Source organism: Erinaceus europaeus, chromosome 3 (genome assembly GCF_950295315.1).
Source record: "Erinaceus europaeus chromosome 3, mEriEur2.1, whole genome shotgun sequence".
Classification (NCBI taxonomy): domain Eukaryota; kingdom Metazoa; phylum Chordata; class Mammalia; order Eulipotyphla; family Erinaceidae; genus Erinaceus; species Erinaceus europaeus.
The window spans coordinates 61,768,863-61,913,041 of record NC_080164.1 but is presented as its reverse complement, the minus strand read 5'-3'; the positions used below and the strand labels follow the sequence as shown (position 1 = coordinate 61,913,041).

Sequence of the window (144,179 nt, the reverse complement as noted above, 5' to 3'; positions counted from 1 at the left end):
TCCATGGAAGAATAAACACTATCTAGAGTCCATACTGCACTATTTCCAGAATCATGCAGCCACTGCATGGTCCTGGGATTACCCTTCAGTATTGTCCCTTCAGAGACCTTGGTGACCTAAGTCTATGTCTGTACAGTAACACACACTGCTAGAAAGTCACTGCCAAGAACCAGCACTTTTCAGCAACTGCTGCTGCTACTACTCATTCAGCTCTTGCTGCCAGAAACAATACCAAGAGGAAGAGATTCCACCTTCCTACCACCTGTCAATCCCATACAGGGTAGGAGGTTAAGTGCTGAGCTGAGTCAGTAGCTGGTACAGCGTGTATAGTGTTTATCACAACACCTGCCACATGGTAAGTGCTGGGAAATGTTCACTATTATAGAAGCTATATTCTGTATTCAGTAATTCCAAAAGCTAAAATCTCAAAGGGCTCCATGTTGTCTGTTCTTTCTTTCTTTTTTTTTAGTCTTATTTATTTATTATTGGATAGAAAAAGAAATAAGTTAAGAGGGGTGGGGAGATAGAGAGATAGAGACAGAAAGACACCTGCAGCCCTGCTTCACCACTAGAGAAGTTTTCCCTCTGCAGGTAGGGGCCAGGGGGTTAAGCCCTGGTCCTTTCACACTGTAATGTGTGCCCTTAACCAGAGGTGTACCTCTACCTGGCCCCTGTTGTCTGTTATTTCTGCTGACTCTCACTCATGTCACTCATACTTTGTGGTTCTGAGTGTTTGGTGACCTTTGACTATGAACTCATACACAATTGATACCTAACCTGTTAGAAATGTAATTTATCAAAAAAATTATATGATGTCTCTAAAGAAGATTTTCATTTACTTCTGCTGGAGGTCAAAAAAAATGTGTCCTCCTCCTTGCTGGAACTATTTTAGCATGTTTTTAAAGGGCCCATATTGAGATAGGCCCATTTGTTCAGGCCCCACTTTGCCACTCACCCTGAATTATAGTTCAGAAGCCCCACGAATTATAATGTTAATATAAGTATTTCTACTCTGAGAGGAAATGTGCCTCCCCTGCAAGGAAATAAGTCATTGAAGTATGTTTACCTAATTCCTACCACACTCTAACTTAAGCTTACTTTGGAGGCTAGGAAAAGAAGAGAAAAAAAAAAATACAACTGTTCCTTTCTTTACTAGGAGTCCAAAACTCTTTTTATGCATCCATTTTATCTAAGGCTTATATGTTTTGAGTCAGGAAGACCCTAAAGAGTCTACATTAAACCATATTGCCAAGAGCAGAGATTTGTAATTTGATCAATAGAAAATGAGGAATCATGCTAGAGAAGAAAAATGTAAAAGTTACTGAGAAAAGCAGCAAAAATAAACTGTTCAGGGCTGGAGCACAGAAACTAAACTGAATGGGAAAGGAAGCGAAGCAGAAGAACGATAGAGATGGAGGTTATTTGTCTATGTGCCTTGATAAGGAGGAATAATTGGTGAAACAGGAAGGCTATGGTCAGAGAGTGGCCTGTTTGTGTGCAAGATTGCAAAAATGGAAATTTTCCAAGAGACTCCAAGGCAATAACTTTGACAATGTCAAAAAGAGGGTTTCTCCACAGCACCTAATATTAGCTTCTTGTATTCAGGGTAATTTCTTTGAATGCACATGTTCAAGTCCTCTTCATTTTCTTAGCTGTATTGAAAATTCTGTAAAATGAGGGTGCTTAGCTGTATTGAAAATTTTAGTAAAATGAGGGTGCTAAAATGTAAAGGACGCTGGGAAATTCAGGGAACCTCTTTTTGGTGAGCACTCTTGACAACTCTATTTGCACAAAGTCCTCAGGAAACCAATAAAACAAAAAGAAATGTTTTAATATATACTGGGGATTAAAACTCCCTGTCTCTACTCCAACTCTAATTGAGGAAGATCTTTCTGAGTAAATGAAAACAGTTATACGGTATCCAGTATCTTGTATATAGCTGTGCTATTGGATGCTTCTAATCTACTTGGTCTAGGCTTTTGAGAGAGTCCACATATCAAATACACTGCCTATATATTTAAAAGATTCAGTTTGTGTTTTGAGAAACTTTGAGACATACAACTGATTTTCCCCCTCTCATATTAATTAACTACTGATTTGTATGTCTACATTTTGCTAGGAGTGTACATAAACACCATTCCCACCACCAAAAGACTGTGACCCATCCCTCCCACCCACTCCCACCCCACACTGGCCCAGGAAGCTGCATGTCTACCCCTCACCACAGGGTTTTCACTTTGGTGCCCTACTTACAATTTGATCAGGTCCTGCTTTTAGTTTCCCTTTCAGATCTTTGTACAGCAAACCCTAACAAAAGGACTTTTCAAAGTTAACCCAATTACCAAATAATGTGATGATAACATTAACTATCAATTGTATTTTTGAACCCTAAGACAGCAGGAACCTCACATCTCCACTGTAGAGCCCCTACTTCCCCCAGTCCTGGAACCCTTGGATAGGGCCCACTTTCCCATATGCCTCTCCCAATCCATACCAAATAATATTGCATCCGCCGATCACAACCTAACCAACGCAACAATTGCCACCTCAACATGCTTCACCTCAGACTGTGTCCAGAGACTTCACATGTGGAATGACAACCCTTCAGCTTCATTACTCGCGTGAGACCTTTCCTTACATAGTACACTCTAATTTCATCTTAGGTGGTTCACTTTCTAACAAAGTCCCATATCCTAGATATACACCAGTTTCTGTGAGAGAGAGCTTATGTTCACACGTATCCATAAACTACTGCAAAATATATACCTGAAAGCAGAAGTACACTAGAGTTTGCAGTGAGTACCTCCCTAACACTTCCTCTCCACTATTCCAAGCTTTGGATCCATGATTGCTCAACAATCTGTTTGGCTTCGTATGTTAACTCTCTTTTCAATCACCAGGTTCCAGATGCCAACAGGATGCCGGCCAGGCTTCCCTGTATTGAAGACCCCACCAATGTGTCCTGGAGCTCCGCTTCCCCAGAGACCCACCCTACTAGGGAAAGAGAGAGGCAGACTGGGAGTATGGACCAACCAGTCGACGCCCATGTTCAGCGGGGAAGCAATTACAGAAGCCAGACCTTCTACCTTCTACAACCCTCAATGACCCTGGGTCCATGCTCCCAGAGGGATAGAGAATGGGAAAGCTATCAGGGGAGGGGGTGGGTTATGGAGATTGGGTGGTGGGAATTGTGTGGAGTTGTACCCCTCCTACCTTATGGTTTTGTTCATTAATCCTTTCTTAAATAAAAAATTTAAAAAAAAACAGTTAACATGTTCTACCCTCCAACATGTTCTACCCTCCTTAATGTAGCCAGTGGGCCCATTGAACTATCAACAGTGTCAAAGATTTGAGCAACAGTATAAATCAACACAGTTTCAGTGTGAAGGGAAAAAAGAAGATGGGAAGTCAAAAAATAGTTTCTGTGTGTCCACTATGGTCCATCTGCGTCTCATATTTATATATATAGGACATGACTTAGTTTTGTAGTAACTCTGAATGATAACTTTTCCTTTCCTGATAGAGAGGCAGGCTGGGAGTATGTATCGACCTGTCAATGCCCATATTCAGTGGGGAAGCAATTACAGAAGCCAGACCTTCAACCTTTTGCACCCCATCATAACCCTGGGTCCATATTCCCAGAGGGATGAAGAATAGGAAAGCTGTCAGGGGAAGGGATGGGATACAGAGTTCTGATGGTGGGAATTGTGTGGAATTATACCCCTCTTACCTTCCTGTCTTGTCAGTGTTTCCATTTTATAAATAATTTTTTTTAATTCCTTTCTTCATTTAAAACATGTAGGCATCAACCCAGGAAGATAAAATGATTTTCAGGGAAGGAGCTAAAAAGGCAAAACTTCATCTGTTTTCGTCTTGGAGTTTCTAGCTCACTCATATAGAGAGCCTCTTAAAATTCATTCAGAGAAGAATATACCCATTTATAAGTACTACCCATAAGCAAGGTGTTGCAAAGAGATAGGTAGACAATATTGTCATGGCCCCTTGAGGAGCTTACAGACAGTCACACTCAAAGCAATTCCCAACAAATCAGCACAGAGATTCATTACCTGCAGGAGGTTTTGTTTTTTTTTTAATTTATTTTTTTAATTTATTTTTTATTTAAGAAAGGATAAATTAACAAATCCATAGGGTAGGAGGGGTACAACTCCACACAATTCCCACCACCCAATCTCCATATCCCACCCTCTCCCCTGATAGCTTTCCTACTCTCTATCCCTCTGGGAGCATGGACCCAGGGTCGTTGTGGGTTGCAGAAAGTGGAAGGTCTGGCTTCTGTAATTGCTTCCCCGCTGAACATGGGCGTTGACTAGTCAGTCCATACTCCCAGTCTGCCTCTCTCTTTCCCTAGTAGGGTGGGTCTCTGGGGAAGTGGAGCTCCAGGACACATTGGTGGGGTCTTCAGTCCAGGGAAGCCTGGCCGGCATCCTGATGACATCTGGAACCTGGTGACTGAAAAGAGAGTTAACATACAAAGCCAAACAAATTGTTGAGCAATCATGGACCCAAAGCTTGGAATAGTGGAGAGGAAGTGTTAGGGGGATACTCACTGCAAACTCTAGTGTACTTCTGCTTTCAGGTATATATTTTGCAGTAGTTTATGGATACATGTGAATATATGCTCTCTCTCACAGAAACTGGTGTATATCTAGGTTTTGGGTCTTTGTTAGAAAGTGAACCACCTGGGATGTAATTAGAGAATACTATGTAAGGAAAGGTCTCACCCGAGTAATGAAGCTGAAGAGTTGTCATTCCACAAATGAAGTCTCTGGACACAGTCTGAGCTGAAGCATGTTGAGGTGGCAATCATTGTGTTGTTTAGGTTGTGATCGGCAGATGCAATATTATTTGGTATGGATTGGGAAAGGCATATGGGAAAGTGGGCCCTATCCAAAGGTTCAAGGACTGGTGGAAGTAGAGGCTCTATAGTGGAGATGTGAGGTTCCTGCTGTCTTAGGGTTCAAAAGACAATGGAAAGTTAATGTTACCATCGCATTATTTGGTAATTGGGTTAACTTTGAAAAGTCCTTCTGTTAGGGTTTGCTGTACAGTACCCAGTATCTTGTATATAGCTGTGCTATTGGTTAATTCTGATCTACTTGGTCTAAGCTTTTAAGAGAGTCCACACATCAAATACACATCCTATATATTAAAAAGACTCAGTCTGTGTTTTAAAAACTTCGAGACATACAATTAATTTCCCCCCTCTCATATTAATTATCTAGTGATTTATATGACTACTTTACTAGGAAAGTACATAAACACCATTCCCACCACCAAAAGACTGTGACCCATTCCTCCCACCTACTCCCACCCCCCACCCCAGGAAGCTGCATGTCTACCCCTCACCACAAGGTTTTTACTTTGGTGCCCTACTTACAATTTAGTCAGGTCCTGCTTTTAGTTTCCCTTTCAGATCTTCTTACTCAACTTCTGTTGATGAGTGGGGTCATCCCATACTCATCTTTATCTTTCTGACTTAGCTCACTTAACATAATTCCTTCTAGCTCTGTCCAAGATGGGTCAGAGAAGGTGGGTTCATTGTTTTTGATAGCTGCATAGTATTCCATTGTGTATATATATCATAGCTTTCTCAGCCACTCATCTGTTGTTGGGCACCTGGGTTGCTTCCAGGTTTTAGCTATTATGAATTGTGCTGCTATGAACATAGGAGTACACACCTGTTTTTGGTTGGGTGTTATGGAGTCCTTGGGGTATAAGCCCAGGAGAGGAATTACTGGATCATATGGAAGGTCCATGTCTAGCCTTGTGAGAGTTCTCCAGACTGCTCTCCAGAGAGGCTGTACCAACTTACATTCCCACCAGAGGGTTCCTCTGTCCCCACAGCCTCTCTGGTATTTGTTGCTGCTGTCCTTTTTGATGTATGCCACTCTCACAGGAGTGAGGTGGTATCTCAATGTTGTCTTAATTTGCATTTCTCTGACAATCAGTGACCTAGAGCAGTTTTTCATATGTTTGTTAGCCTTTTGGATCTCCTCTGTAGTGAATGTTTTGTTCATATCCTCTGCCCATTTTTGGATGGGGTCATTTGCTTTTTTGGTGCTAAGTTTGCTGAGCTCTTTATATATTTTGGTGATTAGTTTTTTGTCTGATGTATGGCATGTGAAGATCTTCTCCCATTCTGTGAGGGGTCTCTTTGTTAGTTTAATAGTTTCTTTGGATGTGCAGAAGCTTTTCAATTTGATGTAGTCCCATTGGTTTGTTTCTGCTTTAGTCTTCCTTGCAATTGGGTTTGATTCATCAAAGATGTCCTTGAGGTGTATGTGGGAAAGTGTTTTACCAATGTTTTCCTCTAAGTATTTGATTGTTTCTGGTCTAACATCCAGGTCTTTGATCCATTTGGAGTTGATTTTTGCTTCTGGTGAGATAAAGTGGTTCAATTTTATTCTTCTGCATGTTACAACCCAGTTTTCCCAGCACCGTTTATTGAAGAGAGCCAAAACCATCTTGAGGAAAAGAAACAGAAATGGAGGCATCACACTCCCAGACCTTAAACTATATTATAAAGCCATCATCATCAAAACAGCATGGTACTGGAATAAAAATAGGCACACAGACCAGTGGAACAGAATTGAAAGCCCAGAAATAAATCCCCAAACTTATGGACATCTAATTTTTGATAAGGGGGTTCAAAGCATTAAAAGGAGGTATTTTTTAATCACATTAAAAATGTGATTAAAAATGAGATGGTGAGATAATTTATTTAGTCAATGAGTTACTTAGTAGGTGGTTAGATTACTGGATATTGTTTAGTAAGGTCACTGAAGTTAAAAGAAGTGGATACAAATTTTCCCAGTCCTGTAACAAAGTGAGCCTAAGCTAAGTTTCATTACCTCCTCAGTTCTTTACAACAAGTCTCCTCTGAAAGCAACCTTTGGGAGAAAAAAAGGAGTCAAGAAACATGCTGGATTTCACAAAGGTTAACTAAATTCTCCACTGAATAAAATAAAGTAGGTATTCTGATGATTGAAGTAAGCTAAACCAGCAAAGTAAATTGGGATCAGAAGCAATAGTAAGGGCATTCCCTCATGCTCAACAGCTCAATCCCTAATCTCCTCACACTGATTTAGACCCCCTGTCAATGAAACCATGTGGAAAAAACAATCAGGAAGAAGCCTGACTTTAAGTGATAGGGCAGACTGAGCAACCATCTTGTGAACAATGTGGTGCTGAACTGATGATGAGGTTTCAGAGCCTACAGGTTTCCTAAGAGCACAGTGTTAGCTCACTGCTCTCTGATATCTAAATAACCAAGTGTGGGTGGAAATAACTTGAACAGTAAATTGGGTGCTTGTATAGGAGTCCAAAACCTGTTCAATCTGCTCCCCAACTCTAGGCATATTATGCCCCTGGATTCAAACCTAATCTGGGGAAATTCAATCATCATAAGCCTCATGGAATAGGACTCTATTGGGCAAGGGCATTCTGTGATCTGAATAAGAAATTGTATGCCTGTGACCTTGGGAGAACTACTGTAGTTTCCAGTGGAGGGAAGGGAGACACAGAATTCTGATGATGGGAGAAGTGTGGAATTATACCCCTGTTACCTTGTAATTTTGTAAATCAGTATTGAACCACTAATAAAATTTTTAAAAAGAAATGGTTATGATGAATGATGTACATCAAAAAATAAAAAGATAAAAAGATATTTCAGTAGGAACTCCCATAGAGAAGTGAGAGACAACAGAAAAAAAATTTCTTAATCTGTCGGAACAGCACAATCACAGGGTATCTCCCATGAAGGGCACTGAACTGAATGACTAACTTTCCAGGGTCAGAATTCTTTGGCAAAGTGGGAGGTAGAAGCCAGCATGTATCCAGCAGAGACTGGTAAGAGACAGCTCTAATTGCCCACCCACCCTGACCTAGAAGCACAGTCATTGCACTCATAGGTTAGAAGAGATTTATTAGTAAATAGCAGGCAAGAGATTATATCAGATAGCAAAAATAAAATGGAATTGTTGTCTATTGAGTGGCTGGAGCTCTAGATATTGAGAGTTGGCAGGGGGTTGGGAGTGTCATTGGAGAGATAAATAAGTAAAAGACAAGCCAATATGGCCTCAGATGGGGGCAAGATTGAGATATTCAAAGATCAAACAGAAGGCTTAATGCTGAGGGTGGTGAACAAAGAGAGGAATACTGAGAAATGAAAGCCAGGCTCGTCTTATGCCTAACTATGAGAACAGAAATATATCTCCCTTAACGTGTCTTCAGTGCCTTCTGACAGTCCCTAGGATACTGTCTCCATACTCCCACTCTGGTCTCTATCTCTGGTAGCCAACCTATGTCTGCCTCGGGTGACCTTCATAATTCATTAATTCATTCATTCATTCAAGTCAGATGTTACTGACTGACTAGTCTAGTCTGGAGTTAATACAGTGTGCAGTAACTCCCAAGTCCCTTATCTTGGGAACTCTTCATGAGGTGATTCCTCTGATCTGTGTGATGTCCTGTACTTGCCCCTATCCTCAGATAAGGACACCTAGACAGATATGACCAAGATTATAAGATGTGACAGAAAGTCAGAGTCATAGCTCAAAATAAAGAATGGGACATGGGGACAGAGGCACAAGAGAAGGGGCCTGAAGATGTCAGAGGCCTTCATTTACTGAGATAATCAAGGAAATATCATGGTTATATCACAGTCTCCTGGTGCCCAAGTCTGCTTCAACTGATAGACTCCAGTCTGCCTTAGCTGTTCATCTGAAAGTTATTGGACCATGCAGAGAAAGACATAAGGAAAGGGCCTTGAAATCCCTGTATCAAGATATGATATGAATGGAAAGGCTTTTATGTGTACCTTAGGGAATAATATAAGTGTTCCAAGCACCAGGATGACTCAACTATGATTTATCTAGGTGGTTAATGTAATTTCCCTTCAGCTGAGTTGCTATTCATATCTGGGATCTAAAGATGTCCTCTCCTGCCTTCAGTGAGGATTTTCTGAAGGACAAAGGAATGAGAAGTAAAGTTACCACAGACAGTGTGGCTAACCTCAGGTCTGCTTCCAGGACCTCACTCTTGCCTTATTTCTGAAGTCTTTCAATGTGGCAAAATCCAACTCTTCTTGCCTCCCCCTCACACTCATCCATCTCCCAAGGCAAACCCCAGGCAAAGTCCTGGTTCAAGCTTCCATGAAACTTAACAGAGAAAGAAATTTCTCCTATATCCATCAGTGCCTTCTTCCTGCCCAGTTCACTCTCTCCCCAGGATATCTCTCCCAGGATATCTGACAGTATATATATAAATTTCAAGGACCCATGTCAGTGAACAAGTTCACTTGGGGACACCAGACTTGCCAAATTCAACCCCATTTTTTTTTTCAGCAATCCCTCCTCCAGAATAAGGTGGCATAGAAAAAAAATTAAAACAGAAGCAAGCAAACTGTAAGACTGGTAAGAACTATGATGGATATCTTTGGGAGGTGGGAGGGTGGGGGATACAGACCTTTGGTGGTGGATGTGATGTGGAGTTATACATTGTAATCTTATAATCAATCATGTAACAAACTATTAGTAACAGATAAAATATAAAATAAAAATAAAATTGAAAAAAATAATAAGGATACTTTTTTTAATACTTTTTTTGATATGCTCCAGTCCTCAGTTCTACTCCAATGAGAGTTCAAGTCCACCCCCAAAATAGTCTGCTATGTAGCCTAGAACAGCTTCAGCTCACAGAAAGCCATATCATACTTCACTCCCTCCTCTGGCCTGACTATAACCTCATGAGTGCAAATGATAGATAAATCTTCCATAGTGGTTTATACATTTAACATAGTACTTGCTATGTTCTGTCTTAAATTGTAGGCATTTAAAAAAACCTTTCTCTCTTGTTCACTTCAAGGTGGAAGGTGAGTGTATCTAAACTGGATGTATCTAAAAGCCACTTACTTTAAAATACCATCACTTTTTATTTCATAATCTGGGAGCTCCTATATTCCCTTTGGAAAACCCTCAAAGGAATAGTCTTCAAGAGAAAGACTTCAAATAGTCTTACAAAAGAAATTGGAGTGTCTCTGCAGAAATTTACCTCTCAGGTGTGTGAGATGCATGACAGAGGAAGACCCCCTTTTCCTGGTCACAGGTCTTTTTCCTGAGACAAACCATAATCTCAGTCTACAAAGTACAACATGTAGATTTGCAGATGATAATACAGGCTTAACACAGAAAGAAAGATAGTCACTACACAACTTGGGAAGTGCTTGTCATGGAAGGGGGAAGCATCCTATCACCTTCTAAGAGAACTACTTGAAGGAGCAACTGGACACCACTCTTCCTCAGGGAAAAGCAACAGTAAGTACACTTCTCATAGACAGCAACACCTCTGACAACTCCCAGGACTTTCTTTCTGGAGTAGAGAGAGAGAGTGTGTCCTTGGCACCTAGCTGATGACTCTGAGTCAACTAGGCAATTTCTGAGGAATTCATGCTGAGTTGGATGTTGTGCTCCTGGTGAGTTCCTGCTTTTACAACACACACACACACACACACACACACACACACACACACACGCATACACACACACACACACACACACACGCATACACACACACACACACACACACACGTTGGACTTTACACATATGCAGTGTCTCAGGTCACTTCTTCCTTCAGAGAGAGAGCACATCATCAGAACAACCCCTCCCCCCCAATCTATGACATGATCGTGTGATTATAGGACTCAAACCTGCGATATCTATAGACAAGATAAGACAGGAATGCTACCTGGTGTGCTTTTCCCTTATTCTTTTGGCACAAAGGAAATTATTTCCTGTTATAGGAAGCTTGCTCAAGATGGAAGCCAGGATAGTGGAAACTTGTTCATTCCTGTATTCATTAACTTGATCAGCAAACATTTTTTTCCTGCTTACTTTTTCTTTAATTGGCAGATTAATGTTTTATACTCAACAGTAAATACAATAGTTTGTACATACACAAAATTTCCAGTTTTCCACATAACAATACACCTCCACATGATGGGTCTTTTGCCATCATGTTCTAGGACCTGAACCCTCCCCCCAACCCATCCCAGAGTCTTTTACTTTGGTGTAATACACCAACTCCAGTCCAAGATCTGCTTAGTGTTTTCTCTTCTGATCTGTTTTCAACTTCTTCCTGAGATTGAGATCATCCTATATTCATCCTTCTGTTTCTGACTTATTTACTTAACATGATTTCTTCAAGCTCCATCCAAGATGGGCTGAAAATGGTGAAGTCACCGTTTTTAATAGCTGAATAGTATTCCACTGTGTATATAGACCACAACTTGCTCAGACACTTATCTGTTGTTGGGTTGCTTCCAGGTTTTGGCTATTACAAATTGTGCTGCTATGAATATAGGTACACACAAATCTTTTTGGAAGGGTGTGTTGGGTTCCTTAGGATATATCCCCAGGAGAGGAATTGCAAGGTCATAGGGTAGGTCCATTTCTAGCCCTCTGAGAGTTCTCCAGACTGCTCTCCACGGGGGTTGGACCAATTTACATTCCCACTAGCAGTGCAGGAGGGTTCTTTTGTCCCCACAACCTCTCCAGCATTTGTTGCTGCTGTCTTTTCTGATGTATGACATTCTCACAGGAGTGAAATGACTTGGAGCATTTTCTCATATGTTCCTTAGCCTTTCAAATCTCTTCTGTGGTGAATATTCTGTTCATGTCCTCTCCCCATTTTTGGATGGGGTCATTTTTTTTAATAGAAAATCTATTTTTTTAAGAAAGGATAAATTAACAAATCCATAGGGTAGGAGGGGTATAACTCCACACAATTCCCACCACCCAATCTGCATATCCCACCCTCTCCCCTGATAGCTTTCCCACTCTCTATCCCTCTGGGACCATGGACCCAGGGTCATTGAGGGTTGTAGAAGGTGGAAGGTCTGGCTTCTGTAATTGCTTCCCCGCTGAACATGGGTGTTAACTGGTCAGTCCATACTCCCAGCCTGCCTCTCTCTTTCCCTAGTAGGGTGGGTCTCTGGGGAAGTGGAGCTCCAGGACACATTGGTGGGGTCTTCAGTCCAGGGAAGCCTGGCCGGCATCCTGATGACATCTGGAACCTGGTGACTGAAAAGAGAGTTAACATACAAAGCCAAACAAATTGTTGAGCAATCATGGACCCAAAGCTTGGAATAGTGGAGAGGAAGTGTTGGGGGGTACTCACTGCAGACTCTAGTGTACTTCTGCTTTCAGGTATATATTTTGCAGTAGTTTATGGATACGTGTGAACATATGCTCTCTCTCACAGAAACTGGTGTATAACTAGGTTTTGGGACTTGCTTGTTGTTGAGTCTGGCAAGCTCTTTATATTTTGGTTATTAGCCTCTTGTCTGATGTATGGCATGTGAAGATCTTCTCTCATTCTGTGAGGGGTCTCTTGATTTGGGTAGTGGTTTCTTTTGCTGTGCAGAAGCTTTGTAATTTGATGTAACCCCACTGGTTTATTCTTGCCTTAGTCTTCTTTGTAATCAGATTCGTTTCATTGAAGATGTCTTTAAAATTTAGATGGAAAACAGTTCTACTAATATTTTCCTCTAAGTATCTGGTAGTTTCTGGTCTAACATCCAAGTCCTTGATCCACTTGGAATTTACTTTTGTGTTTGGTGAAATATAGTGGTTCAGTTTCATACTTCTGCATGTTTCAACCCATTTTTTTCCAACACCATTTCTTGAAGAGATTCTCCTTCCCCCATTTAACAGTCTGAGCACTTTTGTCAAAGATTAGATGTCCATAGGTATGGGGGCTTACCTCTGGGCTGTTAATTCTATTCCACTGGTCAGTGTGTCTATTCATGTTCCAGTACCAAACAGTTTTGATTACAATAGCCTTATAATAGAATTTGAGATGTGAGAGTATGATGCCTCCCGTTCTGTTCTTTCTTCTCAAGATTGTTCTGGCAATTCTAGGTTTTTTTTTCTGGTTCCAGATAAACATTTGTAGCATTTGTTCTATTCTCCTAAAAATGTGGTTGGGATCTTGATGGGGATTGCATTAAATTGGTACATGGCTCTAGGTAGTATATTCATTTTAATTATGTTGATTCTTCCAACATATTAACAGGGAATATCTTTCCACTTCTTTGTGTCTTTTTCTATTTCCTTGAATAGAAAAATAGACTCATAATTTTCCATATACAAGTCTTTCACTTCTTTGGTTAGGTTTATTCCTAGATATTTTACTGTTTTTGTTGCTATAGTAAAAGGAATTAATTTCTGGATTTCTTCTGCTGCTACCTTAGTATTTGCATAGAGGAATGCCACTGACTTTTGAATGTTAATTTTGTAACCTGACACCTTACTATATTGCCTGATAATTTCCAAAAGCTTCCTGCTGGATTCTTTAGGTTTTTCTACATATACTATCATATCATCTGCAAACAGGAAAAGTTTGACTTCTTCTCTTCCAATCTGTATACCTTTAATTCTTTGCTCCCTCCTGATTGCTATGGCAAGAATTTTCAACACTATGTTGAATAGTAATGGTGATAGTGGACAGCCCTGTCTAGTACCTGATCTGAGGGAAAATACTTCCAGTTTTTCACCATTGAATATGATGTTGGCTATAGGTTTGCTGTATATGGATTCCACTATCTTCAGGAATTTTCCATCTATTCCCATTTTTTGTAGTGTTTTTGATCATAAAGGAATGTTGTATTTTGTCAAAGGCTTTCTCTGCATCTATTGATATAACCACCTGGTGTTTGGTCTTGCTTTTGTTGATGTGGTGGATCATGTTGATTGATTTACAAATATTAAACCAACCTGATTAGCAAACATTCTGTCATGCAACAGTCATGGAGATAAAGCATAATCTCACTCTACAAAGTACAACATGGTAGATTTGCAGAGGACGGTGCAGGCTCAACACAGAGAGAAAGATAGTCACCACACAACTTGGGAAGTACTTGTCATGAAGGGGCGAAAGCATGAATTGAGTCTTGAAGGATGAGAAAATAACATTAGGCAGAAAGAACAGGCTATGAAAAAGCACAGAGGCTAGAAATATCACACTGAAGGAATGACAAATTGTCCAGAAGCACTAAAAGGAGGGGAGAGCAGAGGGTTCCATGGCGGGCCTTGCTTTCCATGCACTGGAGCTTGGACTGATCCCCAGAGGGGTATGGGTAGCTAGTGATAGATTCAGAGCAAGTGCTTAATTTAACAGATTTGCTTTGTCCTGGTATTTCTTTGGCTAATGCATGGGGTGTTTCAATGGTAGCAAATGAGCCAATTAGGAGATAATTTAAATAATTTAGGTAAGAAGGAAGAAGGGCTTGAACTAAAAAGTAGTTTAGAGATGGAAAGAAATCTGCAGGTGCCAGGTATTCAGAAAGTGTTCAGAAAAGACCTATTCAGAGAGCCAAGTTGGGTGATAAATGCATGGTAGGGTGAGTCCTTGCATGACAGTGACTCTTAAATTTCTGGTTTAATGGTTTATCCTGTGAGAGGGACAATGGAGCAGAAGGTATGGAAAGTTTCCTCTTTTGACCTTACTAAATCACACTTTTTTATTCCGCAATTCTCAGTAATTAAGAGAGATAAAGCACCTAGACTCTGGGGTCATAGACTTAACCAACACACAGGACAAATACTGAGTAGTCTTGCTGAGAACTTCCTCTCCCGGAAGGTAAAAAATACTTCTCAAACTGTTTATTGGTCTATTTTGCTGGTTATTACATAAGCAGAGGGAATTTGGTCATTTCCGTACAAGACTTAGTTAATTTCACTTCTTCAGTTACTTCCTCTTTGTTGGTTGGAACTGAGTTTTCTTCCTAACAAAGCTACAGAACCTAGATATAGACCAGGGCCCATGAGACAGAACACATGTGCACATGTATCCATAAGTTAAGGGAAAGTGAGAGTCGGGCAGTAGCACAGCGTCTTAAGCACATGTGTTGCAAATAATAAGGACCAGTTTAAGGATCCTGGTTAGAGTCACCATCTCCCCTCCTGCAGAGGAGTTGCTTCACAGGCGGTGAAGCAGGTCTACAGGTGTCTATCTTTCTCTCTGATTCTCTGTCTTCCCCTCCTCTCTCCATTTCTCTCTGTCCTATCTAACAATGATGACATCAATAACAACAATAATAACTACAACAACAATAAAAATCAACAAGGGCATTGGTGTTTATGTACATTCCTATTAAAGTGTAGTCATATAAACCACTATTCAGTTAATATGAGAGGGGAAAAATTGATCATATGTCTAGAACTTTTTAAAACACAGACTGAGTCTTTTTAATACATAGGCTGAGTCTTTGATATGTTGACTCTCTCAAAAGCCTAGACCAGGTAGAACAGAAGCAACTGGTGGCACTGCTATATACAAAATGCTGGGTATTATACAGCAAACCCTAACAAAGGGACTTTTCGAAGTTAACCCAATTACCAAATAATGTGATAACAATAACTATCCATTGTCTTCTTGAACCCTAAACAGCAGGAACCTCACATTTCCACTATAGAGCCTATATTTCCCCCAGCCCTGGAACCTTGGGGTACAGGCCCACTTCCCGCATGTTTCTCCCAATTCATATCAAATAATATTGTATATGCCGATCGCAACCTAATCAACACAGCAAGTGCCACCTCAGCATGCTTCACTTCAGACTGTGTCCAGAGACTTCAGGTTGGAATGACAACCCTTCAGCTTCATCACTCAGGTGAGACCTTTCCTTTCATAGTATTCTCTAATTCCATTCCAGGTGGTCCACTCCCCAATAAAGTCCCCAAACCTAAATATAGACCAGGTCCCCTAAGATAGAGCATATGTTCACATGTGTCCATAAACCAGGGAAAAATATATACCTGAAAGCAGAAGTACACAAGAGTCTGCAGAGAGTACCCCCCTCAACACTCCATCTGCACTATCACAGCCTTTAGGTCCATGATTATTCAACAATTTGTTTGGCTTTGTATGTTAACTCTCTTTTCATACACCAGGTCCCAGATGCCAGCATGATGCTGACCAGACTTCCCTGGACTAACGACCACACCAATGTGTCCTGGAGCTCTGCTTCCCCAGAGACCCACCCTACTAGGGAAAGAGAGAGGCAGGCTGGGAGTATGGATCACCCAGTCAACACCCATGTTTAGTGGGGAAGCAATTACAGAAGCCAGACCTTCCACCTTCTGAAACCCACAACGACCCTGGGTCCATACTCCCAGAGGGATAGAGAATGGGAAAGCTATCAGGGGAGGGGATAGGATATGGAGACTGGGTGGTGGGAATTGTGTGGAGTTGTACCCCTCTTATCCTATGGTTTTGTCAATGTCTCCTTTCTTAAATATAAAAAAAAAAAATCAACAAGGGCAACAAAAGGGAAAATAAATAAATAAATATTAATTTTTTTAAATAAATTCTAAAAAAAAGTTAAAGGAAAATACATACTTTAATGTAAACATGCACAATAGTTTTCAATGACTCAATAAGTACAGCAAGCAAGTACAAAGACCTAAAAAAGACACTTTTTTAATTAGGTACCATACAGTACATTATCAAATAGTTTCTACTTAGACCTAGACATCCTTATCACCTACTTCCTATTTCACTTCCCTCAATCATTCCAAGGCTAACCTTGTCAGACAAGAGAAGAACTACAAAAGCTGGATAGGGGCAAGAGACTGGCATACTTTAATGATGGCTCGTTTGGCCACTACCAGGCCACCCTGTCATACAGGGCCCTAGTCAGGAAATACTGGGATTCCCACATAGACATGATAGGCCTAGACTTCTAGCATATCCCTCTCTGCACTGTCACTGGTCATCTCCATGAGGAGCAGCATAGTGGACCCTCCTCTGGGCCTCTATTTGACCTTGCCCTCAATGTGGGTCAAAATTAGCAAGGATTGCCCGTTTTAAGAATGGAGGTAGGATCAGCATACCCTGCCACTTGAGAAGACAGGTCCTACAGTGAATGCAGCCTACAGTGTTCCTAGCTATGACCACAGAATGCGAGCTCAGACCTGCATAAATGTGGAGGTTACATGGGCTCCTGTGCTGAATATGAGCCCCAGATCAAATCAATGGGGTTTACAGTTAACAATATTTTTATACTTTTCCCATAATTTGGATCTACTCTCTTTTCGGATACAGCTTCCTAGTCCTGTTTTCAATTCTGACACCATCTCCCCAGACAGCACCTTTGGCCCACATGCATATTAGCTGTCAGGCCCAGGCCAAAATTAGTAAACTCATGGGCTACTTGGAATATACCTAAAATAGACCTGCTAGCTTTTTTCAAAATGGAAACCCCAAATCTCATCTGCTATATTCTTATTTTTAGGTCCCTGATTATTAAATTATTTGTTCTGCTTTATATCTTAATGCTTATTCAGCCACCAAGTTGCAGGTGGACAGATGACCTTACCGATGTGCCCTGGAACCCTACTTCCCCAGAACTCTGCCCGACTAGAGAAAGATAGAAACAGGCTGGTTATATATTGACCTGGCAATGCCCATGTCCAGCAAAGAAGCAATTACAGAAGCCAAGCCTTCCACATTCTGCACCCCATTGTGATCTTGGGTCCATCCTCCCAGAAAGAAAAGAACGGGAAAGTTTTCAATGGAGGAGATGGGATACAGAACTCTGGTGGTAGGAATTGTGTGGAATTCAGTTATGCCCCTCTTATCCTGTGGTCTTGTTAATCATTATTAACTCAATCATTTAAAAAAAAACAGGAATAGCTTATTTAAAACCACACAAGTAGCTTTTATCACTTCTGATTACTGCCCCCACCTTGTACTGTTTACACAGTATTTATAGATGGACTCCTTTTTCAAGGATACATGGATATTGTGTATAACATTAGATGTGTAAATCTGCCAAGAAGCAACTCTGCCCCTAAGTGCACTGTACCATTCTTTTAGGATTAGGATAAACTCTGTTCCTCTGACTTCCCTCCTTCTGCCATCTGGCTGTGACATGCTGTGTGAATTTGCTCCTTTTTCCTTTTTTTTTATTTTTAAAAATTTTTTATATTTATTTATTTATTTAGTTTCCTTTTTGTTGCCCTTGTTGTTTAATATTGATGTGGTTATTGATGTCCTTATTGTTGGATAGGACAGAGAGAGATGGAGAGAGGAGGGGCAGACAGAGAGGGGTAGAGAAAGACAAACACCTGCAGACCTGCTTCACCGCTTGTGAAGTGACTCCCCTGCAGGTGGGGAGCCAGGGGCTCTAGCCAGGATCCTTACTCAGGTCCTTGCGCTTTGCACCACGTGCTCTTAACCCACTGTGACACCAACTGACTCCCCTTTTTTCCTTTTTTTTTAAATTTATTTCTTAATTGGGGAATTAATGTTTTACATTCAACAGTAAATACAATAGTTTGTACATGTATAATATTCCCCAGTTTCCCATTTAACAATACAACCCCCACTATGTCATTTATCATCCTTCATGCACCTGTATTCTCCCCACCCACCCACCCCAGAGTCTTTTACTTTGGTGCAACACACCAATTCCATTCCAGGTTCTACTTGTGTTTTCTTTTCTGATTTTGTTTTTCAACTTCTGCCTGAGAGTGATATCATCTCATATTCATCCTTCTGTTTCTGACTTATTTCACTCAACATGATTTTTTCAAGGTCCATCCAAGATCGGCTGAAAACAGTCAAGTCACCATTTTTTACAGCTGAGTAGTATTCCATTGTGTATATATACCACAACTTGCTCAGCCACTCATCTGTTGTTGGACACCTGGGTTGCTTCCAGGTTTTGGCTATTACAAATTGTGCTGCCAAGAACATATGTGCACACAGATCTTTTTGGATGGCTGTGTTGGGTTCCTTAGGATATATCCCCAGGAGAGGAATTACAGGGTCATAGGGTAGGTCCATTTCTAGCCTTCTGAGAGTTCTCCAGACTGTTCTCCACAGAGGTTGGACCAATTTACGTTCCCACCAGCAGTGCAGGAGGGTTCCTTTGATCCCACACCCTCTCCAGCATTTGCTGCTGTTACCTTTTCTGATGTATGACATTCTCACAGGAGTGAAGTGATATCTCATTGTTGTCTTGATTTGCATTTCTCTGACAATCAGAGACTTGGAGCATTTTTTCATGTGTTTCTCAGCCTTTTGGATCTCTTCTGTGGTGAATATTCTGTCCAAGTCCTCCCCCCATTTTTGGAATGGGTTATTTGTTGTCTTGTTGTTGAGTCTGGCAAGCTCTTTATATATGTTGGTTATTAAACTCTTATCTGATGTATGGCATGTAAAGATCTTCTCCCATTCTGTGAGGGGTCTCTTGGTTTGGGTAGTGGTTTCTTTTGCTGTGAAGAAGCTTTTTAATTTGATGTAGTCCCATAGGTTTATACTTGCCTTCGTCTTCTTTGTAACTGGATTCATTTCATTGAAAATGTCTTTAAAATTTATGCGGGGGAGTCAGGCTATAGCGCAACGGGTTAAGCGCAGGTGGCGCAAAGCACAAGGACCGGCAGAAGGATCCCGGTTTGAACCCCACTCCCCACCTGCAGGGGAGTCGCTTCACAGGCGGTGAAGCAGGTCTGCAGGTGTCTATCTTTCTCTCCTCCTCTCTGTCTTCCCCTCCTCTCTCCATTTCTCTCTGTCCTATCCAACAACAACGACAACAACAATAATAACTACAACAATAAAACAACAAGGGCAACAAAAGGGAATAAATAAATAAAATAAAATAAAATAATTTATGCGGAAAAGAGTTCTGCCAATATTTTCCTCTAAGTATTTGATAGTTTGTGGTCTAACATCCAAGTCCTTGATCTACTTGGAATTTACTTTTGTATTTGGTGAAATACAGTGATTCAGTTTCATTCTTCTGCATGTTTCGACCCATTGTTTCCAACACCATTTGTTGAAGAGCCTCTGCTATCCCCATGTAATAGTCTGGGCCCTTTTGTCAAAGATTAGATGTCCATAGGTGTGGGGCCTCATTTCTGGGCTCTCAATTCTATTCCACTGGTCAATGTGTCTATTCATGTTCCAGTACCAAGAAGTTTTGATGACAATGGCCCTATAATACAGTTTGAGATCTGGGAGTGTGATGCCTCCAGTTCTGTTCTTTTTTTCTCAAGATTGTTTTGGCAATTCTAGGTCTTTTCTGGTTCCAGATAAACATTTGTAGCATTTGTTCTATTCTCCTAAAAAATGTGCTTGGGATCTTGATGGGGATAGCATTAAATTTGTAGATGGCTCCGGGTAATATATTCGTTTTGATTATGTTAATTCTTCCAAACCATGAACATGGAATATCTTTCCACTTCTTTGTGTCTTTTTCAATTTCTTTGAGTAGTGACACATAATTTTCAGTATACAAGTCTTTCACTTCTTTGGTTAGGTTTACTCCTAGATATTTTATTGTTTTTGTTGCTATAGTAAAAGGAATTGATTTCTGGATTTCAATTTCTTCTAACTTAGTGTTTGCATAGAGGAATGCCACTGACTTTTGAATGTTAATTTTATAGCCTGATACCTTACTGTATTGTCTGATGATTTCCAAAAGCTTCTTGCTGGATTCCTTGGGTTTTTCCATGTATACTATCATGTCATCTGCAAATAAGGAGAGTTTGACTTCTTCTCTTCCAATCTGTATGCTTTTAATTCCTTGCTCCTGCCTGATTGCTATGACAAGAACTTCCAACACTATGTTGAATAGCAATGGTGATAGTGGGCAGCCCTGTCTAGTACCTGATCTGAGGGGAAATGCTTCCAGTTTCTAACCATTGAGTATGATGTTGGCTATAGGTTTGCTATATATAGACTCCACTATCTTCAGGAATTTTCCATCTATTCCCATTTTTTGTAGTGTTTTGATCATAAAGGGATGTTGTATTTTGTCAAAGGCTTTTTCTGCATCTATTGATATGACCATGTGGTTTTTGGTCTTGCTTTTGTTGATGTGGTGGATCACATTGATTGATTTACATATATTAAACCAACCTTGCATGCCTGGGATAAACCCCACTTGGTCATGATGAACAATCTTTTTGATATACTGCTGTATCCGGTTGGCTAGAATTTTGTTCAATATTTTCGCATCTATGTTCATCAGAGATATTGGTCTGTAGTTTTCTTTTTTGGTTATGTCCCTGTCTGCTTTTGGTATCAGGGTGATGTTGGCTTCATAGAAGCTGGCAGGGAGTATTCCAGTGTCTTCAATCTTCTGGAAGACTTTTAAAAGTAGAGGGATAAGTTCTTCTTTGAACGTTTTGTAGAATTCATTTGTAAAACCATCTGGTCCAGGACTTTTATTTTGGGGGAGATTTTTGATAACTGTTTCAATTTCATTGGTTGTGATGGGCCTGTTCATGTTATCCACTTCCTCTTTACTTAGTTTTGGAAGTTGGTAGGTATCTAGAAAATCATCCATTTCTTCCAGGTTCTCTAGCTTGGTGGCATATAGTTGTTCACAGAAGCCTCACAGGATATGTTGAGTTCCTGCGGTGTCTGTTGTGATATCCCCTCTTTCATTTACTATCCGATTTATTGGGTCTTCTCCCTTTTTTGTTTTGTGAGTCTGGCTAAAGGTTTGTTGATTTTGTTCACTCTTTCGAAGAATCAACATTTACTTTCTTTGATCTTTTGTATGGTTTTCCTATTCTCAATGTTATTTATTTTTGCCCTGACTTTAGTGATTTCTGTCCTTCTGGTTGCTTTAGGGTTCCTTTTTTGTTCTTCTTCTAGGTCTTTAAGATGTGCAATCAGGCTGTTTATTTGTGCTTTTTCTTGTTTCCTAATGTGTGCTTTTATAGCTATGAACTTCCCTCTTAGGACTGCTTTAGCTGTGTCCCAAATATTTTGATAGCTTGTGTCTTCATTTTCATTGAACTCTCGAAACATTTTGATTTCTTCCTTGATTTCCTCTTTGACCCAGAAGTTGTTAAGAAGTGTACTGTTGAGCTTCCACATTTTGGGACTGTTACTAATCTTTTGTTGATTGTTAAGTGTTAGTTTAATGCCACTGTGGTCCGAGAAGATGCTTGGGATGATTTCAATGCTCTTGAATTGGTTGATGCTGTCTTTGTGGCCTAACATATGGTCTATCCTTGAGAATGACCCATGTGGATTTGAGTAAAATGTGTATTCCAGTTTCTTGGGATGAATGACTCTGAAAATGTTCAATAGTTCTAGTTTATCTATCTCTTCATTTAGCTCCCTTATGTCTTTATTGATTTTCTGCCTGGATGATCTGTTATGTTGAGAGAGTGGGGTGTTGAAGTCCCCTACTATGATTGTGTTACGGTTAATATATTGCTGTAGCTCTTTCAGTAGAAGTTTGATGTATTTAGATGGCTTCTCATTGGGTGCATAGATGTTAATAATTGTTAAGTCCTCTTGATTGAATGATCCTCTGAGCATTAAGTAGTGTCCATTCCTATCTTTTTTAATCCTATCTATTTTAAAGTCTATCATGTCAGATATGAGAATAGCTGTTCCTGCCCCTTTTTGTGGGCCATTGGCTTGTATTATAGTTTTCCATCCTTTCACTTTAAGTCTGTGTTTGTCTTGTTGAGTTAGGTGGGTTTCCTGTAGACAGCATATTGTTGGGTTGTGTTTTCTGATCCATCTTCCTACTCTGTGTCTTTTAATAGGTGAATTCAGGCCATTGACATTTATTGATATCAAAGATTGAATATACTTTAACGCCATTCTTGTAGAGTTTTAGAGTGTTTTGATATATGTCCTATTTGTGGTGGTCTGATTGTTTATAGGAGACCTTTCAGAACTTCTTTCAGGGAAGGCTAGGTGATGGTTGATTCCTTCAACTGTTGCTTGTCTGAGAAGGTTTTGATGCCTCCATCTAGTCTAAATGACAATCTAGCAGGATATAGTATTCTTGGCTGAAAGCCTTTCTCATTGAGCACTTGATAGATATCTTGCCACTATCTGGCCTGTAGTGTCCGTATGGAGAAGTCTGCTGCTAATCTTATGGGTTTTCCTTTGTAGGTGACTCTTTGTTTTTCTTTTGCAGCCGTGAGGATCCTTTCTTTATCCTTATTCCTTTCCATTCTAAGTATGACATGTCTTGGTGTCTTTAGGTCTGGGTTAATTCTGTTTGGGACCCTCTGGGCTTCTTGAATCTTTATGTCTTTGATGTTGTTTAGACTAGAGAAGTTTTCATCTATTATGGCCTGGAAAATGCTTTCTTCCTCTTCTTCTCTTTCTTCCTCTGGTATGCCAATAATGTGTATATTGTTTCTTTTGAAGTCATCCCATAGGACTCTGTTGTTGTTTTCAGCATCTCTTAATCTCTTTTTGAGATCTCTTACTTCTTTTTTAGTTGTCTCTAATTCATCCTCAATCTTGCTAATTCTGTCTTCAGCCTCATAGATTCTATTCTCTCTGCCCTCTACTGTTCTCTGGAGTTCATCTATTTTGTTGCCCTGCTCTGATACTGTTTTAGCTTGTTCAGCTAGTTGCCTTCTTAGCTCAGCGATTTCAGCTTTCAGCTCTCTAATAACCATGAGATAATTAGTATTTTCTTCCATATTCTCATTTGTTGTTCCTGCATTTCTGATTACAATTTTTTCAAATTCTTTACTCACTCCTGTTATTATTTCCTTAGCTAATGTTTGGATGTTGAACTCGTTGTTTTGTGCTTCACCCTCTGGAGGACTTTTAGCTGGATTCGATTCTCCAATATTTTTTCTTGTTGTTTTAACCATTTTATATATTATGTTATGTGTTTACTTTATAAATACTTTTCAAATTATTGATCACTATTGCCTGGATTGACTTGTGTCTACGTAAGTTAATTAAAAGGTTCACAGTGGTGGAAGCTAACAGTTGTTTCAATCCCTGAGTTGGAGCTCAGTGGTTTAAAAATCTCTTTTTTTCTCTCTCTTCCCTGTAGGTGATGGGAGTCTGAGGGCTTTTAAACTATCAATAGGCTTCTTAGCTTAATCACTGACTCCTGACCAAGAGATAAAGCAGGGTGTGGGAGAGATAATCCAGTGGTTATGCAAAGAGACTTTCACAGCCCCTCAGCTATGCCACCGAGGTATAGGTCTTCTGAGTTTCCTGGTTAGATCTCTGTCCCCTGGTGTGCCTCCCTGTCGCTGCTCCAGATTCTGAGGGTAGTAGCAATGGAGACTCAGAGTTGCACTTGGTGAGTCTCTGGGGAGTCCTCTCCTCCCTTAAGCTGTCCCCTTGTTGGTGGAGCAGACTGGAGGTGGTGTCTCAACTGATAAACTGCTGAACTGTTAGCAGTCATTTAGTCTCTCCTTAGGCTCCTCTCTCCTCTCTGTCACCAGCCACACGTGTTTGTACTCACCGGTGATTTACTGGGTTCCTGTGGTCATTCTAGTCCTATCTTGTTTCGGTCCCGGGTGGTCTCCTTTGGTATTCCTAGTTGATCCGGGAGAGGAGAGGAGAGGAGAGGAGAGGAGAGGAGAGGAGAGGAGAGGAGAGGAGAGGAGAGGAGAGGAGAGGAGAGGAGAGGAGAGGAGAGAAAGCGATCTCATAAAGTGCATTTTAGAGTCGAGTTAGGTTCACAGCACCATTGAGAAACAGTTCTTTTCAACTGTCATTCCAGTTAATAAATGTAGAATGAAAGATGGAAGTAAAAATCATTTTTAGTGAAATATTCTTCCAATTCTTGCTGTAGGCAAGAACCAATCCCCTTTTTTCCTTTTTTAAGGGTAACACTAGGACTTTCCAAATCTTGTTTTTCAGTTATCTTATTTCTCTTTTCTGAGTTTCTTCCTTATTTCTCTTTACTTCCCTACCTGCTATTGGAAGCTCTGTTTCTTGATTTCCTTTGTTCTTTCCCTTCCCAAACCCTTAACTTTGCCTTACTACTGTAAAAAAAAAAAAAAAGGCTGGAGGTATAGATTGACCTGTCAATGCCCATGTCCAGTGGAAATGCAATTACAGAAGCCATACCTTCCACCTTCTGCACCCCATAAAGAATTTTGGTCCAAAACCCAGAATAATAAATAATAGGGAAGCTTCCAATGGAAGGGGTGGATACAGAACTCTGGTGGTAGGAATTGTGTGGAATTGTACCCCTGTTATCCTACAATCTTATTAATCATTATTAAATCATTAATACAATTTTAAATAATAATAATAAAATTAATGAAAATAGGTATGATTCAATGATATGAGACAGAGGCCTACACCCTGCACCCTACAACCTACAGGACAATTCAGTCAAAATCATCCAATTGCAGGTTGTCTATGACTGTTCCTCACAACAACAGCCAAGTTGAGTAGTTTCAACAGAGACTATATGACCCACAAAGCCTAAACCATTTTTTGACCTTTTATAAATGATGTTTCCAGTCCCCTAGTACCAGATGCCTGTTTATTTGTGGCTCACTCTCTTATCCTTATTACGCATGAGGAAAAATACAGAGCAGGAAGGCATTAACATTCACTTTACCCACAAAGGGGCTTTCAGTGCTAAGTCCAAAAAAAAGATAAAGTCTTATTAGCCTCTCAGGACTGGAAAAACTTTATCAATCAGGGAGACTTCACTGAAAAGCATATACCTCACCAGACCCAGATACCTGTTCGTGTAGCTAAGCTAAGCCTTCTTGTTATAGTCCAAGGTAGAGGATGGAGAATAGAATATTCCTGCAGTCTTCCACACCCCTCTCTCAGCAGCTGTGGCCAAGAGGAGAAGGAGCTCCTATGCAGATAATGCTGTACAAAGAAGATCGCAGCTCCTAAAACTAAAAATCAACTGTCCATTCCCAATCAATTCCAGAAAGAGAGGGAAACTAAAAATTGATTGTCCATTTCCAAATAATTTCAGAAGGAAAAGGAAAGAGATCTGGATAAATACAAAATTGTTTACATTTTAAGATACCAGGAAAAGCTATGGAAATGAAAGGAAATTACAGATCTTAGAAACAATTTATGATATCTGAAATCACTGTCAAGAATGAGAGGGCTTGAGGAAAATGGTATGGTGATAACTTAACTCTGATTTGTATTAGGGGGTGAACAAAAAAGGAGTGGCTCACAGCAGAGAGCACTGACTTACACATGACAGTGCAAGAGTCAATTTGTGATTGTTTTGTTTGCCTTCCTGTTCTAAATGACTGAAGAACATTTGAGTAAAGCCAACTTTGGTAAAAGAGGTTAGTGGCTTAAAAGCAGACAAAAGATGGTACCAAAGCACTTGCTACTCTAAATAAATGTCTTCTCATGTCTTAAAAGAATGAACTGTCAGGATGGGAAGCAATGTGTAGCTGAAAAGGGTTTGAATGACTCAAGAGATGAAAATTTTTCCCAAAGTTGGAGCTCCCCACAACATCCTGGTCAACTCCCCACTTCCGCTTGTACACTTCCTTGGGCCTGCATCTCCATCTATAACATCATCACTGGTCCCTCCCCCAGTGCAACTATAGTGAGGTGTATTCTGCTCATTGAATACCGGAAGGAAGTACTGTGGCCTAAGTAGTTCCTTGGAGAGTTGGAGTTTGATGCATACATTTTGCAACTTTTCTGTTTGACACAGAGATTTCACTTCCTGAGATGGGCAAGATGATGCCAAAATTTGTCCAAGCTACAAGACCAGGATGACACATGGGTGAACTATAAAGACTTTTATGCCAAAAATTTCCCTTGTGCTGAAAAAGTAAGGACTCATGCAAGTGTATACTAGAACAACTTCAACCACATTGTGTCATCAGTCCAGTCATCTCTGACCTTCTTTCCTCATCTGATACTCAAATTCAACTAGCAATATGTGTTATCATCTACATAGCCCACTTAAATCCCACCAACAAGTCATTAGAGCTACCTTCAACATGGATCAACAATGGTAGAGAATGTTCCATCCTCCAAAGGAGGAGTTGGATAACATACTCTATCTACCATCTGAAGAAGATGGGTCCTAAAATTGGTGCAACTCGGAATGTTCTTACTGATTACCATAGAATGCAGATTCGGACCTATAGGGATGTAGAGGTTACATAGGCTCCTATGCTGACTGTGGGCCCCAGATCAAATCAATGGGGTTTACAGTCAACAATATTTATATACCTTTCCCATATTTGGCAGCCACTCTCTTCCCTAATCCAGCTTTCTAGCCCTTTTTCCAGCCATAACATCATCTCCCCAGACAATAACTTGGATCCATCTGCATATCAAATGTCAGGCTCAGACAAAAATTAATAAAGTCATGGGACCTTTGGAATATAGCTAAAATAGACCTAGTAGCTATTTCCAAAACGGAAACCTTAAATCTTCATCTGCAGTATTCCAGCCTTTAGGTTCATGATTAATCAACAATTTGTTTGGCTTTATATGTTAACTCTTTCAGCCACCAGGTTCCAGATGCTACCATGATGTGGTTCAACTGGATGGGAAGACAACAATGTGTCCTGGAGCCCTGCCCCACTATGGAAAGAGAGACAGGCTGGGAATATGGATCGACCTGTCAATGCCCATGTTCAGCAGGGAAACAATTACAGAAGCCAGACCTTCCATCTTCTGTAACCCATGACGACCCTTGCTCCCAGAGGGATAAAGAATAGGAAAGCTATCAGGGGAGGGGATGAGATATGGAGCTCTGATGGTGGGAATTGTACTCTCTTATCCTACGATCTTGTCAGTGTTTCCATTTTATAATAATAAAAAAGCTATCAGGAAAGGAAATGGGATATGAAGTTCTGGTGGCGGGAATTATATAGAGTTGTACCCCTCTTATCCTATGGTCTTGTCAGTGTTTCCATTTTATAAATAAAAACATAAATAAATAAATAAATAAATAAATAAATAAATAAATGTAACTCCCTACCCTCCAAAAAAAATTCAATTTTCAGAAGCCTAGGTATGGCATAAACACCTCTCCCACTCTGGGTGCCAGAAGGGGGACAGTCTATTGGCTGTAATCTTATTGTTTCTACAAGCCTGTGCTCATATCTGATCCTTAGCACCCAGCCTCTTGGGTAGAAATAAAACTGGTTTGCTGGATATATATTGGAAGTGTGCCAAGATTGGTGAATAGCAGAGTATTTGTGTAGCAGTATACTGCTATATACCAATAGCAGTAGCCTTCAGCATCCTTTTATGCAGTAGTTTGGCAAAATGCCAGAATTTAGCTGCCATCAGATCCAACACAAAAAAATACTTATTACAGAAAATAGTAGTAAAAATGGTTTACTCTTTAATCTTCAAATATTGATTGAGGTATGTTTCCAATTCTGTTACCTGTTGCTTGCTATTGAACCAATATTCTCTATAAATAATTAAGATGTAACCACTAAATGTTCAAGAGTTTAATATGTCTGTAGCAAGAAACTTCAGAATAGTTGCCATGTTATTACATTTTGCAAATGTCTTTCTGTTGGGTCAGATACCAGTTTTCAGTAAGACATCTTTAAGGAACATAAGTGAATACAAAATTGGAAAGTTATTCAAGTCCCTTTCACTGAAGTTTGAAAATGATAAATTTTCACAGAATGAGACCTTTTTTGGATTAGATTTTTACTGGGGTAAAAAAAAAATTTCAGTTTGTATTGGTAACAATTGCATTCACATTTCATGACATACTTTATTTCCCTCTGATCACATCATTTTGAGCACTAGCCAGAGCACTTCTACTCTTAGCTAATTCTGTAGTTCATTACAAGTGTTTCAACTGTTTAAAACAAATTCTTTTTTTTTCTTTTTTTAAATTTTATTGGTGATTTAATATTGATTTAAAAAATTACATGCTAACAGAGGTATAATTCCCATTCCCACCACCAAGGTTCTGAATCTTCAGTTGCCCCGCTGCAAGCCACCACAGTTGCCCTAAGGTTATAGACATGGACCAGCCATCAACTCTATAACTATCTGTCTACATTTACACATAAGTGCCCCCTTTTCTTTCTCAGTCAAGCCACTCTTTTCCCCTCAAAGCCACTCATGATGCCATTACTAACTCCATATATCTCTTTTTTTGTCCTCCTCTCTCTCTGGGTGCTAATGGAGCTAGAGTTCAGAGCACACTTACCTTCTTCCTCCTATCACTTCTCCCTTACTGGGAGTATGGATCAAGGTTGTTTTGGGGATGCAGAAGGTAGGAGTTCTGGTTTTTGTAATTACTTCTCTGCTGGATGTGGGCATTGGTAGGTTGATACATACCCCCAGCCTGCTGAAACAAATTCCTTTTTTTTTAGTTTATTTTCTATTTAAGAAAGGATAAATTAACAACTCCATAGGGTAGGAGGGGTAAAACTCCACATAATTCCCACCACCTAATCTCCATATCCTATCCCCTCCCCTGATAGCTTTCCCATTCTCTATCCCACTGGGAGCATGGACCCAGGGTCCTTGTGGGTTGCAGAAGGTGGAAGGTCTGGCTTCTGTAATTGCTTCCACACTGAACATGGGCATTGAATGGTTGGTCCATACTTGCAGTCTGCCTCTCTCTTTCCCTAGTAGGGTGGGTCTCTAGGGAAGCTGAGCTCCAGGACACATTGGTGGGGTCTTCAGTCCAGGGAAGCCTGACCGGCATCCTGATGGCATCTGGAACCTGGTGGCTGAAAAGAGAGTTAACATACAAAGCCAAACAAATTGTTGAGCAATCATGGACCCAAAGGTTGGAATAGTGGAGAGGAAGTGTTGGGGGGGGTACTCACTGCAAACTCTAGTGTACTTCTGCTTTCAGGTATATATTTTGCAGTAGTTTATGGATACGTGTGAACATATGCTCTCTCTCACAGAACCTGGTCTATATCTAGGTTTTGGGACTTTGTTAGAAAGTGATCCACCTGGGATGGAATTAGAGAATACTATGAAAGGAAAGGTCTCACCCAAGTAATGAAGCTGAAGGGTTGTCATTCCACACGTGAAGTCTCTGGACACAGTCTGAGCTGAAGCATGTTGAGGTGGCAATCATTGCGTTGATTAGGTTGCAATCGGCTGATGCAATATTATTTAATATGGATTGGGAGAGGCATGCAGGAAAGTGGGCCCTGTTCTAAGGTTCCAGGACTGGGGGAAATATAGGCTCTATAGTGGAGATGTGAGGACAATCGATAGTTAATGTTATCATCACCTTATTTGGTAATTGGGTTAACTTTGAAAAGTCCTTTTGTTAGGGTTTGCTGTATAGTACCCAGTATCTTGTATATAGCTGTGCCACCTCAGTACAATTCTATAGGTCTTTATTGCATACTATTTTTATTACTATAGCTTTATAGTTTAGTTTGAACTCAGGGGGTGTGATGCCTCCAGCTTTGTTCTTCTTTCTTAAGAATGCTTTGGCTCTTTTGGGACAGAGTCTTTTGTTACTTTATATGAATTTTGAAATTCTATTTTAATTTATGGGTATATGCCATTGGGGTTTGGGTATAAACATTAATAGTAAGTTGTGGTATTTATACACAATGGGCTGCTATTCAGCTGTTAAACATGATGATGTCACCTTCTTAACCTTATCTTGGATGGAACTTGAAGGAATTATATTAAGATAAACCAGAAAGAGAACGATGAATATAGGATGATCTCACTCATGAGCAGAACTTAAGAAAAAGAACAGAAATGGAAAACACAGAGTAAAACTTTGACTGGTTTCATGTATTGAATCAAAGCAAAAAAAACTCAGGGGAAGGAGGACAGAGATACAGGAGTGAGGAAGAGGAGGTGAGGGTCTGAGTTCCTGGTATATGATGATGGAAAATGATCTATGTTGGGTGTTTTATAGACATCTATCACAGTGAGATGAGAAATTATACCCACATGCAAATAGCTATTGTAAACCATTAACCTCCCAATAAAAAAGTAATATTTTTATTCTGATCTGGAATATTTCATTTTCTTGTGTCTTATTCAATTTCAGTGTTTTGCAGTTTTTAGTGTACAAATCTTTTACTTTCTAGATTAAAATTTATGCCTGATTATTTTGTTTTGGTGTGATTGTAAACTGATTTTTTAAAAAATTTAAAATATTATATTTAAAAAACTCTAAAGGCAGGGTTAGCTAGCATAATGGTTATGCAAAAATATTCTTATGCCTGCCTGAGGCTCTAAAGTACCAGGTTCTATCACCTCTAGTACTATGCTCTGGTACTTAACTCTTTTTCAGCCTCCAGGTTCCAGATGCTAACATGATGCCAACCAGACTTCCTTGGGTAGACAACCTCACCGATGTGTCTGGGAAAACCCAGCTTTCCCAGAGCTATCCTCACTAGGAAAAGAGAGAGACAGGCTGGGAGTATGGATCGACCTGTCAATGCCCATACTCAGTAGGGAAGCAATTACAGAAGCCAGACCTTCCACCTTATGCATCCCATAATGATCCTGGGTCCATATTCCCACAGGGTTAAAGAATAGGAAACTATCAGGGGAGGGGATGGGATACGGAGTTCTGTTGGTGGGAATTATGTAGAATTATACCTCTCTTATTCTATGATCTTGTTGGTATTTCCTTTTTATAGATAAAAATTAAGAAAATAAAAAATAAAACTACTGAGGGGCCCAGTGGTGGTGTATCTGGTTGAGCATACATGTTACAGTGAGCAAGGAACCAGATTTGAGCCCTCAGCGGGATAGCTTTGTGGGTGGTGAGGCAATGCTGCAGGTCCCTCCCTTCCTCCCTCTCTCTCTCTCCCTCTCAGTCACTCTTCCTCTCTCAATGTCTCTCTGTCTCTATCCAATAAATAAATATAAAGATAATAAAAAATATAAACTACTGAGCAGAACTTGGTGGTGGGAGTGGTGTGGAATGATATCCCTATTACCTTACAGTCTTATAAATCATTATGAAAAAAACTTTAAAGGAGTCACTAAAAATTGAAATGAAATAAACTACTGTATCAGGGAGGTGAGCTCTGCTTGAATGCCTGAGGGCCCTGTGGTTCAGTCCCTGGTACCATCTATACTGGAACTGAGTGATGCTCTGATCTTCTCTTCTCTCCCAGTGATTTTGCTGCTGAGCCTAGAGTTTCCATTTAGATAAACAAAGACAGAGAAGGAGAGCTATGATAACATCAGAAATTCCAATGGCACCAATAGGGAGAATAACTTCTTTATGTGATTTCTTCTAAGATCTTTATATGTAAATATTATTATAAAGACAAACAATTCTCTAACCAATCATACATATAAGTGTACAGCCTCAGAGCTCTGCTTGTAGGTTAGATATTAATGTTACTACAATGCCCACATTTGGTGACTATATACATATTTTTAAGCTAGAACTCTAAATAGTCTACATTCATTTACTGTTTTGTTTATTGGATAGAGACAAAAATTCAAAGGGAAGGAAGAGCTACAGAGGTAGAGATATCTGTAGTGCTGCTTCACCATTCATGAATCCTCCCCCCCATAGGTGGGTGCTAGAGGCTTGAACTCAGGTCCTTGCACATGGTAGTATGAGCACTAAACCTGAGATATCACCACCTGACTCTGTAGACTCATTTTCCACAACAACAACAAAAGACAAACAAACAAATAAAAACCCTCAAATAAATGCAGTTTAAATTTTTAGGACAATCAAAATAACTTTAATTTTTGAAGACATGACATAAGAAGAATGAAACATGTATAGTATTGTCATACTATATTCTTTCTCTCTCTCTTTATTATAAAAATATGGCCTTTTTTTAGAGAAGAAAAGTTAACTGACTAAATTTATGCTTACTACTAGAGAGGTTTCATAGACTGTGGCATTAGTCAACTGAAGAAACTCTTTCTTGTTAAATATGAACATTTTCCCAATCCTACTCTTAAATTACACTGACTTCACTATCTTTAAGAATTTGTTTCGGGAAACTAAAAGCAGGATCTGACTTAATTGAAAGTAGGGCACCAAAGTAAAAACCCTGTGGTGAGGGGTAGACATGCGGCCTCTTGAGCTGGTGGAGGGTGGGGGTGGATGGGTGGGATGGGACACAGTCTTTTGGTGGTGGGAATGGTTTTATGTACACTCCTAGTAAAGTGTAGTCATATAAATCACTAGTTAATTAATATGAGAGGGGGAAAATTAATTGTATATCTCTAAGTTTTTAAAACAGACTGAGTCTTTTTAATATATAGGCTGTGTATTTAATATGCGGACTCTCTCAAAAGCCTAGACCAAGTAGATCAGAAGCAACCAGTGGCACAGCTATATACAAGATACTGGGTACTATACAGCAAACTCTAACAAAAGGACTTTTCAAAGTTAACCCAATTACCAAATAATGTGATGATAACATTAACTATCGATTGTCTTTTGGAACCCTAAGACAGCAGGAACCTCACATCTCCACTATAGAGCCTATATTTCCCCCAGTCCTGGAACCTTAGGATAGGACCCACTTTCCTGCATGCCTCTCCCAATCCATATTAAATAATATTGTATCAGCCGATCGCAACCTAATCAACACAATGATTGCCACCTCAACATGCTTCAGCTCAGACTGTGTCCAGAGACTTCACGTGTGGAATGACAACCCTTCAGCTTCATTACTTGGGTGAGACCTTTCCTTTCATAGTATTCCATCCCAGGTGGATCACTTTCTAACAAAGTCCCAAAACCTAGATATAGACCAGGTTCTGTGAGAGAGAGCATATGTTCACACGTATCCATAAACTACTGCAAAATATATACCTGAAAGCAGAAGTACACTAGAGTTTGCAGTGAGTACCCCCCCCCAACACTTCCTCTCCACTATTCCAACCTTTGGGTCCATGATTGCTCAACAATTTGTTTGGCTTTGTATGTTAACTCTCTTTTCAGCCACCAGGTTCCAGATGCCATCAGGATGCCGGCCAGGCTTCCCTGGACTGAAGACCCCACCAATGTGTCCTGGAGCTCAGCTTCCCTAGAGACCCACCCTACTAGGGAAAGAGAGAGGCAGACTGCAAGTATGGACCAACCATTCAATGCCCATGTTCAGTGTGGAAGCAATTACAGAAGCCAGACCTTCCACCTTCTGCAACCCACGAGGACCCTGGGTCCATGCTCCCAGTGGGATAGAGAATGGGAAAGCTATCAGGGGAGGGGATAGGATATGGAGATTAGGTGGTGGGAATTGTGTGGAGTTTTACCCCTCCTACCCTATGGAGTTGTTAATTTATCCTTTCTTAAATAAAAAAAAAATTTTTTTTAATTGTACTGAGAACCCAGAAAAGAACTTATGCATACATGGTCAACTAGTATTTGACAAGCTGTCAAGGGATATTTGAAGAAAAGGTAGTCTTCAATAAATGGCATTGAGGAAACAGTATTCATACACAAAAGAAATAAATTTTATTCATCTGATATAGAACTCTGGTGGTGGGAATTCTGTGGAATTGCATCCCTCTTATCCTATGCTCTTGATGGTCATTATTAAATCAATAAACATGTTTTTTTAAAAAAAAGAAATTGTTTGCTCAACAAATTGTTTGGCTTTGTATGTTAACTCTCTTTTCAATCACCAGGTTCCAGATGCCACCAGGATGCTGGCTAGGCTTCCCTGGATTGAAGACCCCACCAATGTGTCCTGGAGCTCAGCTTCCCCAGAGACACACCTTACTAGGGAAAGAGAGAGGCAGACTGGGAGTATGGACCGACCAGTCAACGCCCATGTTCAGCGGGGAAGCAATTACAGAAGCCAGACCCTCTACCTTCTGCAACCCTCAATGACCCTGGGTCCATGCTCCCAGAGGGCTAGAGAATGGGAAGGCTATCATGGGAGAGGGTGGGTTATGGGGATTGGGTGGTGGGAATTGTGTGGAGTTGTACCCCTCCTACCTTATGCTTTTGTTCACTAATCCTTTCTTAAATTAAAAATTTAAATTAAAAAAAAAAAAAAAAAAAAAAAGAAATTGTATCCATCTTATACCACTCACAAAAATTTATTTTAAATGAATTAAAGACTCTAGCATAAGACTGGAAACTGGAAAATAAATAAATAAATAAACCAGAGAAAAAGCTCCTTGACATTCATCTTGGCAAAAAAAAATGGATATGACAGAAAAGCAAAGGCAACAAAACAAAAAATAAATTAGTGGGACCACATTGAGCCAAAAAGCTTCTGTACAGTCAAAGAAATAATCAACAATATGAAAAATCAGCCTATAAAATCAGATACCAAATTTACAAACCTTATTTCAGATAAAGGATTAACATTCAAATTATAAAAGAAAGTCATACAAGTCAACTAAAAATAACAAAGAGGGTCACTTGAGAACACAACAAGCCAAGACTTGGAATACTTTGGGAACCCATCAAGTCATGAATGAATGCAAACACATGTGGCTCATGGACAGAGAGGAGCCTAAGTAGAGATTACTGGGGCTAAAAGCCTTTATCTACTCAGGACCTACTAGTTACAGTCTGGCAGTTTTCCAGTTGAGGTACCACCTTCAGTGTGTGTTTTATCAACAAAAAACTGCTGACAGGAGGAGAGGATCCCCTAAGGCTCACCAAATGCAACTGTGAGTCTCCATTGCTACTGCCCCTTGGAAGCTGGAGCAGCAGCAGGGATGCTCCATCCTGAGATCAGAGATAGAGACCTGATCAGGCAACTCAGGAAAAGACATACATTCCCAGTGGTCTGGAATTGGGACTGTATAGTGGCAGCCTTTCCACATTGTTCTCCTAAGGAATTCAAAAACATGTTGAATAATTGCCTCAGAACCCACAGAGTACAGAGTTTGTTTAGAAACTCACAGGGCCAATGAGTGTTGGGTTCTGCCTGCTGTCAGAGAAGCAGAATTGGGCCTGGGGTTTTGGACCTTTGGAATGTGGGAGTTTCTTTGCATTACTACTGTGCTATCTCTCCCTCACACTGTTTTGTCTCTTGGTCAGGAGTGGGTAATTAAGCTAGAAAATCTACTTGTAGTTTAAAAGCCCAAAGGCTCCCATAGGCTACAGGGAAGATAAAGAACAAAAGAGCATTTAAAAGCCACCATGCTTCACCTTAAAGAGAGACAACACTGAAATAACTTAAAGAGCTCCAGAACTGTGAACTCTTTAAGTATTTAGACATAGATAAATCCAGGCAAGTGTGATTAGTGGACTGAATCAGCACTGAGAGAAGGACCTCATAACACACCATATACAATGGTTAAACCAAGAAGAAACATTGGAGAAATGAACCATGATAATAAACATCCCCAAAGGGTTTTGAGGACAACATCCAGCAATATATTAACAGCAACACAGGGCTACACAATATATTAACAGCAGCACAGATTTCAACACCCCTTGGATGTTAGATGAGAAACTATCAAATAGACAGAAGTTGAAAAACAAGATCAGAAGGGAAAAACTCTAAGCAGAACTTGGACTAGAGTTGGTGTATTGCACCAAAGTAAAAGATTCTGGGGTGTGTGGGGGGTGAGGGGAGGGTTCAGGTCCTGAAACATAATGGCAGAGGGGGACCTAGTGGGGGTTGTATTGTTATGTGGAAATGTTATGCATGTACAAACTATTGTATTTTACTATTGATTGTAAGCCATTAATCCCCCAATAAAGAAATTTTTTAAAAAGACATTAAAAAAAGAAGATGCAAAAAGACTTTCATGCCTGAGGCAGCAAAGATTCCAGGTTCAATCCCCAGCACCACCATAAGCCAGAGTTGAGCAGTGCTCTGGTAAAAAAAAAAAAAAAAAAAGAAAGAAGAAAAATGAGAGAGAGAGAGAAAGGGAAAGAAAGAAACTCTAGTATATTGTTAGTGGGAACATAAATTGGTGTTTAAAAAAACATCATGAGCAATCCTTTAAATATTTAAAGATAGTGACCGGGAGGGAGCACACCTCATTGAGCACACATGTTATCATGCACAAGGACCCAGGTTCAAGACCCCATTCCCCACCTGCAGGGAAAGAAGCTTCATGAGTGGTAAAACACCTTTGGCTATTGTGAATAATATAGCTATGAACATAGGGTGCATGTGTCCTTTTGAATTAGTATTTGCATAATTTGTCCTTTGAACAAATGCCTATGAGTGGCATTTCTAGATTATAAAGTAATTCCACTTTTATTTGTTTAAGGACTGTCCATATAGTCTTCCAAAGGGGCTGCACCAGTTTGCATTCTCAGCATCAGTGTAGCAGACTTGCCAACATCTATCATTTCCTGTTTCATTAAGGTAGGCCATTCTCACAGGTGTGGGATGGAATTCAGTATAGTTTTAATTTGCACTTCTTTAATGATAAATGAAGTGGAACATTTCTTCATATATCTGTGAGCCATGTGTCTCTAAATGACCAGATTTTAAATGTTCATATATAATGTAATTTATGAGTTGATGTGTGTGGACTAGCCTTACTAATCAATATGAAGTATATACATATATTAATCACTATGTTGTACATCTTAAACTTACACAATATTATATATGTATTATATTTTTAAATATTTTATTTATTTATAAGATGGACAGGAGGGGAGAGAGGAAGAACCAGACATCATTTTGGTATATGTGCTGCCAGGGATTGAACTAGCAACCTAATGCTTGGGATTCCAGTGCTTTACCCACCACATCACCTCCTGTACCACTAAATCATATCTTAATATAGCTGTAAATTAAATCTCAATAAAACAAAGTCTACTGACTCTGGACATTACCAAATGGATATAATATCAGCTTGGATTTTATTATAAAAATAGTATTCTACTTTTCAGATTTAACAGAGTTCTTTTATGAAGAAAATTTTTTCTATGTATATTCTTAAATATATATTTATTAATCTTAGAAGATAAAGGTAAAGAGTGAGAGGAATCAGAGTATCTCTCATTTCTAGCATATTCATTTCTAGGCCTGAACCTCTGGGTTCCGGCATGAAAGTTCTTGACTCAATTATTGAGCTACTCCCACAGCCCCTTAAAAGAAGATTGTGATTCTATAATTTGGACTCACATTTTCTTTTTTTTTTAATTTGTGATTTCACAGCATTTTAAAACGCATTCTCAGTCCAGACTTAGTTCATTGTTCATCAAACATTAAGATGGTTTCCATGTGCTATCTAGCTAGGCACCTGGATTTGATCTGAAAGTATGAAAGAATTTATCCCCTAAACTCCCCAAACCCCATCAGAAGTCTGTGCACAATACAGCTTACTTTCTCTATTCCATCCAAGCATGGCCAAGTATCTCCCCAGAGACTCCTATTATTGACCTAGGAATCCTTAGGTAGAAAACAACATATTAGATCCAGGCTGAGGGTTACCATCATTTTACTATGCCCATTTATCCATCTCCAAGTGGGAGACTACTAAACTTAAGTACAAGAAGTAAGAAAATGTGTGTGTGTGTGTGTGTGTGTGTGTGTGTGTGTGTGTGTGTGTGTGTGTGAGAGAGAGAGAGAGAGAGAGAGAGAGAGAGAGAGAATACTCCACTTTGTCCCAGAAGCCTCAATTTAAACTTTCTTGTAACCTAGGATGATCCTATATTTTAAACTCCATAACCCACCAAGTGTCAGAAAAACAGCACTTATTTGCATAGTGGAAATTTTGCAAAAATATCCCATATTTGCTACTGCTTGCCTTTCCATGAACTGGAGATTTATTGATATTTAAATTTTCCCAGAAGTTCCCATCAATCCTCTTAGATTTTAACTTGATTGTGAAATCAGTTAGTCAAAAGGGAAATTTCACAACTCTCCACTTCTGCTTTTGAAGGATATAAAACTATGAGGGAGAGATAGTAGACTGCATACCTGTCTTTAAGACACAACAGGTCCAGTATTTATTACTCTCCAGCCAGACTCACTACTCAGGTAAACCTTAGTTAACTCTTCCTTTTAAATAGGCCCTTAGAGAGTCTTTCTGTTTCTCTTTCCCTCTCCTTCCCTGTCAACTTTCAGCTTTACTATAATATATTTTTAATTTATTTATATTTATTTATTTTCCCTTTTGTTGTCCTTGTTGTTTTATTGCTGTTATATTAGTGTTGTTACTGATGTCATTGTTGTTGGATAGGACAGAGAGAAATGGAGAGAGAAGGGGAAGACAGAGAAGGGGAGAGAAAGATAGACACCTGAAGACTTGCTTTACTGCCTATGAAGTGACTCCTCTGCAGGTGGGGAGCCGGGGGCTCGAACCGGGATCCTTATGCCGGTCCTTGCACTTTGCACCACCTCGGCTTAACCCCCTGCACTAGCACCCTACTCCTAGCTTTACTATAATATTACAAATTGCTAAATATTCTGATAATGTGGCATATCTGACAGCTAACATTCAAAAGATCAGTATCAAATTCTTTGTTTCAGTCTCCTAATATTCCTATTTGGGTTTGGTCTATCAAATATCCTTTTCTGGGCCTCAATGATGACTTTTATGCATTCATTCTTTCAAAGACTGTGTCTTGCATGCCTAACCTGAATGAGGTGCTGGGGGAAGGGGAGCATGGATGAGAAATTACACATGGTGAAGCAGCCTTGCAAAGACTATCACAGCAAATGGATACTTAACTTTCTCCTCTCTACACAGGTTTCCAAAGCAGCGATGGCAGCAGTACCTGAACTTGCCAGTGAAATGGTTTACTACAGGTCAGTGGGAAAACTGATCAATAATGTGAACAGGGTTCCCCTATAGCAGAGAAGGGGACTGTTATCTGTGTTTAGAAACCATATTTTCCCCCTCAAACTACCACTTTGAGTTGTAAGCAGGACTGCAAACTAACATGATGTAAAAGCTGATTTCCCACCTTGGGACTGATAAACATTCAAACACTGTCCAGGGATGTGCTGCAGAGGGCAAACAAGAAGAAAATATTCTAGGTATATGATATAGGAAACTTCTTGGCAAAGTCTGACTAGTAAAAGTTCAGATTTTAACAGACCACTAGGCTGGAAGTTAAGTGTCAGGATCCAAAAGGAACACTACAGTGTCAGCCCTAAATTAAAACTTTCTTCTAAAGCAGAATTCAGTACTTTACTGTTGGTTTCATCTGATGTCAGAAAACAAAGCTTATTTATTATTTTTCTTCTATGCTGTCTCATAACATATCAGAGTAGAACATGCCAGCTTCAGGCCTCTTTAAAGAAAATGCTATATGTGATTTTCCACTAACTGTGAAGACTGCTTGAGGACTAAATTTGTCTAGGAGACACAATTGAACAGTCTCTCTTTTTATTATAGTGGCAATGAGAATGACATGCTCTTCGAGGTTGATGGTCCCAAACAGATGCAGGTAAGACTGTGAGTTTAGCTCCCAATCCACGGAGGGGATCTGACCAAAAAAAAAAAAAAAAAAAAAGGTTCAAGGGAAAAAGTTCTGAACTACCTTGTTCCTGTCATGTTTTGTAATAGAAAAGTCACTTTTTTCAGCAAGACAGATACAGGCTGCACTGCATGCTGACCTGGTCACTACACAGCTTCCATACCACTACAGTCAATTACTCACTAAGGCCACAATTACATATGGCATGTCAGGGAAAGTGACTGACAGTGGTGATAATATTTGCTGCCTTCTATTAAAAGTTTCAATATTTCTTTTCTTTTTTCTTTTTTTAAGACTAGTTTTTTATTATTATTATTAATGAGAAAGACAGGAGAGAAAGAGAGAGAGAGAGAGGGAACCAAACATCACTCTGGTACATGTGCTGCCTGGGATTGAACTCAGGACCTCATGCTTGAGAGTTCAGTGCCTTAGCCACTGTGCCACCTCCCGGACCACTTTTTAAATTTTTCTTATATTTATTTATTTTCCTTTTTGTTGCCCTTCTTTTTTGTTGTTGTTTTATGCCAACATTGTTAGATAGGACAGAGAGAAATGGAGAGAGATGGGGAAAACAGGGAGAGCGGTAGAGAAAGACACCTGCAGACCTGCTTCACCACCTGTGAAGCAACTCCCCTGCAGGTGGGGAGCCAGGAGCTCAAACCAGGATCCTTTCACTGGTCCTTGAGGTCATACCCGGAGATGACCTCAAGAATAAATATATGTATGCCCAACTGAAGAAAGAAAACTTTGTTTTTATCCTTGAAATGGTGCTTATAACAAGACACTAAATGGTAAAAACGAAAATGGAAAGAGAAAAAAAAAAAAAAGATGAGTGGGGAATTTAGAGAAAATATTCACTTTTGCAATTTGACCTGAAGTCTTTTACCTTCTTGAATTGCCTGAAAAAATAAGGGCCATCAACTGGATGGTCTGAGAATCTAGCAGCTTTCAGTTCTGAAATACTGGCAGTAGTAGTTAAGTTTATCTCAGCCCATGGATGTTTCTCTGACCCCATCTCTTTAGAAGGTTATGCTGATGTTCCAGCTCAACATTTTATCCACTATACCTTGTGGACCATGAGACAAGACTTTATCTCTAATTTAGAAGTTCTGTAATCTCTATGGTTCCTTCCATCTGTATGATGTCCACTTGGATTTCTCTAGACTAACACCGTAACATCCATTTTCTTGCTCTCTTTGTAGTGCTGCTTTCAAGACCTGGACCTCAGCTCTCAGGGAGATGATAACATCCAGCTGCAAATCTCCCACCAGCTTTACAAAAAGAAATTCAGGCAGGTCGTGTCAATTATCGTGACTGTGGAGAAGCTGAGACACATGCTTGTTCCTGACTCACAGTTCTCACAGAATGATGACCTAAAGAGTCTCTTTCATATCATCTTTGAAGAAGGTACTTAATGAAAGCAGCAGGCTGACAGGGGATTACTTCCATCCCTGAGTCCATAACTCAACAGTCAGTTAATGTCCCCTAGTTGAAACCCAACCCAAGTGATGGCAGGAAAACAGAAAATCTGGAAACCAACTGATCCTGTCTTTAGTTGAGACAGTTCTCAGAGCCTGTAAGATCTTGATAACCTGCTCACATTTGCAAATCACTCAGTCATTATCAGAGTGCTTTCCCTGCATTATCTCTCAAAAGCCTCACTGTGTCTCTGGTTGGGTTAATGTTACTGCCATGGCCATTTTACATAAGTTTATTGTTAGTTTACAATAACTAATAACGCTGAAGTTTGCACCCATGTTTTACAACATCAGAACTTGTGACCTTACCCACCCTCTCTCCTACTCAATGTTTAAGAGATTTTCTTATACCTTTTATTATTTATTTAGATAAGACAAAAAGAAATTGGGAGGGATGGGGTTAGAGAAGGAGAGAGACAGAGAGACACCTGCAGTACTGCTTCACCACTTGTGAAGATTTCCTCCTATAGGTGGGGGCCAGGGGCTTAAACTTGGGTCCTTGTGCATAGTAACACGTGTATTTAACCAGGTGTGCAACCATCCAGCCCTGCTTCTCTTCAATTTCATAATGGGACTTTGGCTGTGCATGCTCAAACGCCCCTCAAGAAATAGAATTCTGCCGCTAAACATCAGACCTGCTCTTCTGACTTTCTCCCTAAATAAAACACGTGCTCTCTATTTCAGAACCCATCATCTGTGACACATGGGATGATGATCATTATGTGTATGATGCCCCCCCAAAAATTATCAACTGCCGAATCCAGGACAGGGACCAGAAATGCCTGGTGCTGTCTGGCTCACATCAGCTGTATGCTCTCCACCTCAGGCGAGATGCTCTGGACCAACAAGGTAATTGGGACATCTTCATTCCTTTCTTAGCCTCCTAAAAGCTTGCTAATCCTTCACACATTTGCCCAAGTAGAACATAGGTGAAGAGAACATTGAAGCACATCCATTAACAATAATGGCACCATATGGATTACCTTAGCACACTCACTTTTCAGCCAGAGATGTGACTCTGAGGAGTTAGACTGCTCAAGCACATCTAACACCATTGTCCTGCAAAACATTTAATGGTAATGCAGTGTCAGTGCTGTCAACAAATGAGTCTGTTTGATGGACATGACCTAACTGTCTGTGGGTACTCCCTTCCTGTTGGTGAAGTTGCAACTAAAATGGTGAAGTGATACTATGTCCATCCTCATTGCCAGTCCTGTGCCCTTCCTGTCCAGTACCATATGGTTCCTTTTTAGGAAATTTACTGACCAGCAGGAACTTATGTATTTCTCTTATAGCTGGCAAACATTTCAAGGAGAAGCCACTCATTGTGATAATCTTCCCTGGTCCCTTATCATTGTGGCAGAAGTCTGTGTGCAGAGATGCAACCAAGGGAGCCCCTGAAAGGAATAGATTGTTCTCTGCCAAGGCCACTAACCTTGAATAATAGCAATACTAGGGAAATGCTTCCTACTTTCAGTTAGGCCAGGACAATTATGTTTCTTCAGTACTGTGTGGTGCAAGTTCTGGGACTCCAAGAGAAACAGTATAACTATAATTATGAGTGTCTCTTTGGAGACATTTTCCCCAGTCCAAGCCTCTCCTCTCCCAACTTCTCCCCACTTGCTGCTTCACATTTCTGAAATAGATTTGGTACCTAATTTCACTTGGTAAATTTTTATCTCTTTCCTTGCCCTTCGCATCATTCTGCTAATATAGATGGACATGTCACCTACAGGTGACAAGATAACTTCCTTCCTTCATTATTTAAAAATTAAGCCCCCTCCTAATTCTCAGTTACCACTGTGATAAAGTCTGAAAAATACCTTTTGGGGCAAGAAATCCTCTTTCCTTCTGTGAGAAAATCTGAATTAGGCAACTAAGTTTACATTTGTCTGTGAAAGACCAAGGTATCCTGGTTACTAGGTCACAGGACTTCTCACAAAGAATGGTTTATGTTATGGGTCCTGGGTTCAGGGGCCACTGGTTGGATCAGCCAGGTATTGCTGTGTGTCCCTAACCACAAAGTTCCTCTGTTTTCTGCAGTGGTGTTCTCCATGAGCAATGTGCAAGGAGAAGAATCTGGAGAAAAGATCCCTGTGGCGTTGGGGCTCAAGGATAAGAATCTGTACCTGTCTTGTATTATGAAAGATGAGAAGCCTACTCTGCATTTGGAGGTTAGTAACAGGAGTTGAAAGCCTTTGTCAAATTCTACTGAAGTACCATCACCTTTTCCCCCTCAAAAATCTGGAAACAGATCTACTTGACAATTTTGCATAAAAGTAATGTAATTGCTAAATGCATGTAACTTTCACTGCTGCCACAGAAAATTCAATCACTTTGCTGATATTATTATGTCCTGCGGTTTTACCACCCCCAAAAAATTATATAATATTAAGGCTGGGAGGATTGTACATTGTTAGGGTTGCTCTACTTGGCAGGTAATACTTTGGGGTTGTGGGGAGGGTAGTTTGGGGAGTGGAATGAAAAAAATAATTCACTTATTGAATTGATTAATTCCCCCAGCTTCCCTAGTAGAAGTGTCAATGTCAAACAGTGTCATTCTAGACCAAACTATAAGAAATAAAAATGTGACAAAAGGCCCTGGAAACTAAGTACTTATAGAAGTCTTTTTTATTTTTTTATTATCTTTATTTATTGAATAGAGACATCCAGAAATCAAGAGGGTAGGGAAGACAGAGAGGGAGAGAGAAGGAGAGACACCTGCAGCCCTGCTTCACCACTTTCAAAGCTTTCCCTTTTGCAGGTGGGGACCAGGGGCTCAAACCTGGGTCCTTGAGCACTGTAACATGTGCACTCAACCAGGTGTGCCACCACCCAGTCCCACTTATAGAAGGATACTGATAGTGTTTATTAAAAAGAGAGAGAAAGAGACCTCATCTTGGAGTATGTGATGACTCATATACACACTTTGTGTGGGTGTCAAATTATACCCCTGAAATCTTATTAATTGTGTAAAATAGATAAATCATGAATAGAAAAATGAAAAAAGTATTCACCTATATTCTAATCCATGTATGGAAATAAAAAACATACATATTGCGTTTCAGAACCAGATAAGGACTCGAGTCTTCACACCATAAGCTAGGGTCTCCAGGGTAATTTAGGCATCTAGCTCCTGGTTTTATGGTCTGCTTATCAGCTTACTCTCTGGCCAACCCAAGAACATTTTTACCATGGTGTCTGCCCCCTTCCTCACAAATTCTTTTTTTTTTTTTTCTGTTTTGCTTCAGGTGGTTGACCCCAAGATTTACCCAAAGAAGAAAATGGAGAAACGGTTTATCTTTAACAAGACAGAAGTCAAGGGCGTTTTTGAATTTGAGTCTGCCCAGTTCCCAAGCTGGTACATCAGCACCTCTCAAGCAGAAGAAAAGCCTGTCTTCCTAGCAAATATCAGAGGTGGCCAGGATATAACCAACTTCTCCATAGAAATCCTCTCCCCCTAGAGAGAGCAACACCCAGAGAGTCCACATTTGAAGGAAAAGAACCGGCGTGGGACTACTAGAAGGGGAACAGAAAGATTTTTTTAATAAGACTTTAGGCTGGACTTCACTAGCCTTGTATTAGTTTTAAGGAGAAGCAACCCTTTCCTCCAGGGCAAGTCCTCAGATTTCCTCTGCTAAATCTGCTCTCTTACCTCTCCTACTCATCCAAAATTGGCTGGCAGAAATCATTGCATGTTAGCTGTAAAGAAACCCCTCTGTCCTTTGTTCTATTTGCTGATAATCAGCCACTTGACTATTTATTTATTTATTTATTCTAATGGGTTATTTAATCTAATTCAAGGGGGTAAAGAATCAGCAGTGCCTGTGAAAGAGCTCAGTCTTCAATATCTATGGGATCAATTCAATTTGGATTGTGTCAAGTTTCTTCACTGAGACTAAAAATAAACAAACATAGATTATTTAAGTAGGAGTAGTTACAGAGGAGGAAGTGTGATGATATTGCTTCACTGGTGATGAAATAAATTTCACTGAGAAAAAACTGCCTAGTAATTGACTTTTCTTGGATACAACACAGAAGAGTAAAAGAAATGGTGCTGAGAGGGTTTTTTGAACTAGAAGCCAACCCCTCATCACTGAGTGCTGCAAAAAAAAGAAAAGTAATAACAACACAACACAAGTAGAAGTTGTCTTTGGTGACCTCAGTTCTGTAGTTTAAGAGTTTTCTTTAATTTTACTTTTGTCCCCTTATTTTGTTTCTGTTTATGCCATATATGAGTGAGATGACTTGGTATTTCTCTTTTATAGAAGTCTCTTTTATACTTTTATAGGGATGGTTCAGTGTTCCTGAAGTTCCATTAACTGAAATTATGTGAAAAACTTTTTTTAATGATCAACAAGACCACAGGATAAGAGGGATATAATTTGGCAGAATTTCTACTACCAGAGTTCCATATCCCATCTCCTTCATTGGAAGCTTCCCTATTCTTTATCCCTCTGGGAATATGGACCCAGGATCATTATGGGGTGCAGAAGGTGGGAGGTCTGGCTTCTATAATTGCTTCTCTACTGGACATGGGTGTTGGCAGGTCAATCCATACTCCCAGCTTGTGTCTATTTTTCCCCAGTGGGGCAGAGCTCTAGAGAATTGGAGTTCCAGGACTCATTGTTAAGGTTGTCTGCCTAGGGAAGTCAGGTTGGCATCATTAGCATCTGCAACTTGGCTGAGAAAGTATTAAGATATAAAGCAGAACAAATTGTTTAATAATCAGGAACCTAAAAGCAAAAATATAGCAGATAAGGTGGGGGGGTCTTCATTTTGGTCTTGGTGAATTATTCTCTTGATGTTGTTGGATCAATGCTCATCAGGGATATCATTCTATAGCTTTCTTTTCTGGTAAAGATCTTTCTTGCTTTGTGAATCAAAATGATGGTCACCTCAGAGAATGTGTTTGGTAGTGTTTGCCCTTCTTCAATTTTCTGGAATATCTAGAGGAGAACAGGTATTAGTTCTTTTTCTAAAGTCTTATAGAATTCATTAATAAAGCTGTCTGTGCCTGGGTTTTTACTCTTGGGTAAATTTTTGATGACTGATTCAATTTTTTTTAGTATTTATTTATTTATTCCCTTTTGTTGCCCTTGTTGTTTTATTGTTGTTGTTATTATTATTGTTGATGATGATGTTGTTGTTGGATAGAATAGGGAGAAATGGAGAGAGGAGAGGAGAGAAAGACAGAGAGGGAGAGAGAAAGACAAACACTTGCAGACCTGTTTCACCACTTGTAAAGCGACTCCTCTGCAAGTGGGGAGCCGGGGAGCTCAAATTTTTTTTCTGCTATAATTTCTTATTTATGTTCTTTCTCTCTCTTCTTCCTTAGGATCTCAATAACTCTCATATTTGTCCTTTTTGTGGAGCCTGCTATTTTACTGAGAAATGCTTTATTTTTCCTAAATGTTTCCTCTCCAAAACTAAAACTCACAGAGTGTGGTGGTTGTGTCTCATGCTGACTCTCTCTCCTCATCCTAACTTCATACATCCTACATCATAGGCCTGCTACCTGAGCCTGAACTGCATTCAAACTGTTCTTCATACTCTGTAGCTCTGTCTGAAGTTTTTTTTTTTCCTGTGTTTTGTAATTCTTTGGTAAAATGATCTCTAAGTTGTTAATTCTATGTTGGTATGTTAATTTTAGTTTCTTGAAATGCCCCCATAATGATTTTTCTGAGTTCTATCTGCCAGTTTTTCTTTTTTTTATTTTCACTAGTGATTTAATAATGATTTACAAGATTACAATGCTATGGTTCCACACCATACCCACCACCACAGTTGTACCATGGTAACCATCACAGTTTTCACAAAATCGTAGTGATAGTTCATCTGTTATTTTTTTCTAGATCTGTGTCTATCTGACCATTCATGATTTCAGTCATTGCTGAACTTTTCAGCTTCCACATTTAATGTGGCATCTGTTGTTGAACCAGCACATGGCTAAGTGGTTACACTGTTGGACTTCTGTATTTATATATTTTAGTGGGGAAGGAGGAAATGTAGATTATATCATGTGTCATCAGCCAGTTTAGTTTGTGTGATGTCGATATAGTATCTTGCTCCTGTGTTTCTAACCTCTGAGAAGTAATATCATGGGAGAATAGCTTCCTCCTGAACACTCAAAGAACAAACAAGGTTAACTGAACACTCAGAGAACAAACAGGGTTAATTCCTGCCCGTGTCCTTAGCAGCTCTCTCACTCCTTTTCCATCCACTGAGTGTGCACACCTGCACCCATCTCTGGCTAAGCAAGTTTCTTTTTTGTTATTTATTTATTTATTATTAGACAGAGACAGAGAGGAGATGGGAAGAGGTAGTGTCGTATGCTTTACATTGGTTTGTTCTAGCCCTCCCCCGCCAAGAGAATTGGATCAGTCCAATTAATTTCGCGGGCCTGCTTGGCCCCGCCCCAAGGAACCCTGAGAGAGGGTTCCTGAGTCCGAGAGTTCCAGAGTTCGAGAGTTTCAGAGGGTTTCCCAGTAAGAGAGTTCCAGAGTTCCAGAGTTGGAGAGTTCCTGAGTTCGAGAGTAAGAGGGAGTGCTTGTGCCGCCGCAAAGAGACAGCAGAGTTCTGTTTGGTGATTAGTTTGTCTTAGTTTATGAATCGTTGTTCGTGAATAAAGAAATACAGCTTCCCTGCCCAGCCATTGTCTCCGCGTCTGTTACCCGCTGTGAAGCTAGCCGGCCGGCAAGAGACTCCAAGAATTTTAACAACAAGATAGCATAATGGTTATGCAAAAAGACTCTCAATCCTGAGGCTCCAAAGTCCCATGTTCAATCCCCACACCGCCATAAGCCAGAGTTGAGCAGTGCTCTAGTATAAAAAAGAAAGACATAAAGAAAGGAAGGAAAGAAGGAAGGAAGGAAAGAAGGAAGGAAGGAAGGAAGGAAGGAAGGGAGGAAAGAATGAAGGAAGGAAAGAAGGAAGGAAGGAAGAAATTGAGAGGAAAGGGAGAGGTAGAGGGGGTAGAGACAGAGAGATACCTGCAGCTCTACTTCACCACTCATGAAGCTTTCCCACTGCAGGACGGGACCAAGGGCTTGATCCCAGGTCCTCGTGCACTGTAGTGTATGTGCTTAACCAGGTACATCACCAGATCCACTAAATGAGTTTCTAAGGAAATCCTAGTTATAATTTGGCAAATTTCCAGATGGTTTTCTCATTAATTTAAGTAATTGACTAAGAGAGTCAAATGCAACACCTGCTACTCCCTGCCCATACCACCAGAAGCTGGCCAGGATTTATTTTTCATGGACTGCTGCAGGGGTCTGTGCAGACGACAGGGTTGTAGTCCTTGTCAAAGTTTTTCCCTTAAATACTGGTGAACCCTTGTGGGCAGGTCAATATTCTGTTGTCCCTGAGTTCACAGGTAAAGCACTCAGATCCACCTTCCTGCCACCAACAATGTGTTCTGTTGCATAACTCCCAAAATGGTGCCAGTTGCCACTAAGCATGGCTTCTTGAAACATGAGAATCTCTCCCTTTCCCTTTTTCCACCCACTGGGCATGCATACCTGCATCCACTTGTGGATAAGTGAGTTTCTCAAAAACTCTCAGTTGTAACTTGGCAAGTTTTCAGGTGATTTTTTATTGGTTTCACTAGTTGATCAGGGGAGTACTTTGCGACAGCTGCTAATCCACCACCACATTTCTGTAAGTCTGCACATGGATGAATCGTTAAACAATCAGAAGCAGCCTCCACACTCTAATAACAAAAAGCAATGGGATTTCCTAAGCTTAGGAACCTATGTGAATCCTGCTGTTATTATCTTTTTGGGAGAGTAAAAGAGAGAATGTACAAAAGGAAGTAAATGTCACTCCCACATCCTTTTCACTGCTCATGTAACTGTATGCCCAAATGCTCCATTCACCGGACTGGATGAATGCCAGGAATGGCTGCAGCTGATGTGACAGTGTCAGGTAGTGTAGTGACAACACCCAGTCTAGCTTTACTATTTGGTGGGGAGTGAAGTGGTTAAGAGAGAGGAGCTAGGCCCATTCTTTTTTTTTTTTAATTTTTTTTTATTTAAGAAAGGATTAATTAACAAAACCATAGGGTAGGAGGGGTACAACTCCACACAATTCCCACCACCCAATCTCCATATCCCACCCCCTCCCCCGATAGCTTTCCCATTCTCCATCCCTCTGGGAGCATGGACCCAGGGTCATTGAGGGTTGCAGAAGGTAGAAGGTCTGGCTTCTGTAATTGCTTCCCCGCTGAACATGGGCGTGGACTGGTCGGTCCATACTCCCAGTCTGGCTAGGCCCATTCTTAACCTGTGACCATTTTTTCCCCTTTGAAACAATATGGTGTGGGAGTAAAGTCAAGTAATCAGCTCTGACATTTGTGGTTCAACCTGTTATCAGTGAAAAGAAAAGTAACGTAGTGAGGCACATGGAAAAAAAAAATGAGTAGGTACATGCAATAAAAAGGAAAGAAAACACCTCTGAGAATGTGACTTGAGTAGAGGGCCAGATGTAAATAAGGGGCAGATCATGCAAAGATATGGGGGAACAGTGTCTCAAGAGGGAGAAACCTTAAGTTGTAAAGACTATAAGGTGGGAATAGGGGTTGGCATGAATGAAGTGTTGTTATTAGGTCAATGTGGCTTAAGCAGAGGGATCAAACAGGTAGAAGCAGGCTGCTGTGGAAGGAGTTTGGACTTAGTGTAGCTGATGAAGGTCTCCAACTGGCATGATGATACAAACACTTTGGTAAGTGGGTGCAGCGAACTGTACACACATCTACCCTTGGCTGTGACACTATGCTCCTTAGTAAAGCAAAAAATAAATAATAGTGATAAAATAAATCTAACAGGAAATTTTCATAGAAGTGGCATTAAGATAGACCCTGAGGTGGCTGGCACACTCAGTTAAGTGCACATAGTACTAAGCACAAGGGTCCAGATTTGAGCCCCAGCTCCCCACCAGCAATGGGGGGGGGGGGTGCAAGTGGTAAAACAGTCTGCAGGTGTCTTTCACTTTTCCTCTCTTTCTCTATCTCCCCTCTCAACTTCTCTGTCCTATAAAAAGGAAGAAGATAGACCTTGAAAAATTAGAAGATTTACTACTAATGAATGTGTGGCAGGTAAAGCAGAAATATAGAAAATAAAGATGGTAAATTGCAGGAGGAAAATTATATGTGACCATACTGGATCTGGGCATGGTTACAGAGTTATAAACTAGAAAAGCTATCAGGAGAGGGGATGGGATACGGAGCTCTAGTGGTAGGGATTGTGTGCCCCTCTTATCCTATAGTCTTGTCAATGTTTTCATTTTATAAATAAATAATTTTTAAAAAAAGGTGTTTGGAAGAAACAGAATGCATGGCACAGTTTGGATTGAATTTTGTGGTAGAAATGACCAAGTGGTGACCTATGCAATAAAAGCAATGTTTGAGGTTGCTGCTAGTGCACAATGCTATGAATTTGTAACAGTTATGACATCAGTGGGTAATAGGGATTTGGGCAACCACTCCCATTGTCTATATGGTCCATCATTGACCTAAGCATCAGCATGAAGTGCATAACTATATTTATCAGCTCTAAAATCTATTTAGTCCTCTCTCTCTCTCTCTCTCTCTCTCTCTTCTTCCCCCTCCCCCTCCCCCTCTCCCTCCCACCTCCCCCTTCCTCTCTCTTTCTCTCCCTCTCTCCCTCTCTCTCTCTCCCTCTCCCTCTCCCTCTCCCTTTTCTTTTTCTTTGTTGATCTCTGTTGTTGTTTAAGATTTTTGGCCTTCATGGCATCCCAGAAAAAGGTTAAAATAGGCTTCCAAGTAAATAATGGATTGAAACTTCTGTCGGAAAAATTAACTGTTTCACCACAACTGAACAGTCTTGTCTGTCAAGAGAAATACTTGGAGACTGAGCTGGCAAATGAGAACCTGAGACACGTGCCGGGAAATTCTGATCCCTGCTGCTGCGGCAACTGCTGCTGAGTAATCACACTGAATTCACTTTATGGCCAAGAGAATTCTGCATCTACTTCCTGGGGAATTCCCCAGTCAAGGAGTTGGCAATAATCTTTATATCTTGCGATTTCTAAGACTGGAAACAGAATACTTGTGGAATTTCCTTTGCAAGCGTAAATAGTGACCTCTAAATTTTTATTAAAAGAGGAGGAAGTAGATGCTAGAGTAAATTTACCTCAGCTAGTGCTACTCAGCAGAGTTAAGTATCTCTCAATTCTGAAATGATCTCGTGTCTGAAATGACCTCAGCAGAGTTCCTGAGAGAGTCAGGCAGTGGCCCCAGGCTTGTCCTGGACTAAGTCTTAACTATCCTTCTTTCCATCCAAACTCCACTCTAAAGAAGCCTGAGATTCTATTTCCTCAGAGATGGAAGAGACTCATCAATAAGAATTTCACAGTCCCTCAGTCGCTCTTCCAAGCTTGTTTTCATGGATAGCAAACTTCCTATGCCCTCACACACATCGGTCAGTAAAGAGAACTTTCTTTTTTTAACTTAATTTTATTTTTATTATCTTTATTTATTTATTGGATAGAGACAGCCAGAAATTGAGAGGAAAGAGGGAGATCGAGAGAGAGGAGGACAGAGAGACACCTGTAGCCCTGCTTCACCACTTGCAAAGCTTTCCCTCTGCAGGTGGGGACAAGGGACTTGAGCCCAAGCCTTTGTACATTGTAATGTGTGCTCAACCCAGGCCCTAAGAGAAAACTTTCTATCTGGTCACGAAACAAGTCATCCTTGGACTTCAGTCTGCTCTTTATCAGCAGTAGTCCTGCAGGCTCAAACCTCCTAAAGTTTTTATCAGGGCTCCAGGTCCTGGAATCATACTGCTTAGAAGTCCATTCTTGACCTCCCCCCATGACCTCTTCCATTTCTTGCTAGTGGAAAGACCCATCTTTAACTTGCTTTCTAGGATATTTCCAATGAACTTCACACCATTCTGAATTGAGCTGTTTCATCTTTCATCTTTTCAAGACATCTCCCAACCTGAGTTTCTTACTCTTCTCTTGTAAAGAGTTCTCCAATGCAGTTGCTAAAGTAGTAAACACTGATTACTGATCTAAGAAAATTTATATAATTGTATTAGGAGAACTGAGATGTGGAATGGTGGATGGATGAATGTAGTGGAGATTAAGGCAAGACAAAGTAGTTAAAGCTCATTTTCTAAAATGGGAAGATCATTATTAGTGCCTAAAAATTTTGAACCTAGAGTTCAAAAAATAAAACAAGCATGACATTACAAAAGATACTGGGTCCTAGGGAGTCAGGCTGTAGCGCAGCGGGTTAAGCGCAGGTGGCGCAAAGCACAAGGACCAGCATAAGGATCCCAGTTCGAACCCCGGCTCCCCACCTGCAGGGGAGTCGCTTCACAGGTGGTGAAGCAGGTCTGCAGGTGTCTTTCTCTCCTCCTCACTGTCTTCCCCTCCTCTCTCCATTTCTCTCTGTCCTATCCAACAATGACAACAACAATAATAACTACAACAATAAAACAACAAGGGCAACAAAAGGGAATAAATAAATAAAATAAATATTTTAAAAAAAGATACTGGGTCCAGGTGGTGCTGCACCTGATTGAATACACATGTTACAATGCACAGGACTAGGTTTCCAGCCCCCAGCCCCCACCTGCAGAGGAAAAGCTTTGCAAGTGGTGAAGAAATGCCACGAGTATCTCTCTGTCTCTCTCCCTCTCTATCCCCCTTTCCTCCCAATTTCTGGCTGTCTCTATCCAATAAGTAAATAAAAATAATTTTAAAAGATTAAAAAAATATAAGGACTTAATACAAAATGGGAGAGATGAAGGAAGAGGATGGAAATCTGATGTTTTACAACAAGTCACATAGAATTATTTGATTCTGTATCTACAAAACTGATTTTCTAAAAAAAAAAAAAAAATCACCCTGGGAGATATATCAATGTTATAGCATAGGACTGCATGTTGTAACCCCACATTAGCTCTCTGGCACTGCTGTGTGCCAAAGTTGAATGGTGAGTGGTGTTCTGGTCTCTCCCCAACTCATAAAAATGAATAAACAAGACAAAATCAAAATAGTGAGAGTTGCCTGTTTTTATTTGCCATCAGGGCTATCAAAAAAAAAAATTCAAGCCTATAGGATACCATTGCTCCCAGTGAACTCTCTTCTTTTTTCAGACAGAGGGTAAAAGACAGAAAAGACAGAGAGAAGGGGGAAATATACTGCAGCACTGCCCCACTGCTGATGAAGCTTTCCCTTTACATGGTGATCCTTTGTGGTAGATAGAGGTTCAATCCTGGGTCCTCACTCATTACAAAGTGTGCATTCTTTGAGGCAAACTACCTTCCAGCCTTCTGCTGTACTACTGTTTTGAAACTCAGTTTAGAAAGGAGAATGAAATAGCATAAACAGTGTCACTCCAGTAACTAAAGCTCACTTTCAGGCTAATCTACCTAAAACCAAAACTTCAATCTCACATTCAAAATCAGAAACTTTAGTCTCACATGTAATAATACATTAATCCTTTACAGTGAAAAGGAACAAAAGAAAAAAAACAAGCCTTAGTTTCTCTGTGTGTGTCTATGTCTGTGTGTGTGTGTGTGTGTGTGTGTGTGTCGCAAATGCAACAAAATCTTGAGGTCTATTACTTTACAGCTTAAGGAAGACACATATGCCAATGTTCATTGTGCCATTCTTTAAATTTTTCTGCATGTGTGAAACGCTCATGGAGAGAATTAAAGAGAGTAGGAATAAGAAAAGCAATCCCATGAGAAGGTGAAGATACAGAACTTTGGTAATGGGTATAGTGTGGAACTATACACTATAATCTTACAGTCTTGTAATATACTATTAGTAACAAATTAAAAAGTCCCAAATCGGGGGTCGGGTGGTGGCGCAGTGGGTTAAGCGCACATGGCGCAAAGCACAAGGACCAGTGTAAGGATCCCAGTTTGAGCCACCGGTTCCCCACCTGCAGGGGAGTCGCTTCACAGGCAGTGAAGCAGGTCTGCAGGTGTCTTTCTCTCCCCCTCTCTGTCTTCCCCTCCTCTCTCCATTTCTCTCTGTCCTATGCAACAATGAGCAACATCAACATGGCAATAATAATAACCACAAGGAGGCTACAACAACAAGGGCAACAAAAGGGGGGGGGGAATGGCCTCCAGGAGCGGTGGATTCATGGTGCAGGCACTGAGCCCAGCAGTAACCCTGGAGGAAAAAAAAAATTCCCAAATCTAATTAAAAGCTCTTTGCCTCTCCTTGCTCAGCTCTGGGTAAGGAAGTATATCTATTCCTTTACTTCTTCCTCCTGGTCCTCCCTCTTCTGCCCCTTTTCTCCATTGATTTAGGAAGAGGCAGTGGGAAATAGGGAAATTCTTTGACACCTGAAACTTTCCAGAAAAATATAAAGCAACTCCCTTTAGGTAAGAGTGCTAGGCTGAGGCCTCCGTGGCACCTGTGCTTGGACAAAACAGGTCAGGTGAGTGATTGAATCAAAAACCAGAAAGTCATTCATTGGCATGAGCTAAACTTACACAGGCAGAAGAATCTACTGAATAATTAACCATGATGAAACAGGATGGAATTCTTCTTTAATTCATATAGGAAACGACAGAGAAAGGCCATTGGAAGAGTTATATCAACATATTCTGTAAGATATGAGTGTAAAAGCACCTAAGACAAAGGGATAGGGACATGTTTTTCTGCACTGATATAGAATAGCCTTAGTGCCTGTGCACATGCAGGTTCTCAAAAGGCAACTCCTCCAGGAAAGAAACCAGTTGCACTACCACCCAACTCTTTCTTGACATCTTTTAAGAGTAATTATGGAGAACTGGAGAAATTGCAAAATGGTTATGCAAAAGGCTTTCATAGCTGAGGCTCTAAATCCTAGGTTCAATTCCCCATACCACCAGAAGCTAGAGCTGAGCAGTGCTTTGGGAAGAAAATAAAAAGGGTATTAATGAAGCATAACTTAAATTTAAAACCCACACAAACAAAAAATATATTACTTGATAATCTTGATATAGGTATACACTAATTAAACTATCTCCACAATCAACATAACAAAAATATTCATTAGCCCCCAAATAGCTTTCTCATACCCCTCTGTAACCCTACTGCTGCTCTCTGAACCAAACCCAAGATAACTGCACTATTGCATTTCACTCAGTGCCAACTATATATAAAATAATGGTCCCAACAGACTGACTATACCTATACCCTAGGTGTATGGCCATACCATCTAGGCTTGTGTAGCTATGCTCTATGACATTCATATGAGAAAATCACCTAAGGATGCATTTTCCAGAACACATCCTTGTCATTAAGTGACACATGACTGTACTGACACTTTCTGCCTCCTCTAGATTTGTTAGCATTTTCCAGAAATTCATATAAATCAAACCATAAAATGTGTCCTTTTGGAGCCAGGCGGTTGCACACCTGTTTGAGAGCACACATTACAGTGTGTAAGGACCTGGGTTCAAGCACTAGCTCCCCACCTGCAGGGGGGAAGCTTCAGAAGTGATAAAGCAGTACTGCAGGTCTCTCTGTGTCTCTCCCTCACTTTCTTTCAATTCCTCTCAGTTTCTACTTGACTCTATCTAGTAATAAATAAGTAAATAATATTTTTTAAAAAGAGAAACACTGATAAAAAATAAAATGTTCAAAAAAAGTGTGTGCTTTTCATGTCTGGTTTTTTCAGCCTAACTATTTTGAGACTGTCCATATTGTTGTGTGTACCATTATTTCATTACTTGTTCTTGTTGAGTAGTATTTTACTGTTTGGTCATACCATAGTTTTATCTATCCATTTGTTGGTCACATTTCTCCCTGGAGTAGAACTGGGGGCATTAATAAGCATATGCTTAAATTTTGCTTATTTTTTACATATTGGGGTAGTAATGGGTTATAGTATAATGTTGACACAGGAGTACACTTTCTCCTCTCTGTGACGGGTTTCTGCACAACCCTCTCATCCCCAACTTAGGTTCTTTTCCATCATCATGCACAAGAACCTCAAAGCCACCTCCCACAGAGTCCTTTGCTTTGGTGCCATACACATCATGTTATGTTTAAGTTTTTCAGAAATAGTCAAATTTTTTCCCAAGTAGTTGTACCATTTTTGTATCATGTGAAAATTCTAGTTTTTTTCACATCCTCATAAACAACTTCGCATGGTCAATCTTTTTCACTTTAGATATTCTTTTTTATTATTTTTATTTATAAAGTGGAAATATTTACAAGACCATAGAATAAGAAGGGCACAACTCCACACAATTCCCACCACCAGAACTCCATATCCAATCCCCTAACTTGATAGCGTTCCCATTCTTTACCCTCTGGGAGTATGGATCATTATGGAGTGCAGAAGGTGAGAGGTCTGGCTTCCCACTAAACATCATGTAATAAGACCCAGAGAATTTGGGATTACATTTTTATCTTCACTGATACACAGGATAGTGCCAGGCATACAAGAAATACATATATACAATAAATGAAATGAACTATAAACTGGTTTTTCTCTCTGTTAAACTGTGCATAACTTAAGGGCAGACACAGACACACACAGAAGACAAATTAGAGGACATATAAGGAAGTTTTTGAATGTTAGTTCTGGCCTACTGTCTAGCAAAATATCAGTTTAAGTAGCCATTGCAACTTAACTTCTCGGAGAATTGATTTTCTTATCTGTAACATGGAAACTCTGAATTAACTGATTTGCAAGTGTTTGTGATGATCAACATTACATAGAAGGTCAGAGGGATAGCTCACCAGGTAGGGTAAGTGCCTTGTCAAGCATATGTATTGGATGAAAATTATACGAAATTGTATGTATCATAATGGCCCAGGTTTGAGCCCCAGAACCTTACAGGAGTGTCAAGGCACTGAAAAATACTCCAGGTCATTAGAGGAAACTCCAGTGGCCTGTTGTCTTTCCCTCTCTGTCTTTCTATCTGAATGAAGTCAGACCAAAAATGGTGAGACTGTATATGAGGCCCCAGCTCAGAAAAATTCCATGAATCACCTTGCTAAAATGCACTAAGGAAATTTAATTTTATGAGAAAAAGAAAAATTTCAAATATTTTAAGAACCATATCACATATAAATAGAGGAAAGCTGAATCTCTAAATATTTTTCTACTTGGATATTCACATTTGTTTGATTTTCACAACTACCTCATGAGGAAGTATAGCTATCCCCATTTAGAATGATAGATCATTCTTTCTTAGCTAATGTCAAGATATAGGTTTTCCATACTGTAATGAGAAATGAAACAACTAGATCTTTATTGTCAGTCAGAGTTCAGGGCGCCAGTATGCCGGGCTAGCTTTGCGGTGGGAGACAGAGGACCAGGGACACATGGCTGAGCAGAGAAGCAGTATTTCTTTATTCACGAGCGAACGATTAAAAAAAATAATCTAATCTAATCACAACCCATTTTTTTTCCTGCCTCCTTCTCCGGCTCAAGAGTCAGGAACCAAGGAAGTATGTCCTATATGGGGCAGGGAGAAGGAAGAAGCCAGAAAAGGCAAGGACTAAACCAAAATCTCCCGGAGGCAGGGGGAGTGAGACCAAACCAATGTAGCAGAATGACCATGTAAATAGACCACAACGTCAAGCAATGTAACAGAAGGGATCCCAGAAGCAGAACTAGAAGCATACCAACACTTTATAAGTGTATCACTAATTTGGAGGCCCCACACATGTGAAATCTTCCACGAACTGAACAGACTTGTAGTTTAATAATAATAAATCTCCTCAGTCATCTTAAACCCAGTCTTTAACACAAATGATTCAAACAGGTCTTGCCTATGGAGACAGCATTATTAGGAATGATAGGAAAAAAATATGTGGTTCATCTCTTCTACTGGTGACTAAGATCTAAACCATGAATTGTAGAGGAAGCAGTCCACACAAAATCCTTCACATTTGGAGTCAACCACATTTTATGAGGGCCAGAGGAAAACTGAACCTGCAGTGAGGAGAGGTGAGAGAGGGAAAGGAAATCAGGAAATTTGAGACTGGCAGGAAAGCTGAAAAGACTAGGTCACAAAGAAGGCTTCACAGATCTATACAGACCTGAGACAGACCTGTACTGGATAACTTCTGTAGTGAGAACAATCTGTGTTCAAAAGACAGAGAATTCATGCTGGAGAGTTGGAACAGGAAATGCCAAATTACACATTGCAATCAAAATTTACATCAAGACAATGCAAGTGGATAGTAACAAAGTAATGCATTCCAGGGTGTGGCTCAATTATAGTGGTAAGGGCTAAGCAGAAAAAATTCCTGGAATATTAAATAATGCTAAGCATGGACCCAGTTCAACTTTTCTGAATTGAGACAGTCCGAAAGGAATTTTATAAATGTCTACTACTCCAAAAGTCGCCATGTTCTCCCATGTAAAGAGAAGTACAACCCTGTAAGGGAAAGGAAGACAAAATTCCTGACAACTAAAAGCCAGAGGAAAAGCTCCTATTAGAATTTTCCCACATGTTGTCAAGTATCACAGAAGAAAGTATATAAAGAAGAAAAGATTTATTGGTTTATAAAGCAAATAATAATAATACAAGTTGGTAAGCTGGATGCTAAGTTTCAAAGAAGACAAGGTGGTGTTTTGGTTTTAAACAGAGCATAGTTAGGGTGATATAGTTGTTTATAAGTACTTACCAGGAAAACTTGCATATTTATGCAGGGGGAGAGGTGAGTATGAGCAGTTGGGAAATAGATAACAATCATACATCACATGTAAGAAAATGGTACAGAAAACATCAAGGGTACAGTTTTTACTATGGTAATGAGGAAAAAGGTGACTAAGTTTCCACCACAGAAGGTAGGCTCCACCACAGAGACTCCATTGCTCAGTTCTTTTTTTTAGTAATTTAATAATGATTGACAGGATTGTAGGATAAGAGGGATACAATTCCACAAAATTCCCACCACCAGAGATCCAGATCCCATCCCCTCCACTGAAATCTTTCTTGTTCTTTGTCCTTCTGGGAGTATGAACCCAGGAACATGATGGGATGTAGAAGGTGGAAGGTCTGGCTTCTGTAATTGCTTCTCTGCTAGACATGGGTTTTAGCAGGTTCATCCATAATCCCAGCCTGTTTCTATCTTTGCTTAGTGGGGCCAGGCTCTGGACAGGTGGGGTTCCAGGACACATTGATGAGGTCATCTGCCTAGGGAAGTTGGGTTGGCATCACGGTAGCATCTTCAACTTGGTAGCTGAAAAGCATTAAGATACAAAGCAGAAAAATTTGTTTAAAAATTATGAATCTAAAAGTAAGAATATAGCAGATAAGATTCGAAGTCTTCATGTTGGAAGGAGCTAGGAAGTCTATTTTAGGTACATTCCAATGGGCCTTTGACTTTACTAATTTTTGCTTGGGCTGAACAGCTAACATGCAGATGTGCTAAAATTATTGTCTGGGCAGGCTAAGAGTAAGGATCTACCTGCCAACACCCATGTTCAGTGGGGAAGCAATTACAGAACCAGACCTTCTACCTTCTGCATCCCATAAATGACCCTGGGTCCATACTCCCAGAGTGGTAAAGTATAGGGAAGCTAACAAGGGAGGGGAGGGGATATGGAGCTCTCATGGTGGGAACTGTGTGGAAATGTGCCACTCTTATCCTATGGGCTTGTCAATATTTCCTTTTTATAAATGAAAATTTTAAAAAAAGAATTGGACATACTTTCTTTTTAATTATTGTCTGGGAAAATTGTGTCAGAGTTGGGGATAGGACCAGAAAGCTGAATCAAGGCAGAGAGAGGCTCCCAAATAAGGAGAGTGTATATAAGTACTATCAACTGTAAACCCCATCAATCTGACCCTTGTTTATTTGTATTTATCACAGGAGCCATGTCCACTTAACCTTCTGCACTACTTCCCAGCCCCCTAAAATTTTTCTAATAAAGAAAAGCAAAGCACAAAGAAGGAAATTAGAAACATCTATGATATACCACTAAAAAAAATTACCAATATTGTTATAATGGTATATATCCAGACTTCTTTTGTGTTTCTATAAAATGGAAAAATAAAAATAGAATAGGTCATTTCTATCAGAAACATCATCATAAGCTCTCTTGTGGGCTTCTACAGAATCTTGCCCTCAATGTAGAACAACAATGGTAAGGACTTCCCCACTTTCCAAAAGGAGGCTGTGTCAACCTACTCTGCCACTCAAGGAAGACTGGTCCTGAAATGAGTGTAGCCTAGAATGTTCCTAGCTGTGACCATGGACTGCAAGCTCAGACTGACAGGGATGAAGAGGTTACACAGGCTTCTGTGCTAAATATGAATAGATATGATCCCTAGATGAGATATGAAGTTTACAATTAACGATATTTATAGACTTTCCGCATATTTGGGAGCTACTCTCTGCTCTGATCTAGCTCTCTAGTCCTATTCTCAACTCTGACACCATCATCCCAGGAAATATTTATAGTCCACCTGCATATTAACTATTGGGCTCAGGTAAAAACTACTAAAGTCACGGGCCTCTTGGAGTATACTTAAAATAGACTTCCCAGCTTCTTCCCACATGAAGACTCTTAGTTCCATCTGCTTTACCTTTAGGTTCCTGGTTACTAAACAGTTTGTTCTCATTTATATCTTATTGCCTTTCAGCCACCAAGTTGCAGATGCTATCATGATGCTAACCTGATTTCCCTGGGCAGATGACCTCACCAATGAGTCCAGGAACCCCACCTCTTCAAAGCCCTGCCCCACAGGCTCGGGGTATGGGCTGCCTTGCCAATACCCATGTCTAGTGGAGAAGCAGTTACAGAAACCAGACTTCCCACTTTCTGCACTCCATAGGGTTTTTGGTCCATACTCCCAGAGGGATAAAGAATAGGGAAGCTTCCAATGGAGAAGCTGGGATACAGAATTCTGGTGGTGGGAATTATATGGAATTGTACCTTTCTTATCCTACAATCTTGTTCATCATTATTAAATCACTAATAAAAAATAGAGTGGAATATATATATATTGCTGAACAACTAAATTATGTACCAAAATGGGAAAAAATTTACTTTGTGTTCATAGTTTTACATCATTATTTTATGAGGAGCTCTTAAATTATAGCAATAAAAAATTGAACACATTCAATTAAAGAAAAGTATAAATAATTAACAGGAAATATAAATGTTCTTTAAGGGAAAATAGGCCATGCTAATGAAAGTGTGGGAAAGCAGATGCTTTCATACAATGCTACTGCCAGATTTAAGGAACATAATTTTCCCAGGGGGCAATTTGTAAGAAAGTACTAGTATTGTAAGTCCTACCAATGAAAAGACATTTAGACACTGAATTCTACCTTTAAAAAATCATTCAAGTGGTCTGGAAGGTGGATCAGTGGCTAAGGCACTAGACTCTCAAGTATGAGGTCCTGAGTTCAATCACTAGCAGCACATGTACCAGAGTGATGTCTGGTTCTTTCTCTCTCTCTCCTTTCTCATTAATAAATAAAATCTTTAAAAAAAAAAAAAAGAAAGAAAGAAAATCATCCAAGAAACTACTTTCCCAGATTATATAAGTATTTGCTTTTATTTTCTTCTGGTAAGTTTACATTTTCATTTCTTTATGTATAAGTCTTTAATTTGTTTGGTTTTAATTAAGGAAGAAGTAGCCTTTTAATATTTTTTCTAAGTAGCTTGCTGGTTCCCACACACTAATTATTAATTAATTCAGGTTTTCCCCCTCTGACTTGAAATACTGCACATCTAATTTTGAAATGTAATATACACAGCCTCTCATGCTACATTTAGGAAATTTTAAACAGAAAGTTAGTTTAAACAGATCCTGTTTTCTACCTCAAAGCTAGGAAATGATGTATGTCACTTCCTCTTTCTCTACTTTGTTTCTATGAATTCCTTTCCAAACTCTGTAAAGGTCATAGGATCAGTGCTATAGAAATTCCTAGTATGCTTAGACAAAGCAGAACTAATGTGGGGAAACCTGGGAAATGTCTACCTATTCAGAGCAGTCTAGCTCATATGGTGACTCAAATTGTCTAGAGCCTAAATCACTGTTTTCCTACCAAACCATCACCCCACTCCAGACTTCTCTATTTCTGTTATCCACACTAAAAAATATTGATGTCATCCTTCTAGCTTCTTTCTGCTCTTCCATACCCCTAGGACCCATCACGTCAGTATTTCCTTATCAAGACCTCTCAGTTCCATTTCCTTCCCATCAAAAATAAAACATTACTTTCTACTTAGAATTCTTTCAAGTGTAGCCTGATGTTTGACAAGTTTTATTTAACATTCCCCATAGCAAATCTATCTTTTCCTTCTCTTTCAAGAGGGGAGCTGGACTAGTAAAGAGAAGTCCAAATTTTAGGAGGGGAAATAATTTCCAAAGGGAGAATAATAGCGTGTGCAACATGGGAGAATGTTGGAGACAGGGAAAAAGAAAAAGAAAGTTAATATTAAGCTGAACACACAAACACAATCACATCTATCCTTCTCAAACCAAAGTAAGATTTTCTTTAATTTCATTGGGGAATTAATGTTTTACATTTGACAGTAAATACAATAGTTTGTACATGCATAACATTTCTCAGTTTTCCATATGCCAAACCATATAAAGTAAGTTACTAGCTCCTACAATGCTTATATATTCCATGGCATATATTGCCAGTCCAGCTTCAGGAAGGTTAGCAGAGAATCCTCACCTGCCAACTGTATCCCACAATACTGTCAATCATTATTAAATCACTAATTTTAAAAATATATATAAATATATACTGTGGCAAGGAGGCAGCTGAGTGGTGTGCAAGTATGAGGACCTGGATACATTCCCATGCTTTACATGTAAGTTTACATGTCAGTTTTTAGTGTGATTATTATAAAAATTATATTGGGGAATGAACTGAATAGCACCAACTTTACTACTGCTATTTTCTTTTCTTTTTTTAATTTTTTTGTTTCTTTATTTATTGGATAGAGACAGCCAGAAATCAAGAGGAAGGGGGGGTGATAGAGAGGGAGAGAGACAGAAAGACACTTGTAGCCCCGCTTCACCACTCGTAAAGCTTTCCCCCTGTAGGTGGAGACCGGGGGCTCGAGCCAAGGTCCCTGCGTATTGTAACGTGTGCTCAGCCAGGTGTGCCACCACCCAGTGCTTGCTATTTTATTTTCACAGCAAAGGTATCTTCACATCTGGAAGCAAAAGTTGATCAATACAAAAAAATTCTGATTATGTTCTTGATTTGTCTAATTGGAAAATTCATCCCCCAGAATATGGAGAATGGGACAAAAATGAACGCTAATCTAGACACAATTCTGTCCAAGGAGGAATAGATTTTGTAAAAGAGGAATTTAAATAAAAATGAAAAGGCAGTTATACATAGTAATAGTCAACGCATATTTGGTTATATGTACACCAGTTACAAACTCTGAAATCTCAGTGACTTAGCACTAAAGATTTGTTTCTTACACAAGCAAAATCTGAAGCAAGTTGCCCTAGTCTCATGTTTATGCAACTGTAACTCATCCATTTCTAGCCATACCATCTGGAACATGTAACATCCAAAGTTGCTGCGTCAGAGGTAGTTGGAGATGATGAAGGTACACACTGGCCTTTAATTACATCAAACTACAAGTATAACACATCGTGTATTTCTTCCGATTCAAAGTACAAAACACATGTTCCTAGTCCAACTGCAACAGAGACAAGAATGAAGACAGAAATGTATCAAAAATAATAATAATAAAGCCTAGAAATGAACAAATGATTATTAGTTGAGCATTTTTACTACATTTATGTTTCCTTGATTTCCAGAAAACAAACAAGGGTTCTAAATGCCTCAATTACATGAAGACAAATGAAATGCTCCTTGAACAAACAAAGCTGACAGGAAATACATGTTTTCCCTCTATCTGAAAGTATGCATTTCTATGAAACTGTGTATAAGTCAAAATGCCATAAAGAAAAGAAGCAATGACCGTGAATTTGCATAGAAAATTTCCAGACACACAAAATAACACATAAATCATAAAGTAATACATAAGCCTAAGCTAACACGAGCATACAGTTAAAAATAAAAATGGGCCTTATGACCCTGCAATTCCTCTCCTAGGGATATATCCTAAGGAACCCAACACAGCCATCCAAAAAGATCTGTGTACACATATGTTCTTGGCAGCACAATGTGTAATAGCCAAAACCTGGAAGCAACCCAGGTGTCCAACAACAGATGAGTGGCTGAGCAAGTTGTGGTATATATACACAATGGAACACTCAGCTGTAAAAAATGGTGACTTCACCGTTTTCAGCCGATCTTGGATGGACCTTGAAAAAATCATGTTGAGTGAAATAAGTCAGAAACAGAAGGATGAATATGGGATGATCTCACTCTCAGGCAGAAGTTGAAAAACAAAATCAGAAAAGAAAACACAAGTAGAACCTGGAATGGAATTGGCTTATTGCACCAAAGTAAAAGACTCTGGGGTGGGTGGGTGGGGACAATACAGGTGCATGAAGGATGATAAATGACATAGTGGGGGTTGTATTGTTAAATGGGAAACTGGGGAATGTTATGCATGTACAAACTATTGTATTTACTGTCGAATGTAAAACATTAATTCCCCAATAAAGAAATAAATTGAAAAAAAATAAAATAAATAAAAATGGGGGTCGGAATACTATGATAAATGTACAGCCTGCATAAAGCAGTTACCACAGATAGAGCTTGGTGGGAGCACTTTCGAAGTTCAGCATGTACACTGCCTCAAGAACAGCTTCAGTAAAACAAGTGCTAAACACTGGTTTTGCTATAAATCTTTTGTCATGAAAATGAAAATCCAAACCAGCAAAATAGCTCACTTGGATAAGTGTGCTATTTTGCCATGTGCACAGCCTAGGTTCAAGGTTGGGCATAACAACACTGAAGAAAGCTTGGTGCTATCGCTCTTGCTCTCTCTGTTACTATCTAGCAAAAATGAAAATTCGCCCTTTGGGGGTCAGTTAGGCAGTGGCACAACTGGTAAAACGCACGTTACCATATGCAAGGACCCAGGTTCAATCCCCTGGTCCCCACCTACAGGAGAGAAGTTTCACAAGTGGTGAAATAAGTACTGTAGATGTCTCTCTCTTCCTCTTCCTCTCCCTCTCTCACCATTTTTCTCTCTGTCTCTATCAGAGATAAAATAAATATATATATAAAAAATAAAATCCACCCCTCATATTTCTTTTGGTTAGTAAAAACAAGTACTAATGAAAGTATTTTTGTAAAAGCAAAGTGGTGTCATATAAACTTTCAAAAATCAGAAGCATACCAAAAACCATAACAAAGTGATCATGCTTACTTCTACTTATTCAATTGTTTGTAAGTCTTAATTTATTTGTATTTTTATCATTGTTCATATATTTTATGATTTATATATTATATTCCCTAAGAAATATTTAGTAAGTATGCTTTAGAATTAAAAAAGCAATACAAGACTATTTTTTAATTGAGGAACAAGTTCAGACCAGAGCTAACTGTGACTTCAATGAGTAAAATGACTCAAAAGGAAAAGGAATTTCTTAAGAATACACTTCTGATTAGATAATTAACACAATCAGACAGTCAGAAGAAAAGTGAAAGACAAGCATAGACATGACTGTCGCCACACAGGAAAACTCTCTGATGAACTCAGATTTTTAAAGAGCTTCTGTAAAAGACAGGGGAAAGGCACATAACAGAGAAGAGGCAAAGGGGAACTATAGTCCTACTAATCACCACCTCAAGAGAAAGAAAATTTAGAAAAATAAAAACATAAATTAGGAGGCTAGGTGGTGATGCACTGGTTGAGTGCACATGTTACAATGTGCAAGGACTTGGGCTCAAGCCCCAGGTCCCCAGATTCAGAGATGGAAATTTTCACTAGCAGTGAAGCAGTACTGCAGGTGTCTCTCTTTCCCTCTCCCTTTCTATCTCTCCTTCCCTCTCACTTTCTCTCTGTTCTATCAAATAAAATAATAAATATAAAAAAATTTTTAAATAAAGGAAAAAACAAACTTGAGAACTGAGTTAAGGCAAGCAGAGGGGATCACAGCTAAACAGGAATTTTCCAGCAGTTCCTGAGACTAGTTCTTGCTGCTGTAGACTTGGCCAGCTTGAATGTGTCTGTTATCCCTCTAATTTCCAAAAGGTTAAGACCTTAATGGGGGGTGGGAAATGGGGTGTAGCATAATGGTTATGCAAAGAGACTCTCATGCCTGAGGCTTCAAAGTCCCAGGTTCAATGCCCAGCACTACCATAAACCAGAACTGTACAGTTCATCTTTTACTTATTTTTTCTATGTAAAAGTTTTATTAATGATTTACAAAATTATAAGATAATATGTGTATAATCCCACACCATTCCCATCATGAGAGTTCTGTGTCCCCACCCCCCTCCAATGGAAACTGCAATAGTCCTTCCTCCCAAGATCACAGATATGCATTGACTATATATATGACCATTTTTATTCACTTTCTTTCCAATTCATGCCTACACCTATTACTATTTCAGAGTGTCCTTCCCTTTTCCTCTTCCCTCTCAGATAAGTGAAACAGTGCCTGATTTCTTCCAGTGTTTTCCAGATTCTCTTCTCTTTCAGTGACAGTATAAAAACAGAGATTACTGGTGATAAATGTTTCAGATCCCAGTGGAGTCAGGGTTCAGAGCCTTCAGTTCCTCTTCCCCTAATATTTCTCCCCTCTGGGAGTATGGATCAAAATTCATTTTTAATATTTTTATTTTTTTATTATTGAATAGAGACAGAGAGAAATTGAGAGGGGAGGAGATATAGGGAGGGAGAGAAGAAGAGAGACCCTGCAATCCTGCTTCACTACTCGTGAAGTTTCTACCCTGCAGTTGGGGACCAGGGGCTTGAACCTAGGACCTTGAGCATTATAATATATGTGCTTAACCAGGTGTGCCACCACCTGGCCCCTGGATCAAAATTCTTTGGGGGGTGCAAATGGAAGGATTTCTGGCTTCTGTAATCATTTCTCTACTGGATCATAAACACTAATTCTTGATGGTTTGCTTTCATTTTGGCAATTTAGAAACCTTATACTCTTGGATAACATGCTAATTTCTCTGGGCCTTGAGTTTCTCACTTGTAAAATAAAAAAAGCTTACTTAACAAGTTTGATGAGAAGAATAATTGGTACAATGTATTAACACAGAAAAACTGTTGCAGTTCCTTTCCTCCTACCCACTATCACGGACTTTAAAGCAGATTGTAACTAAATGGGGCATGTTGTCTCTGCATATATGATGGCTTATACACATTTTATTTCTCTAAAGAGGCTTTCTGTCACCTGGAAATAAATAGTTGCATCCCCTGACAATTCATAAGGAAGAGGGGTGTGTGTGTGTGTGTGTATGTGTGTGTGTGTGTGTGTGTGTGTGTGTGTGTGTTTCTCTCGCTCCATTCAAGTAATCCTAGCAGATCCAACTATACACAATGATATCAAGGTTGACTCCAAAAGTGTTTATAAATTGTTAATGTTTTATTTATTTATTAACACAAAAGGGGGGGGAGAGAGAGAAAAATAAATCCCAGAGCATCACTTTGGCACATAGGATGCTGAAGGGTAGAATGCAGGACCTCAGGCTTCCTAGTTCAACAGCCTACTCACTGCACCATACCTGAACTATAGATGTTCCTTTTGTCATGGTAGAATGAGAAGAGCATAACTAAAGTCTCCCTCCAGACTCCAATGATCGTCACCCTTTTCCTGTATATCACAAAGCATAGTGAGATTTCATTAGATAAAAAGGAAGAAACTGGAGTCGGGCAGTAGAGCAGCGGGTTAAGCACAAGTAGGCGCAAAGCACACAAGGACCAGCATAAGGATCCAGGTTCAAGCCCCAGGCTCCCCACCTGCAGGGGAGTCACTTCACAAGCGGTGAAGCAGGTCTGCAGGTATCAGTATTTCTCTCCCCCTCTCTGTCTTCCCCTCTCCATTTCTCTCTGTCATATCCAACAACAATGACATCAATAACAACAACAATAATAACTACAACAATAAAACAATAATGGCAACAAAAGGGAATAAATAAATATTTTAATAAAAAAGGAGGAAAGATATTTCAAACCTTTCCTTCATTTTATTATTTTTTAGATGAAGACTACATTTTTTGAATGGAATCATTTGAATAATAAAGCATCTAAGGCAGAAAGACCTTAAGGATGATATACTCAACCCTGTTACTTGGTATCAGTTGTGATAAGAGACTGGCATATATGCAATAGAAAGAAAAGATTGGATTTTTAATTAGAAATCTCAGTTTGTGACAACCATTTTTGTGACTATAGGATAGACATTTAATTTCTTCAAGGGACCTCAATTGTCAAAGAGAATATCTATCATTAACTCTTGTGGTAGAATGAGAAACCAAGAAGACAGTACAGTACAGGTTAAAGCTTTTTGTGAATTATAAAGAAGTTTTCAAATGAAAAGTATCATTATTCTTTGGACTCATCACCTTTGCGCTTATAAAGCATATTTATTCACTACCAAAATATATAACCTCATCTTACATATCTAATATTATGAATCATAATATATTTTTATGTGGCACTAGTGGCCCTGTTCACGCACTCTTGGACTTATTTTCTCATCCTTTTAATTTCAGAGAGACCAAAGCACTGCTCCACCACCCATGGAGCTTCCCCTGGTACTGTGGTGCTCCATGTAGTGCTGAGGCTAGAGGACCTCATGCACAGTGAGGCACATGCTTACTGGATGAACTATCTCTTGACCCCTTTTTTTGTGAATCGTGAAAGAAAAAAACAAATGGGGGCTGAGCAAGGAGCACCTGGATCCAGGTTTAAGTCCCCAGTTCCTACCTGTGGGGGCGGGAGGTGGGAAGCTTCACAAGTGGTGAAGCAAGGCTTCAGTTGTCTCTATCTTTCTCTCTCCCTATCTCCCTATCTCTCCCTTCCCTGTCATCTCTATCTAAAAAATAAATGAACATGTTTTAAAAAGAGGAAAAAGGGGGCCGGGCAGTGGTTCACCAGGTTAACCATACATCGTATAAAGTATAAGGACCCGTGCAAGGATCCTGGTGTGAACCCTTGGCTCCCCACCTGCAGGAGGGTCACTTCACAAGTGGTGAAACAGGTCTGAAGATGTCTATCTTTCTCCCTCTCTATCTTCCCCTCCCCTCTCAGGAAAAAAAAAATGGCCACAGGTGCAGCAGATTATTAGTAGAGGCACTGACCCCCAGCAATACCGGAGTCAATAATAATAATAAATAAGATAGGAAAAATACTGACATGTAGCAAAATTCCTCTCAAAAAAACAATAATAAGTACACAGTAATTTTCCCCTAAATGATTTAGGTGAAAATGAGTAAAGGAGTATTTAAGGTCTCCACAGAGTCAAGAAGTAGATGAATGAAGTCACCCAAGTCCTTATCACACACAGAGCAACCCCAAATACCTTCAGAGCTCTGGTAGAATGCTACCACACATATTTTTCTCTCCATTCCTTAGAAAGGTAGACTGCTGATGAAACTTACTTATATGTCAGCCTTGATTCACACTCACACAAAAGTAGGTTCCCCAAAACAAAGCAAGAACCTCTCACCTACATTGTTCTTCCTTTAACAGTTTACAAGAAAATCATGTGAACAAAAAAGTTAGTTAGTTGAAATCCCATGCTGAGCTGGCTGTGTAGAAAAACAAAAATCAAACTCTCTTTGGGAATTCAACAGGAACATATGGGAAATTCTTGACAACAGAGACGTGGCATAGGCCAGGATGGGTGTTGCCACCAATGGTACAACCAGAGTGTTTTCCTGGATTACTGCAGTAGCTAATAGTCCTCCCAGAAACCAAATGCCTCTAGGGTTTCAAAGGATGTCTTCTTTAACCTGAAAATGTCCTCCCTGTTAAAGTTTTTATACCAATATTTTTGTAGAGACTATGTTTTCGGCAGTGAACCCAAATGTTATGATGCTGATTATACAGGTTCCCAAGAGACAGAAGCCATCATTAGTGTTATTATTTTTGTTTAGTTACATCTCCATAGCAGCCCACATTCACCAAGTGCTTTGTAATTGTCTTAGTAATAGTTCTCACAAGACCTTCAGGAGGTAGATGGGGTGACCAAGATTAGCATTTCTATTCAATATCTTGCCTGTAGAAGAATCACAGAAATAAAGAGCTAGCTTCCATGAGTGTTCAACTAAGGATGCCACAATCTGATCCTATATTTATACAACCTCTATCTATGTGCTTGTTATTTCTTGACTCTTACTTATAGCTTTCATAATTTCAAGTCAACAGAATCAAAATCAGACATTTCAAGAGGCCAGGTGGTAGCATAGCTGGTTGAATGCATACTTTACAATGCAAGAGGACTCCAGTTCAAGTTCCTAGCTTCCACCTGCAACAGGGAAGCTTCAGAAATGGTGAGGCAGTGCTATAAGTGTCTCTCTCTCTCTCTCTCCCCCTATCTCCCCCTTCCCTTTCAATTTATCTTTGTCTCTATCCAAAGTAAATAATAAACAAATAAATAAAAATATTTGTAAAAAAATCAGGGATTTCACACTTGGGATAGACCTGAATGATCACCTAACTAACTCCTACATTTACACATAGAGGAAATATTTTACCCAACTCATGTAAGTCACTTTATTCCCATTCTGAACTTTTTTTTAAAAAAAAATATTTTGTTGCAGTGTTTCACTTTTTTCTCCTAATCGTTGTCTCCCACCTTTCCCCTGTAATTTCCCCATTTTCTATGTACATGAAAAATGTACATGAAAAAAAAATTATGTGACTTGAATTCCAACCATAAAACCTGAAATATTTATCTAAGAGACTTGTTTTATAATACCCGAGTTGGGCAAGTTTTAGGAGGCTGAAGAAGTCTATGGTAATATCAACCAGGTATCACTAATCTAGGATCTTGTGTAAGGACCCCTTTCCTGTCTTCCAGTCTTCATTCTTGAATTGAGTCACTGTTTTCTGACCAGGGTCCTGCTCATACCTTCCTAAGTCTGTAGCTATCCTTACATAATTTAAGATTATCCTGGAAAAGGTCAGACTTCTTATTAGAATCTGGCTAGAAGTCCACTTTGCTGTAACATGACTGTAACAGAGTTCTCTTCTGAAGTTCTTTCACTTCTCTAGCATATGAGTTGATGAATTCATGGGACTAAGAAAATAAAGGCTTTTATGATTGAATGCCATTTTTCTCTCTCCTACCCAGCCCTAACAAGAAATTTACCACCTGGTATGGTGATTTATTTCTATTCAAGCAATTCTCCCTCTTCAGAAGAAAATGGGTCATGGTCTCTTTAGTGCCAAAGGTTGCCATATACTCCATAGACTCATATTCAGTCCTGGGGTACAACTAACAAATTAAATCAAAAATCAAACTATAGTTCCTAATTCCCCCCCAACTTTAGCCATCAAAACTTTGATTTTAGAAGTTATTTCCCCCTCTCCTTCCCCCACCATATATTTTTAGAAACTTGGCAAGTTTCCTGCTCTTCTTCCCTTTTTCTAAGACTACATATTTGTTAATTATTTAGAGAAAAGCAACAACTTAATAAAACAAATCATAAACTCTTGAAATATCTGAAAACAATATTAGCAAGTATTATTTGTGTGCAAGGTTGAATGAATACATATATATATATATATATATATATATATATATATATATATATATATATATATATATATCTAAAGAGACTACCTCAGTAAACGTAAATTCCCATGACGCAATCACAGCCACGCCTACTCCTGAGAACACAAAAGGCAAAGCCGAGAAGGAGTCATTTCATTGGAGCTTCAGTCGACAAAGGTATCGTGCTGATCACATCTTTGGCTTTTAAAATATTTTTTGTTTTCCTCCTTAGCTGTTATTTCTCAAGCTGTCTTCTTTAAAGTTTCTTCCTTCCTTTCTTATCCCTCCCTGGTTTGATATGTAAGTTGGAATCATAGTTAAGATTTCAGAAACTGATTTTTCTTTTTCTTTTTCTTTTTCTTTTTCTTTTTTTTTTTATGAACTGAAGAGACAGGAGTTGGTTTCATATAAGAGCATTAGTTTCTGCCTCCAAGTCTTCCCTTGGGAGGGACTTCTACTACCAAAAACTATTAGAAGAAAACTGGAAAAGTGTTGCCTCTCCCTTGTATATGTTTAAATGAAATACCTCAAACTTATACAAACTTTCACTTAACATCTACTATGTGCAGTGCATTGGGTTGGGCTCTTAAGAGATGCAAAAATTAATAAGACAGACTCTAGAAATAGAGGAAAGAGGTGCATATAGAATTTAAGAATTAATAATAGAATTTAAATTGAATTAATTTTAATTTAATTTCTATTTAAGGGTGTGAGAGGATAGGGAAGTTGCTGAGTATAGTTTAAGTCATTCAGTTTCTCAAAAAGCACAAAGGTGGTTACCCTTTCAAGAATTTGGTTCAGAAGCAAGCTGGACTAATAACCACTGGTATTCTCTCTTACAGAAAGCAAGATGGCCAAAGTTCCTGACCTATTTGAAGACCTGAAGAACTGTTACAGGTAGGAAACTGATTCTATCACTTGTTACATAATGAGGGGATCAGGCAAGACTCATTAGAATCTAGTCAGAAGTTACAGTGACCAGCATGGGACCTGGCTGACAGAAGTAACAGAGATATTTTCTACCTCTGAAACCTGAGAAGGTTCACTGAAAACCCAGGAAAACTGAGCACCTACAAGTTAAATTGAGCTGGCACTGACAATCACTTTAGAAAAACTTTTTTTTCTTTTTTAAATATTTTTTTAAATTTCTTTATTGGGGAATTAATGTTTTACATTCGACAGTAAATACAATAGTTTGTACATGCATAACATTCCCCAGTTTCCCATTTAACAATACAACCCCCACTATGTCATTTATCATCCTTCATGCACCTGTATTGTCCCCACCCACCCACCCCAGAGTCTTTTACTTTGGTGCAATAAGCCAATTCCATTCCAGGTTCTACTTGTGTTTTCTTTTCTGATCTTGTTTTTCAACTTCTGCCTGAGAGTGAGATCATCCCATTTTCATCCTTCTGTTTCTGACTTATTTCACTCAACATGATTTTTTCAAGGTCCATCCAAGATCGGCTGAAAATGGTGAAGTCACCATTTTTTACAGCTGAGTAGTGTTCCATTGTGTATATATACCACAACTTGCTCAGCCACTCATCTGTTGTTGGACACCTGGGTTGCTTCCAGGTTTTGGCTATTACACATTGTGCTGCCAAGAACATATGTGTACACAGATCTTTTTGGATGGCTGTGTTGGGTTCCTTAGGATATATCCCCAGGAGAGGAATTGCAGGGTCATAGGGTAGGTCCATGTCTAGACTTCTGAGAGTTCTCCAGACTGTTCTCCACAGAAATTGGACCAATTTACGTTCCCACCAGCAGTGCAGGAGGGTTCCTTTGACCCCACACCCTCTGCAGCATTTGCTGCTGTTACCTTTTCTGATGCATGACATTCTCACAGGAGTGAAGTGTAGAAAAACTATTTTTAAGGTCTGCTGAGTCCTACTAAATTTCAACAGCTACTTACACACAGCCTGAATCAGGTTCATAGGCTCATAGAGAGACATATTTTAGGTAGGAGCTGAGTAGTAGCATACCTGGTTGAGCATGCACTGTACCATGAACAAGGACCTGGGTTCAAGCCTCTGCTCCCCACCTGCAGAAAGGACACTTTATAAGTGGTGAAGCAAGTCTACAGGTGTCTGCATTTCTCTCTCCCTCTCTAAATTCCCCTCCCTCTCCCCTTTTCAATTTTCCTCTGTCCTGTCAAATAAAATAGAAATAAAAATAAATAGGTTTTAGTGGAATGTGTGAAAGGGAAATTATTCTCAGGAAAATTTATTGATCTCAGTCTGAAAAATAGCATTCATTGCTCCACAGCAATTTGAGAATGCTAGGCTTATGAGAAAGGTAAATGATTAAAAATAATAATAAAATGAAATTGCAGAACACTTTTAAAAACCATGGTCTTCCCTTTACCTAACAATATAACTAGCACAAAGTAGGCTACCAAAATGTGACCTGGATATTCAGCTAACTATAATTTACAAGGTCTATTTTAGTAAATACATATACATAATGTTTAATATATGATCGATTTGGTTTAAATTAGAATAAAATGCAACAAAAGTATCTCTAAACATTTTCCCCTGAAATTGAGTTACAACTCTCCTAATGGGCTCATTTTTTTTTCTATTAGTGATTTAATATTAATTTACAAAATTATAAAATAATAGGAGTATAGGGACTTGGGCAGTAGCACAGCGGGTTAAGCGCACGTAGCGAAAAGCACAAGGACCCGTGTAACCATCCCGGTTCAAGCCCACGACTCCCCACCTGCAGGGGAGTCTCTTCACAGGCAGTGAAAGAGGTCTGCAGGTGTCTGTCTTTCTCTCCTCCTCTCTGTCTTCTGCAGGTGTCTATCTTTCTCTCCTCCTCTCTGTCTTCCCCTCCTCTCTCCATTTCTCTCTGTCCTATTAACAATGACGACATCAAATAACAACAACAATAAAAAATAACAAGAGCAACAAAAGGGAAAATAAATTTTAAAAAATAATAATGAGTATAATTCCACACTTTTCCCACCACCAGAGTCCAGTGTCCCCATTCCCTCCATTGGAAACTTCAGTAGTTATCCCAAAATCACAGATATGGGTTGACTATTATATCTATAAATAAATATATATATACACATATATATTCCCCCCATGGCCCTGCCTTCTTTTCCTAAGTCACACCTACACTCCTTCTGAGTGTCCTTCCTTTTTCCCCTTTCTTTCTCAGGGTCCTGAAGGAATTGGGGTTCAGAGCTCTTTAGTCATCTCCTAACATTTTCTCTGGCTTCTATAATTGCTTCTCCACTAGACATGGATGTTGGCAGGTCAATCCATACTCCCAGTGTTATTACCATTTTTATAAAATATAAGTAAAGTTCAACACCTGTCCTGGTGATTAATAATTCCCAATCAATGATATAAATTATTGTATATATATATGTCTTTAAATTTCAAAGATGACAATAATGGTGTTTGTGTGTGTGTGTGTGTGTGTGTGTGTGTGTGTGTATCAATTATTAGTCAAAACAGTAACTGGTGATAAAACAGCAGAATCACCTTCCCATCCTCTTGTTTTAACAGTGAAGATGAAGTCTACAGTTCAGAAGTTGATCATATTTCTCTGAATCAGGTAAGCAACTATTTTTTACTGTTGCTGTAGTTATTATTGTTGTTATTGATGTCGTCATTGTTAGATAGGACAGAGAGAAATGGAGAGAGGAGACGACAGAGGGGAGAGAGAAAGATAGACACCTGCAGACCTGCTTCACCACTTTTGAAGCTACTCCTCTGCAGGTGGGGATCCAGGGGCTCGAACCAGGATCCTTACGCCGGAGCAACTATAGTCTTTCTATTCTTAAGTAATAGTTTCTCTACCAGAAGAAAATAGAAATATCTTAAATCCTGGGGGTCAGGCGGTGGCACATCTGGTTAAGCACACATAGTACAAAATGCCAGGACCCTGGTTCAAGCTCAGGCTTCCCACTTGCATGGAGGCTGCTTCACAAGTGATAAAGAAGGGCTGCAGGTCTCCCTCTCCCTCTCTATATCTTTCTTTTTTTTTTTATCAAAGTATTGATCCAGTCTGGTGTGTGGTGATGTGGGGGACTGAACCTGAGACTTTGGAGTCTCAGGCATGAAATTCTCTTTGCATAACCATTATGCTATCTATCCCTGCCCTTCTCTCTCCCCCTCTATCTCCCCTTCCCCTCTCAATTTCTCTCTGTCCTATCCAATAAAACAAAAACAAAAAGATAGCTTAAATCCTGTATGTTTTTACCTACCCTCACTAGAATTCTAGAGACATGCATTCTCTATACAAATTGTTGATTGACATTCTTCCTGCCTATTAACTTTTCTCAGAACAGAGGAGACCATTCCTGAAATTCCAGAAAATAGAATCTCCTTGGTCAGATTATATCAAAATGATAATTGTGCCATCATGAAATTGTGCCAGCTCTTTCTAGCTGCTTCATTCAGGTTGTAACTTCTAATGTGACAGGTTGTGGTCATCTTCTCTGCATCAGCACCAGGAGTTAGAAATAGCCTGCCAGACATAAATAATTCTCTAAACCCTTGAAGCTCTGATAAAGGAAATCAGCCATATGAAACGAGAAATCAGTAACCACTCACCAAGTTGTGTTCTCTTACTAGAAGTTTACAAATAGTTATATAAGTGTTGTGTTGCTTTTTTTTTTTTTTTTTGTACTGGCTTTTAAAGCTGTACTGGGAGAAAGTACCACAGTAGCCTACCAGAAACCTGAGGTCTCTTCGGTCACAGTTTTAGTCTGAGCAGTGTTCTGGTCTCTCTGTCTCTGTCTCTGTCTCTGTCTCTCTCTCTCTCCTGAAAACAAATTTTTAAAAAAACTTTTAAAAATACTATTTCTAAGGGGGCCACATGGTAGCTCAACACATATGGCACAAAGTGCAAGGACCAGTGTAATGATTGCAGTTCAAGGCCCTGGCTCCCACCTGCAAGGAGAGTCGCTTCATAAACGGTGAAGCAGGTCTGCAGGTGTCTATCTTTCTCACTTCCTCTCTCGATTTCTCTCTGTCCTATCCAACAACAGCAACAGCAGTGGCAATAATTACAAAAACAACAAGGGCAACAAAATGGGGAAAATGGCCTCCAGAAGCAGTGGATTTGTAGTGTGGGCACTAAGCCCCAGCAATAACCCTGGAGATATATATATATATATATATACACATATATTCCTTCTAAAGGATTGATTCTAAAATATTTCAGCACTGGCAAATAGATGTTTAAATCTAACTGGAAGATTATCATTCACTTAAGGTCACTTGTAAACCTGTTTCAACATCTCATATTTGAGTCTGCAGATAGACAACTATGATTTTTCAAGAGATAGCATGCTTTAAGAGAACTTCTAAAAAGAAAGAAGAGAGGGAAAGAAAAAGGGAGGGGTTAAGGAGGGAGAGATGGAAAGAAAGTTGAAAAAGGGTGGAAGGAAGGAAAGGAGTGAGGTGAGACCCTGGGAGTCAGGGCAGTAATGAGAGATGTAAAGGTAGAAAGAAGGGAGAAGGTATAGGGAGAGAAGGACAAGGGAAGGCAGGACTGATAAAAGATGGGTCACTTGAGATAAAAAGAGAAAGCCTTCTAACCAGATTCTACAGAAGGAGTCTCATCTGATAGCTACAAACAGTCTCTCAGTTTCTTTCTTTTTATTTTTTTTTCTCACAGAAATCTTTCTATCATGCAACCTATGAGCCATTTCATGAAAAATCTATGGATAATTTTATGTCTCTGAGTACCTTTGAAATTTCTAAGACATCCAACCATACCTTCAAAGAGAGTACACTGATGGTGGCAGCCAGTGGGAAGATTCTGAAGAAGAGAAGGTTCAGTTTAAATCAGTTCCTCACTGATGATGACCTGGAAGCCATTGCCAATGATCCAGAAGAAGGTAAGGGATCCAGTATAGCAACTTCCTTGTTTTCCATTTTAAATAAATGGAGACAATAGGGAATAAGGGAAAATAAAGCCTAGAATCAGAGTGATAAGAAAGAATGCATGCATTAGTCTCATAAGTATAATGAAGGAAAATAAATGTTTTTCTTTCTCTAGTGGAGAGGAAGTAGAAGTGACCTGAGTCTAAAATACTTACTGATAGGCTCATTTCTTGAGCATAACATAAAGATTATGTGGCTTTTGCCTTTCTGCAGAAAGCAATTATGTAATGCTTAGTGGGTGACCACTTACCAGCCCACACAGCAACTCTATATCCTTAGGTAACTTACTTAATTAACCTCTGGTGCTCAGTTTCTTCCACTATACCATGGATATGATCAGAGATCCTACTTGAAAGGACTACATGAATCATTTTCATAAACATCCAGAAGAGAACAACACATGCACACAACTAGCTGATGTTAGTCATTATTCTGGTTGGTACTACTACTACTACCTTTTCAGTACTACCAACAACTACTAACTTAATAAATACTGCATTGATTCTAAACTTTGCAACTCTTCATTTTTTCATTTTACATATAAGGAAACTAAGCTCAATGAGAAAGTAAACTGTACCAATTCACATGGCGTATAAGCAGGAGAGTCTCAAACCAAATTCATTTCTGACTATAACAATCACTATTTTTCTCCCATGTCTTTACTATATATTATTCTAATTAAACATAAATCCAACATTTAAGGTACCAGCTTAGCTCTAATATATGTTCACCTAGAAAAATAGAAAATAAAAGAAATAAAATTTAAAACTCTCTCAGAGATTACCACTGACAGAACTATGGCACATTCCTTATTCTTTTGCATACATATATACATACACATGAGCAAATATATGCACCATTATTAGGATACCATATACAATTTTATGCCCAGTTTTTTTTTAATTTAGTAATTCATCAAGGGCACTCTGGGAGCTAGGGAGACAACATAAAGGCTGTACAAAAATGCTTTCATGCTTAAGACTCCAAGGCTCCAAGTTAATCCCCAGCACCATCATAAACTGAAACTGAGCAATCCTCTGGTTTAAAAAAAAAAGTTAAGAGCCAGCATAGTGGTTATACATAAAGACCTCTATGCCTGAAGCACCAAAGGGTCCAGGTTCAAACTCCAATACCACCAGAAACCAGAGTTTAGCAGTGTTCTGGAAAAACAAAAACAAAAAACTAGAGTGTTAGATTTTTACTATTATCAATAATGCAGCAATGAACATCTGCATCAACTAATCAGCAAGTCTGTCACAATTGATGTCTTTAGACTAGACCATTTGTATTTGAACCATAACACTAATCTGGACTTGTGATAATGGTTTTAGAAATCATCAAGCCCAAGTCAGTATCTTACAACTTGAAAAGCAATGAGAAATACAACTTTCAGAGAACCATAAAACATCAATTCAATCTGATTGACGCCCTCAATCAAAGTATAATTCAAGTTCATCCATACCTCAGTACTGCCGCATTACAGAATATGGATGATGCAGGTAAATGGCCAATTCCACTGTTCTTTTCTCCCCGCCCCTCCACTGCCTTATTTGAAGTTTTTTGCTTTCAAAGAATAAACTTCTATAGATTCCTAACTGCACAGTTCTTTTAGAATAAGATGGAACCCACCACCACAGTAAAAATCCTAGGTAAAGACAGAAACTTCAGTCAAATCTGAAAGCTCAACCAAACTAACTGTCTCTTAGCCTTTGTGAGAACAATGTGAGGAAGAAGCAGACATAGAGCTTTGGTAGTGGGAATGGTATGAAACTATACCCTGAAATTTTACAGTTTTGTAGACTGCTCTCAAATTACTAATAAAAATAATTAATTAATTAAATGCTATCTAAGTTTCTCAAAATCTGGAAGCTCCACAAAAAAAAAAAAAAGTTTCCTATCTTTGAGAACACTAAGTGTAGTATGGAACTTTCTGATGTATTCTTTCCTTCAGTTCTCTCAGATATTTTTATTTTCAATTTTAAATGAAAAGGCACTAAGTCTCAAAAATAATAAATACCTTACTGAAATTTATCCAGAAGCCAGTCAGAGTCAATCATTCTCCATTAAAAAGCCCACCAATCAAACCTATGAATAAACCCAAATTAAAATCATTATCTTTAGTATAACAACTTAGTATCTTAAAATATAGTTGTTAGGTAAAAGTCAGTAAACTAAAAAATATATTCTGATTGGACATACTTTGGTTAACATGTTTTCCATTCTATGACATCACAATTTTTTACTAGTGATTTTATATTGATTTACAAAATTATGAGACATAGGGTATAATTCCACACCTTTCCTACCACCAGAGTTCTGCTTCCCCATTCCCTCCATTGGAAACTGCAGTAGTTATCCCAAGATCACAGATGAGTTGACTATTGTTTCTATAACTATCTATAGGTATTTCCCCTTTTTTTTCCTATGGTTCTGCCTTCTCTTCCTTTCTAAGTCACACCTACACTTATTTCTATTTCTGAATGTCCTCCCTTTTTTCCTCTTATCTCTGGTTCCTGATGGAATTGGGGTTCAGAGCCCTCTGGTCATCTTCCCCTAACATTTCTCCCCATCTGGGGATATGGACCTGCATTCTTTCGCAAAAGGTTGGAGTTCTGGCTTCTGTAATTGCTTCTCTACTGGGTATGGGCATTGACAGGTCTATCCATACTTCCTCATCACAAATTATTTTTGCTCTATTTTCTTATTTAAGATTATTTCACAATTTTCCTACATATTGACATAGTACATGTATCCGTACTTTTTAATGACACCAAAACATGCAATCATATTGCTCTGCTTGTCTCTCTAAATCACTCTATACAAATATATCTGTGTATAAAGGCTGTTTCTTTGGATTGTATCCCATAAAAGGAGCTCCTGGGTTTCTAAATATAATCTCACAGTTCTTATTATTATTCTCTAAGGAAAAATGAACTACTTTTTTCTATCTCTAGCAGTGCATAAGTATATTAGCTTCCCTAAGCTCCTCTATTTTAGGTCATGATATTATGACCTCAGAATTGCAGGGTCTTATCCCAAGCATTCAATCAACATAAGTTCCAAAGACATTAACCAACTATTTTCCTGCTTGATGATGTGGCAGACATTGTAAAGATACCAAGATGAATAAAAGTTCATTCCTGGGAGTCAGGCTGTAGCGCAGCTGGTTAAACACACATGGCACCAAGCGCAAGGACCAGCGTTAAGGATCCCACCTGCAGGGGAGTCGTTTCACAAGAGGTGAAGCAGATCTGCAGGTGTCTATCTCTCTTTCCCCTCTCTGTCTTCCCCTCCTCTCTCCATTTCTCTCTGTCCTATCTAACAATGATGACATCAATAACAACAACAATAATAAATACAACAATAAGGGCAACAAAAGGGAATAAATAAATAAAATCCCATTCCTTGTACTTACACCATAGTTGGGGAACACACACACACTACTCATATAGTTGACTTGATACAAATACCATGAATTTACTTTATTTTGGACTTTTTTTTTTTCCAGTGAAATTTGACATGGGTTCTTATACATCAAATGATGATTCTAAACGTCCAGTGACTCTACGGATCTCCGAAACTCAACTATTTGTGAGCACTCAAAATGAAGATGAGCCTGTAATGCTAAAGGTCAGTTCTTCTCATTCTTCAACATATCTTCATTTTATATCATTATAAATTATCACTATCTGAGTAGTACACAACTCTTCTTCCACAAGCCTACTCACCTCTACACCCAATCCCACTTCTCATCTATACCTAGAAGCAATTCATAGCAGCATCTGTGAGAATAACTTAGAAATCACAAGAGTAAATAAGAGATAAATTGCCTTCTTCCTTCAATTTTCTTTCACTTCCCAACCCTATTTCACTCCCAACCTATGGCATCTATTTATTTCTTTGATCTTTGATTTTTACTGATGTCTACTATCTAACCTCTATGATAGTAGGAATTAAGACAGTGGTGCTTGCCTTCAAGAAACTCAACTAATGCAACTGAGATTATAGAGAGCCAATTACCTGTCAATGAGCACAAAGTCAAAAGTTATCAGACTAAACTGTAATCCTCTCCTCATTAATTACAGCATTATTCCTCAACCTAGTCCCATCTCTACTACTTTTCCCCTCAAAGGCACAGATATACTATATGCATACCCACTGTAGCCTCAGATATTTTCTCCACTGATAAGCAGATAATGTTTATTTAATAAATGTACAATTCAGACCCCCTCTCCCTAGTTAGAATTTATGTAAGCACATATGTTTCTCTTTCTGGGTCAAATGAGATGGAAATGATGACTTCAGAGGAGGACAGTAGCTTCATTTATTAATTCAATTGGCAAGAGTTATTTATTGAGGGATTTCTATTTTTCAAACACAGTACCAGCAGCTATGTGGACAGTGGTGAGCCAAATAATATGGTCTTCTGGAGAGCAGAATAATACACAAGCCAAACATCAGTAAAAAAAAATATATATGCAAGACGGTAAACCAGGTGGTAAAGCAGCTGCTAGAACACACATTACCATGAGCAAGAATCTAAGTTCAAGCCCCCAGTCCCCACCTGCAGGCAGGTGAGGGAGAAGAAGCTTTATGAGCAGTGAAGCAATGCTGTTGGTGCCTCTTTTCCAGCAATATGGTCTCTTCTCTTTCATTCTCAATTTTCTCTCAGTCTCTGTCAAATAAAATGAAAAGTAGGGGGCTGGGTGGTGGCTCACCTTGTTGAGCACATCTTACAGTGCACAAGGACCTGGGTTCAAACCCCTGGTCACCACCTGCAGGAGGAAAGCTTTGCAAGTGGTGAAGCAGTGCTGCAGGTTTCTCTCTACCTCTCTATCCCTTCCTTTCTCTCAATTTCTGGCTCTCTCTATCCAATAAATAAATAAAGATAATTAAAAAAATTTAAAGAAAAGTTATATAAAAAACAAAAGAAAGGAAGGAAGAAAGGAAAGTAGGTAGGTAGGTAGGCAGATAGGTGGAGGGAGGAAAGAGGGAAGGAAGGGGGAAAAGAAAAAAAAAAAAAAGACTTATCAGGAGAGGTGGATTTGTGCTGGCATCAAGCCCCAACAATAATCCTGGTGGCAATTAAAAATAAATAAATAAATAAATAAATAAATGGTGTTGAAAATAAACCTGATGTGGATATGGAGAAACAGAGAAAGATCCTATGTAGATGGAGTAAGAAGGGCAGAAGATGCTTTGAGATAAAAGCTATTGATAGGAGAGAGCATGCTATGCAAACATGAGGGGTAATGAGCATTCTAACAGAAGAAACTGAGTATATATTTGAATATTCAGAAGCTTAAAGGCCAGCTTCAAAGCACAGAAGACACTAAAAGAGCTCGAAAACAGTAGGAGGAGAAGAAAGATAAAATTAGTGTTTGCAGATGTTTGTATTTGAATTTCATTTGGGGTACTGAAACCACAACCTTTCCATTTAAAGGGTTTCAAACAAGAAAATATCCTCCCAGAGTTGGGGGGGGGGGGTTGTGTGGAAATGTACCCCTCTTATCCTATAGTCTTGTTAATATTTCCATTTTATAAATAAAAAAAAATTTTTTAAAGGAAGTATCCTCCCTTCATTTATATTTTCATTCTGCTTTGTCCATTGCCTTCCTTCTGATCTAGTCTCTATTTTTGAAATCAGGATACTTCTGTTATAACTATAGTCATGGGGTAGTGAGTGATGAGACAGGCAGACGTAGACAGAAAAAAACAGCTCTATTTTAGAGATGGAACCAACAGGAGAAAGGAGGGAAACTCCACTTATTGAGGTGGAAGAAATTAGAAGAGAGATGGGCTTGGAACATCAAATTCTTGTTGATAATGAAACTACAAGGAAATCTCAAAAGGGTTTTTAGTAACTTTAGATTTACAATGAGTAGAAGCATCTCAAGTTGGAATTTGAATTTTATTTTTCCATTAAAGTATTGTTAGGTTCTGGTCATAACACAAGAAAGTCTAAAGAGATCATGATTGCCAAAACTGTATTAAAAGAATTTAGCTGCCGTTATCTTTGAAAAAGGTGTGTGTGTGTGTGTGTGTGTGTGTGTGTGTGTGTGTGTGTGTGTGTGTGTGTGTGGTGTGTGTGTGTGGTGTGTGTGGTGTGTGTGTGTGTGTGTGTGTGTGTGTGTGTGTGTGTGTGTGTGTATGTATGTAAGCTAGATGTAGGCTTTGGTAAACTCTCAATTGTTAGCTTAAGTATGGAGACAAGCATTTCTAAATGCTCAGTTATTTTCCCAAATTAAAAATTTTCACACTTAGAAGTCAAAATGTTTAAGAGTTGTTAGTGCTCAGATTTGACACAAAATGCCTGAGGCCTATGTTGAAGAGAGGATAAGAATAATGTTTTATTCCTACTTCACAGTGTTATTGGCAATATTTGTGACTAATGTGGATTGATTTATAGCCAACTAAAGAAATCAACTAAGTCAAATAGAGAATGGCCTCTACACCTAATAGTCATATAATAAATGCTTACTGAATGAACAAATGAAGAATCCATATCATGATATTACAGTCATAGTTCAAAATGCCATTCTTATGAGGGTCTAAATACCAAGGGAAGGGTGGGAGTATATAACATAATGCTCATGCAAAGCAACTATCATGTTGAGGCTCCAAAGTCCCAGGTTCAATCCCCCGCACCACCATAAGCCAGAGTTGAACAGTGCTCTGATAAAATAAATACATAAATAAATAAATACCAAGGGATTAAATTTTGATTTTTTTTTGTTCTAGCATCTTCTTGTTTCCTAATACATCTCTGTTTCCTTTAAATAGGAAGTGCCTAAGACTCCAAAGATTATCCAAGATGAGACCAACCTCCTTTTCTTCTGGGAAGTAACCGGCAGTAAGCACTACTTCAGATCAGTCGCCCACCCTACATTGTTTATTGCCACAAAGCCAGACAAACATGTGCATTTGGCTAGTGGGCCACCTTCTATCACTGACTTAAGGATTCAAGATTCAGTCTTGACTTAGAATTCTACTTACTTGTTAAGTGTTGGCAGTCAGTATGTACCATGTACATGAAGCAGTCAAGTTCTTTGTCATTTGCTGAGCATGTGCTGAGCTTTTGTAATTCTAAATGAATGTTTACTCAGTAAGTGAGCAAGCAAGGTCTAGAGGGATAGACACTAACATTTAATATTGTTTGTTATTTAAAAAGCACCCTGTACTTTGCAGTATACCAATCATTTTAATTATTATTCTTCATTAGTAATCTTGGGAAGGTCAGGATTACTTTCTATGGCTACCAAGAAAAAGTCTACTCATATTACAGATGGGTCAAGTGAAGCATAAATAAACTAAGGAATGAGGAACTGTACACTCAAGACCTCATGCCAACTGCTTGTGTTTGACTTATTGGTAGACCTTTGACCAAACACTTTAAGTCTCTAGGACTCCATTTGATTGTCTTCAAGATGGAGAAAATTATATTTATATCCCTCCTGCCCCCATAATATTATATACCAACAAGTAGCATCATTTTAGTGAAGTACTTCTTGGAGTTGAGACAAATATTAAATGCTATTTTAATGTATTTATGTTTATTTATAAATATTTAATATATAATCCTAACATATTACTTTATTTATGATAATTTCTTTTTTGTTGTTGTAGTAGTAGTTATTATTGTTGTTATTGATGTCACTTTTGTTAGATAGGACAAAAAAATGCAGAGGGGAGGAGAAGACAGAGAGGGGGAGAGAAAGATAGACACTTGCAGACCTGCTTCACTGCTTGTGAAGTGACTCCCCTGCAGGTGGGGTGCTAGCAACTTGAACCAAGTTACTTACACCAGTCTTTGCGCTTGGTGCTACATGTGCTACTGCCCAACTCCCTGTTTATGACAATTTCTTTGATTCTCTAAGAGTGATAGAGTATACTAAACAATAGTAGGCAATGTTTTTCAGGCTGAATAAGTTTGATTTAGTTACACTAAAAGCATTAGTCTAAGTCATGCTTTTTCTACCATGGTTGTTGTCAAAGTTCATCTAATTTAGTGTGGCTTGACAGGTGAAACTGAATGACATAGAATACTAAAGGATGTTTAAAGACTGAGAGACTGACCAGTTATTAATTCAAACAAACAAAATACTATACATTTATTGTCATAGTTATAGACTCTAAGTAATAAACAGAATGCACAGTTCATGGCAATAGAAAAAGCATGACTTGGACTAATGCTTTTAGGGTAACTAATATCTTAAGCTTTATTTTCTAGAAGGTAAGCAGTGATACTTCTAGATTCCCAAATTTGTTGATGGTTAGGTCTTCTCTTCAAAATAACATGAATAGAACAAGTGTTTAGTACAAAAATTCTTTTTATAAATTATTATCTATGACCACCTGTGGCCAGTAGTTTTGTATCCTTTAGGTCAGCTCCTTGCAGTGCTTGCTAATCCTTCAGCAGAGACCCTCAGACTCTCTTCCTCCTTTCCTTATTTAGGCAACAGGGAGAATGTGAGCTCTGAAGCCCAGCCCAAGGGTGGAGGAGACAGTTCTGTGTCAGGTATAAAAGATGGGGAAAAGCTGAGGGGGGCGCGCTGTTGCCTGATGGCCACTGTTGGCAGCACGCCCTTTTGCAAAAGAATAAATGCCTTGCTTCAACTCCTTATTTTTTGCCTTGATAAGTAATTTCAATTGGACATCACTTACAACAATTTGGGGGCTCATCTGGGATGACCTTCAGGTCAGGAATGAGTTGGGTAAATCCTGGCTGCAGGAGGCGCACCTCGCCCCAGTTGAGGATGACCTGGAGCAAGACAGACCCTTACTCCCTGGCTCCTTCAAGGGACCCAAGACAGAGAAATTGGTCAGCAGTGCAAGGGGGGAAATGCCTTGCTTCAACTCCTTATTTTTTGCCTTGACAAATAATTTAAATTGGATGTCATTTACAACATTGTGACCAAACCACAGTTTCATATTATTATCAACAGAAAGGACTGGTACATTATTGTTCATCATAATTAGATAAACTTTACAAGAAAGTAAATCAGGTATGTAATTACTTGTCTTAATCATTATTTTACTGCATCACAATTAGCAGTAAATGATAAAAATACATACAAATAATTATACTTAGTGTTACTTTGGGAGAAACCACAGTTGCTTCTAAAGTCAAAGATTTTTGTTTTTTCTCTTTCTTTTGCTAGTCTACCAGTATCCACAAAAGGGGTTAAAAATTATAATATTTCTAGATTCATTTAAATCTCACATTATGTATGTACAATACCTGTGTTCACATACCTTTAAAAAAATTCACATGTACATGAAAAACAAATGGATACAACATGTATTGACTTGGGAAATTATTAAACTCAAAAGAACTTAGGTGGAGAAGTAATGGGAAGAGTAGTCCAAGATGACTGTCAGTTTCCTGTGATTGGACACTAGGAAAATGGTTGTTTCTCAGTATTATTTTTACAGAAATATGGAGTGTTCTACATTCAGTCCCAGAATCAAGTATGATGAGTAACATTTTAGACATATATTTTGAGCTACTGGCAGGACACCAAAATACAAATGTATAATAGGTAGATGATAATGTGTCTGAAATTCAAAGAATTTAAATTAGACATAGATTTGGAAGTTATCAGTAGGCTTACAGTAGTTAAAACCTTTAAAGTGACATAAAAAAAGAGAAAAGAAGAAAGGCATATGATGAACATTGTAGGGCTGTCCATGTAATCACCATCTCTCTTCTTTACCAACAGAACTCTTTTTATATTCAAAAGGAAATTTGTCTTAGTCCAAAGAGTGAATCCAAGTGATCCCAGCCAATTAATCCATCTTCACACAACTGAGTCATATTGAGTTAGTTCTATGTAGTGAAATATTAAGCTGTTGAGAACAACGCTGAGAAAGTTTTTTTTCTAATCACATAAGATAAAGTGATATAGAAGTAGGGGGAGCTTTTTCCTCCTTCCTACATGCATGAGACATATCCTACAAAAATGTGAATTTGGAATTGTGGTGGCCACACTGGGAAGTACCACATTGGAAAGGAATAGTCACAAACTACAGAAAACAGAATGGGAAGAGAGAAAGAACCAACATCTCTAATGATATTATTGCACTAAGGATCTTAGGATTGCAAAATTTTAAGAAAACAATAGGCATTGTTATAGTTTTCAACTTCATATTCTTTGCTATTAATTACAAGCAAACTTAGTCTAACAAACACAAAACACCATGGGAGGGGGGAACCCAATCTCATGTTTGTTTTACTCCATTCTTTTAGCTGCCACTACTTTTGCAGGATTTCCACTACTTTCCAAATCTGAGTAGAGTAAAATTAAACAGCTTGATATTTTAAGAAGTAGAGAAATATAGGGAGTTGGGTGATAGCACACTGGATTAAATGCACATAGTGTGAAGTGCAAGGACTGGTGCAAGTTTCCCGGGTCGAGCCCCCGGCTCCCCACCTGTAGCGGAGGGGGTCACTACAGAAGCAGTGAAGCAGGTCTGCAGGTGTCTATCTTTCTCTTCCCCTCTTTCTTCCCCTCCTTTCTCAATTTCCCTCTGTCCTATCCAACACCAGCAACAACAACGAGAGAAAAAGATGAACACTAGGAGAAATGGATTTGTGGATTTGTAGTACAGGCACTGAGCCCCAGCAGTAACCCTGGAGACAAAAAAAAAAATGTGGGGGTAGGTAGCATAATGGTTATGCAAAAAGACTCTCATGCTTGAGGCTTTAAAGTCCCAGGTTCAATCCCCTGTACCACCATATGCCAGAGCTGAGTAGTGCTCTAGTAAAAAAAAAAAAAAAAAAACACTAGACTCTCAAGCAGGAGGTCCTGAGTTCAATCCCCAGCAGTACATGTACCACAGTGAAGTCTGGTTCTTTCTCTCCTCCTATCTTTCTCATTAATAAATAAGTAAAATCTTCAAAAAAAAGAGAAAGAAATAGAAAAACACAAAACATAGAATACCAACTCAACAAGCCTTTAAAATATATTTCAGCTGGGAGTTGGGTGAAAGGGCAGTAGATTAAGCACAGGTTGTGCAAAGCGCAAGTACCGGACTAAGGATCCCGGTTCGAGCCACCGGCTCCCCACCTACAGGGGAGTCACTTCACAAGCAGAGAAGCAGATCTGCAGGTGTCTATCTTTCTCTCCCCCTCTCTGTCTGCCCCTCCTCTCTCCATTTCTCTCTATCCTATCCAACAACAATGACATCAGTAACTACAACAATAAAACAACAAGGGCAACAAAAAGGGAATAAATAAATAAATATTAAAATATATTTCAGCTGCTCAGTTTCCAGTGGTGAAAATACTATATATCAAAGTAAAAAGGTTCTAAACAAAGAAAAAAATCAGTAAAATGAAAAAGCAATTTACTGAATGTGATAAAATTGAAAAACACACCCGATATGAAATTAAAATACATTAAGAACTCAATAGCATTAACTTAATTGCAAAACATTTTTTAATCTTATTTAAAAGTTAGCAGAACTAATACACATTTTTCAACAAAGATGACATATAAATGGTCAGTATATATAAGAAAATATGTTCAACATGCCTAGGATGGACTTTCTAGCTTTCTTCTATCCTAAGATCCCTAATCTTATCTGCTCTATCCCTACTTTTCGGTTCCTATTCATTAACCATTTTGTCTCAATTTATGTCCTGCTACCTTCCAGACACCAATTTGCAGATGCTACCATGACTCCATCCTGACTTCTCTGGGCAGATGACCTCACCAATGTGTCCTGGAACCCCACCTTTCCAGAGGTCTGGCCCACTGGGGAAGGATAGAAACAGGCTGGGGGTATAGATACACCAGCCAATACCCATGTCCAGCAAAGAAGCAATTACAGAAGTCAGAACTCCTACCTTCTGCACCCCAAAAACAACCTTGATCCACACTCCCAGCAGGGGAGAAGTGATAGGAGGAAGAAGATAAGAGGACTCTGAACTCTAGCTCCATTAGCACCCAAAGAGAGGAGGAAAAGGAGAGGGACATATGGAGGTAGCAATGTTGTCATGAGTGACTTGGAGGGGAAGAGAGGATTGTATCAGGGAGAAAAATGGAGCAATTATGTATAAATGCAGACAGACAGTTGTAGAGATGATGGCTGGCCCTTGTGGTGGCTTGCAGTGAGGCGACTGAAGGTTCAAAACCCTGGTGGTGGGAATTAAGTGTATTTATGCCCCTGTTGACATGTAATTTTGTAAATCAATATTAAATCACTAATAAAATAAAAAGGTATTCAACAGCACTAATCATCAGAGAAATGAAAATCAAAACAATGAGATATCACTTCATAGACCTGCTAGATAAGTGAGTGAGACTCAAAAATTTCATGGTGGGTATGGTATGTACTACTGTAATATTTTTTAAATTTTTTTTATATTTATTTATTTCCTTGTGTTGCCCTTGTTTTATTGTTGTTGTTATTGATGTCACTGTTGGACAGGACAGAGATAAATGGAGAGAGAAGGGGAAGACAGAGAGGGGGAGAGAAAGACACCTGCAGACTTGCTTCACCGGCTGTGAAGTGACCCCCCTGCAGGTGGGGAGCCTGGGGCTCGAGCCGGGAACCTTACCCAGGTCCTTGGGCTTTGCGCCACGTGCGCTTAACTCGCTGCGGTACCGCGTGACTCCCTGTACCACTGTAATCTTACAATCTTATAATCCACTATTAATCATTTTCATTTAATATATTAAATAAAAAAATAAATGATCCTGGAGGGCATTACAGTAAGTGAAATAAATCAGACAGGAAAAACAAATATTACATGGAATCACTTGTATGTGGAATCCAAGTGAAAAGTCAAACTTCCCTGTGTTGCTCCACAGAACTAGAGCAAAAGAGAAAATAAAAGACTAGAATCAATGAGTAAGGGATTATATGAGTTAATTTTAAAAATAACTTATAATAGACAAGATCCTCTTATGGGATCTGAAGAATTATGTTGTGTGGGATGTTAAGACTATATGACTTCTAAAATTGAAACCCATTTGATCATTAAATTTCCTTGGGGGGTATTTAGTGGTTTAAAGTAAATACAGTTGTTGATAAATACGTAAAATGTCTCAACTTTTCTGAAAAACACCCTCACCCCAGCCTAGCTCCTCTTCAGTCATCATACACCAGGATCTGAAAGCCCTCTGCACACACATACACACACACCCTCCCAGAGTCATTTACTTTGGTGCAATACACCAAATCCAGTCAAGTGTAGTTTCTAGGCGTCCAGCAGCTGGAGAAACAACCCTACGTAGAAACTCAGCTGTCACACTGCAATCTCTTTCTGGGCGGGAGGTTCCAAGACAGCATTCTGCAAATTTACCATCGCGCTCAGTAGACATTGGGCTCAGTAGACTCAAGGGCAGGAAATCACAAACGCCAGAGCCAATCGCAAAGCGCCTACTTCCACTTGTCCCGCCCTCCCCAGGTTCCGACTAGAGAGTTTCAAACCCACGGGAGCCAATGAGAGTGAGCGAGCGCGGTGACGCGAGCCTTAGCCGGGGGCGCGTACTTTGAAGAGAAACTGTCACTGTGGAGTCATGGTGGGGCCGCGGCCCTCTGCCGCCGCGGGTGAGTACACCTGAGCACCCGGCTCCTGCAGGCGATGGAGCTCGGGAGGGGGGAGAGGGAGGACACGGAGGGAGTTCTTGCGATGGAAATTGCCTGTCTGCTCCCCCGCCTGCCTCAGTCTTCCCGGGGCGTTTCCCGGGCTGGGGGTGCAGAAAGTTGTACCGGGACCAGATGGCACCGGGTCTTATTTCCAATAAGGCTCGACATTTCTGGGCTGAAAGATGTCGTTAATACCCGGTTTGAGAGGGTCTAGTTGAAACCGCTTCCCCTCGATCGCACTTCCGGCGCTCGGGGGCGGAAGTTGGATCCCAGGGGGAGCCGGGTGCGGTCCTCCCTCCTGGCTGCTCTGCTGCTCTGTGCCCGCGTCCAGAACCGGGTCTGATCCGCGCCTTCTCCCGCCTCTCCACCTCTTGAACCTGCACTGGAAGTTGATGGGTTAACAGCTGCCCCCGAGCGCTCGGGTTCTTGGGTTCCTGGACTTCATAACTGTCCCTGAAGCCTTTTGCCTGTCTTTTCAAAACATCTGCTCAAGTGCCACTTGCAAGGAGATGCACGCAGATGTTTTGACAGTTTCATAACCCATGTCACTGCTGGGTCCTAGGCACTATCCCAGGGTTTTGGGATTACCTAGGGTGAGCATGTCTGTCTGTCTGTCCCCATCTGATAGGCTCTGTAACTTGCAAGAAGCCACAGAGCCGGGGGGATTCAAGGCACCTCTCAGACTCCAGTAGCTCCTTCTCTTTACTGCCCGCCTGGACCTAAACTTGCATCTCCCAGTACTGAGAGACTCATTACAGTGAGCTATCAAATGCACCTGCAGTTCAGTTAACAAGAGATTTTAATTAGTTTTGCACTTTTAGCCATTTTGTCGTTGTTTCCTTTTGGGGCTTTAATTTTAGTTTTTTCCAGCCCGCTGCTATTGGTCCCTATCTCTGAGCTCCCATAATTCTTTCTTTGCTCTCTTACATTCACAGATTTTATATATATAAAGAAAACATGGACAAGCACAAGGACCGGCGTAAGGATCCCGGTTCGAGCCCCGGCTCCCCACCTGCAGGGGAGTCACTTCACAGGCGGTGAAGCAGGTCTGCAGGTGTCTATCTTTTTCTCCCCCTCTCTGTCTGCCCCTCCTCTCTCCATTTCTCTCTGTCCTATCCAACAACAACGACATCAATAACAACAACAATAAAACAAGGGCAACAAGATTCACAGATTTTTTTCCTTTTTTTTTTTTAATGTACAGTGCTGTATTCCTGGCCCTGGATTTTATTATATTGTAATTTTTGAGTTTATTCGTTTTAAATTTACTTAATTAATGAGGGAAATAGAACCAAAAGTCACTCAGGCACACGCAGTGCAGGGGATAGAACTAGAGACCCTGTGCTTTTAATCACTGTGCTACCTCCAGAGCTCCTATAGATTGAAATTTTACACATAGACACATTACACATATTGCTGGATCATAAGGTATTTTCATTTAAGGACTTAATACAGTTTTACATAAGACATGTACCAGTTTGTATTTCTGCCAACAGATCCTTTCTTTAAAAACAAGCTTGGGTTTTTTGTTTGTTTTTCATATATATATATATATAGAGAGAGAGAGAGAGAGAGAGAGGATGAGAGGAGTGAGAAGCAGACAGACAGAGAGAGACACTTCTGTATTGCTCCGCTATCCTTACAGCTTCCCCAAATACATAGTGTACTCAATGTGGTGCCAGGGTTCGAACTCAAACCTTCCTATATTGCAAGGCACACATCTTACTTGGTGAGCTATTTCCCAGCCCCTACATTGAAATTTTTGTTTTAATTAGTGATTTTTACATTACTTTACAGAAGCTTAACATTTCAAAGGTATAGTTTCACATATGTTGTGTATAGTTCACCAAACCTACCCCCAAAGCTCTTAAGCATGGGTTTTCACAAAGTCTAGAAGAGACTTTGTTTACCTTTTTTTTTTCTTTTGGCACATTTGCATGATTTACTGTATTCTAGATATGAGTGAAGCCATCTGGTAGTTTTCTTTGACCGCTTTACTAGTTTCATCTAGCAAAGCCACTTCCAGTCCCATACATTTTTGCCTGAATAATGCAATGTCATTTTTCAATATTCTTTTTTATTATTATTATTTTAAAAAGGAGACATTAACAAAACCGTAGGATAGGAGGGGTTCAACTCCACACAGTTCCCACCACCAGATCTCTATATCCCATCCCCTCCCCTGATAGCTTTCCTATTCTTTATCCTTCTGAGAGCATGGACCCAAGGTCACTGTGGGTTGCAGAAGGTGGAAGGTCTGGCTTCTGTAATTGCTTCCCTGCTGAACATGGGCGTTGACTGGTCAATCACACTCTCAGCCTGCCTCTCTCTTTCCCTAGTAGTGTGGGGTTCTGGAGAAGCAGAGCTCCAGGACACATTGGTGGGGTCGTCTGTCCAGGGGAGTCTGGTCAGCATCCTGCTGGCATCTGGAACCTGGTGGCTGAAAAGAGAGTTAACATACAAAGCCAAACAAATTGTTGAACAGTTATGGACCTAAAGGCTGGAATAGTGCAGATGAAGTGTTGGGGGGTACTCCCTGCAGACTATTGTGTACTTTTGCTTTCAGTTATATATTTTGCCCTAGTTTATGGGTATGTGTGAACATATGCTCTGTCTCAGGGGACCTGGTCTATATCTAGGTTTTGGGACTTTGTTAGGAAGTGAACCACCTGGAATGGAATCAGAGAATACTATGAAAGGAACGGTCTCACCCAAGTAATGAGGGTGAAGGGTCATTCCACACCTGAAGTCTCTGGACACAGTCTGAAGTGAAGCATGCTGAGGTGGTTGCGTTGATTAGGTTGTGATCGGCAGATGCAGTACTATTTGATATGCATTGAGAGAAGCATGCAGGAAAGTGGGCCCCACCCTAAGGTTCCAGGGCTGGGAGAAATATAGGCTCTATAGTGGAAATGTGAGGTTCCTGCTGTCTAGGGTTCAAGAAGACAATGGATAGTAATTGGGTCAACTTTGAAAAGTCCCTTTGTTATGATTTGCTGTACAGTACCCAACATCTTGTATATATACAGTACACAACATCTTGTGTCACCGGTTGCTTCTGTTCTCCCTGGTCTAGGCTTTTGAGAGAGTCAACATATCAAAGACTCAGTCTATGTATTAAAAAGACTCAGTCTGTGTTTTAAAAAGTTTGAGACATACAATCAATTTTCCCCCTCTCATTTTAATTAAATAGTGATTTATATGACTACAATTTAATAAGAGTGTACATAGACACCATTCCCACCACGAAAAGACTGTGTCCCATCCCACCTACCCACCCCCATCCCCCCAAGCTCTGGGAAGCCAAATGTCACCCTCCCCGTCACCACAGGGTTTTTACTTTGGTGCCCTACTTTAGATTTAGTCAGACCCTGCTTTTAGTTTCCCTTTCTATTCTTCTTTCTCAACTTCTGTTTTTTTCAATATTTTTCAATATTCTATTAAATCTGTATAGCATAACTTCTTGGCTATATGAATAGTACAAGTATAGGTGTTGTATCTTATCAACGCTTTTCACCCATCTGTTGATAATATGTGGTTTTTATCTTTCCTTTTTGGTTATGTGGTATATCATCATTATTTAACTTAAAAGGAGGTTAGGAGTGGGGGCTGCTTGTGGCGTGTGAAAGGATTCACAGTGAGAGCTGGAAACTGGTTTAAACAATACAAGGTTTATTAGGGTGAAACAAGTAAAAGGCAAATTAAGCACTTATCATCAAGGGTTAAGAGTATATATACTAGGGTCCATAAGGTCTGAGTATAGTTATCAAAAGTTTAGTTCCATAAGAAACAACTATCAGCTCTGGTAAAGGTTGCTCATGGCTGTAGAGGAGTTTAAAAGTTTACCGGCTAGCAGAGTCACACGTGTTCAGTTCCCAGGAGAAGTAGCCATGCAGAGATACCTGGCATACCTCTGCCATACCTCTCACCAGGAGAAGAAACCACAGCCAAAAAGAGAGCAATGTGCTCCAAGTCCCTTGCTTTTATACATTCCCTTCTCTGAAGCACCTCCTCAGGGTGACATCATTTTTATGCTATTAGTCCCAAACTCCTGTTGGGGGTCACAGCAGTATATTACATTAATTGGTTTACATATGTGAATTATCTCTGCATCCCAGGCATGAATCCCATCTGGTTCTGATGTGTTCTTGGTGTGTTACTGAATCCTTTTTGTCCAGATTTTGTTGAGGATTTTTGTGCCAGTGTTCATCAGAGATGTCAGTCTATAGTTCGCTCTCTTTGTACTATCCTATCCTGTTGGGGAGATCAAAGTAATACTGGCCACATAGAATGTGCTTGCAAGTGTTTCTCCACTACTAATTTTTTGGAAGAGCCTGAGTAGAATAGATGTTAGTTCTTCTTTGACAGTCATATATAACTCATTAGAAAAACCCATCTGGACCTGGGCTTTTTGCTCTCTCTTTTTTTTTTTTTAATTTTTTTATATTTATTTTCTCCCTTTTGTTGTCTTTGTTGTTTTATTGTTGTAGTTATTATTGATGTTGTCATTGTTGGATAGGACAGAGAGAAATGGAGAGAGGAGGGGAAGACAGAGAGGGGGAGAGAAAGATAGACACACCTGCAGACCTGCTTCACCATCTGTGAAGCGACTCCTGCAGGTGGGGAGCCAGGGGGCTCCAACTGGGATCCTTACGCGGGTCTCTGCGCTTTGCTCCACCTACGGACTCCGGGGCTTTTTGCTCTTAGAGAGACTTGATTAGTGATTCAATTTCTTCACTAGAGAATTGCACTGATCAGGCTATCTACTTCTTCTTGGTTCAGTCTTTGAGAGGTTGTATGACTATGTGCTCATTTTATCTAGATTGTCCAATTTGTTTGCATATGTATGTGTATATATATGCTTAGAGTATTCTTTTATGACCTTTCATATTTCTGCATCATTGGCTTTAATTTCACTTCCTTCATTTCTGAATATTTTTTTCTGATTTATTCATTTGATAGAGAACCAGAGCATCATTCTGGCATATGTAATGCCAGGGCTCAAACTCTAGACCTCATCCAAAATTCTGCCACTGTGCCACCACCTGAGCGTTTGGCTTTTGTTTTGTTTTGTTTTTACCAAAACACTACTCAGCTCTGGCTTATGGTGGTGCCGGGGACTGAACCTGGGACCTCAAAGCCTCAGGCATGAAAGCCTTTTTCAGAACTATTGCACTACTCCAAAACCTGATTTTTTAAAGTGGATTTTATGCTTTCTTTTTTTAAAACTCAATATTTATTATTTATTTATACCAGAGAGTGAGAGGGAGGAGAAGGAGAACCAGAACATAGGAAAGGTATCAGGGGAGGGGGTGGGAAACAGAGCTCTGGTGGTGGGAATTGTGTGGAAACACTGACAAAAAACATAGGATAAGAGGGATACAACTCCACAGTGTTTCCTTTTTATAAATAAAATTTAAAAAAAAAAAAAAGAAAGAAAGAAACAACATCACTCTGAAGGTGAGGTCCCAGCCACCATGCTTAAGGTTCAAAGCTTTATCCATTGCACCTCCTCCCAGGCCACAGATTTCTTGAGTGTAATATCTAGCTTACCATATATAAAATTCTTTTAAACTGATCTTGTCTCATTATTATTTTATATTGTATTGTTCTATTCATTTCTTTTTTTCCTGTTTCATCCCTCACTGTCTCATATTGCTGTTGGTTTTGTTTCTGGTTCTGTCTTACTGTTTATCACCTTGCTCAACATTTTTTTTTTCTTTTCTGGTGGAACTCCTTTAGCATTTGTATATCTGAGAACACACTTTATTTCTCCCTCATATTTGAATGATAATTTTACAGGGTAAAATTTTCTTAGCTGGTAATATTTACCTTTTAGCAGTTTAAATATGTCATTCCATTCTCTTTTAGCCTGTAAGGTTTCTGCTGAGAGCCAGGTAGCACTGTCTTTGTGTCACTTTCCCCCTTCCTTTAGCTCTATACAGCATTTTTTTCTTTGTACTTGACTTTTTTTTTTTTTTTTTACCAGAGCACTGCTCAGCTCTGGTTTATGATGGAGCAGGGGATTGTAACTGGAACTGTGGAGCCTCAGCATGAGAGTGTATAACCATTATGCTATCTACCCCTACCCTGACTTTTGATAATTCTTTAATGCTACCCCTACCCTGACTTTTGATAATTCTTTAATGATGTATCAGTATAAATCACTTTAGATTCAAGAATTTCAGTATTCTCTCTGCTTCTATAATATCTCTGTACTTTTTGTTTCCCAAATTTGGGAATGTTCAGCTATTACTTCCTTGATTATAATTTTTGCCCTCTCCCATCTCTCCCCCCCTTTGAAATTCCTATTACTCTTATATTTACTTTTTTTTCCTTTTTTTTTTTTTCCCACCAGGGTTATCACTGGAGCTTGATGGCTGTATGACAACTCCACTGCTCCCAGGAGCTATATTTTCTTTCTTTTTTAATATATACCTTGGTATTTTTTATTATTTTAATTTTATTAGTGATTTACAAAATTACATGGAGCCATATTTTCTTTAATTTTTATTTTTGATAGAGGGTAAGAGGGGGGGGAAAGCTAGAGGAAAGAGATATTTCCCTCCCACCCCTACGGGTGTATACTGGAGACTTGCACCTAGTAGTATGTGTTGTAGACTTGCATGGTAGTATGTGTTCTCTACTAGGTGTGCCACCACCATCCCCCCTATAACTATTTTCTTTTTTTTAACCCAGTTCAAGTTCTGCTTTGTGATTTCTTATTTTTCAATTTCCTTTTTATTTATTATTATTATTATTATTATTAGTGATTTAATAATGATTGATAAGATTGTGGGATAAGAGGTGTACAATTCTCTACAGTTCCCATCACCAGAGTGCCATATCCCATCCACTCCATTGGAAGTATCCCTATTCTTTATCCCTCTAGGAGTATGGACCAAAGGTTGGGGTGCAGAAGGTGGAACGTCTGACTTCTGTAATTGCTTCTCCGACCTATAACTACTTTCTAGTAGTGTCTGGTGTTTTTCATAGAATTGCTTTGTTTTCTGAAGCCTTGTTTCTCCATCTTCTGCCATTTTAGAGATAGTGGTAATTTTTTCTTTACTTGATATTCTCAGCATGATGAGGACTACTCCCTAGGCTTTCCATTTGAGACTGAAATCAATTCTAAGTGTTATTCACTGGGGGTCGGGCGGTAGCGCAGCGGGTTAAGCACACGAGGCACAAAGCGCAAGGACCCGCGTAAAGATCCCAGTGCAAGCCCCCAGCTCCCCACCTGCAGGGGAGTCGCTTCACAGGCGGTGAAGCAGGTCTGCAGGTGTCTATCTTTCTCGCCCCCTCTCTGTCTTCCCCTCCTCTCTCCATTTCTCTCTGTCCTGTCCAACGAACGATGACATCAATAACTACAACAACAGTAAAAACAGCAACAAGGACAACAAAAAAGAAAATAAAAAATAAAATAAGACTTGAACTCTGTTACTCACAACCCATAACTCTGAATTTTTTTTCTTTTTATTCTGTTTACTTATTATTAGATAGAGAAATTAATAGGGGACGGGGAGATAGAGGAAAAGAGAGAAACATCTGTGCCCTGCTTCACCGTTCGTGAAGCTTTTCCCTTGCAGATGGAGACCAGGGGCTTGAACCTGGGTCCTTGTGCACTGTAATGTGTGTGCTTAACTAGGTGCACCTGGTTTTTGATAATTTTTTAATACAGTCTGGCCCCTACAACCTATAACTCAGTGGATTTTTTTTTTCCTTCTCATTAGTGATAAACTCCTTCCTGAGTCTCCAGTATCTCTTTATTTTTATCTTGAACCTATTTCTCTATGTTGAGAAATTGTAATTTCTTTTTTTTTTTATTTATTTTATTTATTTATTCCCTTTTGTTGCCCTTGTTGTTTTTTTTATTGTTGTAGTCGTCGTTGTTGGACAGGACAGAGAGAAATGGAGAGAGGAGGGGAAGACAGAGAGGAGGAGAGAAAGACAGACACCTGCAGACCTGCTTCACCGCCTGTGAAGCGACTCCCCTGCAGGTGGGGAGCCGGGGTTCGAACCGGGATCCTTATGCCGGTCCTTGTGCTTTGCGCCACCTGCGCTTAACCCGCTGCGCTACAGCCGGACTCCCTAGAAATTGTAATTTCTTTAATAACCCTCACCATAAACTTTTTTAAGTTTTTTTTTTTTTGCCTCCAGGGTTTTCGCTGGGGCAATCCACTGCTCCTGGAGGCCATTTTCCCCATTTTGTTGCCCTTGTTGTTGTGCTTGTTGTAGTTGTTATTGTTGTCGTTGGATAGGACAGAGAGAAATGGAAAGAGGAGGGGAAGACAGTGGGGGTGGGGGGAGAAAGATAGACACCTGCAGACCTACTTCACCGCTTGTGAAGCGACTCCCCTACAGTTGAGGTGCCGAAGGCTCAAACCGGGATCCTTACACGGTCCTTGCGCTTTTCACCACTTGTGCTTAGCCCACTGCGCTACTGCCCCACTCCCTCTCCAGTAAACTTGACACATAATACTTTGTGCATTTGGCTGGGCTTTCTGTTGTTAGGCAGCAGGTAGTGCTCTGGCTATAGTGCTGGGTTTCTTCTTTGTATGTCACTATAATGGATGATCAAGGATGTTGAAGGGATGATGACCCTGTATGACACCTGTTGTTGTTGTAATACTTAGGAGGTACACCGCCTAGCAAGAGGGTTTACCATGTACCCAGCCCTTCCCAAACACTTCTAGCACAGAATCCACCTTATTCTACATGCTCAACTGGGCAAAGACTCAATGTTTTAAGCCAGTTTACCAGTAACTATTTGCACTGTGACTCCCTTGGGTGGAGGACCAGGTGGCCAGGTCAAACTATCTCTGGCCCTTTGACCCTCCACTGAACTGCCAGTGGTTAACTAGTTCGTCTGCCACAAAGGTGAATCCTTGTTAATTCCCTGGGGTCAGGAGTTTAGAGCCCACCATAGTCTACCCACTTTTCTAAGCCTGCTAAGTCTAGTGAACACCACACTTTCAGTCCTGAGGTGTCTGTCCCTCTCTTCTCTGCATGCTGTCAACATGCATGCACCCACACTAGTCAGTGGTGTTTCTTCCCAAAATCCCAGCCATGGTCTAATGAGATTAGAGGAACATGGTTTGCTTGTGACTCTACCACGGCCCTTCCTTGGGAAGCCTGAAACTTTGTGAGAATAGAAAAATTGACACTTCATCCCCTCACATGTCCTATTTAGTCACCATGTATATAGGTAAATGTCTGCAATGAACTCCCTATCCTGGTCTGTAGGTAACAACAGTGAGGTTTCAGGACAAGGAATCACCATCCTTGTCCAGTAGTAATATCAACAACAACAGTAATAATAACGGGCCTGGCCTGACTTATCAGCTTAGATGGACCAGTAACAGAATTTCTTTATACAAGGCCTAACCTGTAACATAGAAACAGTGGCTGTGAGCTAGAGCTCGGGAGTTGAACAAACTTGGCCTCAGACCATTGCTTAGATAACTTTGGATATATGTTACCCTTTTAATTTTTTTAATTTTTTTTAATTGATTTATTTCATGAGATCAAGATAGGGAGAGAGACCAGAGAAACACTCTGGCATAGGTGGCATAGGGATCAACCTTTGGACGACCTCATGCTTGGAAATTCAAAGCTCTACCATTACACCAACTATCAGTCCACTTACTTACCCTCTTTAAATTCCAGAATGTAAAATACCTCATAGGACTGTTGTGCAGATTAAAGAACATCATGTTTTAAATGTCTATTTTAGGGCCTTGTCTGTAAATGATACTTATTAAGTTGAAGGAAAACTTAGAGGTTAAGTACTTCATAGCTTTGCGATCCAACACCAAAATCATTACAGAAAAGTGTCATCTTTTAGAATATAAACAAACATGAAATAAAATTCTTTTGTTTGCTTGCATGTTTTGCAGAAGAACGACAAAGAAAGCTCCAGGAATATCTGGCAGCCAAGGGAAAGCTGAAATGCCAAAACACCAAGTGAGTTTGTCTCCCACAGTGATGCAAATTGGGTAGCCTTGGCTGGCAATAGCAATATGAAGTCTTTTCAAAACAGCTATTTTGACTGCAATCCACTCAGATTGTGTTATCATCTATGATAACTAGAAAAAAGTAGGAGAAACAGTCACTCCTCCATCTTTGGAGGATATCTTATCAATATCCTTCAGCCTCTGAGCGCTTATTGGTTGTTTTCTTTAACATGTACTCTTTGAGATGAACAGAATATGGCCACTTCACTTTTAACCTTTGTCAGCATTTCACCATTTTTGTAGTCTTATTTATTTCACTTATTTAGCATTGGTATATTTTCTTTCCACTTGGTTTGATAAATTTTTTTAATTTATTTATTTACTGAGATAAGAGACCAGGAAAGAGAACCAGAGCATCATTCTGGCACATACTTTGCTGATGATGGAACTCAGAACTTCATGCTTGAGGGTCTAAAACCTTATCTACTAAACTGTTAACTGGGCTGGGGGTGGGGTTGGGTGCCGGGGGGGGGGGGGGGGGGGCTTGTTCATCTTTTTTTCTTTTTAACCAAGGCACTTCTCAGCTCTGGCTTATGCTGGTGCCAGGAACAAGATGTTATTTCATCAATTATAATATATTCATCACTCAGTTCTAAGATACACTCCTTAACAAAACTGAGTTCCCCATCCTTCCAGAGGTCACATTCAAAATGAGAGGAAATACTGGAGTCTCCATCAAAGCCTCTATTCTAATAATAGTTTTACATTTACATATATTGCATTTTTAACTCATTTTTCTCAGCATAAAATTTTATTTAAAGATATTTCAAACTTGGAAATCTTTAAAGAAGCAGTTAATTATGTGACTTGCCACAGAATGTCTGATATCTGATGCATTGGGAATTATGTTTAAATAAGACTGTAAATATAAAAACACATATTTCATTGCTCTAGCTAAAATGCTTATATTTATGGATAGGCTATCTCTAAAAGGATCATACAGATAGATGAAGAGGGGTCTTGGTACTGGTGCACCATTAGAGAACACATGGTACAATACATAAGGACCCAAGTTTAAGCCCCTGGTCTCCTGCAGGGGGAAGCTTCACAAACAGTAAAGCACTGCTGCAAGTGTCTCTAGTTCTCTCCCTTTCTATCTCCCCCTTCACTCAATTTCATTTTCTCTATCAAATATATATTAGATAAGAATAGTTGCTGTCTCTGAGGAAAGAATGATTTAAAAGTGGTCTGGGAGGTGGTGTAGTGGATAAAGCATTGGACTCTCAAGCTTGAGGTCCTGAGTTCCATCCCCGGCAGCGCATGTGCCAGAGTGATGCCTGGTTCTTTCTCTCTCACCTCCTATCTTTCTCATTAACAAAAAAGTAAAATATTTTTTAATGACTCATTTAAAAGAAAAAAAGATATTTTCTCCCCAACTGGTCTGAGTTGACTTTTTTCCCACATAGAAGTAGAAGGAAAGGGAGAGAGACAAAATTGCCAAGAACTGCAACTTTCTCCAGTGCAGTAGAGGCTGGGCTCAAATCTGGGTTGTGCACATTCAAAGCAGGTACACTACCCAGGTGAGTATGTTGCCAGTCCAAGAAATTTTCATATACTTTGTGCTTTTTTTTCTTGCCTCCAGGGTTAGCACTAGGGTCAGTGCCGCAAGAAGACTCCACCACTCCTGACAATTTTTTCTTCCTTTGATAGAGACTGAAAAATACTGCTACATTGCTCTCCCACTCATGAAGATTCCCTCCTGTGAGGGGGTGGATAGCACAGTGGTTATGCAAAGAGACTGTCATAACTGAGGTTCCAGAGTCCCAGGTTCGATCTCCAGTCTCCCATACCACCATAAGCCAAAGCTGAGTAGTGCTCTGGTAATAAAAAAAAAAAAAAAAAAACTGCCTTCCTACAGGTGGGGATGGGGCTCCTGAATCTGTGTCCTCGATTACATTAACATGTGTGCCACCACCTGCCCTGCCCTAGAAAGCTTTTTATTAAATATAATTTTGAATTATGTTGTCATAATGTAATTCTGATTTAAATTTAAAATTGTAATCATAATAAAATTTAATCACTGTATTTCCCAAGTTTTATTGATCCTTCTGTACTAAGAATTAATCTTACTTTATTTTTATTTTTATAGACCTTACCTTAAAGCCAAGAATAATTGCCCAAATCCTCCACCTTCTAAATCTGTAAGTAGAAATGTGTCTTTTATAGAAAAATATCCTTTTTAAATGATAAGTAATAGAAGTAATAGAGATGTAAGCAATCTAAAAAACATGCGTTGCAAAGATATTTATCATAAAAAACTATTTGGTCTAAAGTGTCAAAAAGTATAGTATATTAGAATTTTATTTTATGAATCAGAAAAAGAGTCTTAAGTGCACATTGTTCCTTAAAATTGTTATCATTTATTGAGTACATACTATGTATCTGGCAACTCTGATTGCACTAAGTCACTGAGTCTTTACAACCTTAGAAAGGTGTAGGTACTACTATTTTCAGATGAGGGAATTGAGTCACAGAAAGGTTAAGTATCATCTCAAGGTTACATATATATTTAGATAGAGCAATCTAGTGGCATCACATGTGCAAATGACCCTGGCACCTCATTGAAAAAAGATGCTCTGGAATTAGATCATAACATTTGTACACCTTTTGAATATACTATACCAAATATACTCACCAAATTTTGTGCTTTAAAAAATCCATATCTATTTTATGGAGTGCAAATATGTCTCCATTTTTTAAGTTGTTATTGTATGTATAATGATTTATAAGGCAGTTATGTCACATGGGTACAATTTCTAAGGTGACTGAACACAGTTCCCACCTCCAGCCTAAGTCCTCTTCCATCATCATGCACTGGATCCCCAGTGCCCACTCAAACCCCTAAACCCACCTCTCACCCCACCCCACTCCCAGTCCTTGGCCTTGCTGGAACAGACCTACCAAAAGGAGGATACATCTCTCTCTGTTTGTTTTTTTTTTTACATACATACAAAGCAGAAGAACTAAAGAATACTGTACATTATTAGGAAACTCTCCAGCCAATGCCCTTTTTTTATTGTTGCTGAAAAATTTTTAATTCTTTAGTTTTTCTTTTTTTATTTTATTAATGACTTAATTTTGATATACAAAATTATAAGATAATGGGGTATAATTCCCTACCCCACTACCAGAGTTCTGTATCCCCATTCCCTCCATTGGAAGCTACAGTAGTTCTCCCAAGGTTGCAGATATGGATTAACTATTATTTCTGTAGCTACCTGTCTATATTTATACATATTTGCCCCTTTTTTGTTCCTGCCTTCTCTTCCTTTCTAAGTCACACCTACACCTATTACTACTTTTGAATGTCCTTCCTTTTTTCTTCTTTCTCCTGGTCCTGATAGAGTTGGAGTTCAGAACCCTCTGGTCATCTTCCCCTATAACTTCTCCCCTGGTGGGAGACTGGACCAAAAAAATTTTGGAAGGTCCAGAAGATGAGAGTTCTGGCTTCTGTAATTGCTTCTCCACTAGACATGGGTGTTATGGCAGGTCAGTCCTCACTGCTAGCCTGTTTCTGTCTTTCCCTAGTGGGGGAAGGCTCTGGAGAAACGGAATTCCAGGACACATCGGTGAGGTCATCTGCACCGGGAGTTCAGGATGGAATCATCATAGCATCTGCAATAGTGTTCAAGCCAATATCCTTACCTCTTTATTAAGTAATCTGAAAAATCAGAGATAACCATAAGTTTTGGTACTCACAGAGTAACCTAGATATAGCCATATAGCCATTCTCTGTCTTCCATTTCCAGCCCTCCCCTATGCCACACATCCACCAACACCTAGGGAGTCAGGCGGTAGCGCAGTGGGTTAAGCACACGTGGCGCAAAGCGCAAGGACCGGCCTAAGGATCCTGCTTCAAGCCCCCGGCTCCCCACCTGCAGGGGAGTCGCTTCACAGGCAGTGAAACAGGTCTGCAGGTGTCTATCTTTCTCTCCCCCTTTCTGTCTTCCCTTCCTCTCTCCATTTCTCTCTGTCCTATCCAACAACAACTACAACAATAAAATAATAAGGGCAACAAAAGGGAATAAATAAATATTTTTTAAAAATCCACCAACACCAAATATCCACATATATCCATATTCATCCTAGGGTAGTTTTTTTGTTTTTTGTTTTTTCTTTAATACTAATTGGTTCTAGTTAAAAACTTCCTTTAACACTCAGGAAGTTTACACAGTAAATCTTGTATATATTACCATGCATAAAGGTCCACATTCAAGCCCCAGTCCCCACCTGCAGGGAAGCTTCATGGGCAGTGAAGTAGAGCTGCAGGTGTCTCTCTTTCTCCCTCCTTTTCTATTTTCCTTTCATTCTCAATTTCCCATAAAATAAAAAATTTCTAGTAAAATAAAATGCGAGCCTGGAATAACACACACAGAGAGATAGAGACAGATCAGTCCAGAGTGATGACATTGCAAATAGACAAGGCTGTATGGCACATGTGCGCGCACACAGTGTGGTCATTGAAGCACTCTCATATCCTCCCTGGGCCCATAGAGGTTCTACAGATTTCTGCCAGTTCTCCTTTTTGAACAGTTGCTTTCAGTGTAGCTGCTCTAGAATCCACAGTGGATTGTACCAATTACATATCCCAAATTCTAAACTCCCTTTTCTAATTTTCAATGTTTTCTGTAATGTGGTCCTACCTTTCTTATCCAAAATTAAATTATAAAACTAAAACAAGTATATTATGCCCCATAGCTTATACCATTTATCTATTTCCTTATAGTGATTTCTAGGGAAATCAATGACACAGTGACTCCAAGGTGACACAAATGTTCTTGAATGATACTGACCTTTATAAAGGCAGTATTCTTTAACATATACATATACTTATACATACACATATACATACACATATACATTAGTTCCAGAATCAGGTTGTGGTATACTTGATGGAGCTCACACTATGCCCAAGGACCTGGATTCAAGATCTCAGTTCCCACCTACATGGAGGTCACAGGTTTTTTTTCTCTCTGTCCTATGAAGTATAAGAAAAATAAAAATTGGGGCCAGGCAGTGGCATACCTGGCGCACACTTTACAGTGCTCAAGGACCTAGGTTCAAGCCCCTGGTCCCCACCTGTGGAGGGAAAGCTACATAAGTGGTGAAACAGGGCTGCAGGTGTCTCTCTGTCTCTTTCCCTATCTCCCCCTCCTCTCAATTTCTCTGTCACTATCCAGTAATAAATAAAAAAATTTCAAAAAAGTAAAAATTTAAAAATCAGTAAAGTACTTAGTAGTTCAAAGAACTAAAAACAACTATGTGGGGGGGGAGTTTGTAACTTGTATTTCTCCAGTCTCTGAAATGATATTTCATGAGATTTAGTGGGACATAACAAACAGCCAGCAAGTATTTGTTTGATTGAGGCAGAGATAGGAATGGAGAGAGACACCTGCAGACCTACTTCACTGCTTGTGAAGCTTCCCCCTGCAAGGTGGCGACTGGGGGCTTGAACCCTGGCCCTTGCACATGGTAGCCTGTGTGCTCACCTAGGTGTGCCACCACCTGGCCCTATTATGCAACAGTTTTTGTGTATTCAATGCATCTCTGCTTAATTTCATATTTCTCATAGGACCTCAAGCTATAAAAGCCATCTATGAATGAAACTTAAATTTTTCAAGAGGTTAACCATTTTTAGTGACATTCTAGATAAAATAATTTTTGTAGCATGTGCATCAGCAGTTATTTTGATTATTCTTAAAAACAGTAAACTGGGAGTCAGGCGATTGCGCAGCAGGTTAAGTGCATGTGGCACCAAGCACAAGGACCAGCGTAAGGATCCCGGTTTGAGTCCCCGGCTCCCCACCTGCAGGGGAGTCACTTCACAAGTGGTGAAGCAGGTCTGTAGGTGTCTATCTTTCTCTCCCCCTCTCTTTGTTCCCCTCTTCTCTCCATTTCTCTCTGGCCTATCCAACAACAACGACAACAATAACTACAACAATTAAAAAAACAACTAGGGCAACAAAAGGGAATAAATAAATATTTTTAAAAAAACAGTAAACTGGGAGTCGGGCTGTAGCGCAGCAGGTTAAGCGCAGGTGGCGCAAAGCACAAGGACCGGCAGAAGGATCCCGGTTCGAACCCCGGCTCCCCACCTGCAGGGGAGTCGCTTCACAGGCGGTGAAGCAGGTCTGCAGGTGTCTATCTTTCTCTCCCCCTCTCTGTCTTCTCCTCCTCTCTCCGTTTCTCTCTGTCCTATCCAACAACGACGACAACAACAATAATAACTACAACAATAAAACAACAAGGGCAACAAAAGGGAATAAATAAATAAAAATAAAATATTAAAAAAAAAACAGTAAACTACATTATGGATATCTTTAAATATTCTTTTTTGTTGTTATTGTCTTTTTAGACTATTAGACCCAGAAAAGACGCCACCAGCCATGTTGTTTTGCCTATCAAAGCTACACGACCTGTGAGCAGTAAACTTCAGCCCAGACCTGCCAATATCATGGGATCCCAGAACCCAAAGTTGGAACCACCAACACTTCTGGACAAAAGACTGACTTCGGGATATGTTTCTTCTAACCCAAACTGTAAACTGTCTAGCAAGTGTCAACAGCCGCATGAATCTGGATCGTCTGTGAGAAGAAAATTATCAGGAAAACCAGTGAGGTCACTTAAGACAGAGGAATTGAAGACGAGAGAGCAGCAGGTGACTGATCAAGGAAATGTTCAATGTATAAATTCTGTGGACAATGCCCATGTTGAAAATGATTCCTCAGAGAGCTGTCTAAAAGAGATCAACAAAGAGAACCTGCCTCTCACCTTACCAGACTCTAAGAGGAAGCCAAATTCTGAATTATGGACCATAAATAAGTCAAAGAATAATTGTTATAATCCCACCAAGAGTAATGTGACTACAAAACAAGCCTTGGGGAAAGGTCCCGTGAATAGGACTATTTTGAAAGACAGAGCTAATAAACAGTTTGTTAGAGAAACAAGAACTGTGGTTCCTCCAATAAAGCCACAGCAACTTTCTAGAGGAGCAGATCTTCTAAGACCAGGAGGAAAAAACCAAACGTCAGTTCCCTCTCACTTTGTTCAAATTGTGAACAGGACTCAAGCATCAAAAAAGACAGGGCTCAAGAATATAAAGAGTAATAGGAATAAATATGAAAGACCAACCGAAACTAAGTTAACTTCTTCTGCTGTAACTGAACAGAAAGTAAAAAATACCAAATCCAGGATGCATCCCAGTATGCTTCAAGGAGGATCCAACAGCGGATACTCAAACATTAAACAAGATCAGAAGTCCACTCAGCCTTCTTTTAAACCTCGGACATCATGTGTGTTGCAAAAATCAAAAGCCATAAACCCAAGACCTAATTTGACAGGTACTAAGATTAACTCAGTCATTCCAAGCACACCTGCTATAAAAGCAACTGAACCCTATAGGAATAAGTACAACAGCAGCTATCAGCAAAATGCACAGACTTTGGATTCCAAGTTCAAAAAGTCTCTTCCCCAGAACCAATTTCTGAACAAGACGGCTCCCAAAACTATAGCTGGTGTTACAGCCACGAATGGAAGAAGAGTCCCAAATGGGACCCAAACTAATCCAAACACTGAAAAGAAAACTGCAGTAGATGATCGAAGGTACCTCACTTTAACTGCGTTGTTTTACTTTATTTGTCCACCAGGGTTCTCACTGGAGCTCAGTGCCAGCACTATGAATCCATTACTCCTGTTGGCCCTTTTTTCCATTTTTATTGGATAGGACAAAAGAAATTCAGAGAGGAGGGGAAAATAGAGAGGGAGAGAGACAGACACATGCAGATGGGCTTCTCCACTTGTGAAGCTTCCCCGCTGAAGTTGGGGAACCAGAGGCTTGAACCCTAATTTTATAATTTTTAAAGCTATTAGAAGCCACGGAGATAATATTGTCTATTAGATCACTAGCTTGCATGCCAGAAATCCAATAGGCCTCAGGTTCAATCCATGCTACCACCTTCTGCCAGAGCTGAGCAATGCTTTCACTCTTTAACTCATACTTTCATCTCCCATAATAAATAAATAATTTTTAAATAAGACTCTCAGATTGACTACTATAAATAGTTAAAGAGTTAACCCATAAATAATGGCTCCTGAGTAGTTTTAGTACTGAATGTTTTAAAAGGAAAAGCAGAAAAGGAAATTTGGGACTAGAAAAGTAGCTCACAGCCAGGCAGTGGCACACCTAGTTAACATACACATTACAGTGTGCAAGGATATAGGTTCAGGGCTGCTTTATCTCTCTCCTGTCTCCGCCTCCACTCTCAATTTCTCTCTGTCTCTATCCATTGATAAATAAAGAAAAATGTAATTAGGAAAGAAGGGAAAGAGGGAGGAAGAAAATGTGCCCAGAGCACTTAAGCCCCAGAGGTGACCAAGAAAAAAAGAAAAGACTAGAGGCTCATGTAACAATAATATTAAGACATGACAGAGCTGAATAATGCATACATGTGTTTATAAAATCATTCTAATTTTCTGTAAACTTAAGATAATTTCCTTCATATTTTGCCACAGGGTTATCACTGGGGCTTGGTGCCTGCATGGTAACTCCACCTCTCCCAGTGACATTGTTTTCCCCTTTCTTTTTCTGATAGAGACAGAAACAGGGAGAGAAACGGAGACACCTGTAGCACTGCTCCACAACTTAAGCTTGCCCTCTGCAAGTGGGAACCAGTGGCTTGAACCTGAGTCTGCACAAATAGTACCATGCACTGTGCCAGGCTTGCCATCCCCATGCCTTAATGACTTCTTTTTTAAAAGAAATTAAAACACGGGCAGGGGTAGATAGCATAATGGTTATGCAAAGAGACTTCCATGCCTGAGGCTCTGAAGTCCCAGGTTCAGTCCCCAGCACCACCATAAGCCAGAGCTGAGCAGTGCTCTGGTAAATAAATAAATAAATAAATAAATAAAATTCTATAATAATAAAAAAAAAAAGAAATTAAAACACAAAATCATTGAATAAGAAATAAGGGTTTTAGGACTAAGAAGATAGCTCAACACTAGCTTACCAGACTTGTATGCCTAAAACAGCGAGTTTCCTGGTTCAGTCCTTGACATCACCGTGTGCCAGAGCTGAGCAGTGCTCTAGTCGTTCTCGTTCTCTCTCTCTTCCTCTCTCTCCCTTTTTCCCTCACTCCCTCCCTCCCTAAGTAAATGTATCTTAGGAATAGAAAAGAAAGATGGGTTGCAGGTATAGACAATTTAGTTAAGGAGTAACCTGCAGGGACTAGCACTAAAAGGAGGCAGGTTAGGAGGAGCTGTAGTGCTGAAGAAGTTGAGATAATTCTCTTGTCCAGCTGATTGATCAGAGTGGTTAATCTAGAACTACAAACTCATCAGGAAAGAAAGAACAGGAAACTTGCATGCATCTAAGCAGGCCAAGTTTTGGAAAGTAGCTTAAGGCAAAGAACAGTCGATTCAAATATAGAGTACATATGGTAGGAATTAGAGTCTCGGGTTGCTGGGCATTAATATACATGATGCTTAGCCAACCAGAAGGTGGTGCAGTGCTAGTGTTGGACTTATAATCATGAGGTCCTCAATTTGATCCTCAGTGCTGCTTATGCCAGAGTGGTGCTTATGCCCCCTTCCACTTTTGTTAATAAGTAAAAAATTTTTAAATATAAACATGGTGCTTGAAATTGACCAAGGGATTTTAACAGACTTTCTGTACAGAACTGGTCTCATAATTTTGTGCACTTGCCCAGAAAATCACCCATATGTACATTTGGCTACAGTGGAAAATAAGAAGTTTCCTGACAGGGATGAAAGAAGCATGTAAAATTAGATGGTTGCAGTGCACGGCTCAAGGACCAGCATAATAATCCCAGTTCAAGCCCCCGGCTCCCCACCTACAAGGGTGTTGCTTTACGGGCGGTGAAGGTCTGCAGGTGTCTCTCTTTCTCTCCCCCTCTCATCTTCCCCATCTCTCTCCATTTCTCTCTGTCCTATCCAACAACAATGACATCAATAACAGCAATAATAATAACTAACAATAAAACAATAAGGGCAACAAAAGGGAAAAAATAAATATTTTTAAAAATCTTTAAAAAAAAAAATTAGATGGTTGCAAAAGGCACAGAAGATAACATAATGGCTACACAAAGAGACTTTCTCATGCATAAGGTTCACAGGTCCCAAGTTGAATTCTCCTGCACCACCATAAGCCAGAGCTGAGCAGTGCTCTGGTTAAAAAATAAAAAAATAAAATGGATGGTAGCTAAATAGAAAATATATGACTTAATTCATGGATGATGTGATTGAAAGGGTGAGGGATTGTTTCTACAACAGAAGAATTAAGGGAGATGTTTTTGACAGTGACAGCTGAGTTGACATCTAACATTGGTAAAAGAACAATAGCAAGGTAAGAGGGCATCTTCTAAGCAAAGAAAAATAGCCCGAGCCTATTTTTGAAGGAGTGAGATTCCTTAGACTAGAAGTCACGGCATAGACCAGATAATGGACAATGGATCATAAGACCAAGTGTGTGGTGTGCTGACCACGTCTGATTATGAAAGAGAAGGGCTCCGTGGAGAGGGGAGCAAATCATTCACTCACTCCTCTAGAGTTCCTTCAGTACCTACAAGGCCACAAAACCATAAAGACAAAACAGATTAGTGATTGCCAAGGTTACAGACCCCTTTCACTGGGGAGGGGTTGACATCCGGTGAGCATAGAGAATTTTTTGAACTTTCTCAGATCTTGCTTATAGTCATTATATGACATCATGCATTTGTCAGAATTCACAGAAATACAAAGTAAATTTTACTGTATCTAATTGAACACGTGTGTTGTAGGCATATGTTGGACAGTCAAAGGCTTCTGCCTTTCATAAAGCTTGCATTATAGAGAAGGCAGAAAAATCAACATTGTTGATTAACTAAGACAGGATAATTGCAGATTCTTACCTTTTCAAGGAGGTGTCATTTGTACAGAGGACTGAAGACTAGCAGTGCAAGAAGAAACTATGCCATCTTGAAACAGAGAGGATGCCAGACCTCCTAAAGAGTAGTAAGTGAGAGGGAAAGTGATATAAGGTTGAAAAAGTAGGAAGGAGCCAAATTCCTTTTCATGCCTTTCAGCCATGGAAAACATTGGTTCTGAATGCACAAGTGTTACGCTGTAAGTTGGGTTTCAGTGTATATCTGTGTCTATTGTGACTTTGTGCCTATCATAACTTTCACATAGGAATAAAAAAATAATGCTCTCTTTCCTTTGCACATATTGGAATTTCATTCCAAAAGCATGGCGAGCTCTTGGCAGTGACTCAATCTGGTTTGCATTTTAAATGCAAACTCTAGCTGCTGTGGACAGAAGGAATTTGCTGAGAGTTAAAGTGAAAGCAAGGAAATGAGTTGGGAAACTGCTGTAGCATCTCAGGCAAAAGATGGCAATGCTATGGACTAGGATAGGAGTATAAGCAATACTGAGAGAAGCAATAGTGTCTACACAGTGATGTGTTGTATGTGGGGAAAAGAAAGAGACTACTCAAAAGGTAACTCCTGGTTTTAAGCCTTAACAACCAGGTTGATTTACTAATGAAAGCTGTTAGGAACAGATTTGGAGAAAATCAAGAGTTGGTTTTGGACAGTGTTAAATTTGAAATGCCTGCCAGACAACAATGCATAGCAACTTGCATGGTACTTCGTTTGTACAAGCCATTTTTAAATTTGTGATTAATAGTAGTTTACAAGATTGTGAGACTACAGGGTATAGTTCCACACCACACCTACCATCAAAGTTCTGTCCCTTACCCTTCCAACAATAACCACCACAGTTCTCACAAAGTCTTAGAGACAGTTTCTCTCTCTCGTGCTCACTGTGTGTGTGGAGGGGGGGGTGTTTTTTAGGTGGTGTTTTGTTTGGCAGTTCATAATGTTTCAATTCTCTAGATTCAACATCTGAGTGAATACAGGTGGTAATGGTCTCTCACCTCTTTATTTATTTAACTAGCAATGGCTTTTACAAAGTTTGAGGCTCCAAGGAGAGATCTGGGGCTAAAGTATATGCTTGTGATTCATCAATATTTAGATGTAATTTAAAGAAATTCAAGAGCCCACATCCAAACACTTGGGCCTGCATATCTTAGAGTCTCCTTCAGCTACCTATCAGCTTCTTAGAAGTAGGAGTAGATAATGTGAATAGAATGGGGACATAAGGGGTAGGACTTTGCACTTTATTTTTTTTTTTATTTAAGATTTTATTTATTAATGAGAAAGATAGGCAGAGAGAAAGAACCAGACATCACTATGGTACATGTGCTGCCAGGGATTGAACTTGGAACCTCATGCTTGAGCATCCAATGCTTTATCCATTGTGCCACCTCCTGGACCACAGACTTTGCACTTTAGAAATGATAATCATAATTTTGTTTGAGGAAAAGGAGGGAGTAGTGGTGTGTGGTGAGGAGAGGCCTGAAGGACTTAGGTCACTATAAGTGGTGATTACCCTCTTGTGGGTAGGATCTAGTTTAATGCTAGATAAAATGCTTATGGTGGGAGAAATGGAATGGCAAGTTAGCAGTCTCAGAGATGGAGGGATATCTTGGGAAAATTTGTTTCAGGAAGCAAAACAGGTAGAATAAAAATCTGAAAAAAATAATGAAAAATATTATGAAGTCAAAGAATGTGCAGATGGGGTGGGGTTAGATAGCATAATGGTTATGCAAAGAGACTGTCATACCTGAGGCTCCAAAATCTTTGGTTCAGTCCCCCACACCACCATAAGCCAGAGCTGAGCAGTGCTCTTGTAAAAAAGTGGAAAAAGGAATTGTGCAGGCAGAGGTGCTGGTGACCTATTATCCTACTAATCCCTCTGGCATCTGCCTTGTAGTCACAAGCAACAGCTACTGCCATTAGCCATTTACAAATTATGCATTCATTCTTCTGACTTTGTAGTTGAAGATGTTCATGATGATTACTGCATATCATATATTTTAAAAGCTTGACTATATTAAAATTTTTTTCAGCTTTTAAAATCATTTTATTGGCAGTGGTTATAGTTTACAGTACAGTTGTTGACACATGGGTACAATTTATCATCTCTCCATAAGTGTCTGCAGAACACTCTAACCCACAACTTGAGTCCTTTTCCATCATCAAAAGCACCACGATCCCAAGGCCTTCTTTATTCCTCTCCTTTCCCACATCTTTTGCTTTGCTCTAATATACGACGTCTAGTCTAAATTTTGCTTTGTGTTTTCCCTTTCTGTTCTTGTTTTTTAAGTTTTACCTACAAGTGAGATTACTCAGAATTTATCCTCTTTTTGACTTATCTCATTTAACTTGGTGCCTTCAAGTTTCAGCCAAGATGAGGCAAAGGAGATGACATCATCATTTTTAATAATGGGATAGTATTCCATTGTATATATAAATCACAACTTTCTTAGTTACTCATCTCTCATTGAACATCTGGGTTGTTTCCAAGTTTAGGCTGTTGTGAATGGTGCTGCTATGAACTTAGGTGTACATAGATTTTTTTTTAAGCTACTTTTTATTTATTTATAAAAAGGAAACACTGACAGAACCATAAGATAAGAGGAGTACAACTCCACACAGTTCCCACCACCAGAACTCTGTATCCCATCCCCTCCCCTGATAGCTTTCCTATTGCTTTAAATCTCTGAGAATATGGACCCAAGGTCATTATGGGGTGCAGAAGGTCAAAGATCTGGCTACTGTGATTGTTTCCCCACTGAACATGGGTGTTGGTAGGTCGATCCATACTCCCAACCTGTCTCTCTCTTTCCCTAGTGGGGCAGGGCTCTGGGGAAACAGCTCCAGGAGACATTAGTGGGGTTGTCTGTCCAGGGAAGTCCAGTTGGCATCATGGTAGCATCTTGAACCTGGTGGTTGAAAAGAATTAACGTATAAAGCCAAACAAATTGTTGACTAATCATGAACCTAAAGGCTGGAATAGTGCAGATGAAGATTTCGGGTCTCTGTTTTGAAGATAGCTAGTAGGCCTATTTTAGTCATATTCCAAAGGGCCCATGACTACACTAGTTTTTTCCTGAGCCTGACATCTGATATGCAGGTGGACCCAAGTTATTGTCTGGGGAGATGATGTCATGACTGGAAAAAGGGCTAGAAAGCTGGATCAGGGAAGAGAGTAGCTCCCAAATATGGGAAAGGTGTATAAATATTGTTGACTGTAAAACCCATCGATTTGATCGGGGGTCCATATTCAGCTTAGGAGCCTATGTGACCTCTGCATCCCTGTAGATCTGAGCTCACATTCTGTGGTCATGAGTAGGAACATTGAAGCTGCCCCAGTTTCAGGACCCATCTTCTTCAGGTGGTAGATAAGAGTATGTTATCCAGCTTCCCTTCAAAAATTTAAGATCATCTCCCCTCTCTTTAATTGCATGACAGGAAACAACTGGAAGAATGGCGGAAATCTAAGGGGAAATTATATAAACGGCCTCCTATGGAACTGAAAAGAAAAAAGAAAATAATAGAGGAAATGAATATTTCATTCTGGAAGAGCATGGAAAAAGAAGAAGAGGAAAAGAAAGAACAACTAGAACTGTCCAATAAAATTGACAGCACTCTGACAGAATGTCTGCAGCTCATTGAAGGAGTAAGTGAAGAGGATGAGTTCTCAAAACTTTAGCCCAAGTTCTTACTTAAAGTTTTTAAATATGGGCTGGGCAGTGGCATACTTGCTTAAGCACACGTGTTACCATGTGCAAGGACCCAGGTTCTAGTCTCCAGTCCCCACTTGCAAGAGGCAAGCCTCATAAGAGGTGAAGCAGTGCTACAGATATTTCTCTGCCCCTCTCAATTCCTTTCTCTTGTGATGAATTTTCTAAAATCTTTTTTTAGCAAGTCCTTCAGATCTACATCTTTATATGACTTGTTTTCTTTAAGGAATTCTATCTTGTTTTTACATGGTTGCCTGTCACTCTTCTCTGTTTGCTCACCTAGGTCCGTTCCACCCACACACACACCCCAGGGTTACACACACCCCAGGGTTATCACTGGGGCTTGGTGCCAGCACTCCAAATTCACTACTACTGGCAGCTGTTTTTTTCCTTTTCTTTTCTTTTCTTTTTTTTTTGGTTGGAGGGTGGTTTTGGTTTTGTTTGTTTTCTATTTATTTATTTATTTATTCCCTTTTGTTGCCCTTGTTTTATTGTTGTAGTTATTATTGTTGTCATCGTCATTGTTGGATAGGACAGAGAGAAATGGAGAGAGGAAGGGAAGACGGGAGAGAAAGAAGGACACCTGCAGACCTGCTTCACTGCCTTGAAGCAACTCCCCTGCAGGTGGGGAGCCGGGACTCGAACCTAGATCCTTAGGCCAGTCCTTGTGCTTTGCGCCACCTGCGCTTAGCCCACTGCACTACTGCCAGACTCCCTATTTGTTTGTTTTCTATAAGACAGAAAGAAATTGAGAGGTTAAGGAGTGATGCAGAGGGAGAAAGAGAAACACTTTCAGAGCTGCTTCACCACTCATGAAGCTCCTCCCTCCCTCCATAATGGAGCCGAGTTCCTTGCGCATGATAATGGTTTTTGTTTTGTTTTGTTTTTTTAATTTATTTATTTTCCCTTTTGTTGCCCTTGTTGTCTTTTTATTGTTGTTGTAGTTATTATTGTTGTTGTTATTGATGTTATCATTGTTACATAGGACAGAGAGAAATGGAGAGAGGAGGGGAAGACAGAGAGGGGGAGAAAAAGATAGATACCTGGGAGTCCGGGGTAGCGCAGCTGGTTATGTGCACATGGCTCAAAGCGCAAGGACGGCGTAAGGATCCCAGTTTAAGCCCCTGGCTCCCCACTTGCAGGGGAGTCTTTTCACAAGCAGTGAAGCAGGTCTACAGGTATCTTTCTCTCCCCCTCTCTTTTTTCCCCACCTCTCTCCATTTCTCTCTGTCCTATCCAACAATTACATAAATAACAACAACAATAATAACTACAACAAGGGCAACAAAAAGGAATAAATAAATAAATATTTTTTAAAAAGAAAGACACCTGGAGACCTGCTTCACCACCTGTGAAGCGACCCCCCTGCAGGTGGGAGCCGGGGCCTCGAACCGAGATCAACTGGGTACAACACCAACCCAGCCATAGGTTAGTTTCTATTAATTACCTATAGGTGACATTCTGACTCTAGTGATGGAGCTTTTATTTATTTATTTATTTATTTATTTATTTATTTATTTATTTTAAAACTACAGCACTGTTCAACTCTGGTTTATGATGATGCTGGGGACTGAACCTGGGAGCTCAGAGGTTCAGGCAAGAAAGCTGTTTGCATAACCATTATGCTATCTCCCTAGGTTCCCCCTTTGATTATAAATGTGGTATAAAATTGTAGGAAATATTCCTTTAGCTGTGATAAACATTTTTGTCATTGGTCTTGTGTGGTTCTTAAAAATGAGTAAGTTCCAGGAGTCCGGCGGTAGCACAGCGGGTTAAGCATAGGCGGCTCAAAGAGCAAGGACCGGAGTTAGCCTGGTTCGAGCCCTGGCTCCCCACCTACAGGGAAGTCGCTTCACAAGTGGTGAAGCAGGTCTGCAGGTATCTTTCTCTCCCCCTCTCTGCCTTCCCCTCCTCTCTCCATTTCTCTCTGTCCTTCTTCTTCTAGCGTTTGCCCTTCTTCCATAGCCAGTCAACAGCATCAGGTTGAAAGCTGTCAGGAGCTGCTTGTTGCTGGCTTTGAAAGTGACTGGGATCCATGTGGATTCAGTCGGCTAGGAAGGATCCTCAATTGCCCCAATGAATGGGTACTCACGGGATGCACCACGAGAAGGTCGATCCAATGCAACAGCAACGACAACAATAACTACAGCAATAAAACAACAAGGACAACAAAAGGGAATGAATAAATTTTTTTTAAAAAAATGAATAAGTTTCAAAAAAAAAAACAACAATGAATAAGTTCTGGGAGTCAGGCGGTAGCACAGCGGGTTAAGCGCACGTGGCACAAAGCTCAAGGACTGGCGTGAGCATCCCCGTTTGGCTTCCTACTAGCAGGGGAGTTGCTTCACAGGCGGTGAAGCAAGTCTGCAGATGTCTGTCTTCCCCTCTGTCTGTCCTATCCAACAACAATGACATCAATAACAACAACAACAATAAAAAATGGCAACAAAAAGGAAATAAACATTTTTTTAAATATGAATAAGTTCCAAATTTCATAAAATACACTATTAACACGAATGGATTTACTTTATAGTACACGGTACCTCCAATTAAAATTTTGTAAATTTGGCCCAACTAATTTTTGTATACCTAATAAGTAGTGGGAGATGTGAGAGTAGTCAGATGGTAATAATTACCTCCGGGTATTTTCTTTGTTCCCAGGGTGTACACTGTAATGAAATATCTTCAATACTGTCCAGTATTCCTGAGGCAGAAAAATTTGCTAAATTCTGGATCTGCAAAGCAAAATTGTTGGCACGTAAAGGCACTTTTGATGTTATTGGACTGTATGAGGAAGCCATTAAAAATGGGGCAACAGTAAGTATCCATCTTTGAGTGGGTATTTCTTAAAAACTCTTTCTTGGGAGTCAGGCGGTAACACAGCTATTTAAGTGCACGGGGCGCAAAGCGCAAGGACCAGCATAAGGATCCCGGTTCCAGCCCCCCGGCTCCCCACCTGCAGGGAAGTCGCTTCACAGGCAGTGAAGCAGTTCTGCCGGTGTCTAACTTTCTCTCCCCCTCTCTGTCTTTCCCTCCTCTCTCCATTTCTCTCTGTCCTATCGAAAAACAACATCAATAACAACAACAACTGTAGCAACAATAAAAAAGACAACAATGGCAACAAAAGGGAAAATAAATTAAATTTTTTTAAAAACTCATGTAAGTTTATTGTTTGTAATATGGCAGTTATGAAATATATTGTTAAACTTTTAAGTGTTTCATAAAATTGTTTACAAAATATGAAATACAATATGTCCATTATAAACACTGCAGTTAAAAAATTTTTTGCAAAAAATATTACATGGAAATATGAAATACAATATGTCCATTATAAACACTGCAGTTAAAAAATTTTTTGCAAAAAATATTACATGGAAACCATTAAAATTACTTTCCTTTTCACGAATATCTCACCACTCAGTGTAGAAATGTGCATCTATGGAATGTAACCACATAGAAAGTTTTAACATCTGCATCCAGTACCTATATAGATATACCTCACCACAAAGAACCTAAGCATACTGAACTTAACCCAGCAGTATCCATAAATGAATAATTCAGTACCTTTGGCTGAAAGTTTCCAATTCTAAAACTTAGTAAAAATATTCTTTTCACTTTTAAATTATCTTTAAAATGGTTCTGTTTTTTAAAGATTTATTTATCGGGGCTGGGTGGTAGTGCACCTGGTTAAGTACACATATTACAATGTACAAAGACCTGAGTTCGAGCCCCCAGTCCCCATCTGCAGGAGGAAAGCTTCACAAGTTATGAAGCAGATCTGCAGGTGTCTTTCTGTCTTCCTTCCTCTCTATCTCCCCCTTCCTCAATATCTGGCTGTATCTATCCAATAAATAAAGATAATATTTTTAAAAAGATTTATCTACTTATTTTTAGGAGAGAGACCGTGAAAAAGTAGTCCAAAACAATGAGAATGTGCCAGGACATGACTACACATAAAACAGAGAGAGGGAGAAAGATAAGAAAGGGAAGGGAAGAGAAGGGCAGGGAAGAAGGAAGGATCATTTGGTATAAGCAAAGATCATTTCTTCCATGAATGTTTTTAATATCCTTCATCTATTTTCTTCCTTCTAGCCAATTCAAGAGTTGCGGGAATTTGTTTTTAATATTTTGCAAGACCTAAACAGGACCACAGAAGGTACTGCTATTTTTGTATTTAAACTCACCCTCTTTAGCCACATAAGAAAAAATCAGCACACGGGATATAAAAAAAAAAGAATTTTAGGTTCCCTGAAATGCCTTTTACTTCTTGCTTTCCATTGCTGGCCCTTTCAGCCATCATCACTGGTTGATTTTCTCTATTGTTACTAGTAGATAATACTGTTCAAGGGGCCGGTGGTGGCATACCTGGTTGAGCACACATGTTACAGTGCACAAGAATCTGGGTTCGAGCCCCTGTAGGTGGAAAGCATTTTTTTTTTTTTACTAGAGCACTGCTCAGCTCTGGCTTATGGTGGTGCAGGGGGTTGAACCTGGGACTTTGGAGCTTCAGGCATGAGAGTCTCTTTGCATAACCATTATGCTATCTACCCTCTGCCCAGGGGGAAAGCTTTGCGAGTGGTGAAGCAGTGCTGCAGGTGTCTCTCTGTCTCTCTCCCTATCTCCCCCTCTTCCTCTCAATTTCTGGCTGTCTCTATTCAGTAAATAAATAAAGGTAATTTTTAAAAAGATATACTGCTCAACACTCTTCAGTGGTTTCCACCAGAGCAGCCTAAAAGATCTTACTTTCCTGGAGTCCTAGGTGGGAGGAGACAAGTGACTTTTTTTTTTTTCCAAAGCTCTATTCAGTTCTGGTGTAGGTAGTGTCAGGGATTGAACCTGCAATCTTGGAGCCTTGACTGTGAATGTCTTTTGCATGACCTCTATACTGTCACCATGGCCCAATAAATAATATCTTTTTCAGAGATACTGAGGCAAAAAAAAAAAGAGAATTGTTATATATTTAATCATAACAAACATATACATCGATGTCAAAGCCTTGTGTCTTGGTATTTATTTTAGTCTTGGAATCCTTCTTTTACAAATACCATCTAAGCAAACAAGCTGTTTCTAAGATTTGTGAGAACCTTAGTTGTTATTTTTGGAAAGTGAGAGGGTGGAGACAAAGAACTCTAGTGGTGGGTGTGGCATGGAACTATGCACTGTAATCGTACAATCTTGTAACCCACTATTAATCACAAGTTAAAAAATGGACAAAAGAATTAGAAAGCCATCTAAGGAATTTGCGCATAATAGTGTTAACTATTAGTGTCAGTGACTGAAATCTTTAAAAGGCTCTTCTACGAGAACTGCCAGATATAATACTTACAATACCATGTATGATTACAGAAGGGAGGACTGTCTTTAGAAAACTAAATAGATTGTTTTTGTGATCTTGGCTGGTGGCTTTTTTGTTTCCTCTAAAAGTAGGTTTGACTTTGATGAACACTCAAGTCACTTGGAAATAAAGCTAACTCATTATTTTTGGGAGTATGTCATAAAGTGCATATACACAGTGATACTCATACTAGAAATGATGCTACATTGCAAATATTTCTTTATATGACTGTTCTTAAAATTCATGAAAAGCAGAAACAAATTTATGTCTTTATGTCTTTGAACCCCTCTTGACCTCTCTTAGAGTCTCAGCCTCCAGCAACAGATCTGCCTGTCTCAATTTAATTTCTTTCCTTTCATTGTAGTTATTGCAGTTGAGCTACTGTATAAATTGTGTCAGAACAAAACATTTCCTTCTTTTTAAAAAAAAATATTTTTTTTTTTATTAAAAAGGTAGGAGGAGAGAGAGAAAGAACCAGACATCACTCTGGTAAATGTGTTGACAGAGTCAAACTCAGGACCCCATGCTTGACAGTCTGGTACTTTTTTTTTTTTTAATTTATTTATTCCCTTTTGTTGTCCTTGTTTTGTTGTAGTTATTATTGATGCCGTTGTTGTTGGATAGGACAGAAATGGAGAGAGGAGGTGAAGGCAGAGAGGGGGAGAGAAAGATAGACACCTGCAGACCTGCTTCACCGCCTGTGATGCGACTCCCCTGCAGGTGGGGAGCCGGGGGCTCGAGCCGGGATCCTTACACCAGTCCTTGTGTTTTGTGCCACCTGCGCTTAACCCGCTGCACTACCGCCCAACTCCCGACAGTTCAGTACTTTATCCACTGCACCACCTCCTGGACCAAGAACAAAACATTTCTTTCACCCACTATCTAACATGATAACCATTTGGTCTTTACTGGGTAGAAAGGGGGGGAAAATGATCCGTGACATCCTTTAAGGGCAAAAGACCTCTTAAAAAATGAGTAAGAAATTAGAGATGTGGGAAAAAAAAATTAGAGATGTGATCAGCAGGTTGAAAGGATGTCAAGGATTCATCCTCAAGTGGCAGAGAAGCCAAATGCCATTTGGAAAGCTAGTGGGCTTAATGTAGTGAAGCAGTTCTACAGGGCTTAGGAAACACTAGTTATAATTTCCAATTCATAGTAGTTGCTTTTTATCTACTATGGAGTCCATGAGGCTCACTGGGAAATAATTCTACATATTTTTCATTTTATTGATACTAGTTTAAGTACTAAAATGCTAAACCTATTTTCCTTCTTCACCTTCCTTTCCTTGTTTGCATAGGAATCACCTCTGAGTCTTTAGTTGCTGAAACTAACATAGCATCAATTGAAGAACTGACTAATCAGATGGATCCTGAGAATGTGAGAGAAGAGGTTCTAGCAACACCCCAAATAAAGCATAATCATTCTGGTATCAAATTACAGATTGCCCCAATCCCTAGGTAAGCAACCTCTAAAGCAAACTTTGTTGTTGTTGTTGTTATTGTTGTTGTTGTTGATGATGTTGTTTTTAAGGTTTTTTATTTATTTATTCATGAGAAATGATAGGAGAGAGAGCGAGAACCAGACATCACTCTGTTGTGTCTGGGGACTGAACTCGAGGCCTCATGTTTGAGAGTCCAAAGCCTTATCCACTGTGCCACCTCCCAGACTACATAAAGCAAACTTTGTATTCACAAGTCCAATTCTCAGTTTCTCCACAGATCTAGAGCACCAACAGCTCACTGATATACTCTGCCCTATAAAGACCAGGCAGTCTCATCCACCTTTAGTATTAAGGGATGAAACTGAGGGTGAGGGGTGGGTTAGAACCTATGATAAGAAGATCTATGTCCTTTCTCTGTGTAGAGACCTTCTACCACCTATTATAAGATCTGCAGTATAGAATGTGGTCAGAGTCAGTAGGGATGTTGGAATGAATTCATTCCCTCCTAAACTCAATCATTGCTACCCTAGCACAGATTAGGAGTGAATGGGAGGAGGAAGAATGGTACAAAATACCAAGTAGGGTTGATCTCTGTAGCTGTAGGAAAGGAGAAGCAGGGAATTTGTAATAGCAAGGGGACATTTGAGTATATATATACTAGTTAGAGACTAACTGGTTCATAATACCAAAAGCACTTGGGTTTGTTGTTGTTGTTGTTGTTGTTGTGTGTGTGTGTGTTGTTTTGCTAGGACAGAGAAATTGAGAGGGGAGGAGAGATACAGAGGAAGGAAGGAAGGAAGGAAGGAAGGAAGGAAGGAAGGAAGGAAGGAAGGAAGGGAGGGAGGGAGGGAGGGAGGGAGGGAGGGAGGGAAGATAGATAGATACCTGCAGACCTGCTTCACCACTTATGAAGCTTTCCCCCTGCAGGTGGGGAGCAGAATCTCAAATCCAGGTCCTTGCTTTTGGTAATGTGTGTGCCATCCAATTCATTCTGACAATCAGGGCAAAGCCAGCCTTGGACAAGAGCTGCTCTATTGTGTTTGTTTTGTTTTGTTTTTTAACCAGAGTACTGCATTGCTCTGGCATATGGTGGTGTCAGGGATTGAACCTGGTACCTCAGAGCCTCAGTCATAAAGTCTTTTATTTAACCATTATGCTATCTCCATCTCAATAGCTGACTCTGATAATTGAAATGTCCATCGTACTTTATTATGAATAATAATGATGATGATGATGAATAGTATTCCAAAAAAAGGTTTTGAGCATATCTCTTGCTATTTCATAGAAAAAGTGGGATGCCGGAAGTGCAAGACATGAAGCTTATCACTCCTGTACGGCGTTCAGTGAGGATTGAGCGAGTGGTATCCCGCTACCCAGAAATTCTGCAAGAACATGGTTTAGTAGTGGCTTCTCTTAATGAACTTTTAGACGTGGAAGAAACAGACTGTTACATATTCCGTAAAAATGAAGCCTTGCCTGTAACATTAGGATTTCAAACCCTTGAATCATAATTTCTCGATGCTTATTTAAAAAAAAAAAAAGTGTTTCAAATCTTCCACAAGACAAGTCTTTGTCCAGCTGACCTGGAAGAAACTGTATAATGGATCTAGATTATGGGTTCTCAGAACTTGGAAAGTAATCTACCAAACTTACTCTTAAACTTTATATCCCCACTGGGAAGTCTTATTTATTGATTTAAGGAGATAATTTTAACACAGTTTTACAGCATACATATATTTCAAGCTACTCAATACTGGTTTACCTCACAGACATAGTATAATTTTGCAACTTAATGATCTACTATAGTCCAGAGAGGGTTATTTTTCATTTTAGAGGAGTTGGTGCAACAATGCAATAGACTTCCTGGATTGATGAAGTATTACAGATGATCTGATCAAATCCCCTCATTTTACAATCAGTTAATATCAGCTGTGCCTTTGCTCTGAGGTTACAGATGACTTCTACCGTTTTTGACTTCTGTCACAGTATGTTTCTAAATGAGGTATAATTCATGTTCTCTTTGTGCCAGAGCTCAGCTAATGAAACACAATCCTGAATTGGCATGGTCATCTATCTAACTTTTTATATTGAAACTTAACTTTGCTTCAAGTAAAAAGTAAAGGGAACAAGAAAGAAGACTGGGGAAAGGACACTTGCTTCTTTACTGGGTGGAAAAGTCAACATTCAGAGATTGTTGCAGGTTGTCTTTCATGGGCAGTTGCTCTTGAAAAGAGAAAATCAAAATTATTATGTAAATATAATGTGTAGTAAAAACTACTCAACATATTTAAAGTTATCGCTTTCTTAATATGTATTACCTTAAAAAATTAAATTTTGTTCCTTCCTGCTTGTTTGTTTATCTTACTTGTTACAGAAAACAATGATGTTAGCTAGCCAAAGCTGGAAAATTAGGAGTTAGTCCAGGCAAACACCAATAGGCTGCCTGCTAAGCCCCACATAAAGCATTCATAAACTTGGTAACTCACCTTCGCAAAGGATCTGCCCATCAGCTTAACCCAGACACTGTTTTCATTATGAAGAAAGTAATATATCTCTAGGTTAAATTTATAATAGCAAGTTTCATGAAACTAAACCATTATAAGAAATTAATTTTCCCCACGACCAAATCAGAAGTCCACACTACCAGGCATTTCTTCCCTTTAGACAGATTTATATTCTTGTAAAGCCAGATAATGTCCAGGCCATTGCATAAAAATAAAAATCTGAAAACAAGATTTAGAAAAATCCAGTATTTATGGTCCAAGAGGTGACTCAGTGGATAAAGCACTGACTTCTGAGCGTGAGGTCCTGAGTTCAATCCCCAGTAGCACATGTACTGTAGTGATGTCTGGTTCTTTCTCTCCTCTTATTTTTCTCATTAATAAGTAAATAAAATCTCTTCCAGAATAGATAAAAAAAAAATTTTTTTTTACCTCCATGGTTATCACTGCTCCTGGCCACCATTTCTTTTTTTTTAATTTTACTTTATTTATAAAAAGGAAACACTGACAAAACCATAGGATAAGAGGGGTACAACTCCACACAATTCCCACCACCAGAACTCCATATCCCATCCCCTCCCTTGATAGCTTTCCTATTGTTTAACCCTCTGGAAGTATGGACCCAAGGTCATTGTGGGATGCAGAATGTGGAAAGGTCTGGCTTCTTTAATTGCTTCCCCACTGAACATGGGCATTGGCAGGTTGATCCATACTCCCAGCTTTTCTCTCTCTTTCCCTGGGGTTCTGGGGAATCAGAGCTCCAGGACACATTGGTGGGGTTATCTGTCCAGGGAAGTCTGCTTGACATCATGCTAGCATCTGAAACCTGGTAGCAGAAAAGGGAGTTAACATATCAAGCCAAATAAATTGTTGGCTAATCATGAACTTAAAGGCTGAAATAGTGCAGAGGAAGAGTTGGGGGGGAGGGCTATCTCCATTTTGTAGATAGCTAGTAGGCATATTTTAGCTATATTCCAAAAGGCTTGTGGCTATACTAGTATTTTAGGGTCTTTGTGTGTGTGTGTTTATTTGTTTTCCATGAGCCTGAAATCTGATATGTGGGTGGATCCAAGTTACTATCTGGGGAGATAACGTCATGGCTGGAAAAAGGACCAGAAAGCTGGATCAGGGAAAAGAGTAGCTCCTTAATATGGGAAAGGGGTATAAATATTGTTGACTGTAAACCCAATCGATTTGATCTGATCTGGGGCCCATATTCAGCCCATATTCAGAAGCCTATGTGACCTCTGCATCCCTGTAGATCTGAGCTCACATTCTGTGGTCATGAGTAGGAATGTTCCAAGCTGCCCCAGTATCAGGACCCATCTTCCTCAGGTGTAGCATAGAGTATGTTGTCCAGCCTCCCTTCAGAGGATGGAACAGTCTACCGTTGTTGATCCAAGCTGAGGGCAAGTTCCTATGGGGGCTCACAAAGGGGTCTATTGTGTTGTTCCTGATAGGAATGACCGGTAGCAATGGAGAGAGGGATTTATTCGAGGTCTAGGCCCATCATGTCTGTCTGGGAATCTCAGGACTCCCGGAATAGGGCCTCAGCTGATGGGGTGGCCTGATAGTGACTAGAGAGTCATCATTAAAGTATCTGGCGGTCATTTTTTCCTTTTTTTTTTTTTATTGGTTAGGACAGAAATTGAGAGGGAAGGGGGAGATTATAAGGGAAAGAGACACACCTGCAGACCTTCATCGCTTGTGAAGTGACCCCCCCCCCACTAGTAGGCAGCTTGGGGTTGTGTAGGTACTTGTACTTTGTACTATTTGTGCTGAACCCAGTACACCACTGCCTGGCCCCTAGAAAAGACTTTTTGTTAATTTTTTTAAATTTATTATCTTTATTGATTTGATAAAGACAGCCAGAAATCAAAAGGAAGGGGAATATAGAGAGGGAAGAGACAGAGAGACACTTGCAGCTCTGTTTCACCACTTGTGAAGTCTTCCCTCTGCAGGTGGGGACCAGGGGCTTGAACCCGGGTCTTTGTGCACTGTATCATGTGTGCTCAGCCAGGTGCCCCACCATCCGGCCACCAGTAAAAAAATTTTTTTAAAAGAGAACCTCTTGGGGGCCAGGTGGTGGCACAACTGGTTAAGAACACACATTACAGGGAGTCGGGCTGTAGCGCAGCGGGTTAAGCGCAGGTGGCACAAAGCACAAGGACCGGCATAAGGATCCCGGTTCGAACCCCGGCTCCCCACCTGCAGGGGAGTCGCTTCACAAGCGGTGAAGCAGGTCTGCAGGTGTCTTTCTCTCCTCCTCTCTGTCTTCCCCTCCTCTATCCATTTCTCTCTGTCCTATCCAACAACGACAACAACAATAATAACTACAACAATAAAACAAGAAGGGCAACAAAAAGGAATAAATAAAATAAAATAATAAATAAAAAAAAAGAACACACATTACAGTGTACAAGGACCCAGGTTCAAGCCCCTAGTCCCCACCTGCAGGGGGAAAGCTTCACAAGTGGTGAAGCAGGGCTGCAGGTATCTCTCTGTCTCTTTCCCCTCCCTATCCCTTCTCTCAATTTCTTTCTATCGCTATCCAATGATAAGTAAAAAAAAAAAAAAAAAAAAAAGAGAGAGAGAGAGGGAGAGAACCTGCAAGGAGTCAGGCGGTAGCACAGCGGGTTAAGTGCATGTGGCACAAAGCACAAGGACCGGCGTGAGGATCCCGGTTCAAGTCCCTGGCTCCCTACCTGCAACAGAGTCACTTCACAGGCAGTGAAGCAGGTAGGTCTGCAGGTGTCTGTCTTTCTCTCCCCCTCTCTGTCTTCCCCTCCTCTCTCCATTTCTCTCTGTCCTATCCAACAACAACAACTACAACAACAATAAAACAAGGGCAACAAAAGGGAATAAATAAAACAACAACAACAATAAAAACAAGGGCAACAAAAAGGAAATAAATATTTTTAAAGATCTTAAAAAAAACCTGCATAGGAGGTGTTCGGGTTCAAATGAGATAAAAACTTAATAAATTCAGGGTGTGGAGCATCGGGTTAAGGGCACGTAGCACTAAGTGCAAGGACCTCGCAAGGATCCCAGTTCAAGCCCCTTCCCTACCTGAAGGGGGTCGATTACCAAGCGGTGAAGCAGGTCTGCAGGTGTCTTTGTTTTCCTTTTCTTTCTGTCCAACAGCAGCCGCAGCAGCAACAATGAAAAAAACATGGTCTCTAGGAGCAGTGAATTCGTAGTGAGGGCATTAAGCCCCAGCAATAAACCTGGAAGCAAAAAATTAAGTTTTAAAAAATAAAGTTCATGGGTGCTGGGTGGCAGCACAGTGGGTTAAGCGCACGTGGCACCAAATGCAAGGACTGGCTTAAGGATATGGGTTAGAGCCCCCAGCTCCCCACCTGCAGAGGAATCGCTTCATAGGTGGTGAAGCAGGTCTGCAGGTGTCTATCTTTCTTTCCCCTTCCTCTGTCTTTCCCTCCTCTCTCGATTTCTCTGTCCTATCCAACAATAATGACAGCAACAACAATAATAACCACAACAACAATAAAACAAGGGCAACAAAAGGGATTAAAAAAAAATGGCATCCAGAAGCAGTGGATTCCTGGTGCAGGCAGGTTATCACTGATAATGCTGGAGGCAAATAAGTAAATAAAGTTAATGAATTTAGAGCTCTTACCAGACCCTTTTTCAAAATTTCAAAGATGACCATTGTGCCATTTGGGCTTAGCAAAATAATTCACTTGGGTAGTGTGCAGCTTTCCTATGTATGTGACCCAGATTCAAGCCCAGTTTCCACCACATTGGAAGAAGCTTCAGTTCTCTCTTTCTCTCCCTCTCACATAAATATGTCAACAATAACAACAACAAAAAAGTAATTACTTTGGAATTAGACATCCTATGAAGAACAGTTCTCATATTTCTGCTCTAACATGAGTTATAACTAAGAACTCATATTTGGGTTTTTGCACAAGCTAGCAAAGACTCAGACATGTATGCTGTTCATGTTCACATATTCTTAAAATTCCATTGGATGACAGCAGGTGTCAGTGGCTATGATTGTGAGCTCTCCCTTACTCAATTCACTTTCCAGCTCAATCACCCGAACCAACTACTTAGCTCCTAGGCCTCAGTTTTTTGTACTTTCTTCTTTTATTTATTTTTTTTAATTTTATTACTGACAATGTTGATTTACTAAACTATGAGGTGACAGATATAATTCCGCACTTTTCCCACCACCAGAGTTTTGTGTCCCCATTCCCTCCATTGGAAACTGCAATTTTTCCCAGAGTCATAGATATGGACTATTATTTCTATAACTATATTTATACTTATTTGCCTTCCCCCCCGCATGGTCCTGCCTTCTCTTCCTTTCTAAGTCACATCTACATCTATTACTACTTCTGAATGTCCTTCCTTTTTTCCTCTTCTCGCTGGTTCCTGATACTATTGGAATTCAGAGCCCTCTGGTCATCTTCCCCTAACATTTCTCCCCCTCTGGGAGAATGAACCAAAGTTATTTTTGGGGTGTAGAAGGTGGGAGTTCTGGCTTTTATAATTGCTTCTCTGCTAAACATGATTTTTGGCAGGTTGATCCATTACTCTCAGCCTGTTTCTGTCTTTCCCTAGTAACTCTGGAGAGGTGTGGTTCCTGGACACACTGGTGAGGTCATCTTAGGTCTCAGTTTCTTTTCTTTTTTTCTTTCCTTTTTTTTTTTTAAGATTTTATTTATTTATGAGAAAGATAGGGGGAGAGAGAGAAAGAACCGGACATCACTCTGGTACATGTGCTGCCAGGGGATTGAATTCAGGACCTCACACTTGAGAGTCTAATGCACCACCTCCTGAACCACAGCCTCAGTTTGTTTATCTAAAAATTCCTGAGGCTTTTAAGAGAATCAAATGAGTTAACACCAATAATGAACTTAGGTCACATAACGGGCACCAAAACCTTTTGTTAATAAAATGCTACATAAGACAGAAAATACGTGGTGTGCATATTTCTATCAAGGGGAGATTTTAAAAAAAAAAAAGGCATAAGGATCCCAGTTCAAGCCCCCAGCTCCCCACTTGCAGGGGAGTCACTTCACAGGCAGTGAAGCAGGTCTGTAGGTGTAACTACACGAGACCAGGCTTTGGAGCACCTGGTAGAGCCATGTTACCATGTACAAAGACCAGGGTTCAAGCCCTACAGGGGGAAACTTCATAAGAGTTGAAGCAGTGCTGCAGGTGTATCTCTATCTCTCCTCTCTACCCACCTCCCTCTCGATCTTTATATGTCACTATCAAGCAAAACAAAAAAAGGAAAGAAAAGAAAATTGTTCATGTACCAACAACTGTCCTGTAAAACCATTATTTCTCTGATAAAATCATTTGGAAAAATATAAAACACAGAAGATAATAAATAAGGGAGCATAGGGACCAGGTGGTACCACAACCAGTAAAGTGCACAAGTTGCCATGTACTGAAGTAATGTATAAAAATTTCCAATATTTGTCATATAAGTACTGTGCGCTGATTGCGCCACTGGAGCTCCAAAAATTTCCAATATTTGTAACCAGTCTGAAAGACAAATTCAGGTGGGGGTAGATAGCATAATGGTTATGCAAAGAGATTCTCATGCCTGAGGCTCCAAAGTCCCAGGTTCAATCCCCCACACCATCATAAACCAGAGATGATCAGTCCTCTGGTAAATAAATAAATGTCCTGGTGGTGGTGCACCTGGTTAAATGTACACATTAGAGTGTGCAAAGACCTGGGTTCGAGCCCCTGGTCCCCACCTGCAGGGGAAAAGCGTCATGAGTGGTGAAGCAAGGATGGAGGTGTCTCTCTGTCTCTCTCCCTCTATTTTTTCCTTAAATTTTATTTATATACTATTGGATAGAGACAGAGAAATTGAGAAAGAGAGGGAGAGAGAGAGACACCACAGCATTGCTTCACCACTCATGAAGCTTTCCCCCTGCAGGTGGGGACCAAGGGATTGAACCCAGGTCCTTGTGCACTATAGTATGTACACTTGACCAGGTGCACCACTGCCTGGCCCCTCTCTATCACCCCCTTCCCTCTCAATTTCTGACTGTCTCTATCTAACAAATATTAAAGATAAAAAATTAAAAAATAAAAATAAAGGACAAATTCCGGGTTTAGTCCCCCTCCATTTCCTCATGTTTGCAAGACCTTGAGGGCTTTTAAGCAAGTTATTAACCTTTTACTCCTTTCCCCCACCCCCAGGATTACACATCCTCCCTCTCACTGACTGCACTCACCCCAAAATTGTTAATCATTACCCTACCTTTCTTTGTGTGCTGTTATGGTATAAAAGAGAAACTCCATCAGAATGTGGAGTCCAGAACTTACAGTGTGAGCTAATTCTGGGTCAGTGCCAATAAACTCTGTTTTCCTGCACCCTGGGTGTCATAGCTTTTGTTCACCAATTCCACATTTCCAGTACAAGGACCCAGGTTCAAGGCTCCAGTCCCCCCTTGCTGTGGGAAGTCTTTACTAGTTGTGGGATAGTCTGCAGGTCTCCCCGCTCCCCACCTCACCCCCAGTCTCTTTCCCTTTCTTTCTTTTTCATTTTTCTCTTCCAAATTAATCAAATTCCAGTGATCTTGGTGAGTGGCAGGGATACTTTACCAAATTGCTAGATAATTATGCCTGTGAGAGGGCGCTCTGGGAGGGTTTGAAACTGGCCAGAAGTGTGCCTCCTCCCCGGGCTTCCATGGCCTCTATTAAGTCTGAAAACTGTGAAGCATTTCTCCAGGGCGTACTCAGTGGAAGAGCTCTCAGGAACCTTCTTTCCCAGTTCTGTCTGGAGCATTGCCTTTTGTGTATCTTCTTTGTTGTGAACAACTAGACTCACACCCCTGTGCAAGGCCCACCATGATTTGGTAGAGATTTAGCACCTGATCTACAACACCACATAGGTTCTGTCCACCTTTGTGAGTGGGTGGAAGGATATTAAACTTTCTCTTTACCAGAATGCTGACATAGAAGATTATCTTTTGAAGTTTTAATCAATGATTTACTCCATTACAACAGAAATATAGTCAGTGAAGAAAATTTGCTGAGGCCTGACCCCTACCCTCATAGAAAGAACCTATTTCACTCAAACAGACTGAAGGGGATGTGCTGGGAACAAACAGATCCCTCACTCATACAGGAAAAACTTATCTTAGAGGCGAGGTGGTGGCGCACCTACTTAAGTGCACACATTACAGTGCACCAAGCCCCTGGTCCCGACCTGCAGTGGGAAAACTTCACGAGTGGTGAAGCAGGGCTGCAGGTGTCTCTCTATCTCTTTCTATCTTTTTTCCCCTGGCCCCTCAACTCCTCTCTCTATATATATCCAAAAATAAATAAAAATTTAAAGAGGGAGCCGGGCAGTAGCACAGAGGGTTAAGCGCACGTGCCGCCAAGCACAAGGATCCCAGTTCCAGCCCCCGGCTCCCCACCTGCAGGGTAGTCACTTCACAGGCGGTGAAGCAGGCCTGCAGGTGTCTTATCTTTCTCTCCCCCTCTCTGTCTTCCCCTCCTCTCTCCATTTCTCTCTGTCCTATCCAACAACAACAACATCAATAACAACAACAATAATTACTACAATAAAACAACAAGGGCAACAAAAGGAGAATAAATGTAAAAAAAAGAAAGAAAAACTTATCTTGCTCCTGCCTGTACCAGACACATCCAACCAGAAATGTCCTTCAATGGATCATAAATCCTATAAGACCACCAAGCTTTCCTACACCGCCAAAAATAGCCTTGAACCAGAACCATATATAAGGCCCACCAGCCTGTCCCAGGACAAGCTCCTAAGCTCCCCCTGGCTGGGCACTCACCTTCCCCATCCAATGCTTCTCAAGCTCCCAGGGTTACTATATAGCTGGGCTTCTTAAGCTCCCCAGGTAGGGGCTCTCATTTACTTCCCCCTCCCCCACCCATCACATTAAAACACCTGACTCTACTTGCCACATTTGTGTCTCATATTTCTAACAATCAGTACATTACAGTAGCAGAGTCATAGTCCTGACCAAGTTCAGTCCCAAGTGGGAAGTCTTCGGGCAAGTCCCTCCATGTTGCTACTTGAGGCTTAGCTTCCCTTTCTTTTAAGAGCTACCAGGAGATGGGATATTGTTCCACAGACAGCACTAGACTTGCATGCCTGGGGACAGGGTTTGATCCTTAGCTCTGAATCTACCAGAGTGGTGCTCTGACTTTTTCTCTTTCTCCCTGTCTCACATCAAACTCTCAGATGAACTCTACACCATATCCATAAGGCAACAGCAGAGCAAGTCAGTACATGTTATTTGCAAGGCTTTGGTGCTAAATGCACTGCCCCTATCTCTGCCTGGTGTATTTTGACATGCTACTTGCACAAATTGTTCCTGAAGTCATGACCATTTTACTTTTTAATTATTTGTGGATTTATTTATTTTGCCTGAGCACTGTTCACCTCTGGCTTTTGGTGATGCTGTTATCTCAGAGCCTTAGACATGCAAATCATTTATCTAACCATAATTCTGCTTTCTTAGCCCAATTGTGTCTCTCCATGTTGGAAACTTTGGTGATCAGGAAGATGGAGCAGTAGATAGAACACTGGACTCTCAAGCATGAGTTCAATCCCTGACAGCACATGTACCAGAGTGATACCTAGTTCTCTCTCTTTCCTCCTATATTTCTCATTAATAAATAAATAAAAATCTTAAAAGAGGGAGAGAAAACATTTATGAAACTCTACTCTGAGGTATTATAAGGCTGTGGTTCCAAATGTACTGCCCGTCTCTGCCTGAGGGAACTTTAACTTGTCACTTGCACAAATTGTTTTTTAATTGCTCATATTTTTAAAAAATATTTACTTATTAGTGGATAGAGACAGAGAGAAATTGAGAGGGGGTGAGGAGATAGAGACAAAGACTTCTGGAGGCAGGGCTGTGGAGCAGCAGCAGCTGTGTTTCCTCTCCTCTCTTGGGTCAACTTGGAATACCAAGGGAGACCACCTGGGACTGCAACAAGGCAGGACTAGAACAACTTCAGGAACCCACCAGACCACCAGTGAGTGCAAACACATGTGACTCGTGGACAGAGAGGAGCCTAGGGAGAGATTGGGTGGCTGGTAACAGTCTGGGAGTTTACCAGTTGAGACACCACCTCCAGTCTGTTTCACCAACAAAACGACTGCTGAAGGGAGGAGAGGACTGCCCTAAGACTCACCAAAGGCAACTGTGAGTCTCCATTGCTACTGCCCTCAGAAGCTGGAGCAGCAGGGGGGAGGCCTTGTGCTGACACCAGGGAACAGAGAACTAACCAGGAAACTCAGGAGATCTACACCTTGATGTAGATCAGTGGGGCTGTGTGGTGGGAGCCTTTCCATGTAGTTCTCCTGATGAGAAAATAGTGAATAGTTGCCTCAGAACCTACAGACTATAAATGGGACTTGTTTAGAAACTAACAGGGGCCAGCAGTGCTGCCCTGCTTGGTAGAGAAGCTGAATTGAGCCTGGAGCTTTGGATCCTTGGGGTGTGAGACTCTCTTTGCATACCCACTGTATTATCTCTCCCCAACCCTGCTTTACCTCTTGGTCAGCAGTGAGGGATTAAGCTAAAAAGCCTATTTATAATTTTAAAATCCTCAGGCTCCCATAGCCTACAGGGAAGAAAACAAAAAAAAAAAAGAGGCTTTATACTGTACTCCAACTCAGGGACTGAAATAATATTGAAACAACTGTCAGTTTCCACAGCTGTGAGCTCTTTAATTACCTTACTTAGACACAAGTCAATCCAGGCAAGAGTGATCAGTAATTTGAAAAGTACTGAGAGAGGGATCTCATAACATACTATATAGAATGGTTAAACCAACAAGAAAAAATATCAGAGAAAAGAACCAGGACAACAGTCCAGCTAAAAAACCCCAAAGATTGAAGCACAAAATAATGAGGTCAACAACCAAACACTAGTTAGGGAAATAATCACAGGAGTGAGTAAAGGGTATGAAAGAATTGTCATCAGAAATGCAGAAACAACAAATGAAGAAAACACTAATTATCTCAAGGTTATTAACACAAGTAGAACCTGAACTGGAATTGGTGTATTGCACCGAAGTAAAAGACTCTGGGATGGGGGGGGGGGGGGAGAATACAGGTCCAAGAAGGATGACAGAGGACCTAGTGGGGGGTGTACTGATATGTGGAAAACTGAGAAATGTCATGCATGTACAAACTATTGTATTTACTGTCGAATGTAAAACATTAATTAATAACATTTCTTTATTGGGGAACTAGGTAACATGAACAGGCACTTCACTAAGCTAATGAAATTGAAACAGTTATCAAAAACCTTCCCAAAAATAAAAGTCCTGGGCCAGATGGTTTTACAAATGAATTCTACAAAACCTTCAAAGTAGAACTAATACCTCTACTTTTAAAATTCTTCCAGAAGACTGAAGACACTGGAATACTCCCTCCCAGCTTCTATGAAGCCAACATCACTTTGATACCAAAAGCAGACAGGGACACAACCAAAAAAGAAAACTGCAGATCAATATCTCTAATGAATATAGATGCTAAAATACTGAACAAAATTCTAGCCAATCGGATACAACAGTATATCAAAAAGATTGTTCATTATGACCAAGTGGGGTTTATCCCAGGCATCCAAGGTTGATTTAATATACATAAATCAATCAACATGATCCACCACATCAACAAAAGCAAGACCAAAAACCACGTGGTCATATCCATAGATGCAGAGAAAGCCTTTGACAAAATACAACATCCCTTTATGATCAAAACACTACAAAAATGCGAATAGGTGGAAAATTCCTGAAGATAGTGGAGTCTATATATAGCAAACCTACAGCCAACATCATACTCAGTGATAAAAACTGGAAGCATTTCCCCTCAGATCAGGTACTAGACAGGGCTGCACACTATCACCATTACTGTTCAACATAGTGTTGGAAGTTCTTGTCATAGCAATCAGGCAGGAGCAAGGAATTAAAGGCATACAGATAGGAAGAGAAGAAGTCAAACTCTCCCTATTTGCAGATGACATGATAGTATACATAGAAAAATCTAAGGAATCCAGCAAGAAGCTTTTGGAAATCATCAGGCAGTAAGGTGTCAGGCTACAAAATTAACATTCAAAAGTCAGTGGCATTCCTCTATGCAAACACTAAGTTAGAAGGATCTGAAGTCCAGAAATCAATTCCTTTTATCATAGCAACAAAAACAATAAAATATCTAGGAATAAACCTAACCAAATGCAGCTATCAAGAACAATGAACCCACCTTCTCTGACCCATCTTGGACAGAGTTAGAAGGAATTATGTTAAGTGAGCTAAGTCAGAAAGATAAAGATGAGTATGGGATGATCCCAACTCATCAACAGAAGTTGACTAAGAAGATCTGAAAGGGAAACTAAAAGCAGGACCTGATCAAATTGTAAGTAGGGCACCAAAGTAAAAACGCTGTGGTGAGGGGTAGACATGTAGCTTCCTGGACCAGTGGGGGGTGGGAGTGGGTGGGAGGGATGGGTCACAGTCTTTTGGTGGTGGGAATGGTGTTTGTGTACACTCCTAGCAAAATGTAGATATATAAATCAGTAGTTAATTAATATGAGAGGGGGGAAATCAATTGTATGTCTCAAAGTTTTTCAAAACACAAACTGAATCTTTTTAATATATAGGCTGTGTATTTGATATGTGGACTCTCTCAAAAGCCTAGACCAAGTAGATTGGAAGCATCCAATAGCACAGCTATATACAAGATACTGGATACTGTACAGCAAACCATAACAAAAGGACTTTTCAAAGTTAACCCAATTACCAAATAATGTGATGATAACATTAACTATCCATTGTCTTTTTGAACCCTAAGACAGCAGGAACCTCACATCTCCACTATAGAGCCCCTACTTCCCCCAGTCCTAGAACCATTGGATAGGGCCCACTTTCCCGTATGCCTCTCCCACTCCATATCAAATAATATTGCATCTGCCGATCACAACCTAACCAATGCAATGATTGCCACCTCAACATGCTTCACCTCAGACTGTGTCCAGAGACTTCACGTGTGGAATGACAACCCTTCAGCTTCATTACTCGGGTGAGACCTTTCCTTTTATAGTACACTATAATTTCATCTCAGGTGGTTCACTTTCTAACAAAGTCCCCAAACCTAGATATACACCAGTTTCTGTGAGAGAGCTTATGTTCACACGTATCCATAAACTACTGCAAAATATATACCTGAAAGCAGAAGTACACTAGAGTTTGCAGTGAGTACCTCCCTAACACTTCCTCTCCACTATTCCAAGCTTTGAGTCCATGATTGCTCAACAATTTGTTTGGCTTCGTATGTTAACTCTCTTTTCAGTCACCAGGTTCCAGATGCCACCAGGATGCTGGCCAGGCTTCCCTGGATTGAAGACCCCACCAATATGTCCTGGAGCTCAGCTTCCCCAGAGACCCACCCTACTAGGGAAAGAGAGAGGCAGACTGGGAGTATGGACCGACCAGTCAACGCCCATGTTCAGCGGGGAAGCAATTACAGAAGCCAGACCTTCTACCTTCTGCAACCCTCAATGACCTTGGGTCCATGCTCCCAGAGGGATAGAGAATGGGAAAGCTATCAGGGGAGGGGGTGGGATATGGAGATTGGGTGGTGGGAATTGTGTGGAGTTGTACCCCTCCTACCCTATCGTTTTGTTAATTAATCCTTTCTTAAATAAAAAAAAAAAATTTTAATTTAAAAAAAAAAAAACTAACCAAAGGGAGTTGGGTGGTAGCGCAGCGGGTTGGTTAAGCACACGTGGCACAATGCACAAGGACCAAAGGAAGGATCCCAGTTGGAGCTCCCACCTGCAGGGGAGTCGCTTCAGAAGTGGTGAATCAGGTCTGCAGGTGTCTTTCTCTCCCCTTCTATGACTTTCCTCCTCTCTCCATTTCTCTCTGTCATATACAATAACAATGACATCAATAATAACTACAGCAATAAAAAAGGGCAACAAAAGGAATAAATAATTTAATTTAAAAATTTTTTTAAAAACCTAACCAAAGAAGTGAAAGACTTGTATACTGAAGATTATGAGTCACTACTCAAGGAAATTGAAAAAGACAGAAGTGGAAAGATATTCCATGCTCTTGGGTTGGAAGTATTAACACCATCAAAATGAATATACTACCCAGAGCCATATACAAATTTAATGCTATCACCATCAAGATTATTTTAGGAGAATAAAGCAAATGCTACAAATATTTATCTGGAACCAGAAAAGACCTAGAATTGCCAAAACAATCTTGAGAAGAAAGAACAGAAGTGGAGGCATCACCCTCCCAGATCTCAAATTGTATTATAGGGCCATTGTCATCAGAACTGCTTGGTACTGGAACATGAATAGACACACTGACCAGTGGAATAGAATCGAGAGCCCAGAAGTAAGCCCCCGCATTTATGGACATCTAATCTTTGACAAAGGTGCCCAGACTATTAAATGGGGAAAGCAGAGTCTCTCCAACAAATGGTGTTGGAAACAATGGGTTGAAACATGCAGAAGAATGAAACTGAACCACTATATTTCACCAAATACAAAAGTAAATTCCAAGTGGATCAAGGACTTGCATGTTAGACCAGAAACTATCAGATACTTAGAGGAAAATATTGGCAGAACTCTTTTCTGCATAAATTTGAAGGACATCTTCAATGAAACGAATCCAATTACAAAGAAGACTAAGTTAAGCATAAACCTATGGAACTACATCAAATTAAAAAGCTTCCCCACAGCAAAAGAAACCACTACCCAAACTAAGAGACCCCTCACTCAATGGGAGAAGATCTTTACATGCTATACATCAGACAAGAGGCTAATAACTAGAATATATAAAGAGCTTGCCAAACTCAACAACAAGAAAACAAATAACCCCATCCAAAAATGGGGAGAGGACATGGACAGAATATTCACCACAGAAGACATCCAAAAGGCCGAGAAACACATGAAAAAATGCTGCGAGTTTTTGATTGTCGGAGAAATGCAAATAAAGACAACAATAAGATACCACTTCACTCCTGTGAGAATGTAATAAATCAGAAAAGGTAACAGCAGCAAATGCTGGAGAGGTTGTGGGGTCAAAGGAACCCTCCTGCACTGCTTGTGAGAATGTAAATTGCTCCAACCTCTGTGGAAAGCAGTCTAGAGAACTCTAAGAAGTCTAGACATGGAGCTACCCTATGATCCTGCAATTCCTCTCCTGGGGATATATCCTAAGGAACCCAACACAGCCATCCAAAAAGATCTGTGTACACATATGTTCTTAGCAGCACAATTTGTAATAGCCAAAACCTGGAAGCAACCCAGGTGTCCAACAACAGATGAGTGGCTGAGCAAGTCGTGGTATATCTACACAATGGAATACTACTCAGCTATAAAAAATGATGACTTCACCGTTTTCCGCCGATCTTGGATGGACCTTGAAAAATTCATGTTAAGTGAAATAAGTCAGAAACAGAAGGATGAATATGGGATGACCTTACTCTCAGGCAGAAGTTGGAAAACAAGATCAGAAGAGAAAACACAAGTAGAACCTGAACTGGAATTGGCGTATTGCACCAAAGTAAAAGACTCTGGGATGGAGCGGGGGGGGGGGGGGGGAATACAGGTCCAAGAAGGATGACAGAGGACCTAGTGGGGGTTGTACTGTTATATGGAAAACTGAGAAATGTTATGTAGGTACAAATTATTGTATTTACTGTCAAATGTAAAACATTAATTCCCCAATAAAGAAATGAAAAAAAAAAGACAGAGAGACACCTGCAGCCCTGCTTCACCACTCTTGAAGATTTTCCCCTGCAGGGGCTTGAACCTGGGTCCTTGCACATTGTATAATGTGAGCTTTTAACCAGATGTGCCACTGCCTGGCCCCTAATTGTTCATCTTTCTATGAAGAATTGAAAACTATTGAATTGGCTTTAAAAGCTTCTAAAGTGCTCCTTTCCTCCAAGATATATAAAGCAGCCAGGGAAATTACTCCACTGGCAGAGCATCGGACTTTCAATCCTGAGGTTCTGGGTTCTTCAGTTCTGCATATACCTTACTGGTGCTCTGGCTTCTCTCTTTGTTTCTCTAGCTCCCTTAAATTTTCATCTGTAATGAGTACATTTTATATGTATTTCTGTTTGTTTGTTTTGTTTAAGGAAATACTCAGATGCATTCTACTCAGTGCCCACAAGGCAGTGGCAAACCGAGCCAACACACATTATTTGCAAATACACTGCCCCTGTCTTCACCTCAGGGTACTTGGACTTGTCAATTGCTCATTGTTCTTGAAATGTTCATCTTTCTCTGACCTATTGAATCAACTGACTTAAAAAGTTCCTAAAGTGTTCCTTTCTGGCAGGAGTTACTGAGAAGCAGGAGAATCTGCTCCAGTGGTAAAGCACTGGATTTGCGTGCCTGAGGAACCAGATTTGAACCTCTGCTCTACACTTTCCAGAGGAGATTCCTTTCTTTCTTTCTTTTTTCTTTCTGTCTTTCTTTCTTTCTTTCTTTCTTTCTTTCTTTCTTTCTTTCTTTCTTTCTTCTTTTTTGCCTCGGGTTATTGCTGGGGCTCAGTGCCTGCACTACTAATCCACTGCTCCTGGAGACCATTTTCCCATTTTTGTTGCCCTCATTGCCATTATTGTTATTGCTGTTGTTGGATAGGACAGAGAGAAATTAAGAGAGGAGAGGAAGACTGAGGGGGGAGAGAAAGACATACACCTGCAGACCTGCTTCACCGCTTGTGAAGCAACCTTCCCCTTCCCCCACCCCACCCCCGCAGGTGGGGAGCCTGGGACTCAAACTGGAATCCTTATGTCGGTCCTTGCGCTTTGTGCTATGTGTGCTTAACCCACTGCTCCACCACCTGACCCCCCTTTCTCCTTCTCTGTCTCACATGTGAATAGTATTTTTTAAAAAATGAAATTCTCTACTCTGATGCATTCTACTCCGTGGCCACAGTGTGGCAGAATAGCAAGACTGTACATGTTTTGTAGACTTTGGTCACAAACATATTGCCCCGTTTGCCTACTGTACTTTGATGTGTCACTTGCACAAAGTATTCATGAAGTCATGAAGCTTTTTGGTTTTTTTATGTATATTTTTTCCCTTTTTGTTGCCATTGTTGTTTTCTACTGTTGTAGTTATTATTGCTGTTGATGTCGTCATTGCTACATAGGTCAGAGAGAAATGGAGAGTGGAGGGGAAGACAGAAAGAGAGACACCTTCAGACCTGCTTCACTGCCTGTGAAGCGACTCCCCTGCAGGTGGGGAGCCAGGGGCTTGAACCAGGATTCTGATGCTGGTCCTTGCGATTTGCGCCATGTGCGCTTAACCCGCTGCGCTACCGCCAACTCCCAATTTTTGGGTTTTTAACTCACTTATGGATTCATTTATTTTGCTAGAGCAACCCTCAGCTCTATTTTATAATGGTGCTGAGGACATGAGCCTTGGGCATGAAAGTCATCTGCCTAACCATTATGCTGTCTCCCCAGACCAATTGTGAATCTTTTCATGATGTATGGAAACAGTTGGCTTGGGGCTAGGTGGTGGTGCACCTGGTTGAGTGCACATGCTACACTGTGCAAGGACCCAGATTCGAGCCCCCAGTCCTGCAGGGAGAAACTTTTGCAAGTGGTGATACCAAATAAAGGTAATACCAAAAATAAAAAATAATTAAAAAAAGAAACAGTTGGCTTTAAAAGTTTTTCTTGGGTTGGGGTAGATAGCATAACGGTTATGCAAAGAGACTCTCATGCCTGAGGCTACAAAGTCCCAAATTCAAACCCTGCACCACCATAAGCCAGAGCTGATCAGTGCTCTGGTAAAATAATAAAAATAATATTAATAAGTAAAACTTTTTCTTTATTATAAGAAGAGAAAGCAGCATTAGCTTAACCACCAGAGCATAGGAGAATTGATGGTGGAGAATTGGATCTAGGACTCTGGAGCCTGGGGCATACAAGCCTTTTTGTATAACCATTAAGCTAACTCCCTGGTCTACCCCAGATTCATTCTTTCAAATTCATATGTATATTTTCTGACAACATTCAACTGAAGGACTAGACAACTTTCTTGCCTGAGATCCCTATTTATATGCCATGTACAGAAGTGTTCTCTCTCTCTCTCCCTCTCTCTCTCCTACTCCATTCCTCTTTCCTACTCTCTGTCCCTTTCTCTCACATGTGAACTTTAATATGTAATAAAAATAAATAAATCTTGAGGGTAGGGAGATAGCATAATGGTTGTGAAAAGAGGCTCTCATGCCTGAGGTTCCAAGGCCCTAGGTTTAATCCCTCGTACTACCATAACCAGTGCTCTGGTTAAAATAATAATAATAATAACTTCATCTTGAAATTTATACGTATGTATGTATGTATATGTATGTATCTAACAGAGATAAAAAACAGGTCACAGTAATCTTCAGGCACAGGAGCAGTGGAGACCTCATACAAGCAAGTCCTGGTCTCCATCCTTCCAAGCTGCTCCGTCTCTTTCCAAAGAATTTACAAATGTATTTCAAAATATTTAGAAGCATTCTACTTGGTGTCCACTAGAGGGAGACACAACGCAACAATACCCGTTATTTGCAAGGTTGGTCCCAAACACCATTCATTCACTGTCTCTAATTCAGGGTACTTTGACATGACACTCGCGCAGATTGTTTTTGAAATTGTTCATCTTTCTAAGACTATTGGAACCATTTTATTTAAAAGCATGTAAGGCATTCTTTTCAAGAGCTGCAGGGAACAGTAAATTTCTCCACTGGCAGATCACTGAACTCATATACCAGACAGAGGCTTCTGGCTCAGTCCCCAGCTCTGCATGTAACAGAATGGGGCTTTCCCTTTTCTTCTTCTTCTTCTTTTTTTAAAAATTTATATATATATATATATATATATATATATATATATATATATATATCAGCACACGGCTCAGCTCTGGCTGATGGTGGTGCGGGGACTGAAACTGGGACTTTGGAGTCTCAGGCATGAGAGTCTCTTTGCATAAACATCATGCTATCAACCCCTGCCCTTGCTTTACCTTTTCTCTCTCTGTTTTATCTGATGTGAAAACTTCTCTTGTGTGTAATAAGAAAACCATAAGTTGTTTTAAAGAATGAAATTCTCTTTATCCTGTAGTCTCAAATGCACTGGCCCAGATCAGCCTCAGTGTACTTTAATGTGTCACTTGCACAAATTGTTTTTGAAATTGTTCATCTTTCTGTGACATATCAAAACAATTGTCTTTAAAGGTTTCTAAAGCATTATTTTCTTCTAAGAGCTTCACAGAGGTAGGCAAAAGAGCTCAACTGACAGAGCCCAGGAAAGGCATGTCTGCCACTCTGAGTGTTATCTCCACTTCCACTCTGCTGTCACTCTGCTCCTCAGGCTTTTCTCTGTGTGTTTCCTGCGGAATTCTCTCTGTTTTTGCATGTCCTGTGGATGAGCTATCATGAATGGACAGAGATATAGCTCCTAGCAGTGTAATCAACTTATTTTCTTTTTTTTTAAATAATTTATTTCTTTATTGGGGAATTAATGTTTTACATTCAACAGTAAATACAATAGTTTGTAC

The 144,179-nt window shown here is 39.9% G+C and overlaps 3 protein-coding genes across 5 annotated transcripts; all 3 read left to right on the top strand.

Annotated features, from left to right (window-relative positions):
- The first annotated feature begins 38,596 nt into the window (after nucleotides 1-38,596).
- IL1B (interleukin 1 beta) lies at nucleotides 38,597-45,587 on the top strand. Its single transcript, XM_007525462.3, has 7 exons — nucleotides 38,597-38,646; nucleotides 39,359-39,417; nucleotides 40,010-40,061; nucleotides 41,294-41,498; nucleotides 42,254-42,418; nucleotides 43,613-43,743; nucleotides 44,821-45,587. The coding sequence occupies exons 2-7, from the start codon at nucleotides 39,374-39,376 to the stop codon at nucleotides 45,031-45,033; spliced, it is 810 nt and encodes a 269-aa protein (XP_007525524.1). The 5' UTR covers nucleotides 38,597-38,646; nucleotides 39,359-39,373; the 3' UTR covers nucleotides 45,034-45,587.
- Nucleotides 45,588-73,008: 27,421 nt separating this feature from the next.
- On the top strand, nucleotides 73,009-86,051 carry IL1A (interleukin 1 alpha). Of its 2 annotated transcripts, XM_007525480.2 has the most exons (6): nucleotides 73,009-73,059; nucleotides 75,693-75,741; nucleotides 77,812-78,034; nucleotides 79,412-79,579; nucleotides 81,589-81,710; nucleotides 84,864-86,051. In XM_007525480.2, exons 1-6 carry the CDS (start codon nucleotides 73,013-73,015, stop codon nucleotides 85,062-85,064), a joined length of 810 nt encoding a protein of 269 aa, XP_007525542.1. In that variant the 5' UTR covers nucleotides 73,009-73,012; the 3' UTR covers nucleotides 85,065-86,051. The 2 variants fall into 2 exon arrangements, with proteins under 2 accessions (XP_007525542.1, XP_060044568.1); XM_060188585.1 differs by lacking the exon at nucleotides 79,412-79,579.
- Nucleotides 86,052-91,524: 5,473 nt separating this feature from the next.
- Nucleotides 91,525-125,462, top strand: CKAP2L (cytoskeleton associated protein 2 like). 2 transcript variants are annotated; one of them, XM_060187257.1, is made up of 9 exons: nucleotides 91,525-91,640; nucleotides 101,579-101,645; nucleotides 103,785-103,836; nucleotides 108,051-109,297; nucleotides 116,068-116,275; nucleotides 119,001-119,156; nucleotides 120,432-120,495; nucleotides 122,972-123,131; nucleotides 124,401-125,462. In XM_060187257.1, exons 1-9 carry the CDS (start codon nucleotides 91,610-91,612, stop codon nucleotides 124,624-124,626), a joined length of 2,211 nt encoding a protein of 736 aa, XP_060043240.1. In that variant the 5' UTR covers nucleotides 91,525-91,609; the 3' UTR covers nucleotides 124,627-125,462. The 2 variants fall into 2 exon arrangements, with proteins under 2 accessions (XP_060043240.1, XP_007525543.1); XM_007525481.2 differs by lacking the exon at nucleotides 119,001-119,156.
- Nucleotides 125,463-144,179: the final 18,717 nt, after the last annotated feature.

Coding starts and splice junctions, on each gene's coding strand:
- IL1B (XM_007525462.3), top strand. CDS start 39,374: ATGGCAGCAGTACCTGAACTTGCCAGTGAAATGGTTTACTACAG. Junction 41,499..42,253: donor TCATATCATCTTTGAAGAAG/GTACTTAATGAA, acceptor TCTCTATTTCAG/AACCCATCATCTGTGACACA. Junction 42,419..43,612: donor AGATGCTCTGGACCAACAAG/GTAATTGGGACA, acceptor TGTTTTCTGCAG/TGGTGTTCTCCATGAGCAAT.
- IL1A (XM_007525480.2), top strand. CDS start 73,013: ATGGCCAAAGTTCCTGACCTATTTGAAGACCTGAAGAACTGTTACAG. Junction 75,742..77,811: donor ATCATATTTCTCTGAATCAG/GTAAGCAACTAT, acceptor TTTTTCTCACAG/AAATCTTTCTATCATGCAAC. Junction 78,035..79,411: donor TGCCAATGATCCAGAAGAAG/GTAAGGGATCCA, acceptor TAATGGTTTTAG/AAATCATCAAGCCCAAGTCA.
- CKAP2L (XM_060187257.1), top strand. CDS start 91,610: ATGGTGGGGCCGCGGCCCTCTGCCGCCGCGG. Junction 101,646..103,784: donor CTGAAATGCCAAAACACCAA/GTGAGTTTGTCT, acceptor TTATTTTTATAG/ACCTTACCTTAAAGCCAAGA. Junction 103,837..108,050: donor ATCCTCCACCTTCTAAATCT/GTAAGTAGAAAT, acceptor TTGTCTTTTTAG/ACTATTAGACCCAGAAAAGA.